General features: G+C 41.0%; 1 protein-coding gene and 1 non-coding gene across 6 annotated transcripts; one reads left to right on the forward strand and one right to left on the reverse strand.

The window, feature by feature from the left end:
- The first annotated feature begins 10,712 nt into the window (after positions 1 to 10,712).
- Zmym2 (zinc finger MYM-type containing 2) lies at positions 10,713 to 91,597 on the forward strand. 5 transcript variants are annotated; one of them, XM_036198679.1, is made up of 25 exons: positions 10,713 to 10,867; positions 11,969 to 12,034; positions 33,249 to 34,105; positions 41,258 to 41,543; positions 43,336 to 43,501; positions 44,280 to 44,492; positions 46,404 to 46,475; positions 47,843 to 47,993; positions 48,811 to 48,926; positions 52,098 to 52,214; positions 54,479 to 54,629; positions 58,116 to 58,288; positions 66,443 to 66,608; positions 67,321 to 67,355; positions 71,819 to 71,948; positions 73,199 to 73,314; positions 74,515 to 74,686; positions 77,913 to 78,038; positions 79,322 to 79,416; positions 81,072 to 81,240; positions 81,694 to 81,845; positions 85,089 to 85,203; positions 85,780 to 86,031; positions 87,254 to 87,374; positions 88,922 to 91,597. In XM_036198679.1, the coding sequence occupies exons 3-25, from the start codon at positions 33,259 to 33,261 to the stop codon at positions 89,112 to 89,114; spliced, it is 4,134 nt and encodes a 1,377-aa protein (XP_036054572.1). In that variant the 5' UTR covers positions 10,713 to 10,867; positions 11,969 to 12,034; positions 33,249 to 33,258; the 3' UTR covers positions 89,115 to 91,597. The 5 variants fall into 5 exon arrangements, with proteins under 5 accessions (XP_036054572.1, XP_036054573.1, XP_036054571.1 ...); XM_036198680.1 differs by having other exon boundaries at positions 10,713 to 10,991; positions 88,922 to 91,065; XM_036198678.1 differs by lacking the exon at positions 10,713 to 10,867 and adding an exon at positions 11,007 to 11,164 and having other exon boundaries at positions 88,922 to 91,065.
- Trnaa-agc lies at positions 37,878 to 37,950 on the reverse strand. Its single transcript has one exon. It is a non-coding gene; the product is annotated as a tRNA-Ala (tRNA).
- Positions 91,598 to 144,179: the final 52,582 nt, after the last annotated feature.

The following is a 144,179-nucleotide window of genomic DNA, read 5'->3' on the forward strand; positions in this document are numbered from 1 at the left end:
CCTTCACAAAATCACAAAACTCCAAGGCATGTAATCTTGGCTGGTGGTTTTAAAAACTCTCCTACCCCTGAGCCTGCGGCCACTGCCGCATTTCCCTCCATCTGCTGCATTGGAGCATAGGGTGGCGGTCCAGGTTTGAACCTCAAAATAAAAAGACCCCGTGTGCTTACGTTGGAAACTGACTCCTTAGTGGTCTCTGGGGGATTTGCAACACAGGCACAACAGGTACAAATCAGCATCCCATATTCCATCTTGCCATTTACTTACTGATGCTACTGTCTTGGGGTTTCTATTGCTGTGAAGAGACACCACGACCATGGCCACTCTTCTAAAGGAGAACATTTAATTGAGTGACTTACAGTCCAGTGGTTCAGTCCATTATCATCATGGTGGGACACAGTTGACATGGTGGTGGAGAAGGAACTGTGAGTTTTACATCTTGGTATACAGGGAATAGGAATTGATCTGTGACACTGGGCGTAGCTTGAGCATATATGAGACTTCAAAGCCCACTCCCACAGTTACACACTTCCTCCAACAAGGCCACATCTCCTAATAGTGCCATTCCCTGTGAGCCTATGGGGACCAATCACATTAAAACTACCACACCTACTTTAAGTATCTGTATTAGAGAAAGGAAAGATGCAGGAGTTTATCTTTTGAGATAGGAATACAGAGTTTACAATTTTATGCATGTCCTGTGGCTGAGTTCCTTCATTGTCAGGAACAAGGGAGTTTCCATTGCAAAAATTAGAGTTATAAAACTGAGGCTTCCTGAAAAATTCCTTAAGAAAGATTCTGGGCCGGGCGGTGGTGGCACACGCCTGAAATCTCAGCACTCGGAGGCAGAGGCAGGCGGATCTCTGTGAGTTCGAGGCCAGCCTGGGCTACCATGTGAGTTCCAGGAAAGGCACAAAGCTACACAGGGAAACCCTGTCTCGAAAAACAACAACAACAACAACAAAAAGATTCTGGCCTTGTAGAAACAGGGAAAACCTGGGGCATCAGAGTCCATGCCACATGCAAGGCCCCTGTGGATAGAGTTAATCATTCCTAGCCGATATTTGGTCAGGGTTGCTTGTTAGACTGTTGCCCAGTGACTGTCAGAGCTCATTGTGACTGACAACAGCCCAGATTAAAGGTGAAGGACTTACAAGGGACTGACCGGAACTTGTCTAATATCCCAAACATTGCATCCAGGCAGTTCTTAGTCTGCTCTGTCAGTTAACACATCTGGGCACTAGCAACGCTACTGGGCCTCTGAGACCACATGGCGGGCATGTACCAATGGTGACTAGATGTGCCTCTTCTGATGCTTTCCAACTCGCTAAATGTTGTTAACTGAACTGTGTCAACCCAGAATTTTTTTTTTTTTTTCGGGGCTTAAAAGCTCATTCAGAGAAAGGCTCCATACTACACTGGGATCCCAAACCTCCAGTGTAGTCACCAGCCAGCTACTAAAGACTTTCTATCGGCCCAAACCTGTGTTTGAGCAGTTTTCTCTGGTGAATACCCCATAACACAAAGTGTTCCTAGACATAAAGTGAATGTAAATAACTCCTTAAAAAACAGTAAAGCCACAAAGAAGAAAAGTAAAGACTGTTAATCATGAGCTAGAAGAGCCAGAACAAAGTGCACTGGGATCCTACAAATGAGGATAGATGAGAAATAAAAGCTTTCTTTCAAGGACAGAGGATGCAGGATTCTCTTGTTTTAGTGAAGAAGCTCAGGCTTCAAAAGATTTAGAGTTACTACTACAGTAAGAATGCTTTTCCTTTCCTTCAGAACTCATGGGTACCATGTCTGTCACTCAGGAAATAGAGACATGACAATCAGGAGTTCACGGTTGTCCTCTGGTACACAGTGAGCTCAAGGCCAGGCTAGGTAGGCTACATCAAACTCATTTTTAGAGAGGGAGGGAGGGAGGGAGGGAAGGGGGATAGGGATAGGGATAGGGATAGGGATAGGGATAGGGATAGGGATAGGGGTAGGGGTAGGGGTAGGGAGAGAGAGAGAGAGAGAGAGAGAGAGAACAACCCTCAAGTTCAAATTGAATTGCTGTTGTGACAATATGAAGAGGAGCTTAGATCATGGGGGTTCCCCCTTACAAAGTGATTAGTGCCCTTATGGCAGTAGTGGGCTCCTTATCGAGGAGTGTGGCCACTTCTTTGCTCTTTTAGGTCGCTGCTCATGTGTTTCTGTCCACATCGAGGGAGCAGGAAGGCTCTCCTCATCTGGCACCTTGATGAACTTCCCCACATCTAGAATGAACCAATACATTTCCATTTGTTATAGATTATACAGGCTCTGGAATTTTGTTGTGGCTATTCAGAACAGATAGAGAGCCACAGGGCTAACAAGCAGTGGATTCAGCATCGTCTTCAACTGCTGAGGCAGGTGTCCTTCCAGTCCTCCTGACTCTCGTTCCTTCTCTGGGGGCATTTTGTTTGGTTTTGCTTTCACAGATGAAGCAATTTATTTCAGTACCTGATCTGTACTCACCAAGGCCACTGTGTACAGACACACAAAGTTCATTTCTTGCCCTCTTCCTCCAGATCAAAGGAGTCTAAGGCACCCTTCTTAGGCAGAAGGCCTCTTCTTCCTCCTTCTTGACAACTCCTAAGCCCAGAGTTTCCCCAGGGGACTTTTGGAATGTTAAGAATGTTTGCTGAGGATCCCCTTCTCCTCCATGTGCAGGCTATGATACACTTGGCATTCCATCTTACTAGATTCACAGAATTTGCAGCCAGTGTAGGACTTCACCCAGGTCACCTTTAGGGCTCACCCTTTCCTTTCTAAGCCCCAGGGTTACCCTTCCCTGGAGCACAAGTGTTTTTTATGGAAGCTCACAGGCTTGAGGATGAACAGGTCTTATTGGATAAGATTCTAGATGCATCAGCAGAGGTGGCGTTGTTGATTGTTTTGGTCTTATTAGATATGAAAATTCAATCCTGATAGAGTCTCTGCTGCCCTCTGAATCTTTACAAGCCGTCATCTGTACTGCTCTCAACATGCCTTTCTTCCAAACTCCCACAGCAGTGCAGTCAGTTCTGAACACTAAATGGCTTTTCCAGCTCAAAGTCCCAAATTCCTTCCATAGTGTTCCCCAAAGCAACAAGGTCAGTTCTGTCACAGCAATACCCCACTCGTGGCTACCAGTTTCTATTCTAGCTTGCTTTCTGTGTGGTGCAGGGCTGGGCATAAAAGGATCAAGAGTTGGAATTGAACTTTATTTATATGAGACAATGTTTCAAAAGGAAGCTGGGTGGCGGTGGCACACACCTTTAATCCCAGCACTCGGGAGGCAGAGCCAGGCGGATCTCTGTGAGTTCAAGGGCAGCCTGGACTACAGAGTAAGTTCCAGGAAAAGGCACAAAGAGAAACTCTGTCTCAAAAAAACAAAACAAAACAAAAGAAATGAAAGCCAAAAGGAAAAATGAGATTTGACTTATAACTCTAGAAGCTGAAGGATCCATACCGCACTGCACTCCCTGACTGTTTCAACATGGTAAAGAAAGGGAGCCAGACTCCATACCGAGGAACCAAGAATACAAGTGGCCTTGCTTTTGGAAAGAGCCATTCCTGAACGGGCTCTTACACGACAGCAGTGGTTCTCCGCCTTCCTCATGTGGCGACCGTTTAGGTTGTGGTGACCTCCAACTATAAATTTATTTCATTGCTACTTTATAAGTGTAAATTTGCTACTGCTATGACTGGTAATATAAGTATCTGATATGCATAATGGTCTTAGGCGACTCTTGTGAAAGGGTCATTCGATCCCTAAAGGGGCTGTGACCCACAGATTGAGAACCACTGCACTATAGTGACTAGCGTCATCCATTCATGGCTGCTTTCTTCCTTTTCCCACAAGCTCTTGTAAAATCCGGACTAGCCCTCAATTTACTAGGTACCCAGTGTTGGCCTTGAATGTCTAATCTTCTTCCTCCTCCCCTTCTCCCCAGACAGGGTTTCTCTGTGTAGCCCTGGCTGTCCTGGAACTCGATTTGTAGACCAGGCTGGCCTCGAACTCAGAGATTCACCTGCCTCTGCTTCCTCTTTCTCCACTGGGATTAAAGGCGTGTGCCACCACTGCCTGGCTGATCATCTCTATTTTGATTACATATGAGTAGAGTGTTGGTGGTCGATGTGCCAATGTAGCCCCTACAAGCTACTATACCTATTTTTTCTGCCCAGGCAAGATGGTCAAGCAAGCCTGTAAGCCTAGCACTTTTTCCTTTGTGACAGAGTCTCCCTATGTAGCTTAGGCTGGTCTTAAACTCATGATCCTTGTTCTAGTTTGCTTTCTATAGCTATAATAAAACATTTTGATTAAAAGCACCTTGAGGGGGAAAGGATTTATTTGGCATACACATCCCAATCACAGTCCTTGATGAAGAGAAGTCAGGGCAAGAACTCAAGACAGGAACCTGGAGGCATGAATGGAATCAGAGGCCATGGAGGAGTGCTGCTTACTGACTTGCTCCCCCTGGCTTGCTCAGACTGCTTTTTTTTTTTTTTTTAAAGATTTATTTAATTTATTTATTTATTATGTATACAGAAGAGGGTGCTAGATCTCATTATAGATGGTTGTGAGCCACCATGTGGTTGCTGGGAATTGAACTCAGGACCTCTGGAAGAGCAGCCAGTGCTCTTAACCTCTGAGCCATCTCTCCAATTCTCAGACTGCTTTCTTATACAACCCAGAACTACTATGTGCCCAGTGATGGCACAACCCTCATTGGCCTGGGACCTTCCACATCAATCATTAATCAAGAAAATGCCCTACAGTCATGCCCACAGATCAGGGTACTGAAGGGTCCCTCTAATTTAGATGACCCTAGCTTGTGTCAAATTGATAAAAACCTGTCTGGTACAATCATTCTGCCTCTGCCTCTTGAGTGCTAGAGTTACAGGTGTGCACCATAAAGCCTAGCTAAAAAAAGTATCTCTCTAGTAGTCTACTGAGCCAATTATGCCAAGCATTTATTGACGTCTACAAGGTCTACTTATGGGTGCTCATTGTGTCTCTGAAAGGAGGGATTATCTATACTTTACACATGATGAAACAGGCGTAGAGAAGTTACTGCATGCCTAAATTTAGTTGCCCAGTGGTGGGTGCTGCTGGAATGCCAGCATTTGTGTCTGTATCATCTCAGTGGTGATTTCTTGGCACTCAGAGCACTAAACTTTACATTTGCATATATCACTATCACAAAACTTGCTCCGTCCTTATAATAGCTCTGTATTGCCTTATTTTAGGAATGAGGAAAAAAGGCTCAAAAGGGACATTTCTGAGGGGTCTGATTGGCCAAATAAGTATTTGAAAGAAGAATCTATACTCAGGGCTTTTTTTTTTTTTTTAATTTCAACTGCTACTTTTCTTAAAAACCTGATTCACTTATTGTGTTTGTTGTCACACACACGGCACAGCAGCAGGCAGGAGGAGGCCAGAGGACAACTTCTGGGAATCACTGCTCTCCTTTCATCACATAGGTTCTGGGGACTGATGAGGTCATCAGGTTGGTAGAAAGGCACCTTTATCCCCTGAGCCGTCTCGCTGACCCAAACTGTTCCTTTCCAAAATTGGCAGCTCAATATCTTCCTCCCGTTACCAGGCACAGTTGCTAGGGTTACATAAAACTTCATATGAAGTTAAATAAGAATTAAAAGTACAGTTAGGGCTGCAAGGTGACTTAGTATTGCAAAGATGCCTGCTGCCAAGCCTTAAGACTGTATTCCCCTAGAACAGTGGTTCTCAACACGAGTCTTGACCCCCACAGATGTTGCATATCAGATATTTACATTATGATTTTTTTTTTTTGAGACTGTTTCTCTGTGTAACAGCCCTGGCTGTCCTGGAACTCACTTTGTAGATCAGGCTGGCCTTGAACTCATAGAGATCCTGCCTTTACCTCCCGAGTGCTGGGATTAAAGGCATGCACTACCATGCCTGGTTTACATTATAATTGTTAATAGTTGCAGGATTATAGCATATGAAGAAATAATTTTATGACTGGGGATGATCACAACTTGAGGAACTGTATTAAAGGATTACAGCTTTAGGAAGGTTGAGAGCCACTGGTCTAGAGAGAGGCCCAAGGTGGAAGGAAAGGCAGAACCAATTCTTGTCAAGTTATTCTTTTACCTCCACACACTAAAATGGCTGTGTGCACCCACATTTACAGGCATGCATGTAAAATCAATAAAACTATATTTTAAAAATGAACAGCTAACAGATGGTAGTAGTTCATGGATTTAATCCCAGAACTGGAGAGGCAGAGGCAGGCAGATCTTCATAAGTCTACATAGCCAGTTTCAGGCCAGCCAGGGCCACACAGAGACACCCTGTTATGAAACACCAAAAAAACCAAACCAAACAAAAAACCCACCACCACCACTACCACTAACCAACCAACAAAGCAACTAACCAATCAACCAAGCAACTAACCAACCAACCAACCAACCAACCAAAGAACACAGCAAAAAGGAATTTGTGAGAGCATTCACTATCACACCTTCTCATTCCTAATATGATTATTTCTTCTGTTTTGGGGTCTTAGCTTCTTTAGAGTCATCATTTAGGTAGGGAGACAAGCATCCCCCTGAATTCCTCAAGGGCATGCCTTTCCACTGTGCTATTTCTCATGAAGACTCCAGGGTTCTTGTCCCTCCAGTGCACAGGTGTAGGCTCTGTAGCACTTGAGAGTTTTCGCGTCCTGGAGCCTAGAAAGATGGCTCACTCAGTGAAGCCCCTGCCAGGCAAGCATGAGGAGGTGAGTTCAGGTCTGCAGCACCCATGTAAAAAGGCAGGCATAGTGCAGAGCACCTGCAGCCTTAGTACTGGGGAAGTGGAGACAGGAGGGCCACCGCAGCTCACTGGTGAGCCATTCCAATGGAATTGGTGAGAGACCTTATCTAAAAATAAGGCAGTGCCAGGCATAGTGGCGCATGCTTTCAATCCCAGCACTTGGGAGGCTGAGGCAGGCGGATCTCCATGATGTCCTCCTGTTGTGACTTAGTCCTTACACTCTTGAACTCTCAGTAGCTGTAATTCCTTGTGTAAGACCTGTGTAAGATTTGGCCCATTACTGCTTGTCATATTGGTGGTTAGGGGTTCATAATCGACCCTTTTAGATATACGGGCAGTTAATAGTTGGTTGGGGGAAGGGCTCATGAAACCCTGTCTCATCCCAAGAATATCTAGGCAGTTAACAGCTCCTAGGGGAGGGGTTCACAAGGCACCATGCCTTCCTAAGAATAAGTAGATAGTTAAGAGTTGCTGGGGGAGGGGCTCCAGAGGTGCTGCCCTCCAGGATATAAAGTGCTTCCAGTTGCTGGGAAGACTTTTCTTCAATATAAGTTTTCTTCAAGCATAAGTTGCTTAGGTTCCTGTAAATAGTCACAATTAAACCCATTAATTTACAAAGTTCTACTTGTATGGAGTCATTTCTTTGATTTGCCTTTGGTACTCCACCTGGGGTGAATAAGTATTTGTTCCTCTCCCGAGGAACAGTCTATGTAACATCTAGATCAATCAAAATTCTTCTAACTAGCTTGCTATGGTGGCACTTGCCTTTTAGCTCAGCACCCAGCAGGCTGAGATAGGACAATCTCTGAGAGTTACAGGGGAGCCTGGTCCACTACTGCCTATCAGGCTGGCCAGGCTGCACAGTGGGAGACTGTCTCACAACAAACTGAAACAAAACTCTGGTAAGTCGTTAAGTTTATGGACAAAATAAAATGACAAACCAAGTATTGTATCTAATCTTCCATATATTTTAATGTTTAAATAGTGTGTGTGTGTGTGTGTGTGTGTGTGTGTGTGTGTGTGTGTCTGCACATGGATGTTCATGTAGCTGCACAGATTTGTAATCCTTGAGTTTAGGAGGTATAGGCAAGATCAAGGGTCATCCTCAGCTACAATGTAAGTAGGCCAGACTGGAGTATCTGAGGCATTTGAGTAGGGCTAATTGGCACATGCTTATCCTAGAATTTGGAAGGTAGAGGCAGAAGGACCAGGAATTCAAGGTCTTCCTTAGCTACACATTTGAGTTCTAGGCCATCCTCGAGTGTAAGAACCTGTTTCAACTAACCAATTAAACATTTGACTATTTTTCCAAGAAGGGTCATGCACACCTGCCCTCCACCACGTGGCTTCCAGGGATTGAGCTCAGGTTGTCACCAGAGAATAATGAAGTATAAAACAGCAACAACATCAGGGAATTGATAGCAGTATAAAGCTGCTCCTGTGTGAACAGCTTGTGGAAAACCAATCAATCAGCCAACCACGTAAAAACACTTCTAACCATAAATTCAGTGAGTCAACTTAGAATATATGGTCCTAATGTCTTTATCAGACCCCCTCCCTTAAGGCTGAGGGATGTCTTTGGTAGAGGACAGATTGTAAGAGCCAGAAGTGGTGGATGACTCCAAGAAACAGGAATGGTACACTCATGACCTCTCAGAGAGGCTGGGACAGACAGAACTCATGGGACCTGCAGGGGTTCAGGTTCCAGCACTGGGAGGAGGAATTGGACCCTGGGGTCCCACTTCTAACCAAGAAGCTATTTGCAACTGATTCCTGCTGGCAAGTGGGAGGTCAGTTTTCTCCAAGGGAGTGTCAGTGAGTATATCAACCGCAGGTCAGGGCAGGCCTGATACCCAGGAGTAGTTGGCCAATACAAACGAACTCCATGCTTTTTAAAGTGGACTTTTTGTTTAGTTTTGGCATTATTTACTTGGTTTTTCGAAGACAGGGTTTCTCCGTGTAGCCTTGGCTGGCCTTGAACTTGGAGATATGCCTACCTCTGCTTCCCAAGTGCTGGCGATTAAAGGCATGTGCCACCAGTGCCTGTCACATTTTGGCTTTTTTTTTTTTTTTTGAGAGAAATAACAGAAAGTTGGATTAGGGAGGTGAGGAGGTTCAAGAAGCTGAAGAAGGAAAACATGATGAAAAAGTAACATATGAAAAAATATTAAAGAAAAAAGAATATGGTCCTAGATGGCAGCAGAAAATGGATACTGCCACATTTTTAGAGAATTTTATTGTTCCTCACATTTATTAATTTTTTTTATTGAGCATGACAATGTAAAACTCTATTGTGTAACATGGAATTTCACAAGAATGTTTTAGTGTATTGAAAACATTTTTTTTAAAACGAAATTTCCAGAAAAAATATTCTTTGAAAAGCTGGATCAAATACATGCAGGTCTTTTTTAGTAAAACAGAGGAGTGTATATGGAATTTAGACGCGGATGAAAGCACTTGTGTATAATTTTTATTGAGAATAAATCTCAATTTCTATCAGGTTATACTTTATAAATGGCATCCACTGGAGTTTACACATTAGTCGAGTCCTGAATCGATAATCCACTTCATTAAAAATTTCACGTTCATTATCATTCTGAAGAGCTTTAAAGTGTAACGTCATATGTCTCATTAATAGGCAGTATTGTCAATCTGGAATTTGAGGTCTATTTCACGCATCCATTTGGCTGGGGAGGTAGTCAACAGCATCGGTTGTAATCCCACTAACAACCGCCAGGGCGAGGTGCGTCCCCAAGTCTCTACAGGGAGTCCTGGAAATCCGGCACCACGACATCCGCCGAAGACGTAGGTGTAGACGAGGAACAAAAGACCCTCGTGCCGCCCTCCCGCGGCTCCGCTCCCAACGCGCCCGGCGGGGCTCCCGGGCGAGGGTCGCTGCCCACGGGGCCACGGCGGGCAGGAGGAGCCGAGGGCGCGCGGCGGCCCGAGGCCCCGTCAACGTAGATGTAGGACGGGCGCTGAGCAGGCCCGGGAGCGCGCGCTCTGCCAGGCACCGACGGCCGAGCCCGGACAGCCCGGGTCCCCGGGGCGTGAGCCCGCTAGGGGGCCCGCGGCTTCCGGCGGCAGCACCTGGGCCCCCGCACCGTCGTGGGGCCCCGCCGCAGCCTGGGCGCGCACGGCCTGGGCCGCCGAGGGCATGGCCGCCGGTGGTGGAGCGCGGTCCGGGCTGTTCCGGGCCAAGTTCCCCGGCCCCCCGGGTTCGGTTCTGACGGGCCCCGAGTTCTCCCACCAGATCCCACAAAATGGAGGACGACGTCTCCTCCCGCCGCAGCCATGGCGGAGGTGGGGGACCATTCCCACGGGCGAGGCGAGGTGGAAGCGCCTGCACGGCCGCCGGCACGCCTGTCCCCTGCAGCCGCGGCCGGCCCGCCCCCTCGGCCCGCCGCAGGCACTGCGGGGCTCGCCCGTCTCCCGGGCCTTTGGGCCTGGACAGGGAGGACGCTGGGGCATCGAGGCCGCGTCTCTCCTCGGGGAGAGTCGCGGGGGACCGCGGCGACCGTCTGGAGGCCAAGGCCCGGTGGCCCGCTCCGGGCCCCGCGGGAAGCCTCGACGAAGACCCCCCCCCAGGCCCGAGGCCGAACGGCGACCCGCACTACGGGCCTCGCCACTCGGGTTCTGACCCCGGCGGACCCGGCGAGTGGAGTGGGGGCGGGGCGGGGCGGGGCGGGGGCTCCGAGGGAGGGAGGGCTGGCTAAGCCCAAGGCTGGCGGCAGGGGGAGGGAACAGCAGGCTTGAGGGCGTGGCCCAGGTTTGACGGACAGCCGCCCTGACTCCCTCACCGAGGAGGGTCTTGAAAGAAAGCCGACGGAGCCAATGGACATGCCCGAGGCGTTCGGGACCGCCTTCGCCAGCAGCCAATGAGCGTGCGGAGGGCGGGGCCTCCCCGGGCTCCGCCGCGCCGCCGCCTCCTCTACCTCCTCCTCCTCCTCCTCCCCAGCGCTAAAGCCGGGACTGGACCGAGCGGAGTTGTGCGTGTCGCCGAAGGGGGGTGGGCCGGGGGAGGGGAGGTTCGTTCCGCGGAGCTGCAGCCAGAACCGGGTGAGGCTTATCCCCGCTGTCTTTCCTGTCGAGGGCCGCGGAGAGTGGGGGTGGCTGGGAGCCGCGCAGCCTCGGGAGGAGGAGGAGGAGGCGGAGGCGGGGGCGACTCGGGAGGCGGAGATGGGTGAGGGCAGCCTCGGGAGCCTCCCACCGACCCGGGCTTAGCAGCCCGCGGCGGCCGGTGTCGCCGCTGCTGCGTCGGGGCCTCGGGGTGCGCTGGGGGCCGCGCTCATGTCCCGGGCGTCTTCGCGTGCGGCCCGAGGGCTGAGGGAGCGCGGGCGCGGCCGGGCGGGCTGGGTGAGGCGGACGCCGGGGCGGGGGGCGCGGGGGCCTCGGGGCGCGGGCGGCGGCGGCCGGAGGTCGCGGGGTGTTTTCCTTTCTGTGCTGCGGGCGGGCGGGCGGGCCGGGGAGGGGCCCTTACGGCCCTCCCGCCTGGGGGCCGCACTCCCACCCGGTCTGCCTGGCCGAGACCCCAAGTTTTCGAAGGCGAGGGGCGCCGCCTGAGTCTCGCCGGGTCCTCCTCGTCGCTGGTCTCCTCCCCGGCGCTGTGCTGCGCGGCTCCTGCTCCTCACGTATTGTTTGGCTGGGTCTCTAATGGCGGACGGGGAGGCAGCGCTGCCGGTCGCGGACTGCAGGGGGGGCAAACCTCGGGCCCAGGGCAACTGCTTGGGGCAAATATGGGCAATATCAGCCCAGCGCAGACGTGAACTGTTTCTTACCTGTGCATTGATGCTGAGTTTGACTGGAATGACGGTGGGTGGTAGGATTTGAGAGGGAGTGCAAGTCCCTTGCCGGCGTCGGGGCAATGTTTGCCCTTCCCCCCCCCCCCCCCTTCCCAGGAGCAGGCTTGATGCCCTCTGGTCCCTTCCTCTGCAGAGTGTGGCTTCACGTAGGTTTTGGCCCCAAATAAATCTTTCACTCCACTTGCATAGGAGTGGGCCGTTTTGCGTGGGCTGGGGGTAATAATAGAAGGGCCAGAACCTCCTTGACCTCTTAGTCCCTTTTCTGCCTCCTCCTGGTGAAATAGGTTTGGTGCTCCTACCAGATTGGGTGTTCATCCATTTTTCTTTTCCTTTTTTTTTTTTTTTTCTCTTATACCAGGACCAGAAATTTCGTTCAACCCTATCTGGTGCATCTTTGGCAGAAAGTGAGGAAAACACCCCCATTGTGAGTCCTTTGCATCCACTGTGTTGCTTAATACAGAGGACATCGTCAGGTTATAGGGGTTCAGCTATGGGACTTGGCCCTCCTGGTTGTTTTCAGGGGGAGGAGCCTTCGCTTGGGTGGCAGCTGCTCCCTGGGAGAAGCCCGAGTGATGCCTGGTGAGGCAGCTGGGAGTGGGCGCTGCTGTTTCCACCGCTGCAGACATCTCTTCTGCGGCTGCAATACCAACCTCAGCAACCAGACGACGGGCTTCTGCAGCTGCTCACGTTACCAGGGAGGAGGGGTGCTGTGAAGGAGGGCATATTTCTGGTGCCCTCTAGAGTTGCAAAGTGGGAATTAACGTTATTTTGTTTGAAGTGTACGCAACCATTTTTTGACATTTTTCTTGTCATAATGGTTAATTGATCTAAGGTATTGAAAAACTAGAGGGAGCTGCTTAACTTTTTATGTCTGATCTAAATGACAAATTTTGAACCTTAGGATGGATGTGTTGCTAGATCTTTTCATGTCTTTGGTTAAGAAAGGACAGAATATCTGTTCCTTCAGTACCTGCTGTTTCACCTCACCAAGTAGCTGCTGCTCAGAGCTGTGTAGTCTCTGTTTAGTCTTTTATCTCTGGTGTTGACAAAGCTTCCATTAAGTTACTCTTTTTTTAATTGCTAAAATTTTTTATTGTGTGTGAGTACCTGATGTGTGGGTGCACATGCCACATCAACAGTGTGTAGGTCAGGACAGGTTTTGGAGTTGGTTCTATTCTTCGAGGCTTACTGGGTTCCGTGGAACCAACTCAGGTGGTTAGGCTCAGCCAGTAATTACCTCTATCCACTCAGCCTTCTTGTCACCCTGTCACTTAGTTTGAGACCAGGTTGACCTTGAACTTTTGTTGTATAGACTAGGAGATGATTTTGAACTTGATCCCTCTGTCTCAACTTCCCAAGTGCTAGAATTACCCTCTTGCCAGGTTTATGTGGTGGTGGGAATCAAACCCAACGCTTCCTGCATGCTAGCAAGCACTCTAGCAACTGAGCTACACCCCTAGTCCCCAACATCATTCATGAACCCAGGACTGTTTGTGTTGTAATTTGTAGACTTTCAAAGGTGTGTTATTATATTAGTATTGGTGCTTGTGGTTCTTTTTAATTTTTTTTATGTATATGAGTATTTTGCTTGCATGAAATGTATGTGCACAATACATGTATCTGGTGACCAAGTATATCTGAAGAGAGTATTGGATTCTCTGGGAACTGGAGATGGTTGTAAGCCACTGTGTGAGTGCTGGAAACTGAACTTGGGTCTTCTGCAAGAACAAATGCTTTCTTTGAACCGCTGAGCTATCTCTCCAACCCAATGTTAAACATTAAAGATTTATTTATTTCTTATGCATACAGAAGAGGGTGCCATATCTCATTGCAGATAGTTGTGAGCCACTATGTGGTTGCTGGGAATTGAACTGAGGACCTCTGGAAGAGCAGTCAGTGCTCTTAACCTCTGAGCCATCTTTCCAGCCCCAACATTTTTTAAATGTGTATTAAGTAATTTAATTCACAGAGCTTGGTGGTATAGCTAGCTAGCTAATATTTTTTCCTTTTGAATACTGTTTTCATTCCTAATTTGCAGGAGGAAGTAGGCATAGAAAGATACAGGGTAATATTTAGTAAAGCAAGGTCTGAATTTAAGCAGTGTGATTGATGGAGCCCAACATCAGCAACCATACTGTACTTTAAGGTTCTTAAGACATCTCACGTTTGAAACTGAGTCAGAAATGATCTTTTCCTGCCTGGAAGTAGAAACATAAAAAGTGCTTGAATCCTATTGAATTCTTTCTTTTTAAAAAATAAGAGAATGCCAAGTATTGGTGGCACATGCCTTTAGTCCAAGCACTAAAAAGGCAGAGGCAGGCAGATCTCTGAGTTTGAGGCCAGTATGGTCTACAGAATGGGTTCCAGGATAAGTAGGGCTGTACAGAGAAACCCTGTCTTGGGAAAAAAAAGGGGTGAGGGGGACACACCCATGCTTAACTTGCACTTACTTCTTTATTTAATTAATTTTGACTAGAATTATGGCCCAGGCTGGCCTTGATTTCATTGTAGCACTGGATGTCCTTGGGCTATTCTTTCTTCGTCTGTTTCCTAGTTGGTGATGTTACAGGTATGTGCCACTGTGGCCTGCTTCATTTAGATGTTTTTTTACTACCTCATCAAATCCAATAGAGGTTGTTTGTATCATTATTTTTTGCAGTATATGTCCAGATTAGTGTGAAAATTTTGTAAGACACATTATTATTATTGCTATTACTATTATTTGAGATGAGGTTTTTACTATATAGTTCTGGAACTCACTTTGTAGACCAAGCTGACCCTGAACTCAGATTAACCAAGTGCTGGGATACTGGAATTACAGGTGTTTACCACTATACCTGGCTTGAATATAAACCTCTGAGAGTGAAGCTCTTTTTAGGAACTAAGCCATTCAGATACTACACTACAGGACTTTTCAAGTGGATTGACTTATCTTCCCCCCTTTTTCTTAGTTGTTGTGTTTTTGTTTTGCTTTGTGTGTGTGTGTGTGTGTGTGTGTGTGTGTGTGTGTGTGTGAGAGACAGTCTTGCTATGTAGCTCAGGCTGGCCTAGAACTTGAGCAGTTCTCTTGCCTCAGTCTTAGGTCTAGTATCATAGGTGCGTGCCACCTGACATGGCCTGACTTTGTGTCCCTCATTTGGTGAGTCAGTTCTTTGGTATTCCACAGAAGCTGACATAAAAACATATCCAGCGCCGCCGCGCCCCCCTCCCCCCCTGGAAAAAAAAAAAAAAGAAAAAAGAAAAGAAGGCCTGGGCAGTGGTGGCGAACTCCTTTAATCCCAGCACTTAGGAGGCAGAGTCAGCTGGATCTCTGTGAGTTCAAGGCCGGCCTGTGAGATCCAGGACAGGCTCCAAAACTACACAGAGAAACCTTGTCTCAGAAAAAAAAATCCAAAACAACAATAAAAAAAACCAATTTCAGGGTGGGGATTTAGCTCAGTGGTAGAGTGCTTGCCTGGCAAGCACAAGGCCCTGGGTTTGATCCTCAGCTCAAAAAAATAAACAACAAAAAAACATTTTCAACTTGCATGGATATGAGCTTGTCAGACCATAGATTTGTATAACTGGATTCATTTTGTAGGCTTTTACTCTATTTTGCTAGTTTGAGTTACAGAAGTATACAAACAGTACTGTTGTGACAAAGTGAATCTTTTTTGCCTTTAGTAAGATGCTCTGGTATTATATATTAAATGCTATAACTCTTTGTTGTTAAAAGTTGTGGTATAGTTTTTTTTTTTTTAAGATTTATTTATTTATTATGTACACAGAAGAGGGCGCCAGATCTCATTACAGATGGTTGTGAGCCACCATGTGGATGCTGGGAATTGAACTCAGGACCTCTGGAAGAGCAGTCAGTGCTCTTAACCTCTGAGTCATCTCTCCAGCCCCTATGGTATAGTTTTAATTTTGTCTCTCTCTCTCTCTCTCTCTCTCTCTCTCTCTCTTTTTTTTTTTTTTTTTTTTTGGTTTTTGGAGACAGGGTTTCTCTAGTTTTGGAGCCTGTTCTGGACTCGCTCTGTAGACCAGGCTGGCCTCAAACTCACAGAGATCCGCCTGCCTCTGCCTCCCGAGAGCTGGAATTACAGGCGTGCGCCACCACTGTCTCTTTATGTATTGATATCTGTCCCATTTCATTGATAACATTAACATGTGGTCTATTATGATAAAGGGACTTCTTACAAGAAATATTGGGCATATTCCCTTCTGGGTGTTTTAATAACTATAAGGAAAGGCTCAGTCTGTTACCAAGTCTGAGTGCTGGAATTATGTGAGGGAGCTACCACAGTGGTGGTAACGAGAGAGACAGAGAGACAGAGACAGACAGACAGTGTTTTCTCTTTCTGTAATATCTCTCATTAGGAAACAGATTGCCTGGACTCCATGCTTAGTAAATTTTTATTTTAATTTTAGCTGATTAATTTTCTTCTGTTACTAACAGTATAGAATGAGGATTTTAGAATTGAACCTACTGAAATTCAAAAGCTGTGCTGATCCCAATACATTTAACTCATAAAGTTGCCACTGAGAAAAAAAAAATGCTGTTAGAGAAATGTATAAGTTTGAAGTATGAGGTACAAAGCAATACTTACAGTTCATTATTTTTTGTGTATCACCCAGGAAATTTTGCTTTACATGATTGGAGTTGGAAATTGAAAATTTATATCAGTAGGCCATCTTCCTTTTTTTTTTTTTTTTTTTTTTGCCAATAGTGGGGGATTAACCTAGGGCCTCATTAACCTACGCTAGGCAAGACTCTACCATTCAGCTACAACCTCAGCCTATGTTACCTTAGTTTTAAAACTACTGCCTTCTCTCTCTCTCTCTCTCTCTCTCTCTCTCTCCCTTTACCCTCTCCCCCTCCCCCTCCTTCCTTTGGTTTGTTTGTTTTCAACATGGCAAATAGCAGAGCATCTTTGGTGCTGGCGCTAAATTCGTGGTGGGCTCCATGGTGAAAAAACCTGGTGTGGTGGTGCTGGTGGTGTACACCTTTGATCCCAGCACTCGGGAGGCAGAGGCAGGTGGATGTCTGTGAGTTTTTAGGCCAGACTGGTCTACAGAGTGAGTTCCAGGACAGCCAGCCAGGGCTGTTACACAGGGAAACCCTATCTCAAAAAACCAAAACCAACCAAATAAATAAATAAATAAAAAAAAAAGATAGTTGATCATCGTAAAGGGTGATTACAACACGCCTTTTATTTAGTTTAAAAGCATATCAATTTAAAAATGAAGTTTGAATAATAGGAGTACTTTTGTTAAACTGAAGGATAAAATTCTTGTTAACCATTAAAAATCCAATTTGTGAGGTAGTATAATCATTTGATCACTGTGATTTGTGGTTTATTTATATTACTACTAGTACTATTATTATTATATATATTTTTGAGACAGAGTATCCTAGCTTGCTTCTTTGTTGCAATTAAAAAAACAGGTTAGGGGAGGAAAGGGTTTATTTGTTTTATATTTCTAGGTCATAGTCCATCTTTGAGGGAAGTCAGGTCGGGAACTCAAGCCGGGAACCTGGAAGCAGGAATCATGGGGGAATGCTGCTTGCTGCATTGTTTTCTCCCTTTCTTCCCTTTCTCTTTCTCTGTCTTTTCTTTTTTGACAGAATTTCACTAAATAGCCCGGTCTGACTTGGAACTTCCTATGTAGACCAGGCTGCACTTAAACACATAGAGATCTGCATGCCTCTGCTTTTGCCCCCAGAGTGCAATTAAAGGATATGTTGCTATGCTCTACTCAGATAGTTTTAGACAGCATAGGCCTCCCTGTCCAGAGATGGTGTTACCCAGAGTGGGCTGTACCCTACCATATCAATCATTAGTCAAGACAATTCCTCACAGACATTTGTAGTTGGAATTTTCTTTGGGCTACCAACCCCTAAATTGGCCTTATCTTATGCTTGTCCCACTAGCTCTTATAAAGTTATAAGAGCTTATAATTTAACTTGTTTCTCTTCATCCATGTTTTGCCTCAGGGCTTCTTACCTTTCATTCCGATGTCCTACTTTCCTGCTTTCTCTGTGTCTGTCTGGCCCCCAGCTGGCTGTGCCCCAGCTGGCTGCTTACCAGCCCCACCTATCACTTCTCTGCCTAGCTGTTGGCTGTTCAGCTTTTTACTAGACCAGTCAGGTGCTTTAGGCAGGCAATGTAAAACAGCACCACATCTTCACATAGTGAACAGATGCAGCATAAACACATCTTTACATCGTTAAACTAATACTCCACGGCAGACATGGCACAGCACAGCACAGTCTGATCTGGGCAGCCCTTCAGTTGATATTCCTTAGATACTCTGGGATGTGTCACATTGACAGCTGAAACTAACTAGGGTACTTCATTCCTTTTTGACACACAGACATATCACTTTAAGGCATAGCCTTTCAATTCTTCCCTTGTCTCTAAAATCTTACGTTAGTATCTTTAAATAAAATGTAGTCCAACTTTCAAAGTCCCACAGTCTTTAAAAATTTCCAATACTTGAAGTCTTTTAACTGTAGGCTCTATAAAATCGAAAACAAGTAATATTCTTTGGGGGAGGAACTGGGCATATTTATATTCAGGTGGAAGCAAACTCAATCTATCAGTATAAATCCAAATTCTGAAGCTCAGGGTCTGGCATCTGGGACTCAGTCATCTTCTGGGTTCCAAAGTGTTAGGCGGCTGTGTCATCCACAGCATAGACAACTTGTTTTGTAGGCTCAGGCCATCTCTGCCACACTTGATATTCTTGGGATGTCTTACAGCCATGAATCTCTGGTAACTGAGTTGTCTACTGTATTTATCTCTTTCAGTGAGGCCTCTCCTAGTTTGCCATTAGTCTCTTGACTGCTACAGCATGCCAGGCCTCAGCCACTCTCCATGAGCGCCTCAAATTCGCAACCTTTATGCCTTTAAAACCAGTATCAGGTGGACAGTTCTGACAAGTTGCTTACTTGCTCACAGGCTCATGTTTATCTAGCTTTTTTTCTTGTCCCCCACCCCCAAAAAAAACAAAAACAAAAACAAAAAAACACACAACAAAAAACAGAGTTTCTTTATACAATAGCTCTGGCTGTCCTGGAATTTACTCTGTAGACCAGGCTGGCCTTGAACTCAGAGATCCACCTGCCTCTGCCTTCTGAGTGCTGGGATTAAAGGCGTGCACCACCATGCTGGGTTTATCTAGTTTTCTTAAACAACCCATGTTGTGTGTTATTTTGATGTCATTCTGATGTTCTCAAGACTGCCAATAAAATTTGCTTTGAGTCAGAGGGTGGAGCTAGCTACTAGCTCACCACAATTAACCATAGAGGTTTTGGAGGATTGAGGACCGAAAGACACAGGAAGTAGAAGTAGTAGGATGGGTTTTAGAGAGGGTATCACCTTTTTTGGATCAAGGAGCAAGAGTAAGGTCACTGGTTGCATCTCTGCCACTTTTCATTTAGTTTAGATTCTTACCCTGATATGTGATTCCTCAGTTTTTATTGATAAAGAAGAGATAAATACCAAGCACAGGCCCATCTGCCCCAGAAATAATGGTGTGTTGCTGCCCACATTGAGCGGGGCCATCCCATGTTATTCATCAGACAATATTATTCCTTAGACATGGCACAGGCCAATCTGATTTGAGCAGTCACTCAACTGCAACTCTCACTTAATTATTCTAGGCCATGTCACATTGACAGCTGAAGCAGAGGAGGATACAGGGGATCATTATGTCTGTTTTAAGTTTCTAACAGCCTATTGAAAATTAGAATTAATAGCTTCTTTCTTTGGCCAAGAATTAGCTTTTCTTCATGTATATAAATATATGTGTTGTATGTATGTACGTGTATATTTGGTAGTGTATATGTGTGTGTACATGTGGAGGTCAAAGGTTGATGTTGAGTATCTTCAATTATTTTCTGCTATAGTTTTTTTCCTCCCCAGTTTTTCTGAGACAGGGTTTCTCAGTGTAGTTTTGGTGCCTGTCCTGGATCTTGCTCTATAGACCAGGCTGGCCTTGAACTCACAGATACCCGCTTCCTCTGCCTCCTGAGTGCTGGGATCAGAGGTGTGTGCCTCCACTGCCTGGCCTCCTCCGTAGTTTTTGAGGTAGTTTTTACTCATTTTTGGGTAGGGTAGTACTTGCTTCCCACGGAGATTGTGCTTAAAATTTAGTGTGAGGTACTTAATAAAAGCTATCAGTTAGCTGGGTGTGGTGGCACATAACATTTAATTCCAGAACTTCAGAGGCAGAGGTAGGTGGGGCTCTGAATTCTAGGCCAACCTGCTCTACCTGAGCTCCTGCTAGCCAAGGTTGTATATCGAGACCTTGTGTCAAAAGTAAATAAAAAAAAAAAAAAAAGGCATTATAAGGGGACTGGAGAGATGGCTTAGTGGTTAAGAGTGTTTCCTGCTCTTTCAGAGAACCGTACTCTATGTCATACATTGACTCTTATACAACACACATAAATAAAATCTTACCCAAAACTGTAAAAGGTAATATAAACATTTTTATCTTTATCAGTATAATAAGATAGGTACTTATTAGAGTCTAAATTTATATTTATTTAATTTTGGTTCTTACATTTTTTCTTTCTTGGTAGCTCTCTCCTTCCCCCTCCCTCCTAACAAGGTATCTCTGTGTTGTACTGGTTGTCCTGGAACTAACTCATAGACCAGGCTGGCCTTGAACTCACAGAGATTCACGCCTCCCTCTGCCTCTTGAGTGCTGGGATTAAAGGCATGTGCCCCTACCTCTCTCAGTAACTTTTTTTTTAAGTTTTAAAAAATGATTATTTTATTATTTTATGTGTATGGGTGTTTTGCCTGCATTTCTGTCTTGAGTGATGTGTGTGTCTGGTGCTAATAGAGGCCAGAAGAGGATGTCTGATTCTCTGGAACTGGAGAGTTAACAGATGTGGTGTGTTGTCCATGTGGGTGTTGTGAATAGAATCTGGATCCTCTGGAAAAGCAGCTTGGTGTTCATAGCTGCTGAGCCATCTCTGCAGCTCCCTTTGGTAGCTATTTTCAATAGTTTATGTTCACTTTTAACTGAAATGTACTTTTTTTAAAAAAAGCTTTATTTGTTACATATATAATGTTTTGTCTGCATGTATGCCTGCATGCCAGAATCACCAGATCTCATTATAGGTGGTTGTGAGCCACCATGTCGTTGCTGGGAATTAAACTCAGGACCTCTGGAAGAGCAGCCAGTGTTCTTAAACCTCTGAGCCATCTCTCCAGCTCCCATGAAATGTACTTTTGCTCCCTATTTCCTGGCATCCTACTCCTGAAGTTTATGAATCTCCAGAGTGATGTCTGTGCTAACAAGGTTTTCTGATGGCTGGCAATCCTTTGGTGGTTTCAGAATGTGGGTAGGGCAAGGGACTAGTAATTGGAAAGACTGAGATAGAAAAGGGTTAGGACTTTCCAGTCCCAAACTGTTACCTCTGAGGAAGGGCAAGAGAGTTGGTAGTTAACCTTATCATCAGTGTTCACAAGCTTCTATGAAACCTAAATGGAAAGGTTCAGAGAGCTTTTGGATAGATGAACTTTTACAGAGCCTTGGAGGATGGCACCCTAGGTGGGAGAGGCATGGGCTCTTTCCTTCTTTCTGGTTCTTTAGATCTCTTCTGTAGTCTTTAAAATATCATTTATATAAAGTAAACTGTTAAATATAAATTCCAAATTGAGTTTTATGGACATTTTTTTTTTTTTTTGAGCTGGGGATCTAACCCAGGGCCTTGCACTTGCTAGGTGAGCGCTCTACCACTGAGCTAAATCCCCAACCCCGAGTTTTATGGACATCTTTAGCAAAGTTTGGACTTATATAGATGATCTTGAGGACTCCTAGTTGAGAGCTAATTAATCAGAAACACAAGTTAAACACAAACCTATGGCTTGCAATCTGAAATGGAAGGTCTGTCAACCTATGGGATCTCATGTTGTCTCTAGATAGATGGTGTCAGAATTAAGATGAATCAGAGGTATCTTGCTGGTGTTTAGGGAAGCCCTCCTCTACATTTGGTCATAGACTTTCTGTACTGAATTTTGAGTAGGAGTATTGGAGAAACCTCAGTGTTTTTTCCCCTAATTGGTTGTCTTAGTTAGGGTTTCTATTGCTGTGAAAAGACACCATAAATAACCTTGGCAACTCTTATTAAATATGAGAATATTTAATTGGGATGGCTTCCTTAAAGTTTCAGAGGTTCAGTCCACTATCATCATGGTGGAGAGCATGGTGGCATGTAGGCAGACTTGGTGCTGGAATAATAGTTGAGAGTGCTACGTCTTGCAGGCAACAGGAAATTGACTGAGATACTGAGTGGTATCTTGAGCATAGGAAACCTCAAGGCCTGCCCCCACACTAACACATTTTTTCCAACAAAGCTATACCTCCTAATAGTGCCACTCCCTATGAACTTACAGGGGCCAGTTACATTCAAACTACCACATTGATCAGTCTGACCCCTCCCACCCCCCTGTATCTTCCACTTTTTCCTTTAAAACTTGCTGTGACAGCCTGGTGGTGGTGGCACAAAGTGAGTTACAGAACAGCCAGAGCTGTTATGTAGAGAAATTCAGACTCCCCCTCCCCCCAAAAAAATCCCGTTACATTTAAAAAATATTATTACTTAAAAAGTCTTAAGGTTGGGGTTGGGGATTTAGCTCAGTGATAGAGCGCTTGCCTAGGTTCGGTCCTCAGCTCCAGAAAAGAAAAAAAAATTCTTTTTTTTTTTTTTTTTTTTTTAAAGTTTTTCGAGACAGGGTTTCTCTGTAGCTTTGCGCCTTTCCTGGAACTCTCTTTGAAGACCAGGCTGGCCTTGAACTCACAGAGATCCGCCTGCCTCTGCCTCCTGAGTATTGGGATTTAAGGCGTGCACCACCACTGCCCGGCCGGGGAAAAAAAATTCTTAAGGTTTATTTTATTTTATTTTATTGGTTTTTTGAGACAGGGTTTCCCTGCTTTGCGCCTTTCCTGGAACTCACTTTGGAGACCAGGCTGGCGTCGAACTCACAGAGAGCTGCCTGCCTCTGCCTCCCGAGTACTGGGATTACAGGCATGTGCCACTTATTTTATGTGTATAAATGTGACTGCATGTATGTATGTATGTGCACCATGTGCGTGCGCGCGCGCGCGCGCGTGTGTGTGTGTGTGTGTGTGTGTGTGCGTGTGTTTCTCGTGGAGGCCAGAAGAAGGCATTGGGTCCTCTAGAACTGGAGTTACTGATGACTATAGGCCACTATATGGGTACTGGGAATCAAACCCAGGTCTGCAAGATTAACAAGTGATCTTAATTCATTAAGCCATCTTGAGCTTCTGTATTATTTTTGTTGTTATTATTATTATTTTTGAGACAGGGTTTCTCCATATAGTTTTGGTTATCCTGGATCTCACTTTGTAGACCAGGCTGGCTTTGAACTTACAGAGATCTGCCTGGCTCTGCCTCCCAAGTGCTGGGATTAAAGGTGTGCACCACCGCCACCTGGCTTGTTTTACTATTTTTAATTATGGGTTTTGTGCGCATGCGCGCATGTATGTTTAAGTGTGTATATGTATATGTTTGTATGTATGCCTTCACAATGCCATCAGAGGCCAGAGAAATCAAATTTGTCTGGAGCTGTTGTCATAGGCAGTTTTTAGCAGCCTGCCGTGGATGCTGGTAATTGGACTTCTGTCATCTGTTGATCTTATGTGGTTGTTCACACCTGTAGTCCTAGTACTTAGAAGGCTGAGATAAGAGAATCACCAGTGTTTAAAGCTAGTTTGGACTGTACAGTGAATTCTAGGTTAGCCTGGATAACAGAGTTAAGCCCTTTTCTCAAAAAAATATAAATAAAACAAAATATTCCTGTAAAGTTCACTAAAAAAATTTACCTTTTATATTCGTCTTTGCTGTTTGCTTTTGCTGTGGTGAAGATCAAACTCAGGACCTCATGCCTGTTAGTCAGGTACTCCACTAGTAAGCAACGTCTTCTGTCCAATTTACCTTTGTTTCTAGGAGTTCCCTATAGTAAGTACCTCATGATTGGAATCATAGTATTTTGTGTGTGTGTGTCTTTTTGTGTTGTTTGAGTTATCTCACTTAGCACAGTGTTTCAGAGTTCTATGTTGTGTGTTTCAGAATTTAATTCATTTTCAAGGCTGAGTACTATTCTAAGCCTATAGAACATTTTTGCTTTTTTATAAATTTGGTGATAGACACTGACACTGTTTCTACTTTTGGTCCTTTGTTTAGTACTATCCATTTGATTCTTTGCATTTAGTACTGTTGAGTGTGTGGTTGTGAAATGAATAAAATTGATAGCTCATACATTATCTAATTTAGAATAACTGTCAAACTTTTCCACCACGCTGTAATATTTTACAGCTAATTGGCATGCACAAAACCTCTGCTTTCAGGTCATCTTTGTTCATACTTGTTACTTTCCTTTAAAAAAAGTATTGACGGGCTAGAGATGATGGTTCAGCGATTAAGAGCTTTGGGTTTGATTTCCCAGCTCCCATATGGAAGCTCACAGCCATCTGTAACTCCTATTCCAGTGGATACTGCACTCTTCTTCTAGCCTCTAGGGGCACCAGTCATGCACATAGTGCACTGACATACTTGGAGGCAAGACACCCATACACATTAAAAAAAAAAGTCACCCCAGTGGGCGTGAGGAAGAGGATATTATATTCTCTTTCTTACTAAAGTTTAAACTTTTTTTTTTTTCTTTTGACTGGGTCCCATGTAGCCTATGCTGGCCTCAATTGCTGTGTGACTAAGGCTGTTCTTGAAGACCTGACATGCCTGCCTCTGCTTCTCAAATGCTGGGATTATAGACGTGTGTGCCCTCTCCCCTTTAACATTTTCAATTCTTATAAAAAACCCACATAATACCTCTCCTGCTGCAGAGAACACAGGGTCTTATGGAATGCTAGTTAAGCATTCTATCACTGAATTTCAGTACCTCTGGCCCTACATTTTACCCATCTTAATTCTTTTTTGAGGCAAAGTCTCACTATGTGTAGTTCTGGCAAGTCTGGAACTTGCTATATAGAACATTTCTGCTTCCTATGCATTGAAATTAAAAGTCACTATATCTAGCTTAAGAGTACAGCTCAAAACATGTAATATTGCTGGGTTGTGGTGATGCATGCCTTTGGTTCCAGTACTTGGGAGATAGAGGCAGATGGAGGCCAGTTTGAGGCCAGCTTGGTCTGAGAGTTCTAGGATAACCAGGGCCACACAGAGAAACCTTGTCTTGAAAAACTAAACCAAACCAAACTAAACCAAAACAAAACCAAAAACAACCAAGCTTGTAATCCCAACATTTAAAAGTCAGAGGCCCTAGACTGTGTAAGACCTTCTCTCCCCAAAAACAAAAGCAACGAGGGACAGACAGACAGTCAGACACTCGTTCACTCACTCACTCACTCACATGTTGCCATGCAATAGATCTTTAGAACTTTGTTTTATCTTGTAAAACCAGAACTAATATTAAACAGTTTCCCATTTACCTCTCTTGTAGCAGCCATTTTACTTTTGCTTAGATGAATCTGACCATTATAGGAGGCTCAAGTGAGATCATAGGTGGTGTGTCTTTTTTTTTTTTTTTAAGGTACTCCAGGACGTGTGCTTCTGTAACGCAACCTGAATAGTTTCCTATTTTGTAGATATTCTATATTTTGTTTATTCTTTGGTAGACATTTGGATTTCTTCAACCTCTTGGCATTTGTGAACATAGATGTACAAATGTCTTTGAGTTTCTCCCTTCTTGTCTTTTTGGACGTATATCCAGTGATACAATTGATGGATCACATAGCAATTCAGTTAAAAAAAAGTTGCTTAGAGGGGTTGGGCAGTAAGGTGGCTCAGCAGGTAAAGGTGTTTACTATTAGGATCTGCATGTTGGAAGTGGGGAACTGACTTCTCTGACTTCTGTACACACTGTATGCATGCATGTGCACACATATCCATAGACATACACACCCATGTACATGCACACTCCCATGCACACATAAGTATAATACAACTTCTAAAAAGTTGTTGAGGTTTCTTCATACCTTGAGCTTTTTTTTTCCTTCTCTTTTTTTAACATTTTTCTCTGTGTAGCCCTAGCTGTCTTGGAACTCACTTTTTAGACTAGGCTGGCCTCATACTCAGAACCACCCACCTCTGCCTCTTGAGTGCTGGGATTAAAGGCATGAGCCACACTACCCTGAGACAGATATTAAAATGTAGCTCAGGCTGGCCTGAATGTCTTGTTCATTCTTCAGAGCTGAGATTACAGATAACATACTATCCAGTTGAGATCTCTTGGTTTCATATACATTTGCCTAATGACTGATAATGTTGGACCATCTTTTGATTTGGTTATTGGTTGTTTGTATGTTTTCTGGCAAAGTGTTTTATTTAAGTATGATGTTCATTTAAAAAAAATGTTGGTATTGTGGAAATTCCACCTACCTACCTAATTACCTACCTACATTTATTTCGATGTTGATCTTTGATTTGGAGGTATTTTCCCTCTGCATTGTCTTCATTTACTTGGAAATAATAATTCTTTGCACAAATACTGTAAATCTTGAGCAGTCTAATGTTTTTTCTTTTCTTTCTTTCTTTTTTTTTGGCCAGAGCTGAGGACCAAACCCAGGGCTAAATTCCCAACCCCCTAATGTTTTTTCTTATCTGTGTTTTTGGTGTCATCTAAAAATGAATGACTATTCCAGTGGGATGAAGTTTTCTCTCTTTCTATGAGTTTTAGTTGGCTTCTATTTAGATTTTGATTGTTTTTTGAGATTTATTAATATATTGTACATGGTCTAAGTGATGGACCAGTTTTGTGAGTTTTTTTTCCTTTAGGTCATTTTTATTTTTGTTACCATATATGAAAGAAAGCACAGGACCCAGGTGTATTAATTTACCCAACATGATTTCCTCTAGTTCATCCATTTTCCTATAACTAAAAGGATCCCATTCTTCATGCTAGAACATACTCTGTGTATACCATATTCTTTATCCATTCATTTATTTATTTCTCTGTTAAGGACTTTTGGAGCTTTTTTTGTTGTTTATTTTTTGAGAAAGGGTCTCTGTAGTTCTAGCTATCCTCAAGTTTGATATACAGACCATGCTGGTCTCCAACTCACTGAGACCCTCCTTACTCTGCCTCCCAGTGTTGATGTTAAAGGCCTGTACCACCAAGCAAGGCATGGATTTGTCTTTTTAAAGATTACCATAAGTTGCCTGTAAGGTGTTTATATATTCAGGATTAAAAAAGAGTTTGGAAATGTTCCTCTTCATTATTTTTGGTTGTTGGTTATTTTGAAATGATATAGAATTCACGAGTAAAGTTATCTGCCCTAATCTTATTTTTTGCTGAGATATTTCTGATTACTGACTTACTGGCTTAATCAACTTGCCTATTTTAGATCTACTCAGATTTCATGTTTTTCCTTTGTGTGAATTTTAAGGATTTTTTTTCATTTCATCTTTGTTATCCAGTTTGGCATATAATGAATTGCTCATGGTAGTCTTTAAAAATTCTATTTCTGTAAAGTTAGTAGTTACATCCCCATTTTTAGTAATTTGAGGCTTTTTTTCTTCTCCCCAAAGAATTAGTCTTTGCTTTTGTTTTTCTATTTTAATGTTATTTATTTCTACTTAAAATTTTTTTTCCTTCCATTATGAATTTAGGCTTAGTTTGTCCCCGTTTTATGTTGCTGTTTCTTTTGTCCTTATTTATTTAAAAGGTTTTGTTGTTATTTTGTTTTAATAGACAAAGTCTCATGTAGCCCAGGCTGGCCTTAAGCCATATTACATATAGTAATAAAATACTTCCATATCCTTTAAACCTGAATTGTCTTTAACATGGAATTTAAATTAAATTAATGGGAAGATAGGCAGTCACTAAAGCTAAGTTTCATGATACATAGCTTTGCTTATTCTGACAACAGAGGTAGAGTAAAATTTAGAATGAAGGTCTTCCATTCACAAAGCCCTGGGATGATTTTATGAATTCTTCCTTTTGGTTTTTTGAGACAGGGTTTGCCTATGTAGTTTGGTGCTTATCCTGGATCTGGATCTCTGTAGACCAGGCTGGCCTTGAACTTAAAGAGATATGCCTACCTTGGCCTCCCAAGTGCTGGGATTAAAGGCGTCCCCCCACCCCCCACCGCCTGGCATGAATTCTTAATTGGTGGGAATCTTCAAGTTTATTTGTGTATAGCCACTGTATTACCACTGTAAATCTAGTAGCACAGCTGAACACTCATGTTATGTTCAGCTGTAAAGTTTTGATTTCTTGACCAGTTAACAGTTGCTCAGTCTGTGCTTTTTCTCTATGTTTTGGAATAAAGTTTCTGACCATCAACTATATGTTTTTCTATGCTACGTCTTTTTTTCTTTTGTTTTTTTCAAGACAGGATTTCTCTCGGTAGCCCTAGCTGTACTGGAACTAGCTTTATAGGCTAGGTTGGCCTTACTTGACAGCTTCTGCCTCCCAGTGCTGGGATTAAAGGCATGTGCCACCACTGCCCAGTTATTTGGAATACTTTTTTCTTAAGCTTTTGTTTTCTTTTTCAAGTTGGAATATTGTTCCTTACAAACATGCTGCTCTTCAGTTTCACTAAACAGCTGCCATTTCAGTTACTTCTATTTTTTTTTTTTTTCAGTATTATATCCAGATCATCTCACTGGTTGTCCATTAGCTCTCTAGATACTTGTCTCAAAATTGTTCATTTTAAGTCTCAAAACATTCTGATTTTCTTTTAGAGGAGTATGCAGGTTTTTGTTCTCTCCATGAATTTGTCTGTTTTCTTGTGGGAGTCCCATAAGTATTAAGAGCCATGGCTGATTTCTTGTTGCTTTGTTGCTGTTTTGTGTTGTGCTTTGGTTTTTGTTTGTTTTTAGACTAGGTTTCACTATGTAGTCCTAGGTATCCTTGAACTTGCATTATAGACCAGGCGGGTCTCAGACTCACAAAAATCTGCCCAATTCCTTTCCTGCATGCTGGTGTTGAAGATGTGGGTGGGCCTAACCAAGCCCGGCTCTCTGACTGCTTCTTTAAGCTCATAGATCCTTGGTACTACTTCACTCCTTGTCACTTGTTGAGGTCATACATCAGCAGTGCGCTGTCACGATCACTCTGTCAGAAGGGTCTTAGCATTAGCAAATGCTTTCTCAGTTGTGCAGCTCACTTCCAAAGGAATACCTCAGTTCCCAAAAGAAGAGGTCACTGCTAGGTACCAGGTCAAGGAGGTTTCCACTTACTCATTCTTTTCCTAGTCCTGAGCTTACAACTGAGACTTGAATGCCTAAGTCAAAGACAGTGCCTTTGTTTTACTTTTTAATACAAGACCCCAGTGCCAGGGTCGCTTGCCTTCTCATTATGTTCTGGGATTACAAATGGGTGCTTCTGCCCCTGGTTTATGTCATGATAGGGATCTGAACCCAGGATTTTGTGCATGCTAGGCAAACAGTCTGCCAACTGAGCTACATCTTCATACCTCTTTCTGTTTTAATAAACTTAAATTTGGGGCTGGAGAAATAGTTCAGAGGTTAAGAGCACTGGCTACTCTTCCAGAGGTTCTGAGTTCCATTCCCAGCAACCACATGATGGCTCACAACCATCTATAATGAGATCTGGTGCCCTCTTCTGGCATGCAGGCAGAACATTTATTATGTGTACATAATAAATAAATCTTTAAAAAAACTTAAATTTATAGCCAGACATGATAGCTTACACCTGTAATCCTAGCACTTGGGAGGATAAGGCAGGAGGATTGCCACAAGTTCAAGGCTATCTTGAGTTACATATTGAGTACCTGGCCAGCTAGGACTACATAATTAGGCCCTATCTCAAACGTAAAAGCCAAGTTCCCCCTAAATTAGCTTAAAAAAATGAAAATCATGTGATCTAAAAATTAAGATTATGATAAACGGTGAACACATTCTCTACCCTGTCACCTATTAATCGAAGTGATACTTACATGTATGTCCTCCATCCTAGTAGCTCTTTGTACTTTATGGGTTTTTTTTTTTTTTGTTTTTTGTTTTTTGTTTTTCGAGACAGGGTTTCTCTGTGTAGCATTGTGCCTTTCCTGGAAAGGTAGCCCAGGCTGGTCTCAAACTCAGAGATCCGCCTGGCTCTGCCTCCCAAGTACTGGTATTAAAGGCATGCACCACTACTGCCCGGCTGTATTTTATGGTTTTAAGCCAGGCTTTTAAGATTTACACAGCCAGGGGCTGGGATGATGGCTCAGATGAAAAAATGGTTACTGCACAAGCATTAGGACCTGAGTTCAAGCACCCATGTAATTACAGAAGCTGTGTGTGGTGGTACATGTCTGTCATCCTAGCAGTGGAGAAGTAGAGACAGCAGGATCTCTGAAACTTGCTAGCCAGTCAGTCTAGTTAATTTGGTGAGCTCCAGGTTAAGCAAGAGATTCTGTGTGGTGGTGGCAGCGGCGCACGCCTTTAATCCCAGCACTCAGTTGATTTTTTTTATTTTTTTTTATTTTTTTTTTTTATTCAGCTGTCCATTATTCTTGGCTGTGTATATGTGGCTTCATCTTGGCATCCCGTTCTTCTCTACATCCCTCTATTAAATGCCAGTCTACTATTGAGAGGGGTGAGCTTAGTTATTCTTCAAGAATAACTGCTTCATCTGCTGTTCCATTGCACATCAGAAGTCATCAGCCCACTCCCTGTTCAGCTGCCTTCGAAGAAAAGGGCACAGTACCTTTTCCAGATTGCAAAGGCCATTCACTTCAGGGATGGTGCCATATTGTCCTGGCTTCAGAAGATGCCTTTTGTTAAAGCCACAACCACACTTGTTTTGGCAAGAATCGGTAGTCCTTTGTTTCATGTCCTGTCTGTCCTGTTTGTCAGCAGTTGATTTGAGGATACTTTATTGTCCAGTGGCTAATTTTTGCCACAATGAAAGTTAACTCCATATGCAGTTTCTTCAATGCCCATATTTTCTCTGAAGTAGATTGGTACTATCAGGAGCTGACATGTCAAAGCAAAAAAGGAGGAGGCAGAGCCAAGCGGATCTCTGAGTTCAAGGCCAGCCTAGTCTACAGAGTGAAATCTAGGACAGTCTCCAAAGCTACACAGAGAAACCCTGTCTTGAAAAACAAAACAAAACAAAACAAAAACAAAACAAAAATTAAGGTGGAAAGTGTTGGAGAGATGACTCAGTGGTTAAGAGTGCTTCTTGTTCTTCTAGAAGACTTGAGTTTGTTCCTAGCACCCACTCTGAGCAGCTTACAACTGCCTGTAATTCCAGCTCTGGGGATCTAATGCCCTCTCTTGGCCTCTATGGATATCTACACATATGTGACATGCACTTAGTACATACACACATAAATAAAATAAAACTAAACCTTAATTAAAAAAAATAAGGTAAAGAGCTGTGTTAGGGTTTCTATTGCTGTGAAGAGACACCATGAACATGGCAAGTCTTACAAAGGAAAACATTTAACTGGGGTGGTTTAGTCCATTATCATCATGGTGAGGACACAGCAGCATGAAGGCAGACATGGTGCTGGAGCTGAGAGTCCTACATCTTGATTGCAGGAAGTGAACTCAGTCACTGGGTATGGCTTGAGCATAGATGAGACCTCAAAGCATGCCTCCAACAAGGCCATACCTCCTAATAGTATCCCTCTCCATGAGCTTATGGGGGCTAATTACATTCAAATAAGAGCCATTGAAGAATAAATGCATGCTGACTTCTGGCCTCTGTGCACATGTGCATGCATGCCTATATATGTGTATACTTATGAATGTGCATACACACATACACAAATAATACCTGTATATCTGTTGTCTCTTTAGGTAGCTTCCTCTGAAAATAAAATTGCCATCTATAAATCATTTCAACTTCTGTCATGTCTACAAATCTACCTAGAGTGTAAGCTCTCTATTTTTTTTCCCCCTCAGCTTGGACCACTGATCTCTCATTTCTAAGATCTCAAGATTTCTTGAGAATTAGTAATGCTATCTTTTGTGTATACAATCTCATCTCCAGTATGTATTCAAGAATTGTTTTTTTCTTTTATTAGCTCTGCCTTCTCTTTTTGGCTTCAACATGAGCATTATGTTAGGTATTTAGAGAATTTTAATTGGAGCTGGATGTGGTGGGGTGGCTCATGCCAGCTATAAACCAGTATTTGAGGCTGAGACAGGAGGATTGCCATGATTTGAGACTAGATTGGGTTACATAGTGAAAGCCTTTCTAAAAATAACAACAAATGAGCAGAAATAGTTGAATGTAGCAGAGCATTGGAAGGCCATGGGCTCTTGAGTTTAGAGGCTTGTGTTTTCATACTGTATACTTGAACAAACTAGCTTATCTAAGTTACAATTTTTGAGAGAGAGAAGGAGAGTATTTGCTTGTGTGTGTGTGTGTGTGTGTGTGTGTGTGTGTGTGTGTGTGTGTGTGTCTTTGGGTGTATAAATTTTACTATTATATGTATGTCTGCATCATGTATATTCCTGATGCCCATGGAGGCCAGAAGAAACCATCTGATTCCCTAGAGTTAAAGATGGTTGAGCACGTGGGTACTGAGAATTAGACCTAGATCCTCTGTAAAAACCGTCAGTAAATTGCTGAGCCACCTCTCCAATCCCTAAGCTACAATTCCTTCCTTTATCGGGGATTGGAGGTGGTTTAGAGACAGGGTTTCTCTCTGTAGCCCTGGCTGTCCTGGAACTTGCTCTGTAGACAAAGCTGGCCTTGAACTCAGTGATCTGCCTGCCCCTGATCTTAGTGCTGGGATTAAAGGTGTGTGCCACCACTGCCTGGCCTTCCTTTATATATAAAGATAGGGTTTTATTGTGTAGTTCTGGCTGGCCTGGACCATTATGTAAAAGCAGGTTGGTCTGGAACTCCACCTGCCTTGGCTTGGAATTAAAGGCCTGTACAATGTCTGGCTTGCAATTTCTTAATTATTAACATAGGATACAAATTACATCTAGAGTAAAAGGTTGTTTGGGAGATGATTGAACAGAGAAGTGGATTATATGGGTTTCCTATGGCTGCTGCAACAAACTATAATAAACTTCGTAGCTTAAAACAACAGAAATTTAACCTGATAGTTTTGGGGGCCAGAAATGTGGAATCCATTTCACTCGGATCAGATTAAGGTGTCAGCAGTACCACACTTCTTAGGACCTGCCAACTTACTTTCTTTTCCCCCAAACCCCTGTCAACTTTCTTAAACTGGGTGGTTGTGAAAAATTTGTTAACAGCAAAATGAATGTTTCTGAATGTCCAAAGACCAAAAATTAACAGTGAGTTCCAGGTTCAGTGAAAGATTCCATCTTAAAAAAAAAAAAAGAAAAAGAAAAAATAGAGAACAATAGAGGATGATACCTGATGTTGACCTCTTACTTTCATATTATCATGTTAGTTTTGGATTTTCTGTTGACACTTATTGTTGGGTAAACTTTATAGAGTAAATAGTGTGTATCTCTAGAAAGAAAACCGGAGTGTAGTACACATGATTACTGAGGACCAGCTATTTTCCTTGTTCTCATGCATGTAGCTATATGGATATGTAAAAAATGCAATGTTTGAGACCACAGAAGGTAATTACAGCAGTCTTACAACAGAAAATAAGTGCTTCTTTAAAAATCAGGTCACATATTCACATATATATTTCATTTCCCTGAACAGGTTCTTTGGCATGGACACAAGTTCAGTGGGAACATTGGAATTGACTGATCAAACTCCTGTTTTATTAGGAAGTACAGCCATGGCAACTAGTCTCACGAACGTAGGAAATTCATTTAGTGGCCCACCGAATCCTTTAGTGTCTAGATCTAGTAAGTTTCAGAATTCATCAGTGGAAGATGATGATGACGTTGTTTTTATTGAACCTGTACAACCTCCTCCATCTTCTGCACCTTCGGTTGCCGAACAAAGAAGCGTAACATTTACATCTTCAAAAAATGAAGAACTACAAGGAAATGATCCCAAAGTCCTTCCTTCCTCGAAAGAGTTGGCTTCTCAGAAGGGCAGTGTAAGTGAGACAATTGTCATTGATGATGAAGAGGACATGGAGACAAATCAAGGGCAAGAGAAGAATTCCTCAAATTTTATTGAAAGAAGACCTTCTGAAACTAAAACCAGAACGAATGATGTGGATTTCTCTACTTCCACTTTTTCAAGAAGTAAGGTAAACACAGGAATGGGTAATAGTGGTATTACCACAGAACCAGACTCTGAAATTCAGATTGCTAATGTTACAACCTTAGAGACGGGCGTAAGCTCTGTGAGTGATGGCCAGCTAGAAAATACTGACGGGAGAGATATGAACTTAATGATTACTCATGTAACATCACTGCATAATACCACCCTGGGAGATGTCTCTAACGGACTCCAGTCAAGTAACCTTGGTGTTAATATACAAACATACACCCCATCTTTAACTTCACAGACCAAGTCTGGAGTAGGACCTTTTAATCCTGGTAGGATGAATGTTGCAGGAGATGTGTTTCAGAATGGAGAGTCTGCACCGCATCATAATCCTGGTAAGTAGTGATACTCTACTTCATGCAAATGAACTTAATAATATGTCTGATCCTTTTTTCATTGTAATAAGAGGTGTTGCTTTGTATAATATCTTCATATAGAAAATGTTTTCATTCTGTTGACATTAAAGCTTGAAATTTTAATGAGTTGTAAAACAATGTATAGGATTTGTGAAGTAGAATATTAATAGCAGTTTGATTTTATGTTTAGTGGACTAAAAATAATGTGTAGCTATAGCATCTTGTCATTGATTTTTGCTAATATGCATTAATGTTTGAATATATAAATTAAAAGAAAAAGATAAATAATATCCTGGAAAATGTTATATGATTGCACTTATATTCTCTTTTTCTGCATATTTTCCACATTTTAATTAAAGAATTGACTAAGGTATCCTTTTATTTCTTATCTTTTGAAGAACGCCAAATACATTGTTTTTTATTTTTAAACTATTTTAAGGGATGATTGACACGCACACATTTACTATATTCTACTCAATGACTTTGAGGTCCTTGTGGTTTGTCTGCTTGTTATTTTTGTTCTTTTGAGCCAGGGTCTCACTGTGTATCCTTGACTGGCCTGGAACTTGCTATGTAAACCAGGCTGACCTTGAACTCAGAGGTCTGCTTGCCTCTGTCTCCAAAGTGCTGGGATTAAAGTGTGTGACAGTACACTTGCCTTGTGTTTGGTTTTGATTGCCTGTCTACGTTGGTTTTTTATTTTATTTTACTTTTTTCCAGTGTTTTCAATCAGCACTTCGTTTATTATCATTTTTGAAAGTTGATATGGTTCTTGACTGTTGGATCTTCCTTTCTGTGAGCTTCTTTGCTCATTGAAAAATAGTAAAATACAGAGATTGTAGTAATTCTGGCCTTAGCTGGGTGTGGTGGCACATACTTGTACTTCCAGCACTTGAGAGATGAAGCACTTGAGAGATCAGGAATTCAAAGCTGTCCTTTGCCATATAGCACATTTGAGGGTGTCTTAGGCTGTAGTGAGACAGTATCTCAAAAAGCTCCCTCCCCAAACCAGCCAGCATACAAAACTGACCTTTCACAACCATAACAGTGTATATTCCTCTGCTTTCGTCTTTCTCTGCGTGTAGATATGCCTGTCTCTACCTCAGTTTCTCTCTGTGTCTGTCTCCACTTATTTAGTCTCATTAGCAACTTTAACACCCTAGGAATTGTGGAGAATTAATTTGAGTTACTAAATAAAATGTAATTGATGTGTACTGCACTTTGATAGATATGCCAGTTACTACTTTTTTCAAAGATTTATTTATTTATTATGCATGCAGTGTTCTGCCTGTGTGTATCCTGCAGGCCAGAAGAGGACACCAGATATCATTACAGATGGTTGTGAGCCACCATGTGGTTGCTGGGAATTGAACTCAGATCCTTAGGAAGAGCAGCCGGTGCTCTTAACTGCTAAGCCATTTATCTAGCCATAGTTATTTCTTTTCTTTTCGGTTTTTTGAGACAGGGTTTCTCTGTGTAGCTTTGCACCTTTCCTGGGACTCACTTGGTAGCCTAGGCTGGCCTCGAACTCACAGAGATCCACCTGCCTCTGCTTCCCGAGTGCTGGGGTTAAAGGCGTGCGCCACCACCGACCGGCAGTTATTTCTTTTTTAAACGAATTTATTTATTCAATGTGTATGAATTTGCTTGTGCACCATGAATTTGAGGCTAGAAGAGGTATAGAAAACCCAGAAACTGGAATTATAGATGGTTGTGAGCCCCCATGTGGGTGCTGGGAATCAAACGTGGGTCCTCTGGAGGTATAGCCAGTTACTCTTAACCTATAAGCCAACTCTCCAGCCTGTTACTTTTGTTTATTTACTTGAAATTAGTATCTGATCAGTGAAGAATGTTTGGAAAATGTATAAGGGGCATTTAAGAATGAGGGGCAGAGTCCCTTATACTAATTGAACATGATCATTCTCAATGCTGTTTGTAGTTATCTTTAAATTCTGGTAGTTTTTTGTTTTTTGTTTTTTTTTTTAATTAAATTAAGCCTAGTTGAAATGTAGCTATGTATACTATCATTTAATTTTATTATTTTTATTATTACTTTTTACTTTATTATTTTGTGTCTATGAGTATTTTGCCTGCATGTATGTCTATGCACCATTTGTATGTATGTCTATGCACTGTTTGTGTGCCTGGTGCTCAAGAAGGTGGTGTGCCTCCATGTACATGCTGAGGGCCTTTGCAAGAACAAGCATTCTTAACCACTGAGCCTAATCTCCAGCCTTAGGTTTTTTGTTTTTCCCTTTAATATTATACTTCTCACAACATTAACAGTTTCTGTATAATTTGTGGGCATTAGTTGAGACATGGTCAGATCCCACTTTGTATCCTTGACCTCACAGTGACCTTTATGTTTCAGCCTTCTGAGTCTGGTATTACTGGGATGCACCATGGCACCTAACTGTTTATATATGTTCATGACTGTCCAGTGGGGATTTGTGTCCATTTCTACCTTTGTTTTTTTCTATTTACTATATTTTGTTCATATTTCTGGCCATCTTCTTAGCATATATTTCTAGAGGTGAAGTTAGGACATAGGTTATCCCCATACATTTTAGTTTGGGAAAAAAAAAAATGGAGCTGGGTGTGGTGGTGCACACCTTCAATCCCATTTCTTGGGAGGCAGAGGCAGGCAGATTTCTGAGTGTGAGGCCAGCCTGGTCTATGGATCAAGTTCCTGGACAGCCAGGGCTGCACAGAGAAACCCTGTAGGAGTGGTATGGAGGGGATGGTTAGTAAGTTATAGAAGGTTCCGAGTGCAGGCATCAAAGGTGTCTGCCACCACCACCTGGCTGAAGAGATGTTTCTTTCTTTCTTTTTTTTTTTTTAAGATTTATTTATTTATTAGGTATACAGTGTTCTGTCTGCACATATCCCTATAGGCCAGAAGAGGGCGCCAGATCTCATTTACAGGTGGTTGTGAGCCACCATGTGGGTGCTGGGAATTGAACTCAGGACTTTTGGGAAAGCAAGCAGCGCTCTTAACCTCTGAGCCATCTCTCCAGCCCCTGAAGAGATGTTTCTTATTACTCATTTTAGAAATTTGTTTCAATACCTCTTCTCCATACATATGCATACATGTGTATGTGTAATTATGCATGTATATGAGTATTGTTATGTGTGCTGTTTATATGAGCTTTGTGTGTGCGCTTGTCTTAGTCACTGTTATGTTGCTGTGAAGAGACCATGACCCAAACAACTCTTATAAAAGAAGGCATATAATTGCAGGCTTGCTTACCGTTCAAAGGCCTGGTCTAGTATCATCATGGTGAGAGCTACATCCTGATCCACAGTCAGGGGAAGAGAGACTAGGCCTTGTGTGGGCTTTTGAAACCTAGTGACATACTCCAACAAGGCCACACCTCCTAATCCCTCTCCAATAGTGCCACCTTCTGATGACCAAGCATTCAAATGTGTGAACAAATGGGGGGCCTTCTTATTCAAACCACCACAGTGTCTATGTACACATGCATGTAGAGTCCTGTCATTGGACATGTTCCTCAACCACTCTCTTTTATCTTTTATTTATTTATTATTTTCTTTTTAATTTTTTGTTTTGTTTTGTTTTGTTTTTGTTTTTCGAGACAGGGTTTCTCTGTAGCTTTGGAGCCTGTCCTGGACTTGCTCTGTAGACCAGCCTGTCCTTGAACTCACAGAGATCCATCTGCCTCTGCCTCCTGAGTGTTGGGATTATAGGCGTGCGCCACCACCACCTGGCCAGCCTGCATTCTTTTTTTTTTTTGGAGCTGAGGATTGAACCCAGGGCCTTGTGCTTGCTAGGCAAACGCTCTACCACTGAGCTAAATCCCCAACGCACTACTTATTTATTATATAAAGGAATGTACAATGCACTTAAGAAAACGTAGAGCTGGCAGGATAGCTCAGTGAATAAATACCCATGCTAGCAAGCCTGATCACTTGGGGTTCATCCAGGGAATTCACATGGTGAAAGAGAGCTGGCTCCCAGAATGAGAGCTGATTTCTTCAAACCGTTAAAAAATGAAACAAGGGGCTGGGGATTTAGCTCAGTGGTAGAGTGCTTGCAAGGTCCTGGGGCTCGATCCTCAGCTCCAAAAAAAACCCAAACCAAGACAAAACCCCAAAATAATCAGACACCATTTCCCCCAAGTAAGTATACAATAGATGCCCTTGTTGATAAAGTAGGTGATCAAAAGATGATCCCACGGAATTGAAGATCTTAGTGATCCAGTATTTGAATTGAAAACAAACAAAACAATTCTTGTTGTTTTTGGAGACAGGATCTCACTCTGTATTGCTGGCTGGCCTGGAACTCTTTGATTTACCTGCCTCTGCCTCCTGAAACTCAGATTAAAAAAGTGTGCCACGGTACCTTTATTAAAGTCCTCTAGTTTAAGCATACTATGTGTAAGCATTTTGACCTTATTTATTTGTATGTTTGTCCATCTGTCCGTCTGTCCGTCCATCCATCCATCCATCCATATTTTGAGACAAGGTTTCTCTGTGTAGCCTGAGTTGTCCTGGATCTCACTGGATCTCTTCTGGCCTTGGACTCAGACATCTGAAAGACATGCACCATTACTTTCCAGTGATTTTTGACCTTTTAAAGATTTGTATTTGTGTTTGTGTCTCTGTAAATGTAGGGGTGCCTGAGGAGGTCAGAAGAGGGTTTCTGATCCTTTGAGCTGGTGCTACATGCAGTTGTGAGCTTCTTGACATGGGTGCTGAGAACAGAACTTGGTTCATCTGGAAGAGCAGAAAGTGCCTCTAACTACCTAGAGTGTGTTCAGCCATATATATATACACACTATCTTTATACCCATTTACTAAAATTGATCAGTTAAAATTAATGATAGCAGGAAAACAGTTCCAGAATGCATTATTTTATGTGTGTGTGTGTATTTTATTGGAGGCAGTCTGTTTTATGTGTTCATATGTATTCATCTCAAATTAGCTTGCCTCCAGTGATTTATTTACTTCAGGAGACTGCACATCCTAAAAGTTCTATAATTTCCCTAAGCAGTTAAACCCGCTAGGGACCAAGTCTTTAAATACATGAGGGACATTGCTCATTCAAATCACCCATCACTCAAGGTTTCACATAGCCCCAGCTGGCCTCAAAATAACTATATAACCAATAATATTTTTAAATTTTAAAGGAATTTAAAAAATTTTTATTTTATGTGTGAGTTTTTACTTACATATATGTATATGCACCACGTACATGCCTTCATGCCATGGAGAACAGGAGGTGGCAGATTCCCTAGAAACTAGAGTTACCGATGGTTGCTAGTCACCATGTAGATACTGGGACTTGAACCCTAGTCCTCTGTAAGAGGAGTATTTTTAACTTCTGAGCCATCTTTACAGCTCCATGACTCGGAACTTTTGATTCTTCTGTCCCCTATTCCAAGTGCTAGGATTATAGAATTGTGTTACTGTGCCTATTTTTTTTGTGGTGCTGAGGACTGTCCTGGGCTTTATGCATGCTTGGTGAGTACATGTTTGGTTGAGCTACATCACCATTTCTTTTTTAAGTTGAAGAGCATTAATATAGTCAGGTAATAATTCAAAATTTGACTGAAAGTATGCAATTGCTTGAAACCATTAATTAGGCTGATTCTTAAATGCTTTTGTAGGTAAAGAAGTCTTTCTAAGATTTGGTAACATGCTTGGTTATTTGTTGGTTTTTCAAGACAAGGTTTCTCTGTCTGCACTTCCTGTCTCATAACCAATGACATTTTTTAGTGCTTTCTGTATGCTAGCCACTGTGCTAGCTTTGTTACATGTATTATCACTTTAATGTTTGATACTATTTCTAGTTTAAAGAAGAATGAAACACATTTTTCTAATACACCAATCTTAGAAGTGGTAGAATACAAACTTATTAAATTTATTTTTACTTACTGCTTTGTATGTGTATGTGCATGAGTGTTTGTATGGGGTACATGTTCACTCCTTTGGATGCTAGAGATTAATCTTGAGTTTGAGACAAAGACTCTAATTTGCCTGGAGCTCACTAAGTTGGCTAGACTGGCTGGCCAGTGAGCCCTAGGGATCTGTCTTTGCCTCCTCCTGGGATTATGAGTGTGTGTGTCATACTTGGCTTGCTTTTTCTTTTTTTTTAAATATTTATTATGTATATAGTGTTCTGCCTGCATGTGTGCCTGCAGACCTGAAAGAAGGACACCAGGTCTCATTAGATGGTTGTGAGCCACCATATGGTTGCTGAGAATTGAACTCAGGACCTCTGGAAGAGCCATCTTTCTACTCCATTGGCTTGCTTTAAAAAAGGCACAAAAAAAACCAAACCAAACAAACAAAAAAAACCAAAAAAAATAAAATAAAATAAAATAAAGTACCCTCAAAAACAAACCAAACCAAGCAAACAAAGCAAAAATAAAAACCATGAAGTCTGTTGAATTCAGACCCTTATACTTGTGCAGCAAGTACATTACCAACTGAGCTATTGTCTAGCTCCTTTCCTTTTTTATTCTTTCTTATTCATTCATTCATTTCATTCTTTCATTTATTTTTGGTTTTTCGAGACAGGGTTTCTCTGTGTAGTTTTGGTGCCTGTCCTGGATCTCACTCTGTAGACCAGGCTGGCCTCAAACTCACAGAGCTCCACCTGGCTCTGTCTCCTGAGTGCTGGGATTAAAGGCGTGCGCCCCCTTCCTTTATAATTTAGACTGGCAAACAAATAATATGCTTTTATCATGTAGAGCATATTGATTAGAAATATGTATGTATTGTGGAATGATGAAATCAAGCCAATCATATATTATACCATATACTTTTTATGAGAACACTTGAAATTACTGTCTTGCCATTTTTAATACTATAATGTATTATTTCTAGAAAGCAGACAATCTTACCCGCAGACACTCTACTTCTGCAAAATTGCTGTTTTATTAGCGTCTGAGATAAGGTCTTACTTTTGAGCTCAGGCTGGTCTTAAATTCACGGCAATCCTTCAGTTTCTTAAATGTTGGGATTATAGGCATGAGCCACCATGTGTGGCTTCAATCAGTATTGTAAACTTTGGCAAACTGGGAAATTAAAACTATTACTTTGATAATTTCTATGTCTTTAAATATCTATTTATATTATCCTTTTTTTCTATATTTTGTTTTTAAGATTCTTGGATCTCGCAGTCAGCATCATTTCCTCGTAACCAGAAACAACAAGGGGTGGATTCTTTATCACCAGTGGCCTCACTTCCTAAACAGATATTCCAGCCTTCTGCCCAACAGCAACCCACTAAACCAGTTAAAGTCACTTGTGCAAACTGCAAAAAACCTCTACAGAAGGGGCAGACAGCTTATCAACGAAAAGGATCAGCTCACCTCTTTTGTTCAACCACCTGCCTTTCCTCTTTCTCTCATAAACCTGCTCCAAAGAAACTCTGTGTTATGTGTAAAAAGTAAGATCAACCTTTTATATAATTCCATGTAGCTGAATAATAATCATAAAAGTATTTAGAAATTTTATTGAGACTCGAGATGAATTCATGGTTTAAAAATTGGTAAACCACTTTGAATATTTGAAGCTATAGATTGAGCTTTCTATTTGGTAGGTTTTAGGTCATTTGTTTAGGCCCTTGTAATTATTTTGACTCTTTTCTCCAATGGATCCCTTGAATTTGCAAAAAATGTGAATTTTATATATATTAATATTTCTTTTTACAGTCCTAGGGATTAAGCCCAGAGCCTTCGCCCCATAGAGACACTCTACTACTAAGTGCATTATTAACTGTAAGAATATAGCTTAATGTTAGACAGTTAATGTACTTATGTTTATGATACAGAATCTATATATGGTACAAGGTCTTACTTTAGAGTATATATGGTACATTCTGTATTAAAAGAAGCTGCATTTTACACTTTTTGGACCATGGTTATCTTCAATTTGACAAATCTCTGGGTTTTGCGAATATTTGTTTTGAGTGTTGTCAAAGTGTTATAGTTTCATGATTCAGGTTAAATCCCCCCCCACCCCCCCACCCCTTTTTTTTTTTTTTTTTTTTTTTGCTATTCTTGGAAATACAGTTTATATCCTGTTTTAGATCTGTTCTCAATGATTGCAAACAAAAGTGGACGATACAATGTATTGCAGGGTCAAATGGATTTTCTGTACTCTCTAGGAGCTGCCCAAGTCTGAACCTATTTTTAGGTATTAGACCTCTGGGAAGGACTTAGTGCTTTATTCTTGTAGTAAATCCAAGCACAGAAACAATTGTTCTATAGTGTATAGGTTATTTTACAATACACTAAATACTGTAAGAGAGTCTAGAAATTTGGTATTTCTTTGAAGTCAATAGTGTCATATTATTATATTTTAAGGTTTTTTTTTTTTTTTTTTTAAAGATACCTGGCTTTGTACTCCAGGCTGTCTTAGAACTTTATATAAAACATTCTGGTGCTGGGCGGTGGTGGTGCACGCCTTTAATCCCAGCACTCAGGAGACAGAGCCAGGTAGATCTGTGAGTTCAAGGCCAGCCTGGTCTACAGAGTGAGATCCAGGACAGGCACCAAAATTACACAGAGAAAGCCTGTCTCGAAAAACAAAAACAAACAAAAGACATTCAGGCTTCAAACTTGTTGCAATCCCTCTATTTCTCCCTCATGCTAGGATTACAGGTGCATGCCCTCCATATTCTATTTACTCATTATTTTATTTATGCATCAATTAATTAATTCTTTATAAAATTTATGTCCAAACAGGGTCTTATGTAATCTAGGTTGGCTGTATATTGAGGACCTTGAACCTCTGATCCTTTTTACCTCCATCTTCTAAGTGTTTGGATTATAGGTGTGAGCCACCATGCCTGCCAAGTGGTTCATTTAAGTAGAAAATATTTCGTGTAGTCTCTCTAGATGTTAAAATTCTATAATCTAGGAATCTTATGTTTACCTATTAATTGGAGAGGGGAATTGAACAGGCACTATCAGTTTAATTCCATGTAATTATGATAATTTTATTTTAGTGTTTCCAATATCTAAAAGCCATGTTAGTGCATTTGAAGGTAAATTATTAGTGACAGGATCAAATATTTTGACTTTTTAATCTTATTGCCAAGAGTTCATATTTTATATTAAAAGTGATCTCCTGAAATCTAAAAATGGTGTTTAATTTCCATGAGTAAATCTGTGGTGATAACTTATTTTTAGTTTCTTTTGAAATGAAACTTTTAAGTTATACCTCTTGTTTTTCAGAGATATAACTACAATGAAAGGAACAATTGTTGCTCAAGTAGATTCAAGTGAGTCCTTCCAAGAATTTTGTAGTACATCTTGTCTGTCTCTCTATGAAGACAAGCAGAGTCCTGCTAAAGGAACTCTAAATAAATCGAGATGCACAATCTGTGGCAAACTGACTGAGGTTTGTACTTCTGTACTTTGCACTTACTCTCATGTGAGATTATTTCAGATGTTGACAGCTTTTCCCTACTTTTTTATTGGTGCATGTGTCATTAGAAGTGAGGCTATATAAACTTTTTAGAGTATTCTGTTATGCAATCCTAGTCTTCCAAGAAAGCTGACTCAGGAGGAATTACTTTGTTTATTTCATAGGTTGAAAGCGGTCACAGAAAAAGAGCCCCAGTATTATGACTGTACTTTTTCTTTTTTTTACTGGTATAATAATATGTTTATTTATACAAATAGGCTGACTACATAAAAAGACAAACACGGACAAATAGAAGTGAAAGAGTTTTCAAAAAATACATTCACATTAAGTATGACATTAAAGTAACCTGTGTATGCACACCTTATTTGAATTGTTTGTAGTACTGGCTTTTCTTCCTTGCCTAGTGCAGTGTACTTTATCATTTCTTTCGGAGTTGTCTAAAGATTTATAGTAAGTCTGTTTATGAAATGTAATATTAACACAATCCAAACATGGTGTTTCTGTCGTTTTTAATCTATCTTTAGAGAAATTTATAGTGATAATCACTGTGGTCATTCATTTTCAAGAGTGCCTTGCATGTGTGCATATGCTCTTATGTATATAAACAGTTTAAAGACATAGTATATGTATTTTGATTTTTCTTTTTCCTTAAATTTAGCTTCCTTGGGTGTTTTTGTTGCTTTTGGATCGATCAGCTTTTTAGCTACTTGAAAACAGATACACTCTTTAAAATTGTTTGTTTTTCTTTTAGATTCGCCATGAAGTTAGTTTTAAGAATATGACTCATAAGCTGTGCAGTGACCACTGCTTTAATAGATACAGAATGGCCAATGGTCTAATAATGAATTGCTGTGAACAGTGTGGAGAATATTTGCCTAGTAAAGGTGCTGGAAATAATGTTCTGGTGATTGATGGTCAGCAGAAAAGATTTTGCTGTCAGAGTTGTGTCAGTGAATACAAACAGGTAATTTATGTGCTAAAAAACCCCAGGTGTTCTTTTGGGTGAGTTTGGAAGCATTGTAATTCTAATATAGGGAGATTTAACCATATTTATCTTGGAATCTCATTTAAGTTCATAATTTTTTTTATGTGAAGATGGCCTACCTCAAATGAATTAAGAATATATGTAGGTTGTTGTGAAATCAACGTGTGATTTTTACACACCATAGTAAATGCTGCTAGTGTAGTTCTTCTTTTGAATCTTCTTCTTTTGTGGGGGATGTTAGAGCTTGGGTTGGGAAGGATTGATTACATTTATATTTCAGCTTTAATATTAATTTCCAATTTTTGGTGTCTAGTTTGAGTTTGTAAATACATTTAGAAGTAAAATATGCATAATAGATAAGCTGTGTGTGTGTGTGTGGATATATATATATATATACAGAACAAAACAGACTAAAAGTACTACTTTACAAATCATAGTAATCAAGGTGAAAACAAGCACCTAAACTAAAGCTTATCTATTATAAGCCATCATAAAAATGCTTCAATAATTACAATGTGCTTGAAGAAGAAATGAAGTAGAAGCTCTTAATTTAAAAACAGATGTGGAGCCAGGAGTGGTGCTGCACACTTTTTTTTTTTTTGTTCTTTGAGACAGGGTTTCTCTGTGTAGCTTTGTGCCTTTCCTGGAACTCGCATTGTAGCCCAGGCTGGCCTTGAACTCACAGAGATCCGCCTGGTTCTGTCTCCCGAGTGCTGGGATTAAAGCCGTGCGCCACCAACGCTGCACACCTGTAACCCCAGCACTTCAGAGACTAAGGCATTCAGATCTCTGGAAATTCAGGCTGGAACCAAGGCTACATAGTAAGACCCCGACTCAAAAAACAAAGAAATAAATGTGCTATGCTGCTGTTGTAGTTGTGTTTCTAGAGTAGAGGGTGAAGGTTTTGTCTCTTGGTGTTGGGTTTCTTCTATAAGTGCTTCTGTTGCTCATTTCAAAATTGTATTCTTGTCTTTAATTTTAAGTTGTTGATGTTTCTTGTCTTTTTTGGGGGGGCAGGGGTAAAGTTAATCTAGGGTTTACTCAGCTATCTGTAGATTATGTCTTCTGCCTGATATGAGGCATCTTCAGGCATTATTTCTTAGAAAACTCTTCTTTTTGTCTCTTCCCTTCAGAGCTCTAAAAATATGAAATAGTACAATTTCTGTTTATTGTCTTAAAATTATCTGATTCTTTAAGACAGGGTTTTACTATGTAGCCTTGGTTCTAGCCCTGAATTTCCAGAGATCTGCCTGCCTTAGTCTCTGAAGTGCTGGGATTAAAGGTGTGCAGCGCCACACCTGGCTCCATATCTGTTTTTAAATTGAGAGCTTCTACTTTATTTCTTCTTCAGGCACATTGTAATTATTGAAGCATTTTTATGATGGCTACTTATGAAATCTTTGCCTGCTAATTCTAACATTGGTAATTTGGGTTTTGACATCTATTGCCTTACTAATTTTAAAGTTTTAACTTTGCTTTTGGTGATGAGGATTGCTGTTTTTAACTTAAATTGTGACTTTGTAGCCTAGGGTACTTTTCTTTTTTCCTTTATTTGTGTGTTTGTGTGTGTGTGTGTGTGTGTGTGTGTGTGTGTGTGTTAATATTGTTATGCTTATCTAGCATTAAAGAACAGGTGTTGGGTCTTCAATGCTGCCAGGGTGTGGAGGGACGAATCAAAACTCTTGTTTTTTCTTTTCCACATTGTTCTGTTAATGTTTTATCATTTCCCCCCTCTTCAACAGTGAGCACAGAACAGAAAATGTACTGTTGAAAGTTAGAAGGAAATTATGAACCAGTCAATAACTGAAGCAACTTTCGTAGATTATTTATTTACTTTTCAGTCTAACAGCTTTTCTTTATATACTTACAAAATCTTTTACAATGTTTTAGGTAGGTAGCCATCCAAGCTTCCTGAAGGAAGTTCGAGATCACATGCAGGACTCTTTCTTAATGCAGTCTGAGGTGAGCAGGAATGTTGGTGAGATTGAAGACCCATTTAAAAAAAATTTTTTTTTTTTTGGAGCTGAGGACTGAACCCAGGGCCTTGCTAGGCAAGCTCTCTACCACTGAGCTAAATCTCCAACCTAAATTTTTTTTTTTTTAATTTCATGTTTGTATGTGTATATGTGTATGTGGGCTTGTGCATGCCAAGATAGGTGTATGAAGGTTACAGGACAACTTGTGGAAATTAGTTATCTTATAATATGTAGGTCCCTGGTGTCAAATGTATATGAAAAATCACACCCATTTGAAGCATTAATGTATTTTAGCATAATTGTATAAGTATATTAAAATTTATTCTCCTTATTTATAGCAGATGACGAATGTTTTTATTTCTCCAAGAGATCTAGTTTTCACTTCCACTAAAATTTACCTGTCTTTTGTCAGAGTATCCTTGTGTTCTTAGAAAATTCTTTTCAGATACTGTTTTTTGATATTGTTTACCCAGATTAATAATACCCCTCTGATACAATTGACATCCTGCTTTTAATGTTTCTTAGCCACTAAGGCTGTGTGTGTGTATATATTTTTTCTTCTTCCTGTGCTCCACTTTGCAGTTTTTTCTTCCTTTTTTTGGTGTTGCTACTGTATCTTTTTGGACAGGGTCACATTATGTAGCTTAGCTTAGCCTCCTGCCTCAGCTTCCTTCATGCTGAGATTGAGCTATGCAGACTACTGCCAGCTCCTTCCATATCTCTACTTCTTACACTTGCACATGTTAGTTCTTAGCCCGAGTCCCTCTTCTGAAATACCTGTGGTTTTGTGCAGCTCCCTTCATTATTTTGTTTTCTAAATTGTAGTTGTCCAGAACGTCATCTATTTCCTCAACTCAGTAAAACTTCGGGGCTCAAAATCCACCTCCAGGCAGTGAGATTTAGTAGCCGTACATAGAACTTGCTTTATTCTTGTTCCTTAGAGATGCAGTCTTGAAAATAGTACCAAAACCATTGTACACACACAGAAAAGCTACTATGCTTTTCCTAGATTTTCCACTAAATATAGACAAAATCATTGTTTTTTGAAGGAGAGTTAGATGATGATTGGTTTGCTAGAACCTAGTTTAGTTAATGGCACATTTAGTTTGCTTTTAGAAAGGGTGTAATAGAATCACTTTGAAAAGGCAGCAAATGCTTTGAACCAGGTATGATGGCATGTGTCTATATAATCCCAGATCTTATGGGGCTAAGAGAAGAAGGTCCTAAGTTTTGAAGCCTGCCTAGGCTCCATAGAGAGCTCTGTCTTTTGCTGTTTTAAAAAAAAATTGCTATGATGAAATTAGTTCTAGTTGAATTTTTTTTTTAAATTATCTTTTTATGTTCAAATTTTAGAAATACGGAAAACTGACAACTTGTACTGGTTGCCGAGCACAGTGCAGGTTTTTTGATATGACTCAGTGCATAGGTCCTAATGGATATATGGAGCCATATTGTTCAACTGCTTGCATGAATAGTCACAAGACAAAATATGCAAAGTCACAAAGTAAGTTTCAGGTATTTGAAGGTTTAATGACGTAATTGTTTATTAAAAGTCACATCTTAATTTTACCTTGTTTTAACAGTATTTGGTTTTCTCATACCAAACTTGTTTATTGCAAGTATAAAACTATTTTGATGGTTCCCATACTTTTTAATTTTTAAAAATTACTATGTTTTTTTGGTTTTGTTTTGTTTTTTGGTTTCCGAGACAGGGTTTCTCTGTGTAGCTTTGCGCCTTTCCTGGATCTCGCTCTGTAGACCAGGCTGGCCTTGAACTCACAGAGAGCCGCCTGCCTCTGTCTCCTGAGTGCTGGGATTAAAGGCTTGCACCACCACCGTCCAGCAAATTACTGTGGTTTTATTTGTATCTGAAATTTTTAGCTAAAACTGTTTCTACACCCATAATTTTCTAAAACATTATTATGTATCTATGTATACTTTAGTTAATAGTTTTTTTAATGGCAATATGTTTTTTATTAAACGTTTATTCTCATTTTATGTTTATGGGTGTTTTCCTCTGTGGTGCATGCAGTGCCCACAGAGTCTGAAGAGGGTGAAGGGTCATGTGGAACTGGTGTTAAAGGCGGTTAGTTGCTTTGTAGGTGCTGGGAACTGAACTTGGGTCCTTTGCAAGAGTTCTTAATTGCTGAGCCACTTACTAAACCAAGGCAGTAATTTTAAAGATGCCAATAATTTTGAAAACCATAAGGTACAAATATAGAATAATTTATAGAGAGACCCATTTAAACAGTCAGTTAACATTTTAAGAAACCCTTCTTTTTCTTTATAAAGAAATCAGGTATGTATCTTTTTTCTTCTAGGTTTGGGAATTATTTGCCATTTTTGTAAGCGAAACTCTTTACCTCAATACCAAGCCACAATGCCTGATGGAAAACTATATAACTTTTGCAATTCCAGTTGTGTGGCTAAATTTCAGGTTTGTTATTTATTTTTCCCCACCCCCTATAAAACACATATAGAAAACAATTAGTGTAATATGCTTTATTTTTTCTGCTACTTTTTACTTAATTTGTTGAAGGCCTGATTGGAGGGTGGAAACTATATCATGAGTCACAGAAGGCCTGGTTGAACTGTACAGTTTGGATGTGATACAGAGCTTGAAGGAAAATGAATTTTAGTGTAGTTTAGTTTAGTGTTGGATGTATAGTGCTTTTCTTGTTAGTTTGTGTAGCTGTGTTCTGTGATAAATGAATGAAATAAATAGGTGTCTTAAGCCTGGAAATATTAAGCATATATGTTTTCAAACTTATAATGGGACATTGTAAAAAGGCGATTTAGATTTTTTTTAATAGCAGTATGAATATGATGTCTATTTCAGGGAGACATTTCTGATTTGGTAAATGGTAAGAGTTGTCTGATATGGTCCTTCAAACTTGGAGTATGAATAATCTCAGATGTTTTAGGAAGTGTTGAAACTTGGTTGACCACTCTGAAGGAATAGTTTAGAGGGAATCAAGTGTTAGTTAGTACTAGTAGGTTTACGTATTGTATGTGAGAATTTCAGGATATTGCTCAAAGGCTCAAGCCAATGCATAAAGCTATGATTCACAAATTATTTCATCTAACAGTTCTACTTTGTTTTAGGCACTGTGCTGTTAATTTATTTAAACTGAAACTAGTCTTTTCCATGTGCTACAGGAGTTACTACAACAGTTACTACCATTTCAATTGAGATTTTTAGACTCAGTCAAGTGAATGAATACTGTTTTCTTAGTTGAAGTCATGGCCATTGATAGATAAAATTCTTAAAGTGGCACATAATGTTTCTATTGTGTTGGTTTTTCTTAAACTAGAAATAAAGGCATAACTAATTTGTGAAGAGAAGGATAGTGCTGGTCGCCTGCTCCTTGTCAGATATCAAACTACCTATATTGTTTCTGATGGTAGGTGGACTGGACTGATAAGATATTGTCTTCATGTCTGCACTCTCCACCCTGCTTTGTAACGTCAGAGCTCAGGTTGGCCTAGACTGGAAGCCATAGCACCTTTCTCAAACTGCTGAGTGGTAGGATTGCAGGCCTGAGCCATTAGGATCAGCTGAACTACTTTTCCATTTCCTTGAAACTTGTCTTGGCTATAGTTTGAGGCTGTGTATGTACATTAAATATTTTTAAGAAACATACAGATAAAGATGTAAATATCCATCCTTATATAGTCTATATACAAATAAGACAGAGTTGATAAAGAGGCAATATTTTAATCTCAAGCAAATCATATATCTTGAACTCTATATCTGTATTAGGATATTTTACTTTTAAAAGCAAGATAAGAGGGCTGGAGAGCTCAGCGATTAGGAGCACAGGCAGGCTGCTCTTCCAGGAGACATGGTTCAGTTCCCAGCACCTACATGGCTGCTCACAGTTGTCTGTACCTCCAGTTCCAGGGGACCTGGTATTCTCACACAGGCATACTTGCAGGCAAACCACCAGTGCACATAAAAATAAGTACATCTTTATAAAAAGCAATATAATAGAATACTACTCTTTTGTTTTTTTAAACTGTTATAAAAAATAGCTTATAAGCAAAATTTGCTATTTCTCATAGTTTTGGAACTTAGAAAATCCAATGACTCTTGCAAGTTTGTGGCTCAAAGACCTGTTAGGCTTGACTAGATGAAACTGGATGAGGTAATCCAAAAGGCATGTGACATTTTAGTCATCAGATAGTAAATGTCTTTTTTGCTTCTTCCTTCCTTTCACAAGTTTTAATTTTATTGTACAATGAGGTATTTAAAAACGATTGTTTCTCCCTCCATTGTTTCCTTCTTTCTTTTTCTTTTCTTTCTTTTTTGGTTTTTCGAGACAGAGTTTCTCTGTGTAGCTTTTGGAGCCTATCATGGAACTGGTGCTGTAGACCAGGCTGGCCTTGAACTCACAGAGACCCGCCTGCCCTCTGCCTCTTGAGTGCTGGGAACAAAGGTGTGCTCCACCACTTCCCGGCCCTCTATTGTTTCTTAAATAAGTTTATTAGCTACTTGATACCTGTACAAGGTTATGTGTAACCTTTATTTTTGGTTGTGAGCCTAGCCTTTAATGGCTGAGCCATCTCTCCAGCCATGTGTAACCTTTATATGTGATGCAGGATATACTTCAAAGAATGATAAATTACAGTGTACTCAGGTTAAAATTCAGAAAGAAAATAGCCGGGCGTGGTGATTGCTTACTTCTTTAAGCACTCAGGAGGCAGCTCTACATAGCTAATTCAAGGACATTTAGGACGATATAGAAACTGTCTCGTACGAAGAATCAGAAAAAAAAATTCAAGTCTGTGTATGTTTATATGTTCTATCTTATTCTGTAAATTACTCCTTGTATGAATACCAGAATATCAGCTTTTAGCCTTTTACTCCCCCCCCCCTTGAGACAGGGTTTCTCTTTGTAACCTTGGCTGTCCTGGAACTCTCTTCGTGTAGTCCAGGCTGGCCTTGAACTCACAGAGATCCATCTGCCTCTTAAGTGCTGGAATGAAAGGTGTGTGCCATCACTGCTTGGCTTGGTTGCCTTTTTAAAACATAATACATGCTGTTTTCCTTGATTAAGGGCCTAGAGTGAGAATTACGGGAGTAATGTTGTGGGGCAAGTAATTCATAACTCAGTATTTTTGATTGTAGTCGAGATCAGTGCAGGACTACCTGTCTCCTTTCCGTCTTCCCCTACTTCCCGCCTCTCTTCTCATCCCTCTTCCTTGCTTTTATTTTGTAGTTCAGAACTTGGACACCTAACCTTACTGTTAAGCATTTTCTTCAGCTGAAGTAATTAAGCTGTAGTTTTTCCTTTTTGTATTTTATTTTAGGTACTTCTTGGTAAACATTTCAATTTATAAAGCTTACAGTGTACTTTGTTTTGCAGTATTGGGCATTGAAGCTAGGGACTTGAACTTGCTAAGCAAGCATCTTTCTACTGAGCTACATCCCAGCCCTTTTAACACAATGTATTTTAAAGGGAAAATTAAGAATGATTGTTTCACCTACTAAAGAAATAATTAGCAAATAAACTATTGCATTCTGCATCTAGTGGACATTTGATAGTACTTGCAGGTAGTTCTAAAAATACATGTCAGACTAAGTGTATTTTGTTCTTTATTTTAGGCTCTAAGCATGCAGTCATCTCCAAATGGCCAATTTGTAGCACCCAGTGATATTCAATTGAAATGCAACTACTGTAAAAATTCCTTTTGTTCAAAACCAGAAATCTTGGAATGGGAGGCAAGTCTTGTGTTATCTAATGTGTTATCTAATGCTAAGATGAGAATAAAATAACTGGCATTTCTGTTTGGAAACCTTTCTTAGTGGATATAAGTTTCATAATTTTTTGTTGTTGGTGTATATACTCATGTGGAAATGAAATCAACAGGATAGATTTCAGGTGAAGTAATTTAATGAAGTCACATGCATAATTAATATGCTTGTAACAGAATATAAAAAGTCACTTTATACACCCAGATTATCTGTCTTATTTTACTTTTTCTCCTCATTATCATCTATGAACTATAAATACCGTACTGCTCAATATTTGTAGAATTAGAGTATGTTAAGTCACATACTGTGCTGTCATTTAACATCTTAGGTTTTAGTAAGAGAGTAGAGGCCTGTGATTTTCTAGTTGATTTTCTCCTTGGCACTCGTAACCCATTTCAGTGTCCTTACTCACTGGTCATGTTCCATCGTTTGCTGTTGGCACTTTTCAACAGTGAGTTCATTTCCATGAGAGGAGAGTAATGGATAGATTGATCCAGGCTGCTCATTGCTGTGCTGAACAATGTTTACTTTTGGCTATTGGGTGGTCCGAGGTAGAACCTGAAGTATACTTAAAAGTTATAGATATATCTTTATATATATATATATATATATATATATATATATATATATATATGATATAAGATTACTTTTTGTGATTGTTCACACATCACTTAAAATGTAACACTCGGGTGAGAAGTGATACCTAGAATTATACTTCATGGTTTCTAAACTATTTGGAAATCTGAGAAAGTCGATTATTTTAGTTCCTATAAAATTCTGTTTTTTATTATTTTGTTTGGTGCTGTCTCCAGTGTAGTTAAATCAGTCATTCTTTGGAGACTCTTTTTTTTTTTTTAGCTAAGGATTGAACCCAGGGCCTTGAGCTTGCTAGGCGAGCGCTCTGCCACTGAGCTAAATCCCCAGCTCATCTTTGGAGACTCTTGATGGCATCCTCTCCTTAGTTTTAAACTAACAACTACTTAACTAGTAGCAGAAATAATACTGAATGCCCAACATGAGAAAAATAAGAAATGACCAGGGAGTGAGGAAAGAAAGCCATGGGCAAGCCCACAAATAGTATCAATATGAAATAAATGTCTTATTATTATTATTATTTTTTTTCCTGGAGCTGAGGACTGAACTTTTAGAGCCTTGCGCTTGCTCTACCACTGAGCTAAATCCCTAACCCCTAAATGTCTTATAATAAACTGAAATGTAATAATTTCAGATGAAAATCATTGCTACCCAGATTTTATAGTGATAGGGTATTGATAACTTCAGTGTTAGATGCCATTAATAGATACTGTCCTATTGACCCTCAGGAGACGATGAGTTTAGGGCCTTTTTTCAGTCCATAATTAGTAGTTACGATTTTTTTCCTTTTTTTTTTTCGTGTGTGTCTTTTTCTTTGTATGTTTCTGTGTGACTGTGTGTCTGTGTGTCCTTCTTAGCCATGTTTTCTCCTTGACTTTTTTATTCATAATGCGACAGTTTTCCATTGATGACCGCTTTAACTTCCTGAGTTGTTTGCTGCGTTGCTTTACTTCCTTACATTAGTCTTCAGATATCTCTAATACGTGTTAAGTTGACTTAGACTTAATCTGTAGCTGCCATAATTTGGGAGAAAAGTTACTTTTCTTCGAATTTTATTTCTTAAATCCTGGCTCTTTCTTTAAAAAGTAGGCCTGACAGCTGTAGCTTTGAAGCCAGGATAAGTAGTAATTAACCATTTTTCATTAAGGAAACTAACTTAGTCTCAAGGTTTGCATCAGTGCTGTAGAATAGCAGCACTAACTTGAAAACTTAGACAGAATAGATGTTTTTATTAGAGTGTCAGGAAAGTATTTGAATCTACCTGTTTTTAACAAAGAGTATCTTGCATTGACTAAAAATGTTGTATCTTGTATTTCTGTAGCTTACATTGTATTGTTTCATTATTTCCTTTTTGTTTCTCCAATACAGTTAGCATTTCCAGACTGATACTTCATGTTAGTGATTTTTCAACTAGTCATAGAATACTTTTAGGGTAGTTAATGATGCTGAATTTAGTGGAGCTATGTTTATATATAGTGAATTGGTTAGCTTAGATGTCTGTGGCCTATAGGAAATGTGTCTTCAAGGATCATTAAATAGGTAAATGATTTAACTTACTGTAAAAGTGGCTTGTTTGTTTCTTAAACTTGGTCTTGAGATGGTTCTCATACTTACCAAGGTTCCCATTGTGCATTTAGAACAAAGTTCATCAGTTCTGCAGCAAAACTTGCTCAGATGACTATAAGAAGTTGCATTGCATAGTTACATATTGCGAATACTGCCAAGAGGAGAAGACGCTTCATGAAACAGTAAATTTCTCTGGCGTTAAGAGACCTTTCTGTAGTGAAGGCAAGTGTGTACACAGTGTTCATTGTTCATAACTTTGACTATATATAATTAATGCCTTTTGCCAAAATCGTTATGTAATTATAGATGTCCAGAATAGGTGCACTATTTTAATAAGGCTTAACAAAACTTAAGTTTACTTTTATGCTGAATTGTTTTGTTGTTAGAAATTTGGGGATGAAAGGAAAGAAAGCATTGTTACACCATGTCATCTTTAAACTTGTATGTTGTGGCCTGAAAGCTGATTTTCAAGAGCAAAGAATGGTTTGTGTTAGTTGCATTTCCTCTACCAGCTTGCTACAGATGTTTTTAGTAGACAGATTGATCTTCACTGATCTCAAAATCTGAAACCCATGATACTTTAGAAGTTTCAGGTTTAGGATTTTTAGGTTAAGGAAGCTCAGTCAATAAAGTGCATCTGTTCAAAATAAACACCTCATAACTTCCCCAAATCTGAAATTCCTCTGACCCCAAGCATTTTAGATAAGGGTCACTGATGGATAGGTTGGAGGAATTACATGCAGTGACAACTATAGAGGGTACATTTAGGGTATGGGTGTCTGGGGCACATTGGGTTCTGTTACAATGTTTACAAACATCCTTTCTCCTTACTTAAGTTTTGCTGGTCTCAGCAGAAATCAGGTTATACTCTAGTTCTGAACTCACTTCTATGTGCTTGTTAGTAGTATCCCAGTTGTCACAGTTTTGTTCTAAGCTGGCTTTCACCTTCTCTTCTTTCTTTTGCTTGTGCCACTGACCTATTATTTTCCGCTGAGGATTCTTTGTCTCTTGCTTCTACTTTTTCTGTGGATTCCTATAGCAAATGGGGGCAAGAGGAAAGTTGAATAATCCTAAATGCCAATGTCAATGACAAATTCAGATGTATCAGTTTGTTCAACTGTTACCTCCATACATACTTCTCATACGCACTTAGAACATGTATGTTAGAAGGTATTAACAAAGCAAGGCATTTCTACTTAGTTGTAATTGGTACATCTCACCTAGAACCATGATGCTTTATTACCTTGATTATCTAAGAGCAAAGTTCTAGTGGAAATGACACATTCTAAGATGATACTGAGTTAATTGAATCTATCACTTGGATTTTTGTGCAAAAAGTCTAATTCATGCCTAAGTCTGAACATAATAATTGATAATTAATATATGTGTTAGTGATCTTGTAGAAATTAGATTTTAGTAAACCTAAAATGGATTATACTAAATAAAGAGTGCATCAAATAGTTAATTGATACTTAGAAACATAATTTTCATGGGGACAGACTTAAGGTTCCAGATGAGTAATAAAGTGTTATGGATATGAAATTTTTATTTTTTACATTTTTATTTACATTATTATTTTTATTAAATGACTTTTTTATTTATTTTTTTTTGGTTTTTTGCGAGATAGGGTTTACCTTAGCCTGTCTCTGCCTCTCGAGTGCTGGGATTAAAGGCTTGCGCCACCACCGCCCGGCTAAATGACTTTTTTAACCCTCTGTTACTCAACCTAGTTTTCTCTTGGAACTTATAAATAACAAAATACCTAGTGTTATCACCATTCAAATCTAGTTAAATTCAAAAAAGCCAGATATGTGGTGGCATATACCTTTAATCCCAGCACTAAGAGGCAAAGGCAGATAGATGGATACCTATGAGTTCCAGGACAGCCTGATCTACACATTGAGTTCCAAGACAGCCAAGGCTACATAGAGACCTTTTCAAAAAACCAAAACACACCCAATAAGAACAACTACAACAAAAACTAAAAAGATACATATTACAAAATATTTTAAAATAGTTCAAGGACTGATGTTGTCTCAGTGTTCTTACTGAGGTGCTAGGCCTAGGGCCCTCAGTTTGATTTCCAGTCCCCACATAATGGAAAGAAAGAACTGACTCTTTCAAGTTGTCCTGACTGCAATGTGTATGCTATAACATGCTGAGGCCACAAACACATTTACTTATAAAAATAAATGTAACTTTAATAATAAGATATAGTTCACAGTAATTAATTATAGAATGGTACACAGTAATTTGCAAAACTATATTTTTAAAAACTGTACAGTTAGGTATGGTAGCAGTTGCCTACAGTCTTAACACTCAGGAGTTTGAGGAAGGAGTATTGAAAGTTCAAAGCCATTCCTCATAGCTCAGGAGAATGATGTCATCCAGCTCCCAAAAGGAGAAGATGTGTAGATAGGACAAGACATTTAAAATACTTAGGTTGATGAGAACATTGTATATGGTAGAATTATAATTTGAGCTTCTTATTAAGGGGTAGATAGGACAGCGCTTCTGTAGATACTAGTAGATTATTCTACTTAACATGAAATAGCATGAGTAACAATATAGAGGCCTATTTAACTTCAGAGGTAGTATAGGTAATAAATTACATATGTGAAAATACTTAACACATTTATGCAGTAGATAGAGGTATTTCATTAAAGGAGTAGATAGTATTTTCCCCAGACAAGTCAGTAAATGAGTTCTATTTCCTTGAAGAATTCTATATGAAAATAGGCTATTAGGAAGGATCTAGAAAACTTGAGTAATGCCTTCTAAAGAATATGTCTGCTGAGCAGTTGTGATGGCGCACCTTAATCCCAGCACCTGGGAGGTAGAGGCAGGTGGATCTCTGTGAGTTCGAGGCCAGCCTGATCTACAGTGTGATCAAGGATAGCTAAGGCTACATAGTGAAACCCTGTCTTGAAAAAAAAAGACTCTGTAAATTTAGTTGTTTGTGTATATTTTTCTAATGCACTCACTTGCTGATTCCTTGTGATTTTATTTAAATAGAGCAAAGAAAATAGTTCTGAAGCATCACCAGATGTTATTGTCTGAACCCTTGTGGTAGATACGTTTTCTAATGATAACCCACGTTCTGTTCCCATTTTAGAGGTTGGTGTTATCATAGAGGAGATAGCATTTCCTAGGGCCTGTGGAAAACGTCCCATTAGTGAGGAGCTTGATGTGTAAACTCGAAGCCTGAATACCTGAGTTGGGTCCCTATCATCCATGTAAAAATCAGGCAGAGGCAGAGGCAGAGGATATTTTGGGGCTTGCTGGCTAGGCAGTCTAACTTTTAGGTTCAGTGAGAGGCTGTGTTAAAAATGAGGTGGAGAGCAGACTGAGGACAACTGGCACCAAGCGCTGGCCTCCACGTGCCTGAATAGACACATGCGGGTGTTTGTGTTTGGTTTTCAAGACAGGGCTTCTCCGTGTAGCTTCGGTGCCTGTCCTGGATCTCACTCTGGAGACCAGGCTGGCCTCGAACTCACCCTCTGCCTGACTCTGCCTCCTGAGTGCTGGGATTAAAGGTGTGCGCCACCTGGCCCACATGTAAGTTTTTAATCAGAAGGGAGAGAGGACTTTTTAATGTGACTATATTGGGCATTTTGTGAAACTAATCATTAACTAGTCTTGTAAGATCTATTTCAGTTTAAAATTTGTCTTTTTATGTGTTCTTTAAAAAAATGTAACGTTTTTCAGGCTGCAAGCTACTATACAAACAAGATTTTGCAAGACGATTAGGATTAAGATGTGTTACATGCAACTATTGTTCTCAGCTGTGTAAGAAGGGAGCAACTAAAGAGCTTGATGGAGTTCTCAGAGACTTCTGCAGTGAAGACTGCTGTAAAAAATTTCAGGAGTGGTACTACAAGGCAAGTAACAACATACTCTGATTGCAGCAACTACTTTGGGTAGTCTTTTAAAATTCTTGGTAGCTATTATTGTGATTGAAACTTTTTTGTTTTTTAAATTTGCATACTTTATGCCTAGCCCTGATTCATCTGTTCATTAAGATTGTTTTTTTCTACTTGCTTTTTATAAGTTGAAGTAAAATTATTATTTTCTTTGGAACTTAGGCATTACCAACCATTAGGCTATTCATGTATTTTTCAATTTTATATTTCTCTTAATTTTATTTTAATGACTCCATTGTCAGTATTGAGCAACAATAATAGTAGCTTTAAATATTTATCTAGTGTTTTTTAAGTCTTTGCTTTTATGTGTGTAGGGGTTTATATGTAAATGTCTCTTGTTGAAATAGAGGTGTGGAACAACTTTGTGTTGTATCTTATAAAAGACTTTTAAAAGTCAGTATAATAATAACCTTTGGCCTGTTGCATTATTAACTACTTGTTTTTGAGACAGGGTTTCACTGTGGAGCATTGGCTGACCTTTATATTACAGATCCTTGTTTCCTGATTGCTGGGATTAAAGGTGTGCATCACCATTCTTGGTGACTTTTTTTAGATGAGGAAATAAAGTTGGAATGTGTATCATCATGTTACCCAAGGAAAATTTAGATATTACACAAGAAAAAAATGACAAATTTCTTTGTTGATAACATGGAAAAAATACCTTAGGAGTACTTCACTATGGATACAGTTTTAAAGCATGTGAAAATAGATACCATAACTCCTAAATTGTGAGGTAGATGAAGTTTGACGAATCTGACTTATTTTATTCACTTTATGAAGATGATTAGAGTTAATGATGTTTCTATAAATCATCGTACTAAAGGAAATTCTTTCCTGGCCAGAGGTAAAATAATTGAAATTTCATATATTTCCAGTGTTGTACCTTCATAGAAAGCTAATTAATTCATTATTTTATTGTTGCTTTTGAATAATTGAAGTTTTAAAGTCCAAAATTTAGAAATACAGTGTGGACATACATTTTAATACTCTTCTCAACATTTTCATATTTTAAAGTAGTGTATTTAAGAAATTTCCCCCAATTGTTATTTTGATCTTATTAGTGCTTAAGTTTTGTTTATTACACACTGTTACCTTCAGCTTAGGTTTTATTAAGTTGTTTGTTTACCCTTCATCAAACTCACAGCCTCACACATCAGCACTGTGTTCTATCCTTAGTATAGATGCTGTTTTTATTTTTTAATAAATTATTTATTTATTTATTATGGGCGCCAGATCTCATTACAGATGGTTGTGAGCCACCATGTGGTTGCTTGGAGTTGAACTCAGGACCTCTGGAAGAACAGCCAGTGCTCTTAACCTCTCAGCCATCTCTCCAGCCCCTTGTTTTTATTTTTTAATGGTGTTAGGAATAAGAGGTTTTAGTATTGAAATTTTGTTTTGAGTAATCACAAAACAGTAAAGGTATTTGGTGACTACGTATTTAAAGTACCATGTTCCTTTTATCATTCACTGACTGAGACAGAAGTTGCTATGATGTGATAATAATTTCTTTTTTTTTATTGTTGTTTTTTTTTTTGTTTTGTTTTTTTCCCCCTGAGACAGGGTTTTTCTGTAGCTTTGGAGCCTGTCTTGGACTAACTAGCTCTGTAGACCAGGCTGGCCTCGAACTCACAGAGATCCACCTGCCTCTGCTTCCCGAGTGTTGGGATTACAGGCGTGCGCCACCACTGCCCAGCAATAATAATTTCTTTATAATTATTTTACTATTCAAGTTTCTACCTAATTATGAACCTAAAATATATATTTTTTAACTTTTTTTAGAGATTTTGGTTTTTGTTTATAGAATAAACTAACTTTATTTCTTGGGCTAGCTGTTCTGTGTCTACTCTTTCTTTCTCTTGTGTCCTCCTTCCTATCTCTTTTACTCATGTATCCTTTATATTATCTATAACGAAAACAGAGATTTCACAGTTTCTTTGTTCCTTGGTGGCAGGTAAAGATGAGCTGTTTTTTAGAAGACTGCATTGTTGTCCTATGTTTCATTTTGTTACTTTAGTTTTGATAGTGCTGGGGATTGAATCTAGGGCCTCATACATGCTAATTGTACGTGCTAATAATGCTCGTTTGTGTAGTGCTCAGTGATGACAATTCAGAGAAGCAGTACATTATTTCAGAACGTATAAGAACTCTGTATTTTATATTAGGTTAGTGCAGAAGTAATGTTGGTTTTTATATTGTTGAAGTTTGTCTTTTTATAGTGAAATTTTTTTTAAAGATTTATTTATTTGGTTGGGGATTTAGCTCAGTGGTAGAGCGCTTGCCTAGCAAGCACAAGGCCCTGGGTTCAATCCTCAGCTTCAAAAAAAAAAAAGATTGATTTATTTATTATGTATACAGTATTCTGCCTGCATGTGTCCCTGCAGACCAGAAGAGGGCACCAGATCTCATTACAGGTGGTTGTGAGCTGCCATGTGGTTGCTGGGAATTGAACTTGGGATCTCTGGTAGAGCAGCCAGTGCTCTTAACCTCTGAGCCATCTCTCCAGTCCATGAAATATGTTCTTATATAATAAATATGGTTATACATTTCATTTTAGTGCTCATTTTTCACTTTCTCTTTTTTGCTTGGTTAGTGGCCTGTTAATTGTTACTTACTTTGCACTATGAAAAGTATGTTAGACAGAAAGCAGATTTGAGTGATTTTTTTCTTATTCAAGTTCAAAGTGAGTCTTAAAGCACAGAGGTAACTTGAAAAAGCATCAACAGTGTGTTTGGTCCAAGAGCTTCTAGCAAAGTATACAGTGCATTGTAATGGTTCAAGGGCTTTTGCAAAGGAGCCTTGAAGATAAGGAGAGTAGTAGTCGGCCATTGGAAGTTGACAGTGACTATTGGAAAGCAGTCAGTGGAGCTGATCTTCTTACAACTACATGAGTAGTTGGGGTCACTAGGCGTTTGAGGCAAGTTAGAAAGGGGTAGTGGGAAAAGTGGCCCCCTCATAGCTGAAATTGTATTGTAGTTTATTGAGACAGGGTGTCTCTGCGTTGCTCTGATTGTCCTGGCTTCAGTCACAGAGATCTACCTGCCTCTGCCTCCTGAGTACTGAGATTAAAGATGTGTACCACCACTGCCCGTCAACAAACTCTTTGTTGATCAGATTGTGACATTTGACAAAAAGTGGGTTGTAGTGGCTAGAGTGATGGCTTCATGGTTAAGAGCACTTGATGTTCTTCCAGAGGACCTGAGTTCATTTTCTAACACTAACATGGCTGCTCATAAATGTCTGTAGGGAATGTCTCCAGGAAGTCTGACACCCACTTTGGGGCTCTCTGTGGGCCGCTACATACAGGTGGCATATACACACAGAGAGACATACATACATAAATATATAAGTTAAAATCTTAAAAAACATGGGTTGTATACAACTGGCAGTTGGCAGCTCCGTGCTGTGCTGAGAATCAGCTCTAAAGCACTTCCCAAGGCTAAACATTCACTCAACAATAGCCATGGTCACTGTCACTGGTGGGGTGTCTGCTGTTCTACCTGATTGACTGCAGTGTTCTGAATCCTAGAGAAATGGGCACAGGAAACCCATGCGATTACACTGAGGACTGCCAACTTCTGTAGCTGTCAGCGGTCAACAGAAGGCCCCGTTCTTTTTCACAATGACCTCCACGTGTTGCACAACTAATGCTAAAAAGATGAGGCGGTTACAGTCCCAGCCTCTTGCAATGAGGTGCTGCTTTCTTAAGTGCCTTGACAACCTTTTGAAGGGAAAGTGCTTCTATAACCAGAAGGATGCAGAAAGTACTTCCTAAGAGTTTGTCAAATCCAAAAGCATAGATAGATGTCTCTGGAATTAACAAACATTTCTTTTCTCCCTCTCCCCCCCAAGGTGATACTTATAATGGTCCCTTTTTTATGGGTAAAGATGGTTTTTTCCAAGTTACACATAATGTGTGTTTAAGAGTCACAACCCCGAATTGCTTTGTCTTTTGCAACAATACAGTAATTCTTATTTATTGTGTAATATACATAACAACATTGAGAAACTACCTAGAATTAAAATAATTTTATATTTTAGTATTTAAATTTAATGAGATTTAGCTATATAGTTCAGTGCTTATTTTAGTAAGTGAAAGGCTCTGAGTTTGATGCTAAGTACCACAAGATAAATTTAATTGAAACATTGAACATTATGTTTTTAAATGGTATGCTGTGTTAATTACATTTCTGTTATTGTGGTAAAAACACCATGGCCAAAGTGACCTGTAGAAAAGTACTTTGGTGTATGGTTCTAGAGGGTTAGAGTCTTACGGCAGGGTAGACGCACCAGGTTGTCGTGGTGGCTGGAGGATGATGCTGAGAAAGGCACATCGTGAACTGTAAGCACAAAGCAGAGAGCAAACTAGAAGTGGCAGGAGAATTTGACCTCTTGAAAGCCTATCCACACTGACTTCAAGAAAGGCTGCATATGTCGCTGCTACCAACTCAGGATCAAGTTTTCTGATGTGGGAGCCGATTGGGGGCATTCTCACTCAACTACGACATAGGCTTTACTCAAGACATTGTGAATGATGTGTATTTTCTGATCTTTACGGTAGATCAAATAGACTTTCTGCAAACTCTTTTTGATTTAGAATAGAAAAAAGTATTGATAGACAGCCAAAAAAAATTACATAGATTGTCTTATGTGGGTGTAGGGTACAGACCTGTAATTTAAGCTGTCAGAGCCATCTGGATGGCCAGTTGGATGCCAGCCTGTGCTTACACAAGAAGACCCTGTCTTTAAGGGTTGGAAAGCTGGCTCCGTGGTTAAGAGCACTATTTTTGCAGAGGACCCAGGTTCAGTTCTAGCAGTCTCAGTTGAGACTCACAACCATCCAGATATAGGGTCTCTCTCTTCTGACTTCCATGGACACCAGGCATGCACATGGCTCACAGACATACTTGCCACTAAAAACCTTAAATACATAAAATAAGTAAGTTTTCAGCCTTCACAATTTTGTTTATGGTATTAAGCTTAGAATTGTTAGTTTTAAGTTCTTACCCTTTTAGTTGGAAAAAAGTAGATTTTTTTTTTTTAAACCTATAGTTGATGTTAATCCTGCCCTGGTTTTCTTTGGACAAATTGTTTTTAATTTTTTGGAAGAAAGGAGCTGGATATAGGAAAACCAAATATATATGATTTTAGAATGAAGGACTTTTATTATTCAGATTTTTTTGGGATAGGATATACTTAGTTATGTTCTTTTGAATTACTAGTTTAAATAAAAATATTGTTGGGTATGGTGGCATATGCCTGTAATTCCAGCACTTGGGATGTGTAAGCAAGATGATTGATTGTTTTTTTTTTAAAATAGATAATGTATTTTTATTTTATATGCATTGGTGTTCTGCCTGTATGCAGGTCTGTGTGAGAGTATCAGATCTTGTAGTTACAGACTGCTGTTAGCTGCCATGTGGGTGCTGGGAATTGAACTCATGACCTTTGGAAGAACAGTGTTCTTAACCGCTGAGCTATCTCTCCAGTCTCTGATTGGGTTTTTGAGGCAAGGTTGAGCATCCTGAAAGCAAACAGAGTACTATGCTATGGTAATTTGATAAATTTTGCACAAACTGAATTTTGGCTTAGATGTTAAATTGAGAACTCCTTTTGTGTGTTTTACTTTTAAAACTAGGGCTTTTATTTTCTAGTTATTTATAGCAACTCATTTTGTGTTTCCTTTGCCAATCTATCATGAGGTCATGATAAAGTACAGGTTTTGACTGGGCTTTTCTGCTGGAATCCTGTAGCTTCATTTTTAATATTTGATGTTAGTCAGATCTTTAATTTTTGAGTGTTGGTTTTCAGCGTTCACTTTGCAGAGCTATTGTAAGAACTGAGGTAACAGATCAGTATTAGGCTGTTAGGAGCTTGCTTTTTTCTTGCCTCTTAAGCTGTAATATGCTCTTCTTCTGAGATACACCCTTAAAGTACTTATTAATAGAAGTTCATTTGAGATATAATCACATATTGATTAAAGTAATGAAAAAGCCACAACCACAATTATTATGAACTGTAAAGTAGTACTTATTAGTATTATCAGAATTTCTAAGCTGTTAAGCTGACAGTTTTCTAAAATAATTTATTTTTAGATTAGAAACTTTATTCTTATTTGGAATTAATTACATCATCTGTTTCACTCACTGATCTAAATGTCTTTAAAAGATGGGCAAGATTTAGGTGAAATAGTATCTCTTTAAAGTGGAAATCTGCCCTGTATTGAGCTACTGCTTTAAAGTGTAATTGTATGAATTTTACGGTGGTGGGTTTTTTTTTTTTTTTTTAAAGATTTATTTGTTTATTATGTATACAGCATGTATGACTGCAGGCCAGAAGAGGGCACCAGATCTCATTACAGATGGTTGTGAGCCACCATGTGGTTGCTGGGAATTGAACTCAGGACCTCTGGAAGAGCACTCAGTGCTCTTAACTTCTGAGCCATCTCTCCAGCCCATGTTTTGGTTTTAATATAAAGTTTTGGATTGCTTTGATCTAGTTGTAGATCTGTTGATGTTTCCTAGCTATAGATCTGATTGGATTTTTTTTATTTATTCATTTTTTTTCCAAGACAGGATTTTTCTGTGTAGTTCTGGCTGTCATTGAACTTCTGTAGACTAGGCTGGCCTCAAACTCAGATATCCATCTGTCCCTGCCTCCAGAGTGCAGGGATTAAAGGCATGTGCCACCATCACCTGGTTTCTGATTGGATATTTTGATACATTATTTATTCATTTTTTTATTTTATTTTTAATTTTAATTTAAGTTTTTTGGTTTTTCGAGATAGGGTTTCTCTGTGTAGCTTTGGAGCCTGTCAAACTCATTTTGTAGACCAGGCTGGCCTTGAACTCACAGAGATTTCACCTGGCTCTACCTCCCAAGTGCTGGGATTAAAGGTGTGTGCCACCACTGCCCGGCAAAAAAAAATTTTTTTTAAGTAAGTATTGGCTCTTTTAAAACACAGTCTCTCAAGTTCATGTCAGAAAATTAACTCTTTCCTTTTAAATTTTATATTAAACTGTCAGAAAACTAAAATAATTGAAGCTATTATTTCTGAGTTTTCCACCATAAGACCTTGCTTCAGAGTTACTTTTGTCTTCCTGCAGGAAGTTTCTGTTATTGCCCAGTGTGTAGTCCTGCAGTGCACTCAGTGGACTCATTTTCTTTCTTTAATTAAAACAGTCCAGTCTTCTATACTTAAGCATGGAAATCTGCTCATTGTAGAACTGTTCAAGATAATATAATTGCTAGAGACTTCGACTTGTTATGATTATGGTCCTTAAAAATTGTCTTGTACTAATGCTATTTGGTGTAAGTTTTTGCTTTGCTTATTTGTTTGTTTATTCATTTATTTATTTATGTTTGGTTTTTCCAGACAGGGTTTCTCTGTGTAGTTTAGGTGCCTGTCCTGGATCTTGCTCTGTAGCCCAGGCTGGCCTCGAACACACAGAGATCCACCTGCCTCTGCCTCCCGAGTGCTGGGATTAAAGGTGTGTGCTACCACTGCCTGGCTGTTTTGTATATTTTTGTTTGAGTCAGGATCTTACTATGTAGCCTACATTTGCTGTGTAGCCCAAGGTGGCCTCAAATTGCCAGCTTCCTGCCTTACCTTGCTGACTGTTGGAGTAATAGATATATACACCATCATGCTGAGTTTCAAAATAATTTTCTAGTAAATTCTATCAATTTTGGCTAATCATGTTGATTTAATTACTTTTTAAATGATTCATGTGTGTATAAATAGATGCACATGCCTGCACATGGATACCATAAAAGGGCCTGAGATCCTTCAAGTAGTAGATTTATGGGTGTTTATAGTATGCTTAGTTTTACAGGTGCTAGAATCAGAACTCCAGTCCTAACAATTATTGGACAGCAAATACAGAAAACTACTAGCCATCTCTCCAGCCATTGTTTCTTTTTGACTTTGGTAATATGGGATTGGAGTTTGTCAGTCTGTATTACACATTTATTTATTCTTCGTGTGCAACTTAAAATTTTATTTGTTCTTTGATAACATTTTTGTGCTTTGTTATCACTTTTGTCAGCTAATGTGTGTGATATGTTGAACCTTCTCTTTTGAAATGTCTGAGCACTTCCCTTCTTATTAAGGCTGCGAGGTGTGACTGCTGTAAATCTCAAGGGACTCTGAAAGAGCGTGTGCAGTGGCGTGGGGAGATGAAACATTTCTGTGATCAACACTGCTTACTACGTTTCTACTGTCAGCAAAATGAGCCCAACATGACGACCCAAAAAGGACCTGAAAACCTCCATTATGGTATGTAATATGGCCACTTAAGCTCTTTACATTCTTTATCTTCCTAGTTCTGAATCCCAAACATTGATGATACACAGTTGATTTGAAGATAGTTGTTAAGACTGGGGTATGGCTCAGCGGCAGAGGAGGACCATAGGTCATATATAACTCTATAAGCCTCTCCTGAAAAAGGTCAGGTCTCTCGTAGTTTATGTATGGGTGAAAAATGCAATTGAAATAAACCTCATACTTTCTCTAGGTCCAAGTCCCCAGTATGATGATATTTTATAGACACATTGCTTATTTTATTCCCTTTTCTAAACCTGTTTGCTGAAAAATACTGGGCATCACTGAACTAAATTAGAGAGAAATTAAGCAATTAAAAGAGTAGTTTTAAGAATAGTCTCTCCTGTGACATCTAACTTCAAATAAGAAGCATTCTTAGCAGATTATGTACTGGTTGTGGCCTGGAAGGAACAACAAAACTTTAGGTTTTATTTCAGCAGTAATTCTTAGAATATAGTGTTTTCCCCAAAGCACTCTCGTATATACAGAGGGGCAAAGGGAAAATCAGTTAACTACTCTTTTACCTCCATGTTTTTATACTGTCTTTAAATTTGGGATTCTTTCTTTAAAATTGTTTTTCAAAATTGGTAAAATTCAATGATAAACAGGGATTTAGACAATGTCAAGAAAGTGTATTTATCTTATTTTTAATGTTTATGTTTTTTAGATCAGGGCTGTCAGACGTCCCGAACCAAAATGACAGTGAGTATTTTCTCAGTTTTGTCCTGTGATGTGGTTTATAGTATGAGTGAAAAATAATTAGCCTAATTTAATGTGATCATCGTGAAAAGTTTTTATTTTGTTGAAACAGTGGAAGCATTCAGTTTACTCACTAGTAAGTACTTACTTACCAGTACTAGAAACACATAAAGAACATAAAAGTGAATTGTTGATAGCCCCTACCCAGGTGGGGAAGATAATACATGGTATTTGAATTGACATAGTGGAAGCTTTGAGGTTATTGTTCTGTCCTTGGAGGGAGTGATGGGCCAATGGTAAACACATTGTCAGGAGGAGCAACAGAGGACAAAGTACATAAGCATCTGGCAGAGCAACACATTAGGGTCCAACCCGATACAGATCTCTGAGAGAATAAGGGAGTCAAGCTGAAAGCAGTGATTTAAAGAACTCTTAGTAGATGTCTGGATCTGAGTCTTTTAAACCTGAAAAATATGTACATAATATGCTCTGATCTTTTTTTGCTTTAGTCTTTTTCTTTCTTTTGGTATAATGCAGCAAATCCTTAATTATCATTTTAAGAATTTTATAGGTTGATAGTGGCCATTTACACATAATAATTACTGGACAGCATAAGTAATTTTGTGCCATATCTTGAACAGTTGAGACATTGACTGCCTTCAAGTTGCCTTTGGAGTTCCTAGCAGTCTTGTTGAAATAAAGCTCTGTGTTGCAAGTAGTTGTTCATTGGCATCATAAAAAGCCTAATTGTGGTCAAGATGATGACGATGATGATGATTTGTAGTTTCTAGCTCCAACAAAGATCACATAGCAGGTTTTCCTAATTGTGTGACCTCTAGGCTCCAACTCAGAAATTGTCAATTAGAATGTAATTATGTAGTTTTAATAGAAAAGCAGTGGTGATAATAACTGAGTGATGTACAGTCTCTATCCTTGGTTAGGATGCCATTATGACTGTTCCGGCTGTGTCTTACAAATGATCTTCTTTGCATTTTGAGCTTTTAGTCCTGTACCCATAGTCCATATCCAAAGATGAGCTTAGCTGGTTTTGTTTTCTGAGGTTTTTTTGAGACAGGATCATACTCTGTGGTGCTGGCTGGCTTAGGAGTTGACATGTAGGCCAGGCTGGCTTCAAACTTATAGAGATCTGCCATTCTTAGCCTCCTGATTGCTGAGATTAAAAGTGTATGTCACCACACCTGGATTATTTTAAGCAAGTATTTCACTGTCTTTTAGTTTCTTGTTTATAAAATAAGATTGAATATGATACCCTTCTCGAGTTTGTTTTGTTTTGAGGTGAGATGTCATTATGTAGCCCTTGGCTGGCCTGGAACTTGCTCTCAGCTTCCTCCTTTAACCTCTTTTTTTTTTGGCTTTTCGAGACAGGGTTTCTTTGTGTACCTTTGCGCCTTTCCTGGAACTCACTTGGTAGCCCAGGCTGGCCTGGAACTCACAGAGATCCGCCTGGCTCTGCCTTATTCTTGCATTTTTATTGTTGACTTTGCTGCTTATAAGGACCCACAAGTGTGGTGCTGAAGTGCTACCTCTTGTCCTGTATTAGTTAAGCCATTTGGGTTAAGTTTGAGTAGGGTTGGTATGAATTCAAAATCAGCAAGTCAGCTGTGGATGATGGTAGATGTCTGTGAGTTTGAGGCCAGCCTGATGTACAGCCAGAACTACAGAGGGAAACCCTGTTTCAAAAGTAAACAAATATAACTACTAGAGAAAGAAAGGAAGAGTTCCCTAGTCAGTACAGGAGGCCACTCCAAGAACGACATAACAAAGCATGGATTTGTGAGATTATGACCTATTTATGCAAAGTGTGATGCCAAGCATTGTGGTGAAGCTTTTTGCTTATAGCATGACAATCAGATTTAGTAGAGTGTTAAACTTCAGCTAGTGCTAGCTGCTTGCACATTTGATATGTTGAAAAAGTTGAGCTTGACAGAAGTTAACGTAGATCATGACAATGAAGAATCTGGAAAGTGTTTTACAGGAAAATATATGAAGAACAAGTAGTTAGAGCTGATAGGAGTGTCTGGTGTTCTCAAGGGCATTGGCAAACTTAGCTAATAATTTTCAGTACGTAGTTTTAAATCATTCAGTTTGTGCAGCCTTGAAATTGTATTAGTCCCTAAAACAACTTTACAAACTTCCAATGACAGTGCTCAGTATCTGAACACTTACAAAAGAAAAAGAACTGTATGTCATTCTATGAGACACGGAATGAAAATGCATGGGATGTCTAAAATATTCTGTACATACATCATACCAAAACTAGAGAACTTGGCCTTCAAAGTTGTTGAATTAATCCATCTGTTAGGCCAAAATCCTCATGTCCTACTCATTTCTGGAAACATCATGAATGTGTTTCACTTCTCTCATAGACAAATTAAGAAAATTAAGGCTTGATGTGGCTGAGACTTGATCAAAACCTTAAGACCTAAGTGGTCTACAGAGGCTAGCCTGGAAAACTTCATGAGACTCCGATTCAAAAAATTATGTTGATTTTAAATATTAGAAGTGCACTTGACTAACATGTGCCAGGATAATACATTTTTTTAAAACTATTGTTAACAGACTACAAACTTTCAAGGCATACTGCATGAGGAAGATGCAAGGCTTAGAGTCAACAAAGAAACCACCACGATGGACAACTGGCCATTATTATTACATTTACACAGTGTAGGATAACATCAAACAAGTTACTGTTAGCCAATTGATAGGAAAGTGTTGGTTTAGAGCAAAAGTTTTGAAGGCTTTGAATTCTTGTAACAGAAAATAGAAATGTTAAAAACATAATTTAGGGGCTGAAGAGATGGCTCAGCAGCAAAAAGAACTTACTGCTTTTGCAGAAGATCTGGGTTTGGTTCCCAGCACCCATGTGGTAGCTCACAACCATCCATAACTTCAGTTTCAGGGGAGCTGATGCCCTCTTCTGACCTCTTGGGGACCAGGCATGCAGATGGTGCACATATGTGCATGCAGGCAAACACTCACACATGAAATACAGATACATACATAATTTTTAAAATGTACATAGTTTTTGTTGTATAGTGAATGAGTAGGAAAGGCTTTGGTGCCATGAGAGGAGATGGCACAGATAGAACAGATATCTTGAAAAAACTGTCAATGTATGGAAAAATATCCTGTGCTTAAGATACAGCATCAGAGTTAAGCACCGCATGTGTATGTGCTTTGTATCAAGATTGGAGGTAAGTCAACTAACCAGTCAAGGCTAAAACAATGTCTGGATTTGGCTTGGGAGGTAAAATCTTTCGTGTTGCCAACAAGTCACAAGACCCTAGTGCCACTAGTTTCCCTTGGTTTTCAAGAATTTCATGAAGGTTGAAAGATTAAATCAATCATTAATACTATCTCATCATAGATTCTGATGTTCTATGAGAGTAAAACTTAAATGTAGTTATAAACTTCAAATGCTGAATCTTTTTAGTGTATTTTCAGGACTTTTTATATTATGTAGTACATTATTGTTTCTATAGTTTTATGCTTACTGTGATTACTATGTAGCATGTATGTGCCATTACTGATACATGCATGTACTATATGATTTGTGAGTGCTATACAGTGTGTGATTATTATATCTGTACTTTGTGTGTGTGTGTGTGTTTGTGAGAGAGAGGGGGGTGTGTGGTCTCAGTGCAGTGAGATCATTACACAAAAATTCTGCAATTGAAATGGAGCAGTTGATGAAAATGTAACTGGAGGCTCACAGGAGCCCAACCCTAAGTTCTTTGCAGCCATGTTCCACATGGGTTACTCCTTTGTTTAAGGAAACTGTATGTGAAGAAAGTAGCTACCTTAATTGTTGAGGATTGACTGAATTTGTATTCTATATTTAGTTATTTCAGCTATCAGTATTAGAGTATGTCTATACAGTACAGGAAGCTGTAATGTTAGCCAGAATAGCTGTAAGAATTCTTCTCATAAAATAGATATAAATGAGCCAGTTCTTTAACAGTTGAGTTCACTGATATTTAAGAGATCATTGTTTACATGTTTTTTTCTTAAAACACTCCTATTCATAGACTCTTCTGAAGGTGTCACTGCTCTGCAAAATGAATTCCTGCTGCTCGCCAGTGTTTAGAGTAGCTTCACATTAACCCTCGCAGATTAAACTGGTAAAGTAGTAGTGATAACATTTAGTTATACTTCTCCACTCTTTGTGGAAGTAAGTCTCCTTAGGACTTGGAAACAGACAATGAGCTGGGCTTTATGGTGCATGCCTTTAATTCCTGCACTCTGGAGGCAAAGACAGGTAGATCTCTGTGAGTTTGAGGCCACCTTGGTCTGCATACTGAGTTCCAGGCCAGCCAGAGCTACATAATAAGACCCTGCCTCAAGAAAGAAAAGAAAGAGAGGAGAGGACAAAAGAAAACAGACAAATGGCACCAGGAAATTATAAAAATTAAAAAAATAAAATGTTTCTCTTTGCTTCTCTGTAGGGCTCAGCACCACCCCCTTCTCCTACACCAAACAAAGAGATGAAGAACAAAGCAATTCTTTGCAAACCTTTAACAATGACAAAAGCAACTTACTGTAAGCCTCACATGCAGACCAAATCTTGTCAGACAGGTAACTTAGGATCCTTTGAATTGTACTTCCCGTTTAGATGTTACTGAATTAAAATGCATGCTTTTCTAGAGTGAAGGCTACAGAATAAATACCCTGTCCTTTTGATTTCCACCTGTGATTTTTTTTTATATTGCCTTGAGAAAAAGCATATTGTTTCAACTACTTATGAGCTGTTAATAGCTGATTAAAGGCCTAGAGTATAACTTGTTAAAAACCACACAATTCTATAAAACTTTCCTTGAACTGATAACTACAACTGCATAGTTCCTGTTGAGAGAACTCTTTCTTTGTGTTTATAACAAAGATAGTTCTTTTTCCTCCTGGTCATAAAGAGATTAAATAATTTAGGTGCTTATTTCACATCTGCAGCATTAACTGTTTTTGTCTTTGTTTCCTTTTGATATTTGGGAATTCTGTCTTGCTGTATACAGGTTTGCCTTGAATACAGTCCTTCTGTGTGCTGGGATTTCAGGAGTGGGCTACTGTACAGCTCAGTGTTCACTACATTTTAATTGTTTAAGTAAATAAACTGAAGGGAATTTGCCAGAACAGTCTGTTGGATATAGAATACATATGTATTTTGCTTCTTCCATTTTTTAAAAAGTATAAGTTGTGTTTGTTCTAAGTTAGAACAGGTGTTGCAGAAAACAACAAAGTTTTCCTGTTTGAAGTTTATTAAATCTTACAGAAACTAGAAATCTCACTCTCTCTCTTTTTTTTCCGTTTTCTAAGGTAGTGTTTCTCTGTATAACAGCTTTGCCTGTCCTGGAACTTGTTCTGTAGACCAGGCTGGCCTTGAACTTGCAGAGATCGTGCCTCTGCCTCCCAAGTGCTGGGATTAAAGGCGTGCGCCACCAGCACCTGGCTAGAAATTTCTTTTAAGTGAGTACAAAGTTATTTTCCCAAAGTTATTTTCCTTCGTTGTTCAGTTAGGTTTATTATGAAACCAAGCAACCAAAGAAACAAACAAACAAAAAAACACTGAAAAATCATGCTTGGTGGTTATATGTTTTTAATTGCACTTCTGTGAAGACAGAGATAGGAGGATGTCTGAGTTTAAGGCCAGCTTGGTCTACAAAGCAAGTTTATAAAAACAAAATGCCATTATCATGGCTCATACCTATAATCCCAGGATGTAGGAGGCTGTGGCATTAGGATTGCCATGAGTTAAAGGCTAGCCTGTACAACATTATGAGATGATGTCGCAAAGCAAAACACATGTTCTTCTTTGTCTATGTCTTGTTTTTCAGATGAGAATTGGAAGACAGAGTATGTCCCAGTGCCTATTCCTGTACCTGTATATGTCCCCGTGCCTATGCACATGTACAGCCAGAATATTCCTGTCCCTACCACTGTTCCTGTTCCTGTGCGTGAGATTTTACCCTTGCATTCTAGTTTTTGCAAGCAGTTTGGAAACTTATTTTACTGGCTTGGTGATGCTGGAGAAGTTGTACTATTTACAGTTCCTGTGACAAAAGTGACTTGGGTCATATTTTGGAGGGAGGGCATGGAGGCGAAAGCATGAGGGAACTGCTGGCTTGACTGCATCTGCAGTCAGGAAGCAGACCGAAGAGTAGGGCTACGTTATAAAACCTCAGCCTATCCCAAGTGACCCGTTTCCTCCAAAGAGGTTCTACCTCCTAATGGTTACACACCTTCCAACACAGCACCAGCAGCTGGGGACCACGTGTTCAAACACATGAGCATATCAAGAGCAGTTGACATATACACCCAACTGAGGCCATCTTTTCTATTCTTCCACAGTTAGATTTTTGTCAGCGTCCTCTTGCCATAATAATGCTCTTTGTATGTGTGGTCATCCCAGAGAGTTAAGTTGAGCAGATGGGTATTTGTGCTGTACCAATACTATATTTTATATTTGAATTCATCTTCAAAGGAAATGTTTTGTTGAAACCATAAGGTTTAGAACTGAAACAGACTAGAAGTTCGTTATCTATCTATCTGTTTGTATATCTATTTATCAATCATGTATACAATGTTCTGCCTGCATGTATACCTGCACTCTGGAAGAGGGCCCCTTTCATTATAGATGATTGTGAGCCACCATGTACTTGCTGGGAATTGAACTCAACTTGGGAGCCATCTCTCCAGCTCAATTAGAGGTTCTTAAAATGTTCACTTCGTCACAGATCATTTATAGTATGTAGAATACTGTATTTGAGCTTGGCTTATTTTTCCTAAATTTTTATTTTTTAAAGTATCTATATTCTGGGATTTCCTTGCCATAGTATGCATCTTAGTTTTTGGGTTTTTTTTTTGTTTTTTGTTTTGTTTTTGTTTTTGTTTTTGAGACAGGGTTTCTCTGTGTAGCTTTGCGCCCTTCCTGGAACTCACTTTGGAGACCAGGCTGGCCTCGAACTCTCAGAGATCCGCCTGGCTCTGCCTCCCGAGTGCTGGGATTAAAAGCACATCTTAGTTTTGATATGCATTCTTGCCAAACATTTTCTTCAATAATGTATTTATATAGTAATAGATCATGCATTTAATTTGGGGAAATAACTTGTATTGTTTAGTATACCTAACATTAAATGCTTTGATTAATTAGGTGCCCGTCCCTGTGTTTCTGCCTGCTCCATTGGACAGCAGTGAGAAGATTCCTGCCACAGTTGAGGACCTAAAAAGCAAAGTTTCTTCAGATCCTCTTGATCCAGAATTGCTTACAATGACAGATATGATGGCTGAAGATGAGGGGAAAACAGAGTCATCAAACATCAATAGTGAGCCACACTGTATCACAGTTTGTCAATAAGTGCTTTGGTGGATGGGTTCTATGTATTGTCATTATTACAGTACTTAATGGCGTATACTGTAGGAAAACTTAATATGAGGCTAGGAGAAAGAATTAAAGCAGAAATATATTTTATATGAAGAGAATACACACTTTGGCCCCCAGCACTCACATGCTTACATCTGTCTATAATTCCAGTTCCAAAGGTTCTCATGCCCTCTTCTGGCTTTCCCAGGCATAAGACATGTAAGTGGTGCACAGATATGCAAAGCACCTGTACACATAAAACAATAATAAGTATTAAAAAGAGATACATACTCTGCCTTGAGCTAAGTGTGCTCTAATTCTAAGCTTGATCTCTAGTGAAATGATTTGTTCCATTTTTGTTTTATCTTGAGATGGGAGTCTTGGTTTGTTCCCTGGGCAACAAACTTGGGATTAAGAGCTCTTTCAGCCTCATCATCTCAAATAGATAGGATTATTTTTGCCTACCACCACACACAGACTTAGGCTCTCAAAAAAAATCAAACATTTTTAAAAAGGTTTATTTATGAGTATGAGAGTTGTACCACTTTTATGCCTGGTTTACCTGTGGAGATCAGAAGATAGCATTGTATCCTCTGGAACTAGAATTACAAATGATTGTCGGTCACCATCTAGGGCTGGGAACTGAACCCAAGTCTCTGTAAGAGCAGCCATTTGCTTCTGATCCTTGATCCATTCACTCCCTGAGTTTTAATAGTAATAGGATTTGATTTGAACTTCAACTCAGTTATTTTTCTTAGTAGGTTTCTGAAATTTTATTTTGTGGTAATTTATAGTATTACTTTATTTCTTATGTTAATCAAATATAATTTGTTCAATCTAAATCAGAATTTATCCCACTTTCTATTAGGTTACTGTTTGTTACATAATAGCACGATTTAATATGAGTGGTTTGAGGGTGGTTCTGTTTCTTGGAATATTTATTCCTACCCCTAGCCTTCTGGTGACACTCAGAATCTCTCAGTCCTGAACTATCTGATTGTCTTTACACTAGAAGACACTTGTAGTAATGGTTTTGCAGTGTTGTTGGGGGTTGTAAAGTTAGCGAGGACTATGGGGTACAGCCCCTCGATAGTCCCTCCCCAGGGTCTGAATGAATCTACAACCAGCTGATAATTTGATGTTTGAGGATAAGAAATTAATCTATGTACATGAAACTCCTTAGTCCATACACCTTATTATTATTATCGTGTATCAGTTCTCTCTCTACATAGCTTCTATTCTGCTCTCATGCCTAGCTCCTTTCTTGCCTGATTTCTCTCTACTCTCTGCTGTCCCCTCTAAGTTCTGTCTTAATTCCTTTGTCTATTTCTGCCCCATCTAGGTTCTCTTCCATCTAGTTCCTTCCTATCTCAGCTCCTCTCCCATCTCCTTCTTTCTCATTTTGTTCTCCCTCAACTTGTTCTTCCCCATCTGTCTCTTCCTCATCTTCCATCTCATTCCTCTGGTACTCTCTTTTAGCCTTCAGTCTAGTTATTCCCATCTAGTTTGTTCTGCTTCGGTTCTTCCCATCTAGTTCTGTTCTCTTATCTCTTCTCTGTCTCGTCTTCAAGTTCTCTCTTCAAAAATCCTCCTCTCCTTCTACCTCTCAGTTTTCTGTATTCTCGGTTCTCTCTAAATCTCTCAGGAATCCAGTTATAAAACCAAGCAATAGCAGTCCTCTGGCAGAGCCAGGTCACCAGGCTGGAATTCTTATGGGGCCATAGAAGTAGGTGAGAATTTTCCTCGGCAGTGACTGACAGTCTTTTTCTTACTACCCCAAAGGAGAGTGGCAAAAGAGGAGGTCAGTAGATCAGTTAGTAGATCTAAAGGGATCTGTGTGCTCAGTCCACATTCCTAGAAGTGGTTAGCTAAGACGTTAGGGATCTATTAGTAAGGTTGTATAAGAAAGGAGGGTCTCACCCTAAATCGCACAAGAAATAAAGCTATCCGCCTGACCTAGGAGACAGGTGTTGTTTCATTTGGCTGTGGATGCTTGATAGGCATTTTAGATAAATACACTGTTAGGAGTTTTTGGAAGCACACAAGAAAATAATTTTAGGAACCAGCTAATACACACACACACACACACACACACACACACCACACAAAGCTAAAATATTACTCATTTTTTTTTTTTTTTTTTTTGAGCTGAGGATCGAATCCAGGGCCTTGCGCTGGGCAAGCGCTCTACCACTGAGCTAAATCCCCAACTCCTGTCTTTGCTCTTAATTAAAAACAAAATATAGATAATCAATTGCTGTGCTTAGGGCATGAGGCAGAAGGAGGGTGAATTCTAGGTGTGCCCAGTACTAAACATAGCAAGAATGTGGAAAAAGAATGGAGAACAATATCATAAATCCTTCATAGAATGGTTGTATTGTTTTATAAACCCTTTGTTTTCTATTTGTATGCATTTGTCTTATTTTTCTGTCTGGAGACCTGCCATCATTCTGCAGCATAGATTGGATAGAATGCATTTGTAACTATACAACAAAAGAAGTTGTTAAGCAGCTCATCCAAACAAATATGTTAATTATAAACAAGTGTATACTGAGTATGTAGAAGCTTGGTCAAAATTCAAAAAGTTTGTTTGAAATTTTTAGTTATTTACCTTCATAAATTTATTTCTCACCAAGAATTGTTTTTAAGAATATTTACCTGTGGAAATGCCTCATACAGTTTATGCCTGCCATATAAGTATGAGAACCTGAATTCAGAGACTCAGAACCCATTTAAAAGGTCAAGCCCGGTGGCTTGTGCCTGTAACCCTAGTGAATGGAGACGGTAGAGTAGGAAGAGAGGTGGACCCAGTAAACAATAACAACAACAACACCATCCACCTCTGTTTCCCCATGTATGCTCATCTATGTGGAAGTACATATGTCATGCTAGCAAGGACAAATGTGTCTCTGTGTCTGTCTGTCTCTCTCTCACACACACACCCAAACACACACAGAAAAATATTCTAACATAGGAGTTGTTTTAGTATTATAACATTTATTTACTGATTTTTGAAAAGGGATAGCCAGAATGTATAGGATTGAAAGTTTCCAATTATAGTTATTAATTTTATAGTAGCTTTCATATTAAGATTGGTATGTACTTTTTCCTTTGGCAGATTAAGTATACAGATACTGTTGAGTTTTTTTGAAAGTTTTATATCTAATGAAATTATTGTTTTGTTACAGGTGTAATTATTGAGACTGACATAATTGGTTCAGATCTCACAAAGAACTCTGACCCAGATATACAATCCAATATGCCTGATGTACCATATGAGCCAGATTTGGATATTGAAATAGATTTCCCCAGAGGTACTTAAATACTACTTTATCATTATTAAATCAGATTATAGAGTTGTACTTAAAATAGTTTGATCATCAATGTTAATGTCATTACCCATTGTCTCTATACTTGTCTAGTCTCTATACTTGTCTCTTTTTTTGTGTGTTATTTTTGTGGTGGGTATGTGGGTATGTCCTTTTCTACTTAGCTATATCCTTCATCCACTGCTTTTCTTTTCCCAACTAAAACTTAATTTATTACAGGAACTTTACAGGAACTTTAGACACTAGAGAAGAGTATGATACTTGTTTCTTTTTAATTCAAAGGTATTGATAATGTTGAGGTAGAGGTAGTGATCAACATAGAGTTGGCTCTATATTCTAGGCTAGCCTCCAACTCACCTCATTCCTTGTCTTAGCCTCTCTAATGCTGGGATTGTAGGCATGTCAGCATATCTTCTAGGTTGGTAGCATTTTTCTTAATGTTTTTGAAAGTTAAATTCACATTTGAATGAAAAAAATGTATTCAGTTTTTGTTTTTTTGTTTTTTTTGTTTTTTTTTTGTTTTTGTTTTTTTTAAGCTGAGGATCAAACCCAGGGCCTTGTGCTTGCTAGGCGAGCGCTCTACCACTGAACTAAATCCCCAACCCCAGTTGTTTTTTTAAAAGACACACTCCATTGCTTCTTGGTTGTTTAGCTAAGAACAAGTGTGGAAATGTATCCTGTCTGGACATCTTGGCATATTTCTAGAGTCCAGCAATTGAATAGTGGAGGCAGAATTAGAGTAAAAGGGCTGCCCCTGCTATGTATCAAGTTCTGAGGTCAGCCTGATCTAATGAGGACGTGTTTCAGAAACTGTAGTCCTGCTACTGGGGCAGGAGGATTACAAATTGGAGACTCTATAAAGTGAATTCTAGACCTTAAACAGAAAGATGAATGTGTTCCTTTTTTTCATTTTTCTCTTAATTTATGAGTTCCGGTTGAGTGATTCTTGTTTGGGTCTTCTAAGTTTTTAGTTGTTTGCTTTTTCTAGTATCATATAGTTCTATGAAATTTCTGTATTGATACTTGTTACACATGTTTTTTAGTAGTATGAACAGAGTTTATCAAAACTCAGACTATGTTAAATATGATAAGTCGTCTACTCCCTAGCCTACCTCAAACTTATCCCATGTCTGAGTGACCCTAGCCTCCCTCAAATTCATTTCCATGTCTGAGTGTTCATTCATGCCATGTGACTGTTTCTTTATATGCTGTGTTTATGTAGCATAAGCCACTGTTCTATTTAAAAAAAAAAATTTCTAACTTGTCAGCTGCGGAGGAGCTTGATATGGAAAATGAGTTTTTATTACCACCTGTTTTTGGAGAAGAATATGAGGAACAGCCCAGACCTCGATCTAAAAAAAAGGTACAGAATTTGTTAATATTTTTATGTCTTGTAGTCAATTCGTATTTCTATAGCAGCATCTCAGATAGAGAAAGATGCATTGGTGATTTCTTATGATATAGGAAGAGAGATGTTAAAATGTATCTTAATACAAGGTCAAAATAGAAAATAGTTGACTTAAAAAGGAAATTCAACTCTGACAATAATATTTTCTGAGTGAGCATGGTGGCACATAATTGTAATCACTGGTGAGGATGAGGCAAGAAGGAAAGGAGGTATTAATTTTTTCATCATTATTTTTGATGAGGTTAAATCAATATAGAAGAGGTATAATTTATTCTTAAGCATGCCAATACAGAAAGAAAGACATGTTGGGAACTGGGGATGTAGCCTAGTGGTAGAATGCTTACCTGCCATACAGGAAGCCCTGGGTTTGATCACCAAGACTACATAAACTGGGTGTAATGGTACATTGGGTGTAATGGTATGTGCCTATAATTCTAGTAGGAGAATAGAAGCTAGAGGGTCAGAGAGGTTCCAGGCTAGCTTGGCATAAATGTCACACAGTTTCACACATCACAAAACAAAAAAACCAAAATAACACAACGAAATAACAATAAAACAAGAAAGAAACAAGATATGTATAGATAATTTGATCACTCAGATACACACACACATATACACACACACACACACACACACACACACACACACACACACACACAGAATCTAAATTTAATACTCTATCAACAATTTTGTTTTTTGACTTCCAACATAAGACAAGATCAAAAGGCACTTTAAGAAAATGGCTTTCCCAGATGTGTCTCGAAAGAAAGGAAGAACTGAAAAAGCGAGGAGTATCCACAGTAGGCTAAGAGTGAGCTCTTATTTGACTCTGTACACAGCCCTTGACTCAAATGGGTCATACGGTTAAATTGTTAGAGCTAAAAGTATAAACTGTTAGGCCTAAGTCTTCATGACCTTGTGGGCACAGTGAGTTTGAGACCACCAGGGCCAGATAAGGATACTGTTTCTCCAAACAAACTAACAACCTCACCACCCAACATTAAATGGAGGGGACTGGGGCTGTGACTCAGTGGCAGATACATGTGCGTGCTCCTGGGTGTGACCCTCTGCACTAATAAGAAAAGAAAGGAGACACAGTGAAAACCAAGGAAAGGGTTTTGTTTTGTTTTAGTTTTGGCTTTTCAAGACAGCGTTTCTCTTTGTAGTTCTAGCTGTCCTGGAACTTGTTTTATAGACCAGGCTGGTCTGCTTGCCTCTGCCTCCCAAGTGCTGGGATTAAGAGTAAATTTCTTATATGTTGAAGTTATTAAAACGTTCTTCAGTCTCAAGTTGATACTGTAGAATCATCTTCCTTCTATTATTATTATTATTATTACTACTGCTAATACTACTACTATATTGTTTGTCTTACTTTTTCATTAATTCTGATTTTATTATACAAAATAATTTGTGTAGAAACATCTATGTAGTTAGATTTCAAGAAGCAGTATGGATAAATTTCATCAGTTCTCAGAATGTCAGCCAATTCTAACACAAATAAATACAGTTCTCTTTTAGTTGCCTTTCTTTAAAGATAGCTGGTATAGAATTCATGGAATAATGTAGACTTCAAGTATTTACAGTGCTTTTTTTTTTTTTTTTTTGGCCAGGGTACCAAGAGAAAAGCTGTATCAGGATACCAGTCTCATGATGATAGTTCTGACAATTCAGAATGCAGCTTTCCTTTCAAGTATACATATGGTGTAAATGCATGGAAACATTGGGTCAAAACTAGGCAGCTTGATGAAGATCTTCTGGTGTTAGATGAGCTAAAATCCTGTAAGTGTTTTGATTTTGTTATCCTAAGTTCTGTTTAAAAATAGCTTTCTGTAATTAATCACTTTTAATATTTTACTGTCTTAATTTTTCTCCCCAAGGATGCATTATTTAATGTGCATGAGTGTTTTGCCTGCATGCCTGGTGCCCACCAAGGCCAGAGAGGGTATTGGATTCACTGGAACTGGAGTTACAGACAGTTGTGAGCTGCCGTGTGGGTGCTGGGAATCAACCTGAATCCTGTGAAAGAGCATTCATTGTTCTTAATCACTTCCTCTCCAACCTCAGGATTTAATTTTATTTATGTCTGTATGTGTATGTCTGTGAATGTATTCCATGTGTGTATGAGTGCCCGGGTAAGCCAGAAGAGGGCATCAGAGTTAAAAAGCAGTTATGAGCTGCCTAAAATGGGTGCAGATACATAACAGTTACTTAGTATTTTATTTTATTTTTTAGCTAAATCTGTAAAGTTAAAAGAAGATCTACTCTCTCATACCACAGCTGAGCTCAACTATGGGCTAGCCCATTTTGTCAATGAGATTCGACGACCAAATGGAGAGAATTATGCACCCGACAGCATCTATTACCTCTGCCTTGGTATACAGGAGGTAAGCTTTTGAAATATAATATTATTAAGAAAAGCTGTGGTAGAGTTTAGATATAATGTGTGTGGAACTTTAAAAGAGTTTTTATTACGTGTGTATGTATGTGTATATGGGTGCCCACAGAGGCCAGAGAGGATGTCAGATGCTTTGGAGCTGGTGTTTACAGCTTGTGAGCTGCCTGATGGCAGTGCTAGTATCTGAACTCAGATCTTCATGATTGAGCAGTGCTCTTGGGTGAGCCATTTCTTCAGTTTCAGGTTTCTGGAATTTCTATTGGTTTACCGCGAAAGGTAAAATTTAATCTCTTTGGAAATACCTAGGGCATATAAAAGATTTTCCTAGATATTTTATGCTGTTCTGTAACATAGTACATATATGTTCCTTACACCTTCTAGTTCTCTAGAACTGTGTGTCAAAACAAAAACAATTGACTTAATTCAAGTGCAACCTCCCTACCCCTTCCCCCCCTTAAAAACAAAACAAAAACAAAAAAACAAACAGGGTCTCATGGTGTAGCTCTGGCTGACCTGGGACTCACAGAAAGAAACCCATCTGCCTCTGCCTCCTACTTGCTGGAATTAGCACACGCATCATCATCCCTAGCCTCATGCATATTTTGTGAGGAGTCTTAACAATTAGTTGTATGTTTGGGGATGACACCACTTTTTAGTAGTTGCAAGTAAATGAATTCATAGACTGTTAGCTACAGAATTCCCTTTAAGTTGCTGATGTTTTTGTATGAGTACAGGGTATAAGTATATTACCTGGACCACACTAACAATGCTAAATAACTGTACATGCCCTTTGTTTCAAGAGACATTATGTTTGACCATGCAGATGAAAAGGTTTGCATGTAAAACAGAACACGGGTTCAGTGGGAAAGGAGAGAAAGTTTTAGGCTTTTCTTGTTATTTTAATCCAGTTCTATATTTTTGTTGTTTTTTAGAGTCTATATGAAATTTTATTTAAAAGCACCTTCCTAAACATATTCTAAAAATGAGCTAGTTTTTTTGGTTGCTTGATTGCTTAGTTTTGAGGGTTTGTTGTTGTTTTAATAATATTTTCATTCTTTGAGAATTTATTTCATAGTATATTCTGATAGATTTCTCTCTCTTCCAACTTCCTAGATAGTAGTAACTTGACATCATCCAGAATTTCTTCTAGGACTTTTACCTTTGAGTATTTTATAGGTAGGAATGTAGTAAGATTTTGTTTTAAAGCTTTGCACTATGTTTATAAATTTAAGAAAGAGTAGAGCAGTGGCTTGTGGAGTTAAGTTCTATACATACAAATGAGTAGTTTTCAGTAATTACTGAATTACATACAACCAATTTTCTTTTATTCATGAGGCTTTAAGACTGCATTGTTTATATGCTACGGAAATATTTAGCTGGGCAGTGGTAGCACATGCCTTTAATCCTAGCACTCAGGAGGCAGAGACAGACGGATCTCTGAGTTCAAGACCAGCCTGGTTTACAGAGTGAGTTCCAGGATAGTCTCCAAAGCTACACAGAGAAACCCTGTCTTGAAAAAAAACCAAAACAAAAAAATAGATTTATAGTGTTTATGAAGTTTTGCTAATCCTTTATTTTAATTTTTCCTGTTTACTGGACTTTGGCATGGTTTGGAAATCGACATACTTCTGTTGATAGATTACATTTATTAACTACTAGTAGTTGATTTTCTATGTACCCGTGCTAAGTGTTGGATGCACCTACCATTATTTTTGCCTTGTTCTGATGAGGAGAGGTGTGCTACATAGTATCTTGTCCAAGTTATATAGCTGGTAAGTTTGAATCTGGGCTGAGTATAGTAGCACAGTACTTGGGGGAGACTAAGGCAGGTATGCTCCTGAGTGTGAGGTCAGCCTGGGCTACATAGCAAGACCTTGTTTCAAAAAACAAACAAACAAAAAGAACCCCAAAAAATGGAAAACAAAAATCAAAAACAAAAACACAATAACAAAAGAAAAAAAATGAAGTAGAATTGATTAGTTTGATTTATGAAAGCATTATAAACCAGGCATAGTACATCGTACATGCTAGCATATGTGAGGCAGGAGAGTTGTGAGTTTGAGGCCAGCATGGTCTGTGAGGGAGAATAATAAGGGAGGACGCTATGATATGGTTTGCACAAGGATTTGAAATATTTATATGGTGCTCTACTCAAGGAATACTTGTAGTAGCACAGTTCTGGGACAAATTAATTCTACCTAAGTATCTCAGTGAAAGGTCTAACTCTGGGGCGAGGAACTAGCTGGCTCAGTTGGTAAAATGCTTTCAGTACCAGCATGAGGACCTAAGTTTAGATCCCCAACACCCACATAAAAAGCCAAGTGTGGTGGTGTTGGCTTATAATCTCAATGCCAGGAAGTGGGAGACAAGAGGCTCCTTAGGGCTTTCTGGCCAGGAAGTCTACCTGAATCAGAGAGCTCCATGTTCAGTGAGAGACTTTTCTTGCAAAAATGTGGAGAAGTAATTAAGGAAGATACTCAATGTTTACCTCTGGCCTGGGCTCTTCTATAAATTGTTTATTTTTCAGATAAAAGATTGTTTTTGTTTTGATTTCTGCTATACTGGAAATAATGCCCAGGCCCTTGAGCAACTAGATAGGTGTTCCTCCCTTGTGGTATAACCCTGGTTAGGTTCTCAGCATTTTAAAAATGCAGCCATGTACACATGTATGCACACTTTTTTGGCAGAGAGCACAGGCAGCTCCTCTGTTTTCCTTTAATCATTAATTATTCTTTAAATTGTCTATTTTTCCTGTATGTGTGATATAAACTAGAGTCATTCTGTATTTGTCTGGCAGACTAAAGAGTGGGGGTGTGATTGTGTGTGTGTCAGGGGGAGGGGGAAGCATGTGCATGCCACACTGCACAGCTGGCAGTCAGAGGACAATATTGTAGAGTGGGTTCTGAGAACCTTACTAGGTTATCAGGCTTTTGCATGGCAAATGCTTTACCTGCTTAAGCAATTTATTTCTATGGCCCTATATTGATGATTCTTATCTAGTTTTTACATTCAGGATTTTGTGTTATACTTTCCAGCTTTCATGTTTTAAGCAACAGTTATTTGGTAGTTTATGCTTTTTCATGTTGTACACACATACCTAAGGCCAATAATTTCTTGTGTTTTATTAGAATCCTTGCCTTTCTTAAACATAAAACTTTTTCTTAAGAAATGAAAAGTGTAATACATTCACTGTTTATAATTAGCTGGTTTTCCTTCAATAATTTTTTTGTAGTACTTATGTGGTAGTAATCGAAAGGACAACATATTTATTGATCCAGGATACCAGATGTTTGAGCAAGAATTGAATAAAATACTCCGAAGTTGGCAACCAAGCATTCTTCCAGATGGTAATGCTGTTTTAAATATGTGTTGATAGTTGATAATGGAATTATTACTTTTACAGAAAGTATGTTAAGTGTAATTAGGGAATAATCCAAATTAGGATGTATGAATTTGTGCTCATGAGCTCATTTGAAAATAAACATAATCAGTAACTAATGTTTGTGAAGAACTTCGTAAAGCCTGTGACCTACTTTATTTGGAATGCAAAGCTTGATATTTATGTCTTAAGACCTACAATATATAGGTTCTGATATGAAGAAAATGTATTTGATTATGAGAATCACATGTTTTCAAGAATTATACAGATTTTAGTTATCTTCTGATCATAATGTATTTGTCCTACTGAAGGACAGGAGCAAGCATCCTGTACCTTATTCTGTGGATGGTGGTTCCACAGACTGTTTCCCAACCCTTGTATTGTTAAAAGAGCTAATATGGATATAATTCTAAGGTTTATTCACATTGACCCAATGTGAATAGTGGATTGACATAGGGCTGTTTTAAATTCACTTCTATTTCTAGATGGTTAAATTAAAACTGTTGTATTTATAATTCTTTTAAAATAGTTCTCTCTGTTTAAGGTTCCATATTCTCTCGAGTTGAAGAAGACTATCTCTGGAGGATAAAACAGCTAGGATCACACTCCCCAGTAGCGCTTTTGAACACTTTGTTCTACTTTAACACTAAGTATTTTGGCCTGAAAACAGTGGAGCAACACTTAAGACTTTCCTTTGGCACCGTGTTTAGGCACTGGAAAAAAAATCCTTTAACGATGGAAAATAAAGCATGTCTTCGGTATCAGGTGTCTTCCTTATGTGGAACAGATAATGAAGGTAGTGTAACTTCTTTTAAAATCAACATTTATCTTTATTTTCTGTGTATGAATGTGTTTTTCCTGCATGAAGTATGTGTGCACCACATAATGTGCAGTGCTCAAGGGTGCCATAAGATGGTGTCAGATACTCTGGTACTGGAGGTATGAATGTTGTGAGCCACCATGCAGGTTCTGGGAACTGAACCCAGGTCTTCTGCAAGAGCAAATCAGTGCTCTTAACCTGTGAGCCATCACTGGCCTTGATAGTATAGCCTTTTTATTTGGAGATTATCTGTGGTGGGAATATTCAAACTTTTTCTTATTAAAATCCACCCCATTAAGCCCTATTCATTAAGAGCTGAAAGACAATTGTTTTCAAAAAACAAAATATACCTTTCCTTTTTTTTTTTTTTTTTTTTTTTTTGAGACACGGTCTCACTTATGTGTCCTTGGCTAGTCTGGAATTCCCTGTGTAGATGAGGATGGCCTTAAACTCCTAGATATCCATCTGCCTCTGCCTTCAAACTGTATCTTCTTAAAATGTCTTATTTCTTTTGTTGTAAATTTTTTTTTCCTTTTTTTGAGATCGGATCTCTAATTCAGACTGGCCTTAAATCATGTAGCAAAACTGACCTTGGAACTGTGGTTCTTCTTCTTTTGCTGACTATAGGCATGAACCACTGTTTTTACGCTGAGCTGGGGTTCATACTTGGGCATCCGACATACTAGGCAAGCATTCTACCAACTGAGCTATATTCTCAGACTCTTGGTTCCTTTGTTGGAAAATTATACATTAAAAACTACCACATAGAAAACTCTGAAAGGAACCTAATCCTATGTTGCTATGGATAAATAGTAATGTCTTTACTCAGAATTGGTTTTAGGGGCCTGTGCAAGTCTGACCACCTGAATTGGAATTCCTGGAGCCCACATAAAAAGCAAGACACAGTATGGTGCATCTGTAATCTCAGCACTCTGTGGGGAGAGGAGAGGCAGAAACAGGAGAATCACCAGAAAGCTCATAGGCCAGCTAGCCTGGAGTATGCAGTGCAGATGTAGAGAGGCCCTGCCTCATATAGGTGGAAGATAAGAACTGACTTTGAGAAGTCCTCTGACCTTCACATATATGCTGTGGCTCATTGTGCCCACATTCATTCACATACCATGCATACACATATACACAAGAAAGAAAAACAGATTGGTTTTAGGAGGCTTACTTTTGTTATTGTTGCTTTTTAAAGATAAAATTGCTACTGGAAAACGAAAACATGAAGATGATGAGCCAGTATTTGAACAAATTGAAAACACAGCCAACCCTTCTAGATGTCCTGTGAAAATGTTTGAATGCTACTTGTCTAAAAGGTGAACATTAATGATACTTTACTTTTATTTTGTAGTACGGGTGAATTGAACTTGTGACCTCATGCATCACTTTTTAAGATGTTTGTATAAGTTGTTTGAATTTAACACTAATTACGAAGTGATGGCAAGCCGGGGACAGTGGTGGTACATGCTTTTAATCCTAGCATTCAGGAGGCAGAGGCAGAAAGCTCTGTGAGTTCAAGGCCAGCCTGGTCTATAGAGAGTTCCAGGACAGCGAGGGCTACACAGTGAATCCCTGTCTTGAAAAACCAATGTATATTACACACACACACACACACACACACACACACACACACACACACACAATATGCATGTAGGAAGTGATGGTATTTTATCAATTTTGAAGATTTCTCTTGGAAATTTATATTCCAAAGTTACATTCCACTATAGCTTTCGAGTCCTCTTGTGAAGTATCAGCACATATGCTTTAGGACCGTCCATGTTAAGAAACCACTCTTTACTAGAAATATCACTCCTGCTGCCCTCTTTCATATTAGAGAGTAGTGGTTCTGTTGATTGCCGAGCAAGGACACAAACTTCCTGTGGGGAGATAATTACTTTAGGTTTTGGATATCTAATCTCTGTTTTATCTACTTGATTGTCCTACTACAACTAGACAGACACCATATACTATATAACAATAAGTTCACAGTACTTGGCTTTATACAACCAGGTTGCTGGCTATTGTTTGTTAGCTCTTAGTGCAAAGGTAGGTGTGTTTAAAAGTAGGTACAATGGGTAAAGATGAAAATAAAATACCTAGATGTGAATGAAAACAGTTTTTTAAGACATTCTTTGGAAGGTCCCCCAGTTGCATGACTGCTGCATTCCCCTATCTGAAACTAACAGGCACTGGGAACTGTTTAAGTGTTGAGGCCTTGTCATACGCTGTCATTTTGAATGTTTTAAATAAGCACTCTGACTTTCATAAAGTGCGGAGTTGAGTTGTACTTTGTAAACAACTTCTCAAATAATAGTGCGGTTTCTGGGGTGGCTTTGAAGAACTTGTAAACATATGAACTTCCTACCATGCAGGTAATTTTCTTAAGCTCTATTCTGGAGCATCAGTTTAGTTTCATGGATTTCCAGTGTTGGTAACTACTTGCCAGATGGGAATTCCTTTCTCAGTATTGTCTTTTTGGTATTTAATTTTTTTATATGTTGCATATTTTCATCATTTTAAGTCATATTTTTCGCATTTCCTTTTTCCTGAAATGGACATGCACTGTTAAATTAATGCATTTAAGATTATAATTGGCACCATTATAATAATGACTAAAATAATAGTGTATATATTAATAGAGTCTTGGATTCTATGAAATATAGGGTTTAAATTACAGTAGGGAACTAATTCTTTTATCACAAAGGCTTAGAGAACAGTTTACTGATAAAACATTACTGCAGTTAATGAGGCAGAAGGTGCTGAGCACAGCTGTTGTTGGGGGCTGAGTTGTTCTTGAAAGAAGTAAAGTTAATTGAATTTTGTTGTGTTTTATGAAATTGACCTTTTCTCTTTTCCTCCAAAGTCCACAGAATCTTAATCAGAGAATGGATGTTTTTTATTTGCAACCAGAATGTTCTAGTTCTACAGATAGCCCTGTGTGGTACACATCTACTTCCCTGGACCGGAACACCCTGGAAAATATGCTTGTACGGGTTCTTCTAGTAAAAGATATTTATGATAAAGACAATTATGAACTGGATGAAGACACAGACTAAAAAAGGACCGTTTCAGAAGCAATGGGATAACCACAGCATTAGATAGTCATGCTGCTAGATCTTTACAGGAAAACATTTCAAGTTTACTCCTTCTGTTTTCAGTTTTGTAGCAATGTACCCACACTGGGTATCACCATGTAAATAATCTGTGAGTGAAAGTTGCCATTATTCTATGTAGTGGTTTTAGGATACTTAACAAATACATCAAATTCTTTTTTATTATTATTTATTTGATTAGGTATGTTTGTAACTTTTTACATTACAAAATATGAAGAGAATGTGCCATGTATAAGTTTTTCTTGTTGCACTGCTATGCTGTTGCAGAGCTCCCTCCAAAGGGCGTTCTTTTACTGCGTTCTTGACCAGACGGTTGTGTGTGGGTAGGTAGCACTACTCAAGTGTAGGACTTGCAGTGTCTTTCAAAATTTTTAAAATAAACTGTAAACTAATAGGCTGGGTTTTTTGTTTTGTTTGGGTTTTTTTGTTTGTTTGTTTTTTATGTTTTAGTTACTGAAGCCTTACCAGGTTGTGTAGAGAGATACCATCTTCTGTACCAAAAATAGACAAGAGAATGCTGTTGATACTGGTGTTCTGTAATGTGAACCTATGCTGGTGAAAACGACTTTATGTTCCCTTTATTAAAACTTAGTGTCCTTTTCTCACTTGTGACTTTCTGCATCACCCCATCAATAAAAAAGTATGTATGTATATATATAGATATATATATATGTAAGTAGAGAGAGAGAGTGTGTGTGTAACTTGAAAACAAGATTAAGACATTTCTCTTTGTAAAATGTCTGGTGACAGTGTAAGACTGTTTTCTTTTTCCCTGCCAACCTTCAGTGTATGACACCTCCCACACCCAAGTGTACAGATCACGCTGCATTACAACTTGCATAGCACTCTCAAGTTTTACCACTCTTAGGAGAATTCTTTTGCCTGCTTCCAAAAGTGACTGATGCTTATGCGGGGCAGAATTATTTTTAGAAATTCCACTCCTGAAATAGTCATTTTAGAAAGTCAAGCTACTTGAAAGGAGATAGTGTCCCACTTTCTCACAAAGATTACCAGTGGAGAATGCTGATTAATCCAGATGATTGAAGGAAAAAAACTTGTGGATAAAGTCAGTCTCAGAGGAAAACATACTTGATGCTAGATTGTTTGGCTTTGAAATTTTAATTACTTCTTATAGAAGATTACATTTAAAATATCTTTGTGCTTCTGCATAGCAGTCTATCTGTTCACAACTTTTAGATTAAGGAAACTTACTTCATATTATACTTTCTGAAGACTGAGTAAAGTAGTAGCTGAAAATCATTATTTGGTTGACTCTGTATAGCATGTGTGATGTTACTTTCTTATTCTTAATCCTGAAATCACCATGGTGATACTAGTTTTTAAAATAGGTATGAGAGAAATTGGCCTGTTTTCCATAGTGAGTAGACAGTATCTACATAGCCCTTGTACATTTCTCTCTCCCTTAGGATAAATTTTAGCACACTAAAGAAATTTTATCAATTGTGATTTTGAAGATTTCACACGTGTAGCCACTGCTCATTTAAGCAATAACTATATCCCAAATTTTCTTTTGGCATGAAAATTTGCAGTGTGCTAACTTTGTAAGTTTGAATGACTTGAGTCCCTTGGTTTCATATTTGAATCATCAGCCTGACAGTAGCAAATCCAGTACAAGTTACTAAGATTGATCCCAGCTCACCTGCTGAATGAAGCTGAGAACACTTAAAACATAACGCAGATGTTCCTTGGCTTTTCAGTGCTCCTTCTGAAACACTTCTACTAGAAACACATTGTGACTAAAGGCTGGTTAATGCTAACCATCTTTTATTCCTCAGAGTGGTGCTATAGCCCATCAAAAAGCAATAAACTTAACCCACAAATACCACATGTATATTTTACCAAATACCATAAATTTCTGCCGTGGTACTACTAAGCACCGTGTCTTGCTATTTAGTTTTTATCATTTGTACATTTTAGGTTTTCTAAACAGAAATGCCTAACAGAATTTTGATCTTACATGATAGTGGATTTAGAGCTCGTTTTGTCTCATGCAATCCAATGATTGATCTACTTGATTCTCAGGGGGAAAGAAAACTCTCTCATGACAGCTGTTCTGGGAAATTTGTTTCACCTGGAGCACATTTCTTTGGTTCTTGGCTCTCCTTAGTGTGTGGCCATAACCTGCTGCTGAGAGAAAGGACAATGAAATGATGGTTTATTTTTGCTTCTGGTGGTCTCTGATTATAGATAGCACCCTGTAAATAGAACTTTATTGTCTTGAGATGTCTATTGAAGATACTATATTTTTCTGTTCTGAACGATTTTGCCACTTAATCGTTCAATTAAAAAGATGAGTAGCCATTCTGAGGCAAGTGGATTTCCCATGCAAACTGAATTCTCAACGCATTTTGAAAGGCTTTTACTGTATTAGGTAACGTGAGATATTAAAGGATTTTTCTAGGCAAGATGCTCAGCCTTCTTTTTTTCCCATAAAAATACCTTTTACTCAAATCGTAACTCATGTTTTCCTTTCGTGAAATGGAGTGGTTACCAGTGTGTTAATTATTGAAATAGGAGGAGGGTGCATATTATGCTGTGCTTTCTATTTACACTGCTTTTTCTGGCTTCCCTTTGTCCCTTTGTCCTGGCCAATTGTGATTTGCAAATCACGGTAACTCATCACGGTAACTCATTTCTATGTAGCATAAAGGACTGTAATGAAGAGGATAGAAAATGTCAAGTTTGAGTTTACATATTCTATCATAGGTCTTCTTAGTCTTTAGTCTTAAATGTCCTAAATGTAGTATTAAATCACTGAACGTTAATTTTTAGGCCGGCTATTTTTTCAGAGGGTATCATTACATGGCTCTGCTTTTGTTCTAAGCTACCATTGACTATATTTTACTTTAGTTTCCCTCAAAAGAAGTCATGATTTTCATGTTTGTGAAAGACTTTTAAAGATAAATTTCCTTAACTAAACTGCATAGTTTTCAGTTTTATCCTGACAAGCCATTATTCATAGAGTAGATTCTGCAGTTTGCTAGTCTGTTCTACTATACCCTTAAGATTACACCAGTTTCAGAGCATTACCAGCTTGAACTCTTTTTTGTTTTGTTTTTGTTTTTTGAGACAGGGTTTCTCTGTGTAGCTTTGGAGCCTGTCCTGGACTAGCTCTGTAGACCAGGCTGGCCTCAAACTCCCAGAGATCCACCTGCCTCTACCTCCCGAGTGCTGGGATTACAGGCGTGTGCCACCTCCACCTGGCCAGCTTGAACTCTTATGTCCACAGCAAGTTAGTGTCTTCATTCAGGGGCTGGGGTAGAAACAGCTACTCTACTTTGTCTTCATTTTGAAACTGGATGTTTAGAAGGATAATCCAATAAATGGCTGTGATTCTCACATGAGATGAACTGGATAGGAAAATGTCCCTACAATAAAAGACAGGGAATCCTGATAACTGAATTACAAGCTCATAAATACAGGGCTTATGCAAAGGAGACCAAAATATAAGGAAACATTTAACTTGTAAACAGTAGTGGCAAGTTGAGCTTTCCCAGTTTGAAAATTGAACTCTGCAATGGTCTAAAATCTGAAAATGTTGAAGATTCTTCATGACAACACTCAGATTTTGGGTGTTCAGGGGAGGAGCAGTTATGCAGTCAGCAGCATTTTAGCTTGTGTGGAACTGAAGAGGGCCACACACATCCAAATGGACCATGTTCCCTCCTGCAGAACAGTGACAACAGTGGCAGGTCTTCGGGTCTATAAAGCTCAATATTGACAAGATTTCTGATTCTGGAGTTAGAAATTGAGCTTGGTGGTGATACACATCACAGGTTGATAGTGAATCCTTGTGATGCACTTAGAAACATGTTTTCTGAGGGGAACAGTCTAAACCACTTTAATTTAAAAACTATCAGGGTTTAAAGTCCAACCCCAAACCACATCAATAGTAACACAAAATTGTTTACTATACTTTTTTGGTTTTTTGAGACAGGGTTTCTCTGTGTAGCTCCTTGCTGTGCTGGAACTCAACTGTTGATCAGGCTGGCCTTGAGAGCCACTTGCCCAGAGTGCTGTGGCTACTACAGATTTTCTTTGTGCCACAGAACTGCTGCTCTCCATGGTAGGCAAAGAGAAAAAGAAATGTGTGCTAAAGATGTACCACATTTAACTGCCAGGAATGTGTTCTCCATCTTCAGAAGATGAACAATCTAGATGTACTCCCAAAGGCTACTGCTATGCCTTATGTTTGTTGATGAGCGCATCACTGCCTGTGAATGTGATGTAGTTTGGTTCCTGTGACTGCAGTTATTAACTCCAATGGAAATGGTCAGAGTAGTTCTGGACAGTGATGGTATCAGCTCTGGTCTCTAGCTTTAAGCCCAGTTGGGTATATGAGTAGTTTAAAAAAGAAAAGTTCTCAGCGCAGATCTGGAATGTTCTCCATGCATCAGCCAAGCCTACAAGAACCTCAGCTACAGTGAATCAAGAGCAATCCAGTTTCTAGGTTCTATAAAGTAAGTAGAACATACAGTGTCCAACATGTTATAGGTTAAGAATTCTACATTGATAGAGGGTTTTCCATAGCAATTGCTTTTGAAATAAACTCAGCTCACTAAGCTGTAGTGTGTTCCTGGTAACTCTCTATGCAGTATAAAACATTCCCACTTTGATGACAAGAGTAGTAGTTTGTGTTGCTTATTTGAGATAGCATCTCATCCACCTATCAGAATGACCCTCAAACTCCTCAACATCTTGCCTCCCTCCCAGATCAAGTTTGTAGTTCTAAGTTCCTGGCAGCAGGTGGCAGTAGTGCACAGGATCAGTTGCTCTTACGGGATACATAATTGAAATCACTAGGGGTCTTGGAGTGCAGCATTTTCAAAGGTGAATTATTTGTTGTAGATTTATGTTAGTGAAGTTGGGGCAGCACCTTGTTAATTAGACTTCAATGCAGTTAAGAATCAATGTCCTGGCATAATGACTGGTATAAACTATGCCTTGCACACTTGTCAGTTTCTGTCACAAACAATTTTTTTTTCAGATTAAAAAAAAAGAATTATTGGTAAAGAATTGGTAATGGGACAAGTAATAGATTTTTATTTTTAGTAAAATATCTAGCATTTTTTGGCATATATAAAAGGGATCTATAAAACTTGCATTTATATTGTTTTGTTTTGAGACAGGGTCTTAACTATGTAGTGAGCTATGGCAGTCTTGGAACTCTGTAGACTAGGCTGGCTTCCAGTTTACAGAAATCTGCCTACCTCAGTTTTCCAAATGCTAGAACTAAAAGGTATGTGCCAGCATGCTGGGCCCCGTTTGGATCTTAATACACAAATAAATGGTCTGAATAGGAATAAAATACACAAGTGATAATTTTATCGTTAAATTCTAAATCATTGAAGAGTAGCGTTCACTTTTCACCCTTTTGGGCAAATGTAGCATATGAACATCGACAGGGCTACACTTTCCATGGAGTAAATTGTTTATTCATTCAACAACTTGACCATCCTTGAGGCATCCATGTGCTAAGAGCCCAATGGGATATAGAGCCCAGCCTCTCTCCAGGATATGGTCTATAGCTGTGGAGAAAGAGCTAAGATGGTGACTTGAATCTTTTTGAGAGTGATGCTCTATACCTAGGACCTACTCACAGACCAGCTCTGTCTGACTGCAGTTCTAGGCTTCAATAAAGCCATGCTTCCTGTTTTCTCAGGAGGGAGATGCAAAGTGCAAAAAGCAGAGGACAACTCCCAGACTTGAGATTTCAGTCTTGATTTATTCATGCATGCCTGTCCATTCTGTTCCCCGTACTACAAGAGCAGAGCATACACCATACTTGGTGAGAATGTAATGGGATAAGGTTTCTCTCCTCTATCACAGTACCTAGGAAAATTCTGGCACATATTAGGTGTTAATAAATGTTTGTTGAATGAATCAATGGTTATAAGTACCTTTAATTGAAAAAAAAAAAAAAACTGAAAGCAAAGGAGCATTGGGAATACCAACAAGATGCATGATTATGTGCCTGTTTTGGGGTATGCTTCTGAGCATCTCTGTTATGTGGGTTTCTCTTTATTCATCTTGCATATTGCTGCCTCCTGAATTCCTTGACCTTCCATTTCAATAACCATGGGAGTTGGGGTACAGGGCTAGATGGAGGCATTTGGTTAGTAGTCTGCCTGGGTTCTAGAGGAGCTGTATTTGTAACTAGTTGGAAACCTAGTCAAAATCAGCCACAAATCCTTAGAGGGAGAGCAGGCATGTAGGTAGAACATTATAAAAGCATTCTTGACAAAACCTGTTCTAACCCTTACTATGCTGGGTGACATACATGTTTTTATGATCTCAAAGTCTGAAAGCCCTACCCTTGGACTCCAAAGGGGGAGATCTATGCCTACATTTCTTTTTTAGATCCCACTTAATTTTCTACACCAAGCTTCACCTGGGCCATATTTATGTTGTAACAATTATGCTTTTCACCAAAGCTGGAGTGGAGTGTTAGGATCAGATGGATTCTATTTACCCCAAGTGTGAGCTCCCTGGCCCCAGCAAACATTCCTGTGGGGTTAAGAACTGTCTTAATTCTAGTGTCTTCTGTGTGTGGATCTGCAAAGTGATGGTATTACCTATAATTTAAAGACCTGTGTCACACAAGCAGTTGGCAGAACTGAGGTCTGTTTGGTGCTTTAGGCATGTACCCTGGAACCATTATGCAGTTTTGCCTGGTGTGAAGCAGGGCATCCAGATGATGCAAGAACCCAGAATCTCTTCTTGATACGAAATGGCAAGAGAGTATATGCCAAGTAAAAGGTAATAGAGAAATGTGCATGAAGTCTTGGAAGCTAGGCCAGTAAGTGGCCACAGCAGAGCCGCTAATAGCCACACTGGGAGCACTCAGTCACTACCACAGCTGCCAGTACCAAGTGCACAGTGCTCTCATCTGTAAGCTGTAAAGGACCAGAGAATGTGCTAGGTCCTAGGACCAATGGAAAACATTGATATTATGAGATAGTTTTTTATTTCCACAAGGTTTTTACTGACAAGATGTCAATTTACAGAAAAATCAGTATTTTCTAATAAAGTTACAATAAGGATAGAATGCCCTTTAGAGGACTACTCATTTTGTTTAATTGGGGCTTAAAGCCAGTAATTCTTTATATCTGAAGTGGTTGCAAATGTTCATCTGTTGAGTCTCATCTTTAAAGATGTCTTCTTGAATGGGTAGGGATTGCAGGAAACTCGCAAGTCATGAATCAAGTCTATACCTCCCTTGAAAGGCAATAGTACAATTCTTTTATATTTTATTTAAGGATGTTTACCCCTTAACAAATCTTCATGTTGCAGATGAATCACATTCCATCCAGAGTTCCATGAACTGGTTGCACCATCAGCTGTCAGGTTAATTTATCTTTTGGAAATCACTCTCCTGCGGCATGTTTTATACTGTAGCATTCTTTGCCTTGTGATTTTTGGGTTGCTCATTAAGAAAATCACCAACTCTGTAACAAAAACTAGTTTCCAAAACTTTAGTGTTCAGTATAGGGATTGAAACACACACATATACCACCACTACCCCCCCCCCCAATTAAGCTTGGCATTAAGTGCAAAACATTAAACGTTTACTAGTGTTAAACCCTTAAGCTTAACTGAGACCAGTAGGGCTCATCCTCGGTGCTGTACTTCTCCGACAAAAGTCTGTAGATCCAGGATCCAGGATCCAGTGCACAGTGCTGGCCTTTTGTACCATGGGTTCAGTCATGGGTAGATTCAGGCATGCTATGGTGGGGCCTGCTGAGGGCCACCAGCTACCATCAACTATGAGCAATTCAGTCTCTGTTAGGCCTTGCTCCATACACACAGACCCGTCTCGGCATCATCTTTCAGGTTTAAGTGGATGTCATTTCCCCCATACAGATCTATGGATAGAAGTTTAATTGGAGGGCCTGGTGGAGCTCTGTGGCAGAGTGCTGGCTTAGCATATATACAAGGCTTTGGGTTCTTCCTTTCTTTAGCCCTGTAAGAAAGAGGAATAAAGAAAAAGGTGAGTCTTAAGTCATTTCAAATTTGGGGTGACTTCTTAGGAACAACTAGTGTATCAGTGAAATTACCAGACTTACCAAGAGTGAAGAGAAAGCCAGGTGTGGTGATTGGACACCTATAGTCCCTGCACTTGGGGATATGAGGCAGGAAGACTGAGAGGTTGAGGCTAGCTTGGGCTATAAAGTAAGAATTTTGCTTTACACATATACCCTCACTCTCCCCAAGAAAGGAAAAAGTAAAAGGGGGTGTTGGGGGGGTGGAATTTAGTGATGTGGGTATTAGACAAGCCTATAACCAGAAGCCTACAATTCATAGCTACTCCAACAAAAGATGCATGGGGGAGTGTGTGAGGAAGGACGGTTTAGCTGCTTTTGGTGGCCGTCCCCCCCCCCCCCCCAGCTCCAGAGCTCTGCCACAGTGGTGCCCTGCAGTCTGCAAGAGCCCAGGATGGGGCCAAGCCCAGCCTCTCAAATCAGGTAAGGTGCCTGGGGGAATCCTTAACTGCTAAGTACAGCACTCTGCCAGTTCTGTGGTAGGAAGGATGCTCCCAGGAGTGCCCTGGGCTTGGTGTTCTGTCTGCCTTTTTCTGACCCAGACCCCCAGGAACATGAGGCAGCAGGTGGCTTTGGAGACTGAGTCTCACAAGGCTGGCTTTGGCCACTTCTCTGCCTGTGTCTCACTGATGGAGAGTGTAGGGTTAAAACATTTAGCTATCTGGGATTTTTTGAGAGGCTGAGCATGGCAGCTATTGAGGACAAGGGGTTTAGGTACAGGCCCCCAGAACTGCCCTTCCAGCCTTCCTGCTCAGAAGCAACCCACAGTGAGGAGGCAGCATCATATCAGCAGGGTTGATTGTGAGTAGAGTTGGTGGCTAAGCAGTGTCATTAGTTGGTACCCCTCAAAATCACATTCCTGATGGGTCAGTGCTTGCCACAAAACCTGATGACGCAACTTAGTTCCTTAGGCCCACAAGGTAGAGGAGAGAACCAGTGCCTGCAAGCTATCCTCTGACTGCCACATACTCATGGGGTATGGTTTACATGCCACCACCACCCCCATGATTCCCCACATAAAAAAGAAATAAGTGTAAAACCACATTTTTCATATGTTCAATTTTCACTAAATAGGCTGCTGATCTGGATTGGTGGATGTGGAACAGGAGACTGGGAAGGGTAAGTTCAGCTTCTGTCTGGTGGTCCTTAGGGAGTTTGCTCAGGTTTCCAGTCCACTTGACAAAGGCCCAGGACCTGTCCCCTCCCTCCCCTCCCCTTTCCCCTGGAAGATAGAACCTGGACACCATTTGTGTTAGGCAGCACTGAGGTCTCCGCTTTCTGCTCTGAGGACTAGCAAAAGGATTCCTTCTCTCCCAACTCATGCGGGGGGGGGGGGGGGGGGTGTGTGTGTTTGGTGAAGCCAGGCCATAGCTCTGTGGGGGTGCTGCAGCAGGGACCATACCTGGCAGCAGCTTCAAGGCAAATGCTGTAGCTGTTGCTAAAACAGGAGCTTGAGTTATCAGCTCACAGGATTCCCTAGCTGAACCTTTGCAAGAGCAACCCTGCTCTTTATTCTAAACCTGAAGTTTTCAATAATTTGAAGTGTATTTGCTGCTGTCTCCTGAGCCCTCTGGATCAACTCAAGCTGGCTCCCTGGGTTAATCTGCTACAAGTCGAGTCATGAAGCAGAGGTTTAGCAGCATCATGCCCTCATGCTGGTGCCTGTGAGTGTCTGCCACGAATTCCTTAGCACTATTGCCCACATCCCCGTGTGGAAGGAAGGAAAATCTTTTGTTTTGGCCACAATGGATTTCCTCTGAGTGATGTTATCAGAAGGTGACAGGGAAGAAAAGAGAAGTAGTTTTATGTGGTACATTCTAGAAACCCTCAAAACCGAGGTAAATTTTACTCAGTCATTTCTACAGAAAACCAAAACTTCTGAGATCAGAGGTGATTATTTAAAATCTCCATCTTCCTGTTTCTTCTTTCCCTGGAGTCTGATGATGTGGCCTAGAACCTTCTCTGCCCTGTTGAATGAAATGTCTGAGACCATCATGTGGCCAAGCTTTCAATGAAACACAACAAAAGAGCTGCAGCCAGATACAGTCACGGTGTCATGAAAGGCTGATGGAGACAAATTTTGGTGAACTGCAGTATGTCAGGGATGTGAGGCAAAAAGGAGATTACAGAAGTTGGTGACAAAGAGAGCAGGAATTTAGGTTTCAAGCAATGGCTCCTGTACAATTCTCATCCAGATTATCAGTAAAATGTTCTACTTTAGATTTAAGTTTTCTGAGTCAGTATTTTGTTAATTTTTTAATTAATTAGTTAATTAAATCATGAATTTTTCAGGTAAATGAATGGAACTGGAAAAAAATTATCTTGCATGAGCTATCCCAGACACAGAAAGACAACTATGGCAAGTATTTACTTATATGTGGCTATTAGCTGTGAAGTAAAAGAATCAACAAGTATTGAATAGGTATGGAAAAAGTAGACAAGAAAAAGCATTTTTTTCTTGTATTCCCTCATCACCCTCTCTCTACTCCCCCTCCTCACTTGATCCTCCCATTTCACCCCCCAATCCATCCATAACTATCTATTCTATTTCCCTTTCCTAGGGAGAGCTGCTCTGCCCCAGTCCCTTAGTCTATACCTAACCTCTGTGGTTCTATGGATTGTAGCTTGCTTATCATTGACTTCACAGCTAATGTCCACATATAAATGAATATATACTATAGTTGTCTTTCTGGATCTGGGTTACCTCACTCATGGTGAGTTATTTTGTTCCTAGTTCCATCCATTTACCTGCAAATTTCATTTTTTTAATGGTTGAATAATACTCCATTATGTAAGTGTATTTTCTTTATCTGTTCTTTCGTTGAGGGACGTTTAACTTGTTTCTAATTTCTGACTATTGTGACTAGCACAACAATTTTAACATGGTTGAGCAAATATCTCTGTGGTAAGATGAATAGTTCTTTGTGTATATGCCCAAGAGTGATATGGCTAGATCTTGAGATAGGTTGATTCCCATCTTCTTGAGGAACTGTCATACTGATTTCCATGGTGACTGTATAAGTTTGCACTTCCAACAACAGTGAAGGAATGTTCCCCTTACTCCACATCCTCTCCAACATGAGCTGTTACTTGTTTTATTGATCTTAGCCATTTTGACAGGTGTAAGATGGAATCTCAAAGTAGATTTGAGTTGCATTTCCCTGATGGCTAAGGATGTCAAACACTTCTTTAAATGTTCCTCAGTCATTTGAGTTTCCTCTTTAGATAATTCTCTTGCTTAGATATGTATTCCATTTTAATTAGGTTGTTTTCTTGACATCCCTTTTTTTAGTCCTTTATGTATTTTATGCTTTTCAGTTTCATGAGGTTCTATTTGTTAATTATTGATCTTAGTGCCTGTGCTAATGATATTCTGTTCAGAAAGTCTTTTCCTGTGCCAATGAGTTTAAGGTTATTCCCTACTTTCTCTTCTATCACGTTTAGTGTATCTGGTTTTATTTTGAGGTCTTTGATCACACTTGGAGCTGAGTTTTGTGCTGGGTGATAAGTATGGATCCATTTGGAATCTTCTCCATGCAGCCGTCCAGTTTGCCTAGCACCATTTGTTGAAGATGCTGTTTCTTTTCCAGTGTGTATTTCTGACTTTATCAAAAATCAAGTTTCCCAGTTTCCTTGATTTCTTCCTCAGTCCATTTGTTATTTGTATGTAAGAGGGCTACTGATTCTTGTGTGTTAATTTTGTGTCCTGCTTCTTTGCTGAAAGTGTTTATGAGTTGAAGGAGTTTTCCAGTAGAATTTTTAGGGTCAGTTATGTATGCTATCATATCATCAACAAATACTTTGACTTCTTCATTTCTAGTTCACATACCCTTGATCTTTAGTTGTCTTGTTGCTCTAGGTAAGACTTCAAGTACTATTCAATAGGTATGGAAAAAGAAGACAACATTGTTTTGTTCCTGATTTTAGCAGAATTTCTTTGAGTTTCTCTCCATTTAAGTTGATGTTGACTGTGAGATTGCTGTAAATTGCCTTTATTATATTGAAGTATGTCTCTTTAACCCTAATCTCTTCATGACTTTTATCATGAAAGGATGTTGGATTTTGTCAAAGGCCTTTTCTGCATCTAATGAGACAGTCGTGGTTTTCATATATTTCAGTTTGTTTATATGATAGATTACATTTGTTGATTTACATATGTCAAAACATATGTTACATATTTACATCCTTGCATCTCTAGGACGAAGTCCACTTGATCATGGTGGATGATCTTTTTGATGTGCTGTTAGCTTTGGTTTGCAGGCATTTTATTGACAATTTTTGCATTTATGTTCAACAGGGAATTTGGGCTATAATTCTATTTCTTTGTTGGGTCTTTATGTGATTTGGCTATCAGGGTAACTGTGCCTAATATAATGAACTGAGCAATGTTCCTTCTTTTTATATTTTGTGGAATAATTTGAGGAGTATTGGCATTAACTTTTCTTTAAAAGTCTGGCAGAATTTTCACTAAAACCATCTGGCCCTGGGCTCTTTTTGTTGGGGGTGGTTGACTTTTAATGACTGCTTCTATTTAATTGAGGGTTAGAGGTATGTTCAAATTGCTTACTTGATCTTGATTTAACTATGGTAAGTTGTATGTATTGAGAAAATTATCCATCTCTTAAAGATTTTCCAACATGGTGGAGTATAGGTTTTGAAAGTATGTCCTTACAATTCTGTGGATTTCCTATTTATCTGTTGTTATGTCTCTCTTTTCATGTTTAATTTTGTTAATTTGGATATTCTCTCTTTTCCTTTTAGATAATTTAGATAGGGGTTTGTCAATCTTACTGGTTTTCTCAGAGAATGAACTGTTTTCTTCATTGATTTTTTTTTTTGTATCGTTGTGTTTCTATTTTATTGATTTCAGACCTCAGTCTGATTATTTCTTTCTGTCTACCCCTTTTGGGCATGATTTCTCCTCCTCCTCTTGGTCTCTTAGGTGTGCTGTTAAGTTGCTCATATGAGATCTCACTTTTTAAAAAAAATGTAGATGCTTAGTATTACAAACTTGCCACCTTCATTGTATTCCATAAAATTGGGTATATTGTGTATTCATTTTCATTAAATTCTAGAAGGTCTTTAATTTCTTTCTTAATTTTTGTCTTGACCCATTTCTCATCTAGTAGTGAATTCTGTTTCCATGAGTTTGTCTGTTTTTTGCTGTTGTTGACATCCAGCTTTATTCTGTGGCAGTCAGATAGGAGGGAGGGAGTTATTTCAATTTTCTTATATATGTTGAGACTTGCTTTGTGTCTGAGTATGTGGTCAATTTTGGAGAAAGTTCCATGAGGTTCTGAGAAGAAGGTATATTCTTTTGTGTTTGGATGAAATGCTCTGTAGATGTCTGTTAGGTCCATTTGGTTTATATCATCAGTCAGCATTTCTCTGTTTAGGTTTTTTGTTTGGGTGACCTGTCTATTGGTGAGAGTGGGGTATGGAAGTTTCCCACTATAGTGTGTGCAGCTCAGTATGTGATTTAAGCTGTATTAGTGTGTGTGGTCTTTTTTTCTGTCCCTGTCTTTCTGTGTGTGTGTGTGTGTGTGTGTGTGTGTGTGTGTGTGTGTGTGTGCTAGGTGGGTGGGTAGGGGGTTGCAGCAGGTAGTTTGCCACAGAGCTGGACAAAAGACTGACAGATTTTGGAGGAGCAGAGAGAGAAGTGAAGATCTGAGGTTAGCCTACCTGCTTCTTTGGCTAAAGTCAAGGAGAAGCATTATTCAGCAAATATATCTGAAAGTTTTCTCTTACGATGTTACTGACTCCATGTGGTCCTTGTCCACACCTTCATATTATTTGTGTATAAATACAATCATTTTATAGTCTGTCTTGTTCTTGATATAACATTAATAGTTCATGTAATTCCTTTAAGGCATTTTAATAAATATTCTGCAGTTAATTTACTGTGAGTCCTTTATTATTTTTTTAGTCATTTCTGTTCCTATCTTTGTTATTACTAATATTCATTTGCTATTTATTAAGAGTAAAATAAATAAAATGCCAATAAAATACAGACATGAGGCAGTCTATGTAGCAGATAAAGATCTATCAAAAAGCCAACCCTAAAACAAAAATGATTTTTTTGATCTTCTCTTTGGGAATGAGAAAAGCAATATCCTTTTTCTATTCACATCCATTCATATTATTATGGGATACCTGGCTTCCATCCTCCGGAGCTTGTCCTTCACCAGGAAAGGCTCCTATCACATTGGGTATCAGGAGAGATGTATCAGAAGCTAAACTCTGAGGAAGGTGAAGAGGTGGAGCTGATTACAAAGATGGGGGCCTGGAAGAAGGTGAGATCTGAGAAGGAGCATATTTAGAGAGAAGAATGAAGGGCAAGATCTGGGAGAATGGCCCTCAGTATAGCACTGGGGAGACGGTGGGGGAGCATTTGGAGGAAGCAAGAGGTTGATGTCAGAGGCCCTGGGCCAACATAAACATGGAGTTAAAAATGCTGACCAGAAGCTTGAGAAGCAATGCTGCTCCTGAGAAATGGGCTGGTGGAAGGAAGAGATGAGCTCTGTGTTTCTTTTTTGAGCCTGTCCTGAAAGCTGTGCTCAGTCACCAGTGGGTGGCTCATTCTGACTCTTGTCTATTCCAGAAGAATCTTCGACAGTGGGAACCAGGCAGGCTACTTCACGTTGGCCGCTCTCCAGCCCGCTCTGTCCCACATCCCTGCCACCAGCCAGTCCAAAATGCCACTCCTTCCCCACAGGACTGAGCCCAGTCACACAGTTAGAGAGATCAAGAGTGGCCATTGGATTATAAACAAGAATTGAAAAAGGACTGTTCACAGACTGAATCCTGCCATCACACATGCTGGGTGATGCTGTGTGGGTACTGCCACACTCATTGGCCTAGTGTCTATGATCACTTCCTGTGGCAGAGGCAGAACGGAATAGTTGCATAAGAAACTGTTTGGCTCTCGTGTCTAAGGTACCCACCGTAGAGGAAAGGCCTGTGAAGCCCTGGATTCCAGGCAGCGGGGACAGCCATGCACTTATTGTGACTACATGGCTCTTCCTTTCAATCTGGGCTAATTGTGATGCCTTTTCAAAAGCACCAGGAACATGTTTTTGGAAGTCAGACTTTTCCATCAAGCGGCGTTGGCTGGCCTCCAGCTCCTTTCTATTTGTGTGAGGGTGGAGTTGGATGGGCACAGGGTATGACAATCCTCAGACCTCGCTTTTGTTTCTACTCAATCCCTGGTCCTTTGAAGCAGCACAATGGAAGTGCTTCGGTCAGCAGGGTCAAGCAGGATAACCAGAGAGGAATGTGAAAATGAGATTATGGGCTGTGATTAGAGGCTGGGACGTGTGCTGAATGTCTTTCACCACGTGGTCTGAACTAAGGCCACCATTTGTCATAAAACAAACTGTCCGGTGCTCAGGGGTGAAGAACAGATGAGAACTGCACTTTAGCATGTTTTGTGTGAGTAAACAAAGCGCCATTGTTTTGGAAAACAGAAGCAAAGCTTACAAACAGTGAGAGGATTCCCACATTTCTATATTTTCCTGCTTCTAACGGGTGTGGGCGCTTTGGGAGGCTCTTTTAGTAGTCTATATGTGGCTGGGGCTTTCGTTTATTGGATAGGCACATTCACATAAGTTGGGAACCGTGGCTATCCTCAGGGGCTGAGGTGCAGGACAGTATCCCTGAAAAGCAGTTTGGTAATGTGCATCTTAGACGTCATCTCCCTGACTTCAGCAACCCACTCCTAGGCATTGTCCTGAAGAAATAATCAGTGGGGACTGGGGAGATAGCTCAGCAAATGTTAGGATAGGAGTTTGGATCCCAGAAAACCATGTGAATGTCTGGTGGGCATGGTGGATCACCTGTAACTCCTGCTTTTGAAGGTGGAGATGACCAGAGTAAGGTGTCCAGCAAGACTGGTCATGGCTGTGAGCTCTGGGTTTGATTGACAGATCCTGACTCCAGGAAAAAAGAGGAAGTGCAGTTGAAGCTGACTCCCTACATCACCTTTAAGCCTATACAAGTGCATGCACTCTCCCCACATGTGCAAAAACATGTGCACATACATATGCACATCACACACATGGGAAATGGAGAGAAAAAAGAGAAAGGATGTCTGTACAAAATCGGCTTCTGATTAAACTGATTGTCATACAATGAAAAGGTGGAATTTATTTATTTTATTGTTGCTAGGTTTTGAGACAGGCCCTCACGCTGTAGTCTAGGCTATCTTCAATCTGCTCTGTAGCCCAGGCTGGCCAGATCTTACTGATCCTGCTTCAGTTTGAGAAGTGGCAGGATTATAGGTGTGAGTGTATACCTGATGTAAGTAATTTCCCCAGGGAGATGGGGAGAGTACACACCTTTCATCTGGGCCACACTTTCTTTGGCCACTGTCTCCTTGCCCTCACACTACAAGCACATTCCTTCACTGGCATATACAGAAGACCAGCTGAGACACCCAGCCTCATGGGACCGAGCAACTACTAGATTCTTGGATTCACAGCTAACTGTTGGATTAGTTGGACTGCAGCCTGTGGATTTTATAAATTTGAAGAAAATGTACTAACTTTAGAGAATGTTTATGATATAATAACGAATGACCCAGATTCTGTGTGAATATACAGGTAAAAGATAACACAAGCCGGGCAGCCACGGTGGCGCACACCTTTAATCCCAGCACTCGGAGGCAGAGGCAGACAGATCTCTGTGAGTTCGAGGTCAGCCTGGTCTATAGAGAGAGTTCCAGGCCAGCCAGGCCAGAGCTACACAGAAAAATCCTGTCTTCAAAAACCAAAAAATAACAACAACAACAACAACAACAACAACCAGAAACGGTAAGCAGAGCTGAACTGTGAATACTAAGATAAAAATTTCCTTCATAGCTCCTTCAATGCCCTTATGTTTATACTTCCTTTGCAATAAGCCTTGAGGGGGTGTTTCCTTGAGGTCAGGGGTGACTTGGAATTCACTGGGTTTTGAATCCTTAAATGGGATCCTTCATTAGACTTGACAGTTTTCTGTCTCTTCTCACATATTGTTCCTGCTTCCACCTGCCTCCTTCCCCTCTAGCATGTTCTTTTTCTTGTGGTTTGTTTTGTTTTTCCTGACAGGGTTTCTCTGTGTAGCCCTGGCTGTCCTGGAGCTCACTTGGTAGACCAGGTTAGCCTCAAATTCAGAGATCTGCCTGCCTCGGCCTCCTGAGTGCCGGGATTAAAGGCAAGCACCACCACCAATTTGCTAGCTTGTTGATTTAAAACAAGACTTTCTGTACCTGAACTTCTTTCTCATATTGTCAAGAGGAGAAGAAATTCCTGGGCAAGAGAATTGATCTCTGGCCTGGATGGAGACTACCATTCCAGTTGGATGGTTCACTCACTTGCCCAGGGACCTTCCACAAGGAAGGCAGGCTCACCTGAAGTCTAGCTAAAGAGATAGGAAAAATTATTAGCTTTTCAGTGAGATACTTATTCCTTCCGGAATCCCCACCCTGAGGGAGGTAGCTTATCGGTTACAGCCATCCATATGGCATGAAAGTCTGCTTGCCTTAAATTTCTCCTTTCTGTCTCTTTTCTTAAAAGGTTTATTTATTATGTACAGAAGAGGGAGTCAGATCTCATTACAGGTGGTTGTGAGCTACCATGTGGGTGCTGGGAATTGAACTCAGGACCTCTGGAAGAGCAGTCGGTGCTCTTAACCTCTGAGCCATCTCTCCAGCCCCTCTGTCTCTTTTCGAAGCATGCTCTTCCTAACATTTTCTGATTCCCCCACATTTTACGCTTCCTTATTCTTTCTCACCCCCACCCCCAACTCCCTCATGTGGCTGCTTGTTGGCAGGTGTCTGAATGGCCAAGCTTATAAAGCATGGCCTTTCCTCCTCTCCATCATCCTGGGCAATTGATGAGGTTAGCAAACCATGTCCTCTGCAGTTTTTTTCTTTTTCATTAATAAAATCGTCCTTGAGCTTTCAGTCCATTGACAAATTTCTTCATCAGAAAGACTCAAAACACCTAGAGGAGACCCTGATTTTACCTATATACCTTCTGGTTCTTCCTAGTTCCTGATTCTTTCAGGACAATTTCTCCAGCTTTTTTTTTTTTTTTAATAAGTTCTTATTAGGTCATGGTGACAGCTTGACAATTTGAAATTAATTAAAAAAAAAAACAAAAAAAAAACCCCACCCAAATGGAGGGCATACCTGTGAGGGACTACTGCTTAATTTGAAGTGGGAAGACCTAATTCTAATCCAGATCTTTGAGGTAGGAAGACAACACATCTTTAATGGAGAACAACAGCTAGGAGATACATCTTTAATCCAGATCTCATTTGGGTTAAACCCTGCCACTGGAAGCACATGGAAGAAAGAAGTATTTGCTCTTTGCCTGGTCTCACCAGAGTGGCAAGTTCATTCTCTCATGGGCATTAGAGCCTACTTGTTTGGAATTCCAGTGCATACAGACTGACAGGTGACACATCCAGACTCAGGCAATAAATACTACTAGAGCTAACCTACACAGGCAGACTTGTAGGATTAGCTGGACCACAGCCTCTAAATGTTCTCAAACTCCCTATATCAATGTACACATACATATACAAATACACACATACATATACATACACACAAAAACAGCACACACACACAAACACAATACATATAGATTCATTTTGTGGTTCTGTTACTCTAGACAATTCTGACTAATACAAAACACATAGCTATATCTAGTTATCAAAAGAGTATCAAGGCTTGTTAGGAGGGTCTGGGATTCAGCATCAGAAAGGTCAGAGCTTTAGTGAGACTCTGGTTACTTAGAAACAATCTCCTGATAATGGGGATCACATCTCAACTCCTTCACATTTAACTTTGCATACCTGAGGACCTGTAAATTGCCAGAGATCCCAAACCACTGAGGGCAGGCATATCAGGAGTTCAAGGGCATCCTATTCTATTGAAGGAGTTGTAGGCCCATCCCCAGGGTACCTGGCAACCCTGTCTCCAAAGTAGAAGGAAGGAAACAGATGCATGTATCTGTAGCATGAATCTTGCTAGTTCCTCAAGTGATCCTGTTTCCTCAGACTGGAAGGCTCTGAGTCCTCATCCAGAATGGGTCTCAGCTGAACTGTGCTGCTCAAAACCTAAAAGCAAAACCAGCCAAACGCTTTTTAGTTTCTGGTCTTCACGCCTTATATATCTTTCTACTTTCTGCCATCACTCCCTGGGATTAAAGGCTCACTTCTTGGGATTAAAGTTGGATGTCACCATGCCTGACTATTTCCAATGTGGCCTTGAACTCACAGAGATCCAGGCAGATTTCTGCCTCTGGAGTGCTAGGATTAAAGGTGTGAGTGCCAGAGAGGCAGTGGTGGAGCACGCCTTTAATCCCAGCACCCCAGCACTTGGCTAGCAGAGTCAGGCTAGCCCGGTCTACAAAGCCAGTTCCAGGAAAGGCACAAAGCTACACAGAAAATCCTGTCTCGAAAAACAAAAACAAACAAACAAAAATTAGGGCTGGAGAGATAACTCAGAGGTTAAGAGCACTGACTGCTCTTCCAGAGGTCCTGAGTTCAATTCCCAGCAACCACAGCCATCTGTAATGAGACCTGGTGCCCTCTTCTGGCCTGCAGTCATACATGCTGTATATATAATAAATAAATAAATCTTTTTAAAAAAGGTGTGAGTTCCACCATTTTCTGGCCTCTATGTCTGTCCAGTGGCTGTTCCGTTCTCTGACCCCAGATAAATTTATTAGGGTGCACGATATTTTGGAGAACACAATATCACTACATTTTCCCTTTTTTGTCTAAAATTAAAAAAGCTTATAACTAATACAAGAAAAACAATCCAATAAGTATATACAATATATACAGTCAAGAATTATATTAACAATGTCTAGTCCATTAACATTTGACAGATTCAGACAAAAAAATTTTCATTACTTTTCCTATGTAAAACAAGTAGTTTTAAAAGTATTTTTCTTTTCATAATAGATTCAGTAATCTACCTTTTATTATTTTTATATCTTCCCCCTTTTCTTTTTAGAGTAGATTCAATCATCTACCCATTTATCCTATTATTTCTTCATCTTTTTTCTCAGAGTAGATTCATTGGTCTACCTCATATCTATATTCTCTTTTTTCTTTTTTTTTTAAACAAAAACTCTGAATCTAATATCTCTCTCTCTCTCTCTCTCTCTCTCTCTCTCTCTCTCTCTCTCTCTCTCTTTTCCCCGAGACAGGGTTTCTCTCTGTAGCTTTGTTCCTTTCCTGGATCTCGCTTTGAATCTAATCTCCTTGTTGAGCTTTTTTCCTGACCATTAACAATTAGCAACTTGTAACCAACTGTCATAAACAATGACAATATCCAAAACTCATTAAATGACCAAAAAACTCCCATCCCACATCTTGGGAATATAGGCATCATTTTCTTGAAATTACTTCCCGCTTTCTGGGGGTGAAGAAATCTTTAGGGAATCCTGAAAAGAAAAATTAGGGGTTAATTATCAAGTCCTGTATCATTTTTCCAGTTGCTGCATAATGAGAAAATGCAGGGCTTGTTTCAAGTCCTTGTTAAAGTAGTCTGTCAGGCTGGATCATCTCAGCTAGCCATCTCAAATTGTCCTGAGCAGTTTGTAGTCCAAAGCAGATCTTTCCCTGGTGTTAATCAGCTTAATGGCTTTACCATAGTCCATGTGCCATGTGGAATCATCATTGTGGAGTCCTGTCATCCTTTCGAAGATTTCAAATTTGCTGTTAGGTGTGGCCATGGTTCCCTGCAGACTTTTTTTTTTTTTTTTTTTGCCTCCCCTGTGTTTTGGAGGAATCATGGTCTGATAAATGTCTGTGTCTTGGAACCATGAACGTTCTTACTTGAAGAGAATATCTTCACAGCAATTTCTCCCCACCATTTGTCTTGCCAAACTTTTCCAAACTGACTTTTCCGATGCTTTCTTGTAACACGATGGTTCTGGAAATTTTTCTCTGAACAAGCAGTAGTAAACCCTTTGTCCCAGCATCACCGCAGTCACCAACATGATGAGAAGCAGCCTGCAACTCAGAGCAGCAGCTGCTGACTCCATGGTCCCTCTGCCACCATTTGTAGCTAGTCCCTAGCCAGCCTTAGCTTCTCCTTAGCAAGCCTCCCAAGCTGGCCTCAAACTCGGGATCCTCCTGCCTCTGCCTCCTTCAGTACATCCAACGACTGTACTTCACCTCAACCTGCTGAGGGTAGCTCAGGTCTGAGCAGGGTCCCAAAAGGTCACAGGCAAGCAGATTTTGGTGAATTTGTACTACGAACATTGGGCACATAAATCTTGCTAGTTCCTCAGGTGATTCTGTTTCCTCAGGCTAGAAGGCTCTGAGTCCTCATCCAGAATGGGTCTCAGCTGAACTGTGCTGCTCAAAGCCTAAAAGCTTAACCAGCCAAACACTTCTAGTTTCTGGTCTTCACGCCTTATATATCTTTCTACTTTCTGCCATCACTCCCTGGGATTAAAGGCTCACTTCTTGGGATTAAAGTTGGATGTCACCATGGCTGACTATTTCCAATATGGTCTTGAACTCACAAAGATTCGGGCAGATATCTGCCCCTGGAGTGCTAGGATTAAAGGTATGAGTGCCACCATTTACTGGCCTCTATGTCTGTCTACTGGCTGTTCCATTTTCTAATCCAAATAAATTTATTAGGGTGCAAAATATTTTGGAGAACACAATATCACCACATGTATCCTTCACAAGGAACCCTGCCAGGTGACTTCTTCTTGTCCTGGCGAAGAAAGTCCTTATTAAAGTCTCATTCTCTACTCCAGCTCTGCTGGTGTACATGAGCCCTCTATTGGGTCATGATATGTATTTGTGGATAATTCCAGCAATGGGGAAATCAAGGGAGGAAGGGCAGATGATCATGTTCATCCTGGAGAAGAATGTGGGCTACATTATAGCCTGGCATACATGAGATACTGTCTCAAGAACCTGAAACTCACAAAACCCATCAAGCATCAGAAGGAGGTTTTCCCTATGCCTGAGTATTAATGTTGTGCATCCCGGTTGCATATAACTGTGCTGTTGTCCCTCAGTGCCCTTTGGTTTAAAGTGAACACAGCAGGGAAACCTTCTGTCCCACAGCACAGAGCAGTGTTCCTCAACCCCCTGATGCTGTCATCTGAAATAGAGTTCCTCATGTTGTGGTGTGCACTCAATTATTAGATTATTTCAGTTGCTACTTTGGAGGAGCTATTTCCTGCTGTTTTCAACCATAATGTCAACATCTGTGTTTGCGGATAATCTTAGGCCATTCCTGGGCTGGGACCATTCTATCTCTAGAGGGGTCCTGACCCACAGTTTGAGAACCACTGGGGTGGATAAGCAAGTGTGTGCCTCTGAAGGAGAGAGAAACATCCATGCCTCAGGTGTTGAGGCTGTGGCAGTAGTGAGCTGAACTGAGAGACAGAAGGGTTAGAAGCCTGGCTCAGCATTGGCATCTCCAGTGTGGCCTCCTTCCTAGAAGGCCCGGCTGATCCACACTGCTCCTGTCTTTCCCACAGTCCGAGCTTTCCTGCTCTCCCCTGTTCTCCTGCACTGCTTCCTTTCTGTCTTGTTGCCTGCTGGTGAAGAAGTTGCCAGGCTGCACATTCCAATATTTGGATGAGCTGCAGTTTTAGAGATGATCCCCAGTTACCAAGTAACAGATCCAAAAATTCTGTAAATCTCAGGTTTTCTATGAAAGTTTACCTGAGATGCAGGTGGGGTGTGGAGCTTGATTCTGCCTCAACTTGATAATCCAGAATTTGTTAAAGTATGGTCCAGCCCTTTACCCACTCTGAGGAGGGGATACCGGAAGCTGGTGTGTGTGTGTGTGTGTGTGTGTGTGTGTCTCTGTGTGTGTCTGTGTGTGTCTGTGTGTTTGAGGAGGTGTAAGGGGATAAGAGAAACATTGGTTGTTATGTAAAATGAAAGCAAAAATATTTACAAAGTATTTATTTATTATGGATACAGTGTTCTGTTTGCATGCATGTCTATAGCCCAGAACAGTGTGCTAGAACTTATTATGGGTGGTTGTAAGCTCTCTGGTGGTTGATGGGAATTGAACTCAGGACCTCTGGTAGAACAACCAGTATTCTTAACAGCTGAGTGAGTACCTCTCCAGTCGGTAATTCTGCCCTTTATTTTGATGTTTGTTTTTCGTTTGTTTGTTTGCTTCCTCTTTTAGAATTTCCCGCCAGTGTCTCTCTGTAGGTTTGAAGCCTGTCCTTGGGGGTAACTTAGTAGACCAGGCAGGCTTGCAACTAACAGAGATCAGTCTGTTTATGCGTCCCAAGTGGTGAGCCGAAAGGCCTGTGCCACCACTGCTTTTGAAAAACAGGCTTTTAAATTAAAAAAGAAAGCAAGACAAGTAGGAATGAAGGAAGAAAGGAATGAAGGAAGGAAGGAAGGAAGGAAGGAAGGAAGGAAGGAAGGAAGGAAGGAAGGAAGGAGGGATGAAAGTTTACATGAAATTTTCGAACTGTGGTAGAGTATGACATTGACCAAACAAGGTGGCCTTCATCTTTAATGCCAGCACTCAGGATGGGGATCCAGAGGTGGGCTGATCAGTGAGATGTCCTGAAGGACTAAGTCTAAATTTTAGTGAGTTCCAGGAAGGCCAGGACTATAGAAACAAACAAACAAAAACCAACAAACAATCCAACATGAGACAACAACAACAACAACAAAAACAACAGCAAACTAATGTCACAAAACCCAAATCGAAGTGAGGTGTATTGTTTTTACTGTGTTTCTATGGTAATTTGAAATTGAGTCTGAGTTGGAGAAATCTGGGCCACCCTCCTGTCTCAGCCTCCAGAGATGGGATTCAATCTTGGTGTTATCTACTGCTGACCCAGCCCATGATCCAGACAGGGTGGGCCAGATTCAATCACAACCAGAGCTTTATAAAGGGTGGGATCTCTACCTGGTTCTCAGACTTCCAGAATTGCAGGGAGGTGAGCAGAGCTCCTGGTCCGCACTCCAGTCTCTGTAGGACCTGCCAACACACAGAGAATTCCAGTTCCGTGACACTGTGGAGCCAGAGAGATCTCAGGAGGGAAAAGGTATGTGAGACAGGGAATGGATTCTGTGTTTTCTGGAGAAAACTGGAGGCTGGCTGGGACATTTGTCCCTCAGTCCATCTCAGAAGGTAGACATTGTGCCTGTGGGACAGTTCTCCAATACATGATTATCGAATCATCTGGTACTCAAGACAAGACCCATGGAAAGTGTTGGTAATGTGTTCATTGGACAGACCTGGACAGTAGGCAAAAGTATAGTTTACTACCTTGAATGTGAAGTTTGCTGAGGCAGATTCTGCTTTATCCAAGACTAGCCCGCAATCCACTGTGTGCATGGGAAGGACCCTGAACTAGTCCACGCACCTCTTAGAAGAGAACTGGTATTATTTCCACCAGACAAACAACCACATCCTATGCAGGAGATGAAAAGCATTGGGTCTTACAGTTGGTCTGATATTTTTACGTTCTTTGCAGCACAACTGGGTTGCATCAGGGGAGTTGCAGATTGGCTTTGACTAGGAGGGTATCAGAGAGGAGTTTGGAGAGAATGGGTGAGAGCTGGAGAGAGTGGGTGAGGTCTTGAGGTGATATATTGTAAACCCCAATGAAGCGTATCTGGGGATCAGAGAACAAAGCAGGACGCTAGATTAGACAAACAGGCCAGACGTTATAGCACACCACCCTTAATCCTATCACTGGAGATGCACAGAACCCTCTGATCTCATCTGGGTCTCTGACTTCAAGGCCACTCTTGGAAGAGAGCCTTTAATCCTAACACTTGAGACCTCTCGCCTTTGCTTGGGAAGCACACACACTTTTAATCTGAGGTCATGATGTCAGGGCAGAGAAAGGTATATAAAACCTAAGTACTTAGAAACTCACACTCTTAATGCTGAGGTTTTCCTAGAGGTGAGAACAATGGCTGGCTCTTCTGTTTCCTTGATCCTTCAGATTAGCCCCAATGTCTGGCCCTGGTTTTGTTTTTTACTAGTAAGACCTTTTAGCAATTGGTGTTACACCGTCATCTCCCAGGACAGGTCTTTCTGTGTCTCATCTGTCCCTTCTACAGGGGCACCTCTGATACTCACTGGGGGCTTTCCCTGGTCGGCTTGACAACCAAGCTTTCCATTAGGTGAGAAGGACCAGCATCTGTAGATGAGGAATGAAGGGTCCATGGTTTGCTAAAGCTGCAAGAGGCTGGTTCCTTAATCCACACACAGCTAAGAGACAGAGATTGCTGTTGCATGAGAAATGTGTTGATTACTTATTTATTCATGTCTGGACAGAGAAAAGCAAAGCAAGTCAAAAGTTTGAGAGACATGCAGCAGGGCGGAAGGGAGAAGAGTGGGCAGCAGGAAGACCGAGGAAGACCCTCAGGTAATCAGAGAGAAGTGTGTGCTAAACCGAAAACCTTTCACTGCTTTTCTGGTTGTGGGATTCCCGGGTTGATGTCAGACCCCAGGTGTGAGCAGCTGTGGTGGGAATGGAGAGGTACTCAGTGGTTTCAGATCTCTCAGCTTCGCAGGGTAGATAGAGACAGAGGTTCAGGGGGCTGTGATAAGCTCCCTGGAGTGTGGGAGGTGTAGTTATGAATGCAGGTGGGCATAGCGTTCCCAGAACCCACATGTCCTGTGAGAGGCCCTTCTACTCTAAAATGTATTTTATGTTTTTTTCTTAAAGATTTTTTTTTATTTACTATGGGTACAGAAGAGGGCGCCAGATCTCATTACAGAAGGTTTTGCGCCCCCATGTGGGTGCTGGGAATTGAACTCAGGAGCTCTGGCTGGCAGGCAGTGCTCTTAACCTCTAAGCCATCTCTCAGCCCCCCAAAATGTTTTTTTTTTTCCAAAACTGAAGACAGCTAAGCTCTCCCAGTGAGTGTACTCCTTGTAATTACCGGCGGCGTGGATACCCAATCCTTGGCCGGCAAGCCAGTGTTGGTAATCCCCTGATTCGTGAAGGAGGGCACTGTGGCTGAGCACTGTGCAGGAAGTCTCTAGGGAAGCACGGATGTGCACGTGCATGCTGGGCAATGTTCTGATTCTCCCCCTCGGTCCTCTGCAGGTCCTTCCCATAGGACATGGGATGACTACGAAATAAGTATCTTTTTACTGGAGTGGGAAGTCGTGGAACAGGAAGTGGGCCACAGAGGGAGAAAAACTTGTAAAAAAGCCAGGGCTATCCAACAGCGACTGTGTCGTCGGGGCCTGAGGAAGACCTGGCAGGAATGTCTGCAAGTGATGCAGAGTCTGCTGAAAATACACTTCATGCTCTGTCAGAAGAGAGCAGGGATCGAACCCCTGTTCACTCCTTACGCCATGGAACTCTATAGGATCCTTGGCCACGGACCAGAGTGCAGCCCCTTGCCAGGTGAGTCCCTATGCGGAGACCTCTGAGGCCCTCCAGCACCAGCTGGCCTTTCTTCCTGGGCACAGAATGTAGGCTAGCCCCATTCCCTCAGGCCTGTGTGGCACAAAGCAGCCATGTCTGGCCTCTCTGTGTGTCTAACTTCCACTCACACCCAAGCAATGGAACTATGACTTGTTCATAGCTGAGTTTTGACCAAGGGGCCAATTAATTACTGAAGGTGATTCAGGGAGAACCAGGACACCATGCCTATGATCTCTCTCTGTCTCTCTGTCTCTCTGTCTCTGTCTCTCTGTCTCTGTCTCTCTCTCTCTCTCTCTCTCTCTCTCTCTCTCTCTCTCTGTCTCTTTCTTTTCCCACAGGACCTCTCTCTGATGGAGGAGCTGGTAACCCCAAACTTCACATGTACTTTCAACCTCCAATTGTGTGGCCGACTCCCATGTTCCAGCCTCGGGATTCTGGCTTCCCTGTTCCTTCTAGAGTGCTCAAGGAGATCCCACAGCCAACGATGTACAGCCGGGCTCCTTGATTCCCTGATGGGAGACTTGGAAAACATTTGATTGAGCCACACCTACTTCCTGCTTTGTTCCTGGAGAAACTAGCCTTCATCAGCCATGGGCAACTTGTTATGAGCACCAAGGCCCTAAGAGAGGACAGTGGGGATTCCTTGAATTTTCTCTAACAACATGGGAATCGTTATGTTTTGTATATGAAGCTTTTTTCTCTGCCTCTTCTGTGAAGAGTAATAGGTGGAATCAAATAAACATTTCAAAAGAAACTCCCGCCTCCTCCTTGTCCTTTCAGTAGAGCCAATAAGTGTGGTGGGGCAGGGGAGGTGGTAGTGATGGCGCTTTACTCCTGGGTGACTGGGACTTGGCCTCTAACCTCTGTCTTCATCAGACTCCTTGTACAGTGTCTCCTCCACTGCCAGGGCAAGCCCTGCTGCCACAGACAGCTCAGCACTGTGTCCATTCGCTATCCCTCCTGTTGTAGCAATCAGGGTTAGTGTTTCAGAGCCTCAGACTCCTCAGATTGCAATGGAAAGCAGTTAGAGCTGGAGTAATGTCTGTGCGGTGCACTGATGGAACATCAAGTCAGAGAACATCAAGGTTTCTCTGATATGAGTTTAAATTTATAAGAAGGCCCAATAGGGGACATTGCCACCTAGTCTAAGTTTAGAAAGCGTTTCTCTTTGAATGAGGGACAGTTACATGGCGTGAGCTGTCATTTTGACCGGGTTAAATGTATAATCCCATTGTCTTTCAAAGTTGGATAGTCACATCACTATTTTCCATCTACACGAGATGGTCATATCACATAGTGTCACTCACTCTAGGGATCATTGTGAGGTGGATCTTGTTAACTTTGGGAATTAGGCGTGACATTAGCTGATATAAAAGGCTGTCCAGTTGGATAGGGATGGACTCATGGGTGTCCTTAACCGTTGTCAACTTGACTACATTCACTAGAACACCAAAGTGGGTGGGCACACTCATGAGGGATTTTTGCATAATCCATTTTGAGGCATGTTCCACTTCTGATCTGGATCTTTGAGGTTGGAAAACAGATGTTTCATTAGGGCAGAGTGTGACTAGGGCAAGGGTTCACAATCCATGGGTCAAGATCACATTGATGGGTGGAACAACCAAGTGTATTACAGGGATCTCCTAAAACACCTCAATTACCGGACTTATACATTAGGATTTGGAACATTAACAATAGTATCATTATGAAGTATCAACAAAATAATTGTATGGATAGATATCACCACAACATGTGGAATTTTATTGAAAGTTCTGAGCATTAGGAAAGTTGAGAACCACTCCATGAGAGGCTACTTCTTTGAGAGTTTGGCTGATCCTGAAGACCAGCTGAGACAGTTCTTGGGAGGGAACTCCAGCCACTGGATCCTTAGACCTTCTGTTCATAGGCAGCCATTGTTGGCTTCGCTGGACCACAGGTCACAATGCATTGTAGTAAATCATCTCAAGACACCCTCACACACCAACAGAGTATGGGAGAGAGACAGAGAGAGTCAGACAAACAGACAGACAGACACACATACACACACACACTCACACACACACACAGACATACACACAGACACACTCACACACACACACACAAACATACACACAGACACACACAGAGACACAGGCACACACAGACACACACACACACACACAGACACACACACACAGACAGACAGAAAGACAGGGACAGAAAAAAAGACTGACTTAAACAAAACACATAGCCACAGTCAGTTGTGAAAAGAGTATTAAGGCTTGCTTAGGAAACCCGGCTGTCTGCACCTAAAACACAGGGCTTCCATGGACCCTGTCTATTCAGGGAGGCTCTTCTGATGTGGGGCTCACGTCTCAACTCCTTCACAGGGGACTTTGCTTACCTGGGGTCCTGTAAATGCCCAGAGATCCCAAACCTCCAAGGGCAGGCATATTAGGATTTCAAGATCATCCTAACTCTACCGAATGAGTTGTAGGCCCATCCCCAGGGTACCTAGCAACCCTGTCTCCAAAGTAGAAGGAAGGAAACAGACACATGTGTCTTTCACACTGTGCCTGCCAGTTGACTTCCCCTTGTCCTGGCGTTGACAGTCCTTATTAAAGTCTCATTCTCTACTCCAGCTCTGCTGGTGTACATGAGCCCTCTATTGGGTCATGATATGTGTTTGTGAATAATGCCCGCAATGGAGAAATCAAGGGAGGAAGGGCAGATGATCATGTTCATCCTGGAGAAGAATGTGGGCTACATTATAGCCTGGGATACATGAGATACAGTCTCAAGAACCTGAAACTCACAAAACCCATCAAGCATCAGAAGGAGGTTTTCCCTACCCCTGAGTATTAATGTTGTCCATCCCGGTTGCATATAACTGTGCTGTTGTCCCTCAGTGCCCGTTGGTTTAAAGTGAACACAGCAGGGAAACCTTCTGTCCCACAGCACAGAGCAGTGTTCCTCAACCCCCTGATGCTGTCATCTGAAATAGAGTTCCTCATGTTGTGGTGTGCACTCAATTATTAGATTATTTCAGTTGCTACTTTGGAGGAGCTATTTCCTGCTGTTTTCAACCATAATGTCAACATCTGTGTTTGCGGATAATCTTAGGCCATTCCTGGGCTGGGACCATTCTATCTCTAGAGGGGTCCTGACCCACAGTTTGAGAACCACTGGGGTGGATAAGCAAGTGTGTGCCTCTGAAGGAGAGAGAAACATCCATGCCTCAGGTGTTGAGGCTGTGGCAGTAGTGAGCTGAACTGAGAGACAGAAGGGTTAGAAGCCTGGCTCAGCATTGGCATCTCCAGTGTGGCCTCCTTCCTAGAAGGCCCGGCTGATCCACACTGCTCCTGTCTTTCCCACAGTCCGAGCTTTCCTGCTCTCCCCTGTTCTCCTGCACTGCTTCCTTTCTGTCTTTTTGCCTGCTGGTGAAGAAGTTGCCAGGCTCCACATTCCAATATTTGGATGAGCTGCAGTTTTAGAGATTATTACCAAGTAACAAATCCAAAAATTTCTGTAAATCTCAGGTTTTCAGTGAAAGTTTACAAGAAATGCAGGTGGGACTGTGGGCTTGATTCTGCCTCAACTCGATAAGCCAGAATTTGTTAAAGTATGGTCCAGCCCTTTACCCACTCTGAGGAGGGAATAAGGGAAGCTGGTGTGTGTGTCTGTGTGTGTGTGTGTCTGTGTGTGTTTGAGGAGGTGTAAAGGGGATAAGAGAAACATTGGTTGTTATGTAAAATGAAAGCTAAAATATTTACAAAGTATTTATTTATTATGGATACAGTGTTCTGTTTGCATGCATGTCTATAGCCCAGAACAGTGTGCTAGATCTTATTATGGGTGGTTGTAAGCTCTCTGGTGGTTGATGGGAATTGAACTCAGGACCTCTGGTAGAACAACCAGTATTCTTAACAGCTGAGTACCTCTCCAGTCGGTAATTCTGCCCTTTATTTTGATGTTTGTTTTTCATTTGTTTGTTTGCTTCCTCTTTTAGAATTTCCCTCCAGTGTCTCTCTGTAGGTTTGAAGCCTGTCCTTGGGGGTAACTTAGTAGACCAGGCAGGCTTGCAACTAACAGAGATCAGTCTGTTTATGCGTCCCAAGTGGTGAGCCGAAAGGCCTGTGCCACCACTGCTTTTGAAAAACAGGCTTTTAAATTAAAAAAGAAAGCAAGACAAGTAGGAATGAAGGAAGAAAGGAAGGAAGGAAAAAAGGAAGGAAGGAAGGAAGGAAGGAAGGAAGGAAGGAAGGAGGGATGAAAGTTTACATGAAATTTTCGAACTGTGGTAGAGTATGACATTGACCAAACAAGGTGGCCTTCATCTTTAATGCCAGCACTCAGGATGGGGATCCAGAGGTGGACTGATCAGTGAGATGTCCTGAAGGACTAAGTCTAAATTTTAGTGAGTTCCAGGAAGGCCAGGACTATAGAAACAAACAAACAAACAAAAACCAACAAACAATCCAACATGAGGCAACAACAACAACAACAACAAAAACAACAACAAACTAATGTCACAAAACCCAAATCGAAGTGAGTTGTATTGTTTTTATTGTGTTTCTATGGTAATTTGAAATTGAGTCTGAGTTGGAGAAATCTGGGCCACCCTCCTGTCTCAGCCTCCAGAGATGGGATTCAATCTTGGTGTTATCTACTGCTGACCCAGCCCATGATCCAGACAGGGTGGGCCAGATTCAATCACAACCAGAGCTTTATAAAGGGTGGGATCTCTACGTGGTTCTCAGACTTCCAGAATTGCAGGGAGGTGAGCAGAGCTCCTGGTCCGCACTCCAGTCTCTATAGGACCTGCCAACACACAGAGAATTCCAGTTCCGTGACCCTGTGGAGCCAGAGAGATCTCAGGAGGGAAAAGGTATGTGAGACAGGGAATGGATTCTGTGTTTTCTGGAGAAAACTGGAGGCTGGCTGGGACATTTGTCCCTCAGTCCATCTCAGAAGGTAGACATTGTGCCTGTGGGACAGTTCTCCAATACATGATTATCGAATCATCTGGTACTCAAGACAAGCCCCATGGAAAGTGTTGGTAATGTGTTCATTGGACAGACCTGGACAGTAGGCAAAAATATAGTTTACTACCTTGAATGTGAAGTTTGCTGAGGCAGATTCTGCTTTATCCAAGACTAGCCCGCAACCCACTGTGTGCATGGGAAGGACCCTGAACTAGTCCACGCACCTCTTAGAAAAGAACTGGAATTATTTCCACCAGACAAACAACCACATCCTATGCAGGAGATGAAAAGCATTGGGTCTTACAGTTGGTCTGATATTTTTACGTTCTTTGTAGCACAACTGGGTTGCATCAGTGGAGTTGCAGATTGACTTTGACTAGGAGGGTATCAGAGAGGAGTTTGGAGAGAATGGGTGAGAGCTGGAGAGAGTGGGTGAGGTCTTGAGGTGATATATTGTAAACCCCAATAAAGCTTATCTGGGGATCAGAGAACAAAGCAGGACACTAGATTAGACAAAAAGGCCAGACAATATAGCACACCACCCTTAATCCTATCACTGGAGATGCACAGAACCCTCTGATCTCATCTGGGTCTCTGACTTCAAGGCCATTCTGGGAAGAGAATCTTTAATCCTAACACTTGAGACCTCTCGCCTTTGCTGGGGAAGCACACACGCCTTTAATCCGAGGGAGTGATGTCAGGGCAGAGAAAGGTATATAAGGCCTAAGCACTTAGAAACTCACACGATTAAGTTTGAGGATTTCCTAGAGGTAAGAACAATGGCTGGCTCTTCTGTTTCCTTGATCCTTCAGATTAACCCCAATATCTGGCCCTGGTTTTGTTTTAGTTTTTATTATTAAGACCTTTTAGCAATTGGTGTTACACCGTCATCTCCCAGGACAGGTCTTTCTGTGTCTCATCTGTCCCTTCCACAGGGGCACCTCTGATACTCACTGGAGGCTTTCCCTGGTCAGCTTGACAACCAAGCTTTCCATTAGGTGAGAAGGACCAGCATCTGTAGATGAGGAATGAAGGGTCCATGGTTTGCTAAAGCTGCAAGAGGCTGGTTCCTTAATCCACACACAGCTAAGAGACAGAGATTGCTGTTGCATGAGAATGGTGTTGATTACTTATTTCTTCATGTCTGCACAGAGAAAAGCAAAGCAAGTCAAAAGTTTGAGAGACATGCAGCAGGGCGGAAGGGAGAAGAGTGGGCAGCAGGAAGACCGAGGAAGACCCTCAGGTAATCGGAGAGAAGTGTGCGCTAAACCGAAAACCCCTCACTGCTTTTCTGGTTGTGGGATTCCCGGGTTGATGCCAGACCCCAGGTGTGAGCAGCTGTGGTGGGAATGGAGAGGTACTCAGTGGTTTCAGATCTCTCAGCTTCGCAGGGTAGATAGAGACAGAGGTTCAGGGGGCTGTGATAAGCTCCCTGGAGTGTGGGAGGTGTGGTTATGAATGCAGGTGGGCATAGCGTTCCCAGAACCCACATGTCCTGTGAGAGGCCCTTCTACTCTAAAATGTATTTTATGTTTTTTTCTTAAAGATTTCTTTTGTTTACTATGTGTACAGAAGAGGGCGCCAGATCTCATTACAGAAGGTTTTGCGCCACCATGTGGGTGCTGGGAATTGAACTCAGGAGCTCTGGCTGGCAGGCAGTGCTCTTAACCTCTAAGCCATCTCTCAGGCCCATAAAATGTTTTTTTTCTCCCAAAACTGAAGACAGCTAAGCTCTCCCATTGAGTGTACTCCTTGTAATTACCGGCAGCGTGGATACTCAATCCTTGGCCGGCAAGCCAGTGTTGGTAATCCCCTGATTCGTGAAGGAGGGCACTGTGGCTGATCACTGTGCAGGAAGTCTCTAGGGAAGCATGGATGTGCATGTGCATGCTGGGCAATGTTCTGATTCTACCCCTCCGTCCTCTGCAGGTCCTTCCCATGGGACATGGAATGACTATGAAATAAGCATCTTTTTATTGGAGTGGGAAGTCGTGGAACAGGAAGTGGGCCACAGAGGGAGAAAAACTTGTAAAAAAGCCAGGGCTATCCAACAGCGACTGTATCGTCGGGGCCTGAGGAAGACCTGGCAGGAATGTCTGCAAGTGATGCAGAGTCTGCTGAAAATACACTTCATGCTCTGTCAGAAGAGAGCAGGGATCGAACCTCTGTTCACTCCTTATGCCATGGAACTCTATAGGATCCTTGGCCACGGACCAGAGTGCAGCACCTTGCCAGGTGAGTCCCTATGCGGAGACCTCTGAGGCCCTCCAGAGGGTGGCACCAGCTGGCCTTTCTTCCTGGGCACAGAATGTAGGCAAGCCCCATTCCCCCAGGCCTGTGTGGCACAAAGCAGCCATGTCTGGCCTCTCTGTGTGTCTAACTTCCACTCACACCCAAGCAATGGAACTATGACTTGTTCATAGCTGAGTTTTGACCAAGGGGCCAATTAATTACTGAAGGTGATTCAGGGGGAACCAGGACACCATGCCTATGATCTCTCTCTGTCTCTGTGTGTGTGTGTGTGTCTCTTTCATTTCCCACAGGACCTCTCTATGATGGAGGAGCTGGTAACCCCAAACTTCACATGTACTTTCAACCTCCAATTGTGTGGCCGACTCCCATGTTCCAGCCTCGGGATTCTGGCTTCCCTGTGCCTTCTAGAGTGCTCAAGGGGATCCCACAGCCAATGATGTACAGCCGGGCTCCTTGATTCCCTGATGGGAGACTTGGAAAACATTTGATTGAGCCACACCTACTTCCTGCTTTGTTCCTGGAGAAACTAGCCTTCATCAGCCATGGGCAACTTGTTATGAGCACCAAGGCCCTAAGAGAGGACAGTGGGGATTCCTTGAATTTTCTCTAACAACACGGGAATCGTTATGTTTTGTATATGAAGCTTTTTTCTCTGCCTATTCTGTGAAGAGTAATAGGTGGAATCAAATAAACATTTCAAAAGAAACTCCCGCCTCCTCCTTGTCCTTTCAGTAGAGCCAATAAGTGTGGTGGGGCAGGGGAGGTGGTAGTGATGGCGCTTCATTCCTGGGTGACTGGGACTTGGCCTCTACCCTCTATCTGCATCAGATTCCTTGTACAGTGTCTCCTCCACTACCAGGGCAAGCCCTGCTGCCACAGACAGCAGCTCTACACTGTGTCCATTCGCTAGCCCTCATGTTGTAGCACTCAGGGTTAGTGTTTCAGAGCCTCAGACTCCTCAGATTGCAATGGAAGGCAGTTAGAGCTGGAGTAATGTCTGTGCGGTGCACTGATGGAACATCAAGTCAGAGAACATCAAAGTTTCTCTGATATGAGTTTAAATTTGTAAGAAGGCCCAACAGGGGACATTGCCACCTAGTCTAAGTTTAGAAAGCGTTTCTCTTTGAATGAGGGACAGTTACACGGCGTGAGCTGTCATTTTGACCGGGTTAAATGTATAATCCCATTGTCTTTCAACGTTGGATAGTCACATCACTATTTTCCATCTTGACCGGGTTAAATGTATAATCCCATTGTCTTTCAACGTTGGATAGTCACATCACTATTTTCCATCTAGACGAGATGGTCATATCACACAGTGTCACTCACTCTAGGGATCATTGTGAGGTGGATCTTGTTAACCTTGGGAATTAGGCGAGACATTAGCTGATATAAAAGGCTGTCCAGTTGGATAGGAATGGACTCATGGGTGTCCTTAACCGTTGTCAACTTGACTACATTCACGTTTAACTAGAACACCAAAGTGGGTGGGCACACTCATGAGGGATTTTTGCATAATCCATTTTGAGGCGTGTTCCACTTCTGATCTGGATCTTTGAGGTTGAAAAACAGATGTTTCATAGGGGCAGAGTGGGACTAGGGCAAGGGTTCACAATTCATGGGTCAAGACCACATTGATGGGTGGAACAACCAAGTGTATTACAGGGATCTCCTAGAACACCTCAATTATCAGACTTATGCATTAGGATTTGGAACATTAACAATAGTATAGTTATGAAGTATCAACAAAATAATTGTATGGTTAGATATCACCACAACATGTGGAATTTTATTGAAAGTTCTGAGCATTAGGAAAGTTGAGAACCACTCCATGAGAGGCTACTTCTTTGAGAGTTTGGCTGATCATGAAGACCAGCTGAGACAGTTCTTGGGAGGGAACTCCAGCCACTGGATCCTTAGACCTTCTGTTCATAGGCAGCCATTGTTGGCTTAGCTGGACCACAGGTCGCAATGCATTGTAGTAAATCATCTCAAGACACCCTCACACACCAACAGAGTATGGGAGAGAGACAGAGAGAGTCAGACAAAGAGACAGACAGACACACACACACACCACACACAAACATACACAGACACACACACAGACACACACACACACACACACACACACACACACACACACAGATAGATAGAAAGAAAGACAGGGACAAAAAAAGACTGACTTAAACAAAACACATAGCCACAGTCAGTTGTGAAAAGAGTATTAAGGCTTGCTTGGGAAACCCGGCTGTCTGCACCTAAAACACAGGGCTTCCATGGACCCTGTCTATTCAGGGAGGCTCTTCTGATGTGGGGCTCACATCTCAACTCCTTCACAGGGGACTTTGCTTAGCTGGGGACCTGTAAATGCCCAGACATCCCAAACCTCCAAGGGCAGGCATATTAGGGGTTCAAGATCATCCTAACTCTACCGAATGAGTTGTAGGCCCATCCCCAGGGTACCTAGCAACCCTGTCTCCAAAGTAGAAGGAAGGAAACAGACACATGTGTCTTTCACACGGTGCCTGCCAGTTGACTTCCTCTTGTCCTGGCATTGACAGTCCTTATTAAAGTCTCATTCTCTACTCCAGCTCTGCTGGTGTACATGAGCCCTCTATTGGGTCATGATATGTGTTTGTGAATAATGCCCGCAATGGAGAAATCAAGGGAGGAAGGGCAGATGATCATGTTGATCCTGAAGAAGAAAGTGGGCTTCATGATAGCCTAGGATACATGAGATATCTCAAGATCCTGAAACTCACAAAACCCATCAAGCATCAGAAGGAGGTTTTCCCTACCCCTGAGTATTAATGTTGTGCATCCCGGTTGCATATAACTGTGCTGTTGTCCCTCAGTGTCCTTTGCTCTAAAGTGAACGTAGCAGCACAGAGCAGTGTTCCTCAACCCCCTGATGCTGTCATCTGAAATAGAGTTCCTCATGTTGTGGTGAGCACCCAACCATTAGATTATTTCAGTTGCTACTCTGGAGGAGCTATTTCCTACTGTTTTCAATCATAATGTCAACATCTGTGTTTGCGGATAATCTTAGGCCATCCCTGGGATGGGATCATTCTATCTCTAGATGCGTCCTGACCCATAGTTTGAGAACCACTGGGGTGGATAAGCAAGTGTGTGCCTCTGTAGGAGAGAGAAACATCCATGCCTCAGGTGTTGAGGCTGTGGCAGTAGTGAGCTGAACTGAGAGACAGAAGGGTTGGAAGCCTGGCTCAGCATTGGCATCTCCAGTGTGGCCTCCTTCCTAGAAGGCCCAGATGATCCACTGCTCCTGACTTTCCCACAGTCCGAGCTTTCCTGCTCTCCCCTGTTCTCCTGCACTGCTTCCTTTCTGTCTTTTTGCCTGCTGGTGAAGAAGTTGACAGGCTCCACATTCCAATATTTGGATGAGCTGTAGCTTTAGAGATTATTACCAAGTAACAGATCCAAAAATTTCTGTAAATCTCAGGTTTTCTATGAAAGTTTACCTGAGATGCAGGTGGGGCTGTGGGCTTGATTCTGCCTCACCTGCATATGCCAGATTTTTTTAACCTGTGGTCTGGCGCTCTATACTCTTGAGGAGTTGGTGATGGAAGCTGGGGCATGAGGAGGTATAGGGGACCAGAGAAACATTGGTTGATATGTCAAATGAAAGAAAAAACATTAAAATGTATTTATTTATTATGTATAGAGTGTTTGTTTGCATGCAGGTCTGTAGCCCAGAACAGTGGGCCAGATCTTATCATAGATAGTTGTGGGCTCTCTTGTGGTTGATGGGAATTGAACTCAGGGAACCTGGAAGTATAACCAGTGTTCTTTTCTGCTGAGTCATCTCTCCAGTCAGTAACTCTATCTTTTGTTTGATTTTTGTTTGTTTGTTTTCTCTCTTAGATTTTCCCAACAGGGTCTCTTTGTAGTTTTGGAGGCTGCTTTTGGGGGTCACTTAGAGGCCAGGGAGGCCTGCCACTTATAGATATCAGCCTGTCTATGCCTCCCTACTGGTGGGATTAAAGGTGTGTGCCACTACTGCCCAGTCCTGTAGTTGGAGAGGTTCTGTGTTCCCATTAAGCCCCAGCAGTCTAGTAGCCCACTCATAAAATAAACACACAGACATTTATATTATTGAAACTGCTTGGCCATTAGTTCATGTTTATCATTGTCTAGCTGTTACTCTCATATTTAGCCCATTTCTATTAATCTATTTTTTGTCACGTGGCTTGTGGCTTACTAGTACCCTACATCTATCTTGTCATGGCGGCAGGTGGCAGTGTCTCCTCTACCCAGCCTTCCACTTCCCATTATTCTCCTCCTCCTTGTCCCGCCTACCCTATCCTTCCTGCCTGGCGACTGGCCAATCAGCACTTTATTTATTTTAACCAATCAGAGCAACACATTTGATATACAGACCATCCCACAGCACTTCCCTTTTCTTTTTTTCAAAAAGCAAGGTTTTAACTTTTATATAGTAAAAATTCAGATAACAAAACAATTATCAAGCAAGAATTACAGTTACAATATTAATGAAGATATCCTACCTATCTTATATTTGTGAGTCTAAGGTTTTATATCTACCTTATCTTTTATCATAATTGAGGAAATTATAACTATCTAGTCTTTAACCACATCAAAGACCTCAGAAGGATATAATATTACCTGATAACCGGGAGAAGGATCCAAGCAACTTTTGGGATTCTTGTAGGGTAGACAGAGCCAGCTGGTAGCCTGGACAGTCACCTAATGTTCCTTTGTAAAGTTGGGGCATTTGTCTTCAGCCCACAGGGTTAGAGTCTCTTGGTCACTTTTTTCAGTGTCCTGTAGAATGTCTGGCAGTTTCCTCTGTGAAGCAGTAACCTGAAGGACCATTTTAGTCAAGCAAATTTCAGTGGTCACCTTTCTATGGGTCCTGCATGTCCAGCTGATCAAGCAGTCCAGGCAAGAACAGTTTCTTGCCCAAATGGCTATTTCTGCCAAGGTGAAGATAAACTTCATATGAAGTGTCTTTAATGTCCATCCTCCTCTCTGAAGTAAATTTGTGCTGCCAGGAGCAGACATGTCTCACTGTCCAGAAAGTCTAAATTTTAAAAATATTTTAAATGCCATATTCTGTAGACCTTTGAAGTGTTTGAAGATTACCTGTCTATCTGAAATATATCTATGTATACCTAGAAAACTTAACATGACTATAAGTTTGACTATCATAGGAGACTAATTCATCTATATTTCTTAATTATCCATTACAATCTAAGTGAGTTGTATAAACATAATACCTCAAACGAGAGTAGAAATATATATACAGTATAACAAAATTAACTTTAAATTTGTATCAATAGACTAAAATCTATATCAATGTAAAACTTTTTAAACAATTTGTTGTTCTTTAAAAGTAAGTTCATTAATCTACCCTTCATCCTATTATATCTATATCATATGCCCTTTTTTAAAGAGATATTTATAATTAACCTGATTTAAATAAAAATATTGGTTTTTCTCTGTCCCATACCAGAGGGCTCTTCTGATTTGGGACATAAGAATCTCTTATCTTTTTTTTTTTTTTTTTTTTTTTTTTTTTTTTTTAGCAATATGCCTGGGTTTAGAGAATGAAAGATCCAATTCATCTCCAAAGCCAGCTTGATAATTTTGGGAATTTGGGCACAGTTTTTCTTACTACTTCCTGCTGGAGGGGGGCACTCTATCTTATGGGGACATAAGAAAATTTTAGGATTATGGAGTAGTCTGTGAGGGTAACCCTCTGAGCCAGTTGCCTTGAAACCATTCTGGATGTTGGATCATCTGGGCCATGGTGTCATTGGAGACCTTTCAGGTGGTCTTGGCTGATCAAACCAGATGTATCTTAATCTGGAACAAATCCACAGCCTCTGGCTTTCTGTGGAAACAAAAGCAGAGACTTTTTTTCCAAAGAAACATATCCTTATATCTAAATTTTGAAGTCAAGGTATCTTTAAAATTTATATATTTGTTTAACTCAACTCAATAGCTTTTACGATCAAATCTTTTTGTGTAGTTAAATATCCCAAAGACAATATAAACCAGATTTTCTGTGTAATATCCATCTTTGTAAGACTGAAATGTCCATGTGGCTGTTGGCTCCATCCACCTCAGCTTCCCAAAATGGCGGTGGTACAGTTTACCACCAGCTCTGTGTCTGAAGCCATGTGTACCATCACCCACCAGAAGCAGTTCTATCAAAGCAGCGCATAGCCCAGAAACTTTTTTTTTTTTTAAACTAGCAAAGGCTAAATCCACCATGCAGCAGAGTAGTGTTGCTTGTAGACTCCTCACTCCTCCAACACTGCAGGGCAGACGCACATGCCAGGAACCTGTCTTAGTAGCTCAAACAGGCAGGCTGCCGCTAACTTGAGATAGACAACTAGGAAGTTGTTTATGCTCTGTTTTAGAATCTTTTTTTCTCAGGTTTTAGGTGGAAACTCTTGCCTCACATTGGGTGCAATTTGTAGTTGGAGACTTTCTCTCCAGGTGCCATCAAGCCCCCACAGTACCACAACCCACTTATAAAATAATCACTCAGACGCTTCTATTACTTATAAACTGTATGGCCATGACAGGCTTCTTGTTATCTACATCTTCTATCTTAAATTAACCCATTTTTAAGGCTGGGTAGAGAGAGACGCTGCCAGCTGCCGCCATGAAAAGCAAGATGTAAGGTACTGGTAAGCCAAAAGCCACATGGCAAAGTATAGATTAATAAAAATTGTTATAAAAACTTATAATAATTTAAGACAGAAGAAGTATGTAACAAGAAGCCTGCCATGGCCATACAGTTTATAAGTAATATAAGTGTCTGAGTGATTATTTTATACGTGGGTTATGGTACCACGGGGGCTTGGTGGCACCGGGAGAGAAGGTTTCCAACTACACAGTCCAAAACAGCCTTTTGAAATCAAAAAGAAAGGACTGAAGGAAGGACAGAAAGAAGGAAGAAAGTTTAGATGAAATTTAATAAATGTGGTAGAGTATGAAATCGACCAGACAAGGTGGCCCACATCATTAATATGGATGAGGATACAGAATGGGGCTGATCAGTGAGATGTACTGAAGGATTAAGTCTGAATTTTAGTGAGTTCCAGGAAGGCCAGGACTATATAGAAACAAACAAACAAACAAAAACCAACAAACAATCCAACAGGAGAAAACAACAACAACAACAACAAAAAAAAAAACCCAATGTCACAAACCCCAAAATTGACCTGAGTTGTATTGTGTTTGTTGTGGTTTTTTGATAATTTTATATTGAGTCTGAGTTGGAGAAATCTGGTCCACCCTCCTGTCTCAGCCTCCAGAGATGGGATTCAATCTTGGTGTTATCTACTGCTGACCCAGCCCATGATCCAGACAGGGTGGGCCAGATTCAATCACAACCAGAGCTTTATAAAGGGTGGGATCTCTACTTGGTTCTCAGACTTCCAGAATTGCAGGGAGGTGAGCAGAGCTCCTTGTCCGCACTCCAGTCTCTGTAGGACCTGCCAACACGCAGAGAAGCCCAGTTCCGTGACACTGTGGAGCCAGAGAGATCTCAGGAGGGAAAAGGTATGTGAGTCAGGGAATCCATTCTGTGTTTTCTGGAGAAAACTGGAGGCTGGCTGGGACATTTGTCCCTCAGTCCATCTCAGAAGGTAGACATTGTGCCTGTGGGACAGTTTTCCAATCCACATGATTATGGAATCATCTGGTACTCAAGACAAGCCCCATGGAAAGTGTTGGTAAAGTGTTCATTGGACAGACCTGGACAGTAGGCAAAAGTATAGTTTACTACCTTGAATGTGAAGTTTGCTGAGGCAGATTCTGCTTTATCCAAGACTAGCCCGCAACCCACTGTGTGCATGGGAATGACCCTGAACTAGTCCACCCACCTCTTAGAAAAGAACTGGTATTATTTCCACCAGACAAACAACCACATCCTATGAAGGAGATGAAAAGCATTGGGTCTTACAGTTGGTCTGATATTTTTACGTTCTTTGCAGCACAACTGGGTTGCATCAGGGGAGTTGCAGATTGACTTTGACTAGGAGGGTATCAGAGAGGAGTTTGGAGAGAATGGGTGAGAGCTGGAGAGAGTGGGTGAGGTCTTGAGGTGATATATTGTAAACCCCAATAAAGCGTTTCTGGGGATCAGAGAACAAAGCAGGACACTAGATTAGACAAAAAGGCCAGACATTATAGCACACACCCTTAATCCTATCACTGGAGATGCACAGAACCCTCTGATCTCATCTGGGTCTCTGACTTCAAGGCCATTCTGGGAAGAGAATCTTTAATCCTAACACTTGAGACCTCTCGCCTTTGCTTGGGAAGCACACCGGTCTTTAATCCGAGGGAGTGGTGTCAGGGCAGAGAAAGGTATATAAGGCCTAAGCACTTAGAAACTCACCCGATTAAGTTTGAGGATTTCCTAGAGGTGAGAACAATGGCTGGCTCTTCTGTTTCCTTGATCCTTCAGATTAACCCCAATATCTGACCCTGGTTTTGTTTTTTACTAGTAAGACCTTTTAGCAATTGGTGTTACACCGTCATCTCCCAGGACAGGTCTTTCTGTGTCTCATCTGTCCCTTCTACAGGGGCACCTCTGATACTCACTGGAGGCTTTCCCTGGTCAGCTTGACAACCAAGCTTTCCATTAGGTGAGAAGGACCAGCATCTGTAGATGAGGAATGAAGGGTCCATGGTTTGCTAAAGCTGCAAGAGGCTGGTTCCTTAATCCACACACAGCTAAGAGACAGAGATTGCTGTTGCATGAGAATGGTGTTGATTACTTATTTATTCATGTCTGGACAGAGAAAAGCAAAGCAAGTCAAAAGTTTGAGAGACATGCAGCAGGGCGGAAGGGAGAAGAGTGGGCAGCAGGAAGACCGAGGAAGACCCTCAGGTAATCGGAGAGAAGTGTGTGCTAAACCGAAAACCTTTCACTGCTTTTCTGGTTGTGGGATTCCCGGGTTGATGTCAGACCCCAGGTGTGAGCAGCTGTGGTGGGAATGGAGAGGTACTCAGTGGTTTCAGATCTCTCAGCTTCGCAGGGTAGATAGAGACAGAGGTTCAGGGGGCTGTGATAAGCTCCCTGGAGTGTGGGAGGTGTGGTTATGAATGCAGGTGGGCATAGCGTTCCCAGAACCCACATGTCCTGTGAGAGGCCCTTCTACTCTAAAATGTATTTTATGTTTTTTTTCTTAAAGATTTTTTTTGTTTACTATGTGTACAGAAGAGGGCACCAGATCTCATTACAGAAGGTTTTGCGTCCCCATGTGGGTGCTGGGAATTGAACTCAGGAGCTCTGGCTGGCAGGCAGTGCTCTTAACCTCTAAGCCATCTCTCAGCCCCCCAAAATGTTTTTTTTTTTCCAAAACTGAAGACAGCTAAGCTCTCCCAGTGAGTGTACTCCTTGTAATTACCGGCGGCGTGGATACCCAATCCTTGGCCGGCAAGCCAGTGTTGGTAATCCCCTGATTCGTGAAGGAGGGCACTGTGGCTGAGCACTGTGCAGGAAGTCTCTAGGGAAGCACGGATGTGCACGTGCATGCTGGGCAATGTTCTGATTCTCCCCCTCGGTCCTCGGCAGGTCCTTCCCATAGGGACATGGGAATGACTACGAAATAAGTATCTTTTTACTGGAGTGGGAAGTCGTGGAACAGGAAGTGGGCCACAGAGGGAGAAAAACTTGTAAAAAAGCCAGGGCTATCCAACAGCGCCTGTGTCGTCGGGGCCTGAGGAAGACCTGGCAGGAATGTCTGCAAGTGATGCAGAGTCTGCTGAAAATACACTTCATGCTCTGTCAGAAGAGAGCAGGGATCGAACCTCTGTTCACTCCTTACGCCATGGAACTCTATAGGATCCTTGGCCACGGACCAGAGTGCAGCCCCTTGCCAGGTGAGTCCCTATGCGGAGACCTCTGAGGCCCTCCAGAGGGTGGCACCAGCTGGCCTTTCTTCCTGGGCACAGAATGTAGGCGAGCCCCATTCACCCAGGCCTGTGTGGCACAAAGCAGCCATGTCTGGCCTCTCTGTGTGTCTAACTTCCACTCACACCCAAGCAATGGAACTATGACTTGTTCATAGCTGAGTTTTGACCAAGGGGCCAATTAATTACTGAGGGTGATTCAGGGAGAACCAGGACACCATGCCTATGATCTCTCTCTGTCTGTCTCTCTCTCTCTGTGTGTCTCTTTCTTTTCCCACAGGACCTCTCTATGATGGAGGAGCTGGTAACCCCAAACTTCACATGTACTTTCAACCTCCAATTGTGTGGCCGACTCCCATGTTCCAGCCTCGGGATTCTGGCTTCCCTGTACCTTCTAGAGTGCTCAAGGAGATCCCACAGCCAACGATGTACAGCTGGGCTCCTTGATTCCCTGATGGGAGACTTGGAAAACATTTGATTGAGCCACACCTACTTCCTGCTTTGTTCCTGGAGAAACTAGCCTTCATCAGCCATGGGCAACTTGTTATGAGCACCAAGGCCCTAAGAGAAGACAGTGGGGATTCCTTGAATTTTCTCTAACAACATGGGAATCGTTATGTTTTGTATATGAAGCTTTTTTCTCTGCCTCTTCTGTGAAGAGTAATAGGTGGAATCAAATAAACATTTCAAAAGAAACTCCCGCCTCCTCCTTGTCCTTTCAGTAGAGCCAATAAGTGTGGTGGGGCAGGGGAGGTGGTAGTGATGGCGCTTTACTCCTGGGTGACTGGGACTTGGCCTCTAACCTCTGTCTTCATCAGACTCCTTGTACAGTGTCTCCTCCACTGCCAGGGCAAGCCCTGCTGCCACAGACAGCTCAGCACTGTGTCCATTCGCTATCCCTCCTGTTGTAGCAATCAGGGTTAGTGTTTCAGAGCCTCAGACTCCTCAGATTGCAATGGAAAGCAGTTAGAGCTGGAGTAATGTCTGTGCGGTGCACTGATGGAACATCAAGTCAGAGAACATCAAGGTTTCTCTGATATGAGTTTAAATTTATAAGAAGGCCCAATAGGGGACATTGCCACCTAGTCTAAGTTTAGAAAGCGTTTCTCTTTGAATGAGGGACAGTTACATGGCGTGAGCTGTCATTTTGACCGGGTTAAATGTATAATCCCATTGTCTTTCAAAGTTGGATAGTCACATCACTATTTTCCATCTACACGAGATGGTCATATCACATAGTGTCACTCACTCTAGGGATCATTGTGAGGTGGATCTTGTTAACTTTGGGAATTAGGCGTGACATTAGCTGATATAAAAGGCTGTCCAGTTGGATAGGGATGGACTCATGGGTGTCCTTAACCGTTGTCAACTTGACTACATTCACTAGAACACCAAAGTGGGTGGGCACACTCATGAGGGATTTTTGCATAATCCATTTTGAGGCATGTTCCACTTCTGATCTGGATCTTTGAGGTTGGAAAACAGATGTTTCATTAGGGCAGAGTGTGACTAGGGCAAGGGTTCACAATCCATGGGTCAAGATCACATTGATGGGTGGAACAACCAAGTGTATTACAGGGATCTCCTAAAACACCTCAATTACCGGACTTATACATTAGGATTTGGAACATTAACAATAGTATCATTATGAAGTATCAACAAAATAATTGTATGGTTAGATATCACCACAACATGTGGAATTTTATTGAAAGTTCTGAGCATTAGGAAAGTTGAGAACCACTCCATGAGAGGCTACTTCTTTGAGAGTTTGGCTGATCCTGAAGACCAGCTGAGCCAGTTCTTGGGAGGGAACTCCAGCCACTGGATCCTTAGACCTTCTGTTCATAGGCAGTCATTGTTGGCTTCGCTGGACCACAGGTCACAATGCATTGTAGTAAATCATCTCAAGACACCCTCACACACCAACAGAGTATGGGAGAGAGACAGAGAGAGTCAGACAAACAGACAGACAGACACACATACACACACACACTCACACACACACACACAGACATACACACAGACACACTCACACACACACACACAAACATACACACAGACACACACAGAGACACAGGCACACAGAGACACACACAGACACAAGACACACACACACAGACACACAGAAAGACAGGGACAGAATAAAAGACTGACTTAAACAAAACACATAGCCACAGTCAGTTGTGAAAAGAGTATTAAGGCTTGCTTAGGAAACCCGGCTGTCTGCACCTAAAAGACAGGGCTTCCATGGACCCTGTCTATTCAGGGAGGCTCTTCTGATGTGGGGCACACGTCTCAACTCCTTCACAGGGGACTTTGCTTACCTGGGGTCCTGTAAATGCCCAGAGATCCCAAACCTCCAAGGGCAGGCATATTAGGAGTTCAAGGTCATCCTAACTCTACGGAATGAGTTGTAGGCCCATCCCCAGGGTACCTAGCAACCCTGTCTCCAAAGTAGAAGGAAGGAAACAGACACATGTGTCTTTCAAAAGGTTCCTGCAAGTTGACTTCCCCTTGTCCTGGCGTTGACAGTCCTTATTAAAGTCTCATTCTCTACTCCAGCTCTGCTGGTGTACATGAGCCCTCTATTGGGTCATGATATGTGTTTGTGAATAATGCCCGCAATGGAGAAATCAAGGGAGGAAGGGCAGATGATCATGTTCATCCTGGAGAAGAATGTGGGCTACATTATAGCCTGGGATACATGAGATACTGTCTCAAGAACCTGAAACTCACAAAACCCATCAAGCATCAGAAGGAGGTTTTCCCTACCCCTGAGTATTAATGTTGTCCATCCCGGTTGCATATAACTGTGCTGTTGTCCCTCAGTGCCCTTTGCTCTAAAGTGAACACAGCAGGGAAACCTTCTGTCCCACAGCACAGAGCAGTGTTCCTCAACCCCCTGATGCTGTCATCTGAAATAGAGTTCCTCATGTTGTGGTGTGCACTCAATTATTAGATTATTTCAGTTGCTACTTTGGAGGAGCTATTTCCTGCTGTTTTCAACCATAATGTCAACATCTGTGTTTGCGGATAATCTTAGGCCATTCCTGGGCTGGGATCATTCTATCTCTAGAGGGGTCCTGACCCACAGTTTGAGAACCACTGGGGTGGATAAGCAAGTGTGTGCCTCTGAAGGAGAGAGAAACATCCATGCCTCAGGTGTTGAGGCTGTGGCAGTAGTGAGCTGAACTGAGAGACAGAAGGGTTAGAAGCCTGGCTCAGCATTGGCATCTCCAGTGTGGCCTCCTTCCTAGAAGGCCCGGCTGATCCACACTGCTCCTGTCTTTCCCACAGTCCGAGCTTTCCTGCTCTCCCCTGTTCTCCTGCACTGCTTCCTTTCTGTCTTTTTGCCTGCTGGTGAAGAAGTTGCCAGGCTCCACATTCCAATATTTGGATGAGCTGCAGTTTTAGAGATTATTACCAAGTAACAAATCCAAAAATTTCTGTAAATCTCAGGTTTTCAGTGAAAGTTTACAAAGAAATGCAGGTGGGGCTGTGGGCTTGATTCTGCCTCAACTCGATAAGCCAGAATTTGTTAAAGTATGGTCCAGCCCTTTACCCACTCTGAGGAGGGAATAAGGGAAGCTGGTGTGTGTGTCTGTGTGTGTGTGTCTGTGTGTGTTTGAGGAGGTGTAAGGGGATAAGAGAAACATTGGTTGTTATGTAAAATGAAAGCTAAAATATTTACGAAGTATTTATTTATTATGGATACAGTGTTCTGTTTGCATGCATGTCTATAGCCCAGAACAGTGTGCTAGATCTTATTATGGGTGGTTGTAAGCTCTCTGGTGGTTGATGGGAATTGAACTCAGGACCTCTGGTAGAACAACCAGTATTCTTAACAGCTGAGTGAGTACCTCTCCAGTCGGTAATTCTGCCCTTTATTTTGATGTTTGTTTTTCATTTGTTTGTTTGCTTCCTCTTTTAGAATTTCCCGCCAGTGTCTCTCTGTAGGTTTGAAGCCTGTCCTTGGGGGTAACTTAGTAGACCAGGCAGGCTTGCAACTAACAGAGATCAGTCTGTTTATGCGTCCCAAGTGGTGAGCCGAAAGGCCTGTGCCACCACTGCTTTTGAAAAACAGACTTTTAAATTAAAAAAGAAAGCAAGAAAAGTAGGAATGAAGGAAGAAAGGAATGAAGGAAAAAAGGAAGGAAGGAAGGAAGGAAGGAAGGAAGGAAGGAAGGAAGGAAGGAGGGATGAAAGTTTACATGAAATTTTCGAACTGTGGTAGAGTATGACATTGACCAAACAAGGTGGCCTTCATCTTTAATGCCAGCACTCAGGATGGGGATCCAGAGGTGGGCTGATCAGTGAGATGTCCTGAAGGACTAAGTCTAAATTTTAGTGAGTTCCAGGAAGGCCAGGACTATAGAAACAAACAAACAAACAAAAACCAACAAACAATCCAACATGAGGCAACAACAACAACAACAAAAACAACAACAAACTAATGTCACAAAACCCAAATCGAAGTGAATTGTATTGTTTTTATTGTGTTTCTATGGTAATTTGAAATTGAGTCTGAGTTGGAGAAATCTGGGCCACCCTCCTGTCTCAGCTTCCAGAGATGGGATTCAATCTTGGTGTTATCTACTGCTGACCCAGCCCATGATCCAGACAGGGTGGGCCAGATTCAATCACAACCAGAGCTTTATAAAGGGTGGGATCTCTACCTGGTTCTCAGACTTCCAGAATTGCAGGGAGGTGAGCAGAGCTCCTGGTCCGCACTCCAGTCTCTGTAGGACCTGCCAACACACAGAGAATTCCAGTTCCGTGACACTGTGGAGCCAGAGAGATCTCAGGAGGGAAAAGGTATGTGAGACAGGGAATCCATTCTGTGTTTTCTGGAGAAAACTGGAGGCTGGCTGGGACATTTGTCCCTCAGTCCATCTCAGAAGGTAGACATTGTGCCTGTGGGACAGTTGTCCAATACATGATTATCGAATCATCTGGTACTCAAGACAAGACCCATGGAAAGTGTTGGTAATGTGTTCATTGGACAGACCTGGACAGTAGGCAAAAGTATAGTTTACTACCTTGAATGTGAAGTTTGCTGAGGCAGATTCTGCTTTATCCAAGACTAGCCCGCAACCCACTGTGTGCATGGGAAGGACCCTGAACTAGTCCACGCACCTCTTAGAAGAGAACTGGTATTATTTCCACCAGACAAACAACCACATCCTATGCAGGAGATGAAAAGCATTGGGTCTTACATTTGGTCTGATATTTTTACGTTCTTTGCAGCACAACTGGGTTGCATCAGGAGAGTTGCAGATTGACTTTGACTAGGAGGGTATCAGAGAGGAGTTTGGAGAGAATGGGTGAGAGCTGGAGAGAGTGGGTGAGGTCTTGAGGTGATATAGTGTAAACCCCAATAAAGCTTATCTGGGGATCAGAGAACAAAGCAGGACACTAGATTAGACAAAGAGGCCAGACATTATAGCACACACTCTTAATCCTATCACTGGAGATGCTCAGAACCCTCTGATCACATCTGGGTCTCTGACTTCAAGGCCACTCTTGGAAGAGAGCCTTTAATCCTAACACTTGAGACCTCTCGCCTTTGCTTGGGAAGCACACACACTTTTAATCTGAGGTCATGATGTCAGGGCAGAGAAAGGTATATAAAACCTAAGCAGTTAGAAACTCACACGATTAAGTTTGAGGATTTCCTAGAGGTGAGAACAATGGCTGGCTCTTCTGTTTCCTTGATCCTTCAGATTAACCCCAATATCTGGCCCTGGTTTTGTTTTTTACTAGTAAGACCTTTTAGCAATTGGTGTTACACCGTCATCTCCCAGGACAGGTCTTTCTGTGTCTCATCTGTCCCTTCTACAGGGGCACCTCTGATACTCACTGGGGGCTTTCCCTGGTCGGTTTGACAACCAAGCTTTCCATTAGGTCAGAAGGACCAGCATCTGTAGATGAGGAATGAAGGGTCCATGGTTTGCTAAAGCTGCAAGAGGCTGGTTCCTTAATCCACACACAGCTAAGAGACAGAGATTGCTGTTGCATGAGAATGGTGTTGATTACTTATTTATTCATGTCTGGACAGAGAAAAGCAAAGCAAGTCAAAAGTTTGAGAGACATGCAGCAGGGCGGAAGGGAGAAGAGTGGGCAGCAGGAAGACCGAGGAAGACCCTCAGGTAATCGGAGAGAAGTGTGTGCTAAACCAAAAACCTTTCACTGCTTTTCTGGTTGTGGGATTCCCGGGTTGATGTCAGACCCCAGGTGTGAGCAGCTGTGGTGGGAATGGAGAGGTACTCAGTGGTTTCAGATCTCTCAGCTTAGCAGGGTAGATAGAGACAGAGGTTCAGGGGGCTGTGATAAGCTCCCTGGAGTGTGGGAGGTGTGGTTATGAATGCAGGTGGGCATAGCGTTCCCAGAACCCACATGTGCTATGAGAGGCCCTTCTACTCTAAAATGTATTTTATGTTTTTTTCTTAAAGATTTTTTTTGTTTACTATGTGTACAGAAGAGGGCGCCAGATCTCATTACAGAAGGTTTTGCGCCCCCATGTGGGTGCTGGGAATTGAACTCAGGAGCTCTGGCTGGCAGGCAGTGCTCTTAACCTCTAAGCCATCTCTCAGCCCCCTAAAATGTTTTTTTTTCTCCCCAAACTGAAAACAGCTAAGCTCTCCCAGTGAGTGTACTCCTTGTAATTACCGGGGGCATGGATACCCAATCCTTGGCTGGCAAGCCAGTGTTGGTAATCCCCTGATTCGTGAAGGAGGGCACTGTGGCTGATCACTGTGCAGGAAGTCTCTAGGGAAGCACGGATGTGCATGTGCATGCTGGGCAATGTTCTGATTCTCCCCCTCGGTCCTCTGCAGGTCCTTCCCATGGGACATGGAATGACTACGAAATAAGTATCTTTTTACTGGAGTGGGAAGTCGTGGAACAGGAAGTGGGCCACAGAGGGAGAAAAACTTGTAAAAAAGCCAGGGCTATCCAACAGCGCCTGTGTCGTCGGGGCCTGAGGAAGACCTGGCAGGAATGTCTGCAAGTGATGCAGAGTCTGCTGAAAATACACTTCATGCTCTGTCAGAAGAGAGCAGGGATCGAACCCCTGTTCACTCCTTACGCCATGGAACTCTATAGGATCCTTGGCCACGGACCAGAGTGCAGCCCCTTGCCAGGTGAGTCCCTATGCGGAGACCTCTGAGGCCCTCCAGAGGGTGGCACCAGCTGGCCTTTCTTCCTGGGCACAGAATGTAGGCGAGCCCCATTCCCTCAGGCCTGTGTGGCACAAAGCAGCCATGTCTGGCCTCTCTGTGTGTCTAACTTCCACTCACACCCAAGCAATGGAACTATGACTTGTTCATAGCTGAGTTTTGACCAAGGGGCCAATTAATTACTGAGGGTGATTCAGGGAGAACCAGGACACCATGCCTATGATCTCTCTCTGTCTGTCTCTCTCTCTCTCTGTGTCTCTTTCTTTTCCCACAGGACCTCTCTCTGATGGAGGAGCTGGTAACCCCAAACTTCACATGTACTTTCAACCTCCAATTGTGTGGCCGACTCCCATGTTCCAGCCTCGGGATTCTGGCTTCCCTGTTCCTTCTAGAGTGCTCAAGGAGATCCCACAGCCAACGATGTATAGCCGGGCTCCTTGATTCCCTGATGGGAGACTTGGAAAACATTTGATTGAGCCACACCTACTTCCTGCTTTGTTCCTGGAGAAACTAGCCTTCATCAGCCATGGGCAACTTGTTATGAGCACCAAGGCCCTAAGAGAGGACAGTGGGGATTCCTTGAATTTTCTCTAACAACATGGGAATCGTTATGTTTTGTATATGAAGCTTTTTTCTCTGCCTCTTCTGTGAAGAGTAATAGGTGGAATCAAATAAACATTTCAAAAGAAACTCCCGCCTCCTCCTTGTCCTTTCAGTAGAGCCAATAAGTGTGGTGGGGCAGGGGAGGTGGTAGTGATGGCGCTTTACTCCTGGGTGACTGGGACTTGGCCTCTAACCTCTGTCTTCATCAGACTCCTTGTACAGTGTCTCCTCCACTACCAGGGCAAGCCCTGCTGCCACAGATAGCTCAGCACTGTGTCCATTCGCTATCCCTCTTGTTGTAGCACTCAGGGTTAGTGTTTCAGAGCCTCAGACTCCTCAGATTGCAATGGAAAGCAGTTAGAGCTGGAGTAATGTCTGTGCGGTGCACTGATGGAACATCAAGTCAGAGACATCAAAGTTTCTCTGATATGAGTTTAAATTTGTAAGAAGGCCCAACAGGGGACACTGCCACCTAGTCTAAGTTTAGAAAGCATTTCTCTTTGAATGAGGGACAGTTACATCAAGTTAGCTGTCATTTTGACCGGGTTAAATGTATAATCCCATTGTCTTTCAACGTTGGATAGTCACATCACTATTTTCCATCTAGATGAGATGGTCATATCACACAGTGTCACTCACTCTAGGGATCATTGTGAGTTGGATCTTGTTAACTTTGGGAATTAGGCGTGACATTAGATGATATAAAAGGCTGTCCAATTGGATAGGGATAGACTCATGGGTGTCCTTAATCGTTTGTTGTCAACTTGACTACATTCACGTTTACCTAGAACACCAAAGTGGGTGGGCACACTCATGAGGGATTTTTGCATAATCCATTTTGAGGCGTGTTCCACTTCTGATCTGGATCTTTGAGGTTGGAAAACAGATGTTTCATTAGGGCAGAGTGGAATAGGGCAAGGGTTCACAATTCATGGGTCAAGACCACATTGATTGGTGGAACAACCAAGTGTATTACAGGGATCTCCTAGAACACCTCAATTATCAGACTTATGCATTAGGATTTGGAACATTAACAATAGTATAGTTATGAAGTATCAACAAAATAATTGTATGGATAGATATCACCACAACATGTGGAATTTTATTGAAAGTTCTGAGCATTAGGAAAGTTGAGAACCACTCCATGAGAGGCTACTTCTTTGAGAGTTTGGCTGATCCTGAAGACCAGCTGAGAAAGTTCTTGGGTGGGAACTCCAGCCACTGGATCCTTAGACCTTCTGTTCAGAGGCAGCCATTGTTGGCTTCGCTGGACCACAGGTCGCAATGCATTGTAGTAAATCATCTCAAGACACCCTCACACACCAACAGAGTATGGGAGAGAGACAGAGAGAGTCAGACAAAGAGACAGACAGACACACATACACACACACACAGACACACAGACACACACACACACACACACAAACACACACACACAGACAGACAGACAGACAGACAGATAGACAGGGACAGAAAAAAAGACTGACTTAAACAAAACACATAGCTACAGTCAGTTGTGAAAAGAGTATTAAGGCTTGCTTGGGAAACCCGGCTGTCTGCACCTAAAAGACAGGGCTTCCATGGACCCTGTCTATTCAGGGAGGCTGTTCTGATGTGGCGCTCACATCTCAACTCCTGCACAGGGGACTTTGCTTAGCTGGGGACCTGTAAATGCCCAGACATCCCAAACCTCCAAGGGCAGACATATTAGGAGTTCAAGATCATCCTAACTCTACCGAATGAGTTGTAGGCCCATCCCCAGGGTACCTAGCAACCCTGTCTCCAAAGTAGAAGGAAGGAAACAGACACATGTGTCTTTCACAAGGTGCCTGCCAGTTGACTTCCTCTTGTCCTGGCGTTGACAGTCCTTATTAAAGTCTCATTCTCTACTCCAGCTCTGCTGGTGTACATGAGCCCTCTATTGGGTCATGATATGTGTTTGTGAATAATGCCCGCAATGGAGAAATCAAGGGAGGAAGGGCAGATGATCATGTTCATCCTGGAGAAGAATGTGGGCTACATTATAGCCTGGGATACATGAGATACAGTCTCAAGAACCTGAAACTCACAAAACCCATCAAGCATCAGAAGGAGGTTTTCCCTACCCCTGAGTATTAATGTTGTCCATCCCGGTTGCATATAACTGTGCTGTTGTCCCTCAGTGCCCTTTGGTTTAAAGTGAACACAGCAGGGAAACCTTCTGTCCCACAGCACAGAGCAGTGTTCCTCAACCCCCTGATGCTGTCATCTGAAATAGAGTTCCTCATGTTGTGGTGTGCACTCAATTATTAGATTATTTCAGTTGCTACTTTGGAGGAGCTATTTCCTGCTGTTTTCAACCATAATGTCAACATCTGTGTTTGCGGATAATCTTAGGCCATTCCTGGGCTGGGACCATTCTATCTCTAGAGGGGTCCTGACCCACAGTTTGAGAACCACTGGGGTGGATAAGCAAGTGTGCGCCTCTGAAGGAGAGAGAAACATCCATGCCTCAGGTGTTGAGGCTGTGGCAGTAGTGAGCTGAACTGAGAGACAGAAGGGTTAGAAGCCTGGCTCAGCATTGGCATCTCCAGTGTGGCCTCCTTCCTAGAAGGCCCGGCTGATCCACACTGCTCCTGTCTTTCCCACAGTCCGAGCTTTCCTGCTCTCCCCTGTTCTCCTGCACTGCTTCCTTTCTGTCTTTTTGCCTGCTGGTGAAGAAGTTGCCAGGCTCCACATTCCAATATTTGGATGAGCTGCAGTTTTAGAGATTATTACCAAGTAACAAATCCAAAAATTTCTGTAAATCTCAGGTTTTCAGTGAAAGTTTACAAGAAATGCAGGTGGGGCTGTGGGCTTGATTCTGCCTCAACTCGATAAGCCAGAATTTGTTAAAGTATGGTCCAGCCCTTTACCCACTCTGAGGAGGGAATAAGGGAAGCTGGTGTGTGTGTCTGTGTGTGTGTGTCTGTGTGTGTTTGAGGAGGTGTAAAGGGATAAGAGAAACATTGGTTGTTATGTAAAATGAAAGCAAAAATATTTACAAAGTATTTATTTATTATGGATACAGTGTTCTGTTTGCATGCATGTCTATAGCCCAGAACAGTGTGCTAGATCTTATTATGGGTGGTTGTAAGCTCTCTGGTGGTTGATGGGAATTGAACTCAGGACCTCTGGTAGAACAACCAGTATTCTTAACAGCTGAGTACCTCTCCAGTCGGTAATTCTGCCCTTTATTTTGATGTTTGTTTTTCATTTGTTTGTTTGCTTCTTCTTTTAGAATTTCCCGCCAGTGTCTCTCTGTAGGTTTGAAGCCTGTCCTTGGGGGTAACTTAGTAGACCAGGCAGGCTTGCAACTAACAGAGATCAGTCTGTTTATGCGTCCCAAGTGGTGAGCCGAAAGGCCTGTGCCACCACTGCTTTTGAAAAACAGACTTTTAAATTAAAAAAGAAAGCAAGAAAAGTAGGAATGAAGGAAGAAAGGAATGAAGGAAAAAAGGAAGGAAGGAAGGAAGGAAGGAAGGAAGGAAGGAAGGAAGGAAGGAAGGAGGGATGAAAGTTTACATGAAATTTTCGAACTGTGGTAGAGTATGACATTGACCAAACAAGGTGGCCTTCATCTTTAATGCCAGCACTCAGGATG

The sequence above is a fragment of the Onychomys torridus genome, chromosome 9, assembly GCF_903995425.1.
Source record: "Onychomys torridus chromosome 9, mOncTor1.1, whole genome shotgun sequence".
Lineage (NCBI taxonomy): Eukaryota > Metazoa > Chordata > Mammalia > Rodentia > Cricetidae > Onychomys > Onychomys torridus.

Bases quoted from the DNA above. Each gene is read 5' to 3' on its own strand.
- Zmym2 (XM_036198679.1), top strand. From the start codon at position 33,259: ATGGACACAAGTTCAGTGGGAACATTGGAATTGACTGATCAAACTCCT. The intron at 41,544-43,335 runs GTAAGATCAACC...CTTGTTTTTCAG, and splicing joins CTCTGTGTTATGTGTAAAAA to AGATATAACTACAATGAAAG. The intron at 67,356-71,818 runs GTGAGTATTTTC...GCTTCTCTGTAG, and splicing joins CGTCCCGAACCAAAATGACA to GGCTCAGCACCACCCCCTTC.